This window comes from Candoia aspera, chromosome 3, assembly GCF_035149785.1.
Source record: "Candoia aspera isolate rCanAsp1 chromosome 3, rCanAsp1.hap2, whole genome shotgun sequence".
NCBI classification, from domain to species: Eukaryota; Metazoa; Chordata; class Lepidosauria; order Squamata; family Boidae; genus Candoia; species Candoia aspera.
This window is the reverse complement of record NC_086155.1, coordinates 52,256,418-52,373,779: the sequence shown is the minus strand read 5'-3', so window position 1 is coordinate 52,373,779 and position 117,362 is coordinate 52,256,418. Positions and strand designations below refer to the sequence as shown.

The 117,362-nt window shown below is 41.2% G+C and overlaps 4 protein-coding genes across 6 annotated transcripts; 2 read left to right on the top strand and 2 right to left on the bottom strand.

Moving 5' to 3' along the window:
- Positions 1-17,693: 17,693 nt before the first annotated feature.
- CLPS (colipase) lies at positions 17,694-18,907 on the bottom strand. Its single transcript, XM_063299834.1, has 3 exons — positions 18,824-18,907; positions 18,257-18,379; positions 17,694-17,828 (listed from the first exon to the last, which is right to left on the bottom strand). The coding sequence occupies exons 1-3, from the start codon at positions 18,905-18,907 to the stop codon at positions 17,694-17,696; spliced, it is 342 nt and encodes a 113-aa protein (XP_063155904.1).
- Positions 18,908-23,035: 4,128 nt separating this feature from the next.
- LHFPL5 (LHFPL tetraspan subfamily member 5) lies at positions 23,036-37,692 on the top strand. The gene is made up of 5 exons (XM_063299833.1): positions 23,036-23,447; positions 28,138-28,374; positions 34,622-34,799; positions 36,118-36,172; positions 37,462-37,692. The coding sequence occupies exons 1-5, from the start codon at positions 23,036-23,038 to the stop codon at positions 37,690-37,692; spliced, it is 1,113 nt and encodes a 370-aa protein (XP_063155903.1).
- A 1,518-nt stretch (positions 37,693-39,210) lies between these two features.
- On the bottom strand, positions 39,211-81,325 carry SRPK1 (SRSF protein kinase 1). The gene is made up of 16 exons (XM_063297676.1): positions 81,016-81,325; positions 80,489-80,549; positions 64,405-64,523; positions 58,250-58,358; positions 57,791-57,878; positions 57,081-57,168; positions 56,419-56,525; positions 54,573-54,738; positions 51,043-51,068; positions 49,628-49,841; positions 48,768-49,178; positions 48,192-48,292; positions 46,282-46,389; positions 45,548-45,617; positions 44,452-44,544; positions 39,211-41,857 (listed from the first exon to the last, which is right to left on the bottom strand). The coding sequence occupies exons 1-16, from the start codon at positions 81,323-81,325 to the stop codon at positions 41,673-41,675; spliced, it is 2,256 nt and encodes a 751-aa protein (XP_063153746.1). The 3' UTR covers positions 39,211-41,672.
- Positions 81,326-82,513: 1,188 nt separating this feature from the next.
- On the top strand, positions 82,514-115,343 carry MAPK14 (mitogen-activated protein kinase 14). Of its 3 annotated transcripts, none has more exons than XM_063297675.1 (12): positions 82,514-82,651; positions 89,388-89,517; positions 93,533-93,591; positions 96,901-97,012; positions 98,232-98,261; positions 98,669-98,716; positions 99,077-99,191; positions 100,562-100,633; positions 105,931-106,010; positions 110,045-110,123; positions 113,102-113,275; positions 115,128-115,343. In XM_063297675.1, the coding sequence occupies exons 2-12, from the start codon at positions 89,503-89,505 to the stop codon at positions 115,193-115,195; spliced, it is 852 nt and encodes a 283-aa protein (XP_063153745.1). In that variant the 5' UTR covers positions 82,514-82,651; positions 89,388-89,502; the 3' UTR covers positions 115,196-115,343. The 3 variants fall into 3 exon arrangements, with proteins under 3 accessions (XP_063153745.1, XP_063153744.1, XP_063153743.1); XM_063297674.1 differs by having other exon boundaries at positions 82,574-83,022; XM_063297673.1 differs by lacking the exons at positions 82,514-82,651; positions 105,931-106,010 and adding exons at positions 82,761-83,022; positions 108,941-109,020.
- The last annotated feature ends 2,019 nt before the right edge of the window (positions 115,344-117,362 follow it).

The window sequence follows — 117,362 nt, the reverse complement described above, 5'->3', positions numbered from 1 at the left end:
CTGTTCTTTCTCTACTGATACTATAGCTTGACTCCTTAGTTTCTGAGTTAAGGGACTTCCCTTCCAAAAGAAGAGCCATGAATCTTTAGGCTGTACAGGGCTTCCCATTCAATCATGATTCAGGGAAGGGCAAGGCTGTTTTAAGACACTACAGGCAGGTGCTACATTCACACCCCTGCATGCTTCAATTCATCTTCTGGAGATCAAATCCACAAGTGCTGCACAGCCCCACTCATCTTTCTCATTTCATTTCTCCTGACATTCTCTCGCTCTTCCGTCTGACTGGACTGCCCCTTAAGCTACTTGTTTGGCTTTTGCTTAAGGCAGAGTATGAATTCAGCCATTGCGGTTTGGATGGTATGGTTTAGATCTTTGCTTTATGTGTGAACCAAGCCACTGTAGTTTATTTGACAACTATGATTAAACAAACCATGATTTCGCATGATATGTCAACCTAACTATGGTCCATCTATATATTACTCTTATAACGCTTTTTAATTAAATTACTTCTAAGCATCACCTGCTGCTCTCCATAATGATTAATTGGGATGATGTAAAAGCCAAAACGAAGCAGTCCAGAATGACCCCTAGGCTGTTCCATTCTGGTTTTTACATCATCCCAATTAAACATTACCGACAGCAGCAGGTAATTTAAAATGAAATTGTTGCCAGAAATAGTACAATGTGTTAGAGATATGTGTGACCAATCATGAAGAATTGCAAAGCATTTGATACTATATTTTTATTAACTCTCATCCAGAAGTCATCCATAAAAGACAGAACAGCTCAGAATAGCAATTTCCAAATAACTTGAACTAGGACACATTGTGGTAGGTAGGCAGGCAGATAGGGTGTACAAAAAGTCAGGCCACATCGACAATTTATTATGTACATTTTATTAAATATCCAGATGGGTTGTTGTTTTCTTCTAAACACTTCCTTACTCATTTGATGCATGACCTTTGAACATTCCTAAGTATAATACAAAAAAAAAAACATATTGTGATTGGCCTATGCGGCCTGAGCTTTGGTACATTCTGTCTATATATTAACCTGCTGGAAGATAAAGTAGAGCAGTAGCAAAGCAGAGAGATGCATAATCAAAGAGCAAAAACAGTGCAGAGGAAATGTAAGGCCATGGCACATTATAAGGAGTATAATGATAGGCTTAGTCAAAGAGACAATTTGGGGTAAACGGTTGCTGGTCCATGTTATTTTTTTGCTCATGATATATGTTTAAAAGAATATAGGAAATAGATAACACAATATAAACATGAAATACAGGTGGATAAACAGCAAATATTGGTCTGTGGTAAATGTATTGTTATTGTCATGCGCTGCCTACCTCTGAATAACACTCAGACACTGGTTCGCGGATCAGGCTCTGGTTTATTTGCAGGGCAGGTACAGCGTTGGTAGAAAAAAGCTGAGAGTGACAGGAGCGCGCCGGTGCGGGGTTTAAATACCCCGCGCCGGTCAGCGCCCCCTCGCTCACGGTCACGCCACCCCCCTTTGTCCAATACGTTGCCCTGCCGGTGGGTGAGGGTTTCCGGGATCGCCCATCATCAGGTTTCCCATTCCTCTGCTGATTGCTTTCAGCTGGGCGATCCCCGTTGTATTGCCGCTGATGGCTTGGGTGGCTCCGTGATCCGTTTAGCTATTGTTTGTTGGCCGTTAGTCGTTGTGGGTTGATGGCTACTTATCTTGTACCCCTTCACCTATTTCCTTGTCATTGTCATGTGTGCCATTGCGCTGATGACTTTAGCTCAACGGCACTCATGACATACTGCCCCCTTTTCGAATAGTGTTCTCCCCCGGTTTTCTGGGTTTTCCCCGTGGAGCTGTCAAAACGCCACATTTTTTTTTTTTTTTCAAAGTTCCCGCCGGAGTAGTTGTCGCCCCTCCCTTTGCTCCTCCCTCTACCACGTGCCTTCCCAGGGTGTGTCCATGGTACGCATGCTCGGGTCCTGACCTGGCGTGCGCATGCTCCAGCCACACCCTGTTTGTTTGGCTCAGTTCGGCGAGGAGAGAGGCGTGGCTGGTCGGGTGGTTCTCAGCTCCAGGTAGGGCCCTTCTTTTTCTTATTTAAAGTGCGTCGCCTTTGTTGTGTCTCCTGGGCGTTGCCCCCAGGTTGCCCTGTTGACTTGCTTGCCACTCCCCCGCGGCCGGGGGGCGGGGGGAGGGTGCTGGCGAACGTTTGTCACCACCCCGTGGGCCCGGGGCGGGGGGAGTGAGTCCCGGGGGGGGGAAGGTCCACCCAAGTCGCGGGCTTGGGGGGGCCCTTTCCCTTGGGGCACGGGAGGCGGGGGGGCTGCGGGGGGGGGTTTGGTTTTGCTGACCTTGGTTGCGGTTTGTCGGGGTATGCCCGGTGAAATGCTCTGGTCAGGTCAGGCGCGTTAACGTTGTGCGCCGCCACCCATTCCGGGTGGGGGAAGTGTTTCCACCTGACCAGATAGTGTAGAGTTCCTCGTTGCTTGCGGGAGTCGAGAATGTCCCTTATCTCGAAGTGGTGTTGCCCGTCGATCATCACCGGTGCGGGCTGTGGCGTGCTTGGGTGCCATCGGGAGGTGGTTGCCGGTTTCAGGAGGCTGGTGTGGAACACCGGGTGGAGTCTCCGGAGGTTGTGTGGCAGGTCCAAGCGTATTGCTACCGGGTTCACTATTTGCGTGACTCGGAACGGCCCGATGTACTTAGGCCCCAGTTTTTTCGAGGGTTGGGTTGACTTTAGGAACTTGGTGGATAGATAGGCCATATCCCCCGCCTGGAACGTCGGTTGTTGGCGCCGGTGCTTGTCGGCCTGCTCTTTGTAGGCAGCCTGTGCATCCTTCAGCGCCGCCGTGATTACTGGCCATGCTTCCGCGATCTTCCGTCCCCAGTCGCTAGCGTCCACCTGGGGTTCCGGGGGTTGAGGTAGCTCCGGTATGGGGACGAAGTCGCGCCCCGAGACTACTTCGAACGGAGTTTTCCCCGTGCTCGTGTGGACGGCGTTGTTGTATGCGACTTCGGCGAACGGGAGCAGTTCAGCCCAGTCGTCTTGGTGGTAGTTAGTATATGATCGTATAAATTGCTCTAAGGTGGCATTAAGAACCTCAGTGGCTCCGTCCGTCTGAGGGTGCCAAGCCGTAGATAGGGCCTGTTGGGTCCCCGTCAGCTTCAGGAAGGCCCGCCAGAATTTGGAGGTGAACTGTGTGCCCCTGTCGGTCACCACACGTGCGGGACATCCGTGTAGCCTGTACACGTGGATGAGGAAGAGTTTGGCTAGCTGTTGTGAGGATGGGACCGACGTGCAGGGGATGAAGTGGGCCTGCTTTGAGAAGTAGTCCTTCACCACCCAAATGGCCGTTTTCTTCTGGCTGGGTGGGAGGTCCACTATAAAATCCATAGAGATTTCCTCCCATGGGCGGGAGGGTTCTGCCACCCGTTGCAATAGCCCCGCGGGTTTGCCTGGTGCCCGTTTGGCCCTAGTGCACGTTGGGCAGGACGCCACGTAGGTTTTTACGTCTTGCCTGAGCGCGGGCCACCAGAATTGACGCCTTGTTAGGTGTAGGGTCTTGAGGAACCCAAAGTGTCCCGCTTGCTTGGCGTCGTGTGACCTATGCAAGATCGCCTGGCGTTGCGAGTCCGGGACGTAGATTCTGCCTTCCCCCCATGCCAGGTCTTGTGCCATCGTTACCTTGTCGGGGTTTGCCAGGAACCAGGGGTCGGTTTTGAGGGCGGCGGCGAGGTCCGTGCGCATTCCCCCTGGTAGTTGCGGTTGGCTTCTTTCAGTCGCCGGTTGTCCCGCCGTCGGCTGCGCCGTAGAGTCGAGCTGCCTCCGTGCGCCGCTTCGGGTGGTCACGGCCATCCCCAGTTGCGAGGCGGATAGGACCGTCCCAATGGTGTCTGGGGCGGGCTCTTCGTCTTGGGGCAGTCGGGAGAGGGCGTCGGCCAGGAAGTTCTTCTTGCCCGGCATGAACTTCAGCTGGAAATCAAAGCGGCTGAAGAATTGGGCCCATCGGACCTGTTTTGGGCTAAGGCGTCTAGGCGTTCGTAGGGCCTCGAGGTTCCGGTGGTCAGTCCAGACCTCGAATGGTTGGGTGGCTCCCTCGAGTAGGTGTCGCCATGTCTCTAGTGCCGATTTCACCGCGAAGGCTTCTTTCTCCCAGACGTGCCATTGCCTCTCTGTCTCGGAGAACTTCCTTGACAGGTAGGCGCATGGTTTCAGGAGTCCCGTGGGGTCTTTCTGTAGCAGGATGGCTCCCAGGGAGAAGTCTGAGGCGTCGGCTTGGACCACGAACGGCCGTTCTGGGTCCGGGTGCGCGAGGATTGGCTCCGTAGTGAACAGCGCTTTCAGCTTGTTGAATGCGGTCTGGCACGCGGGAGTCCAATTCAGCACTGTGCCTGGGTTCTTGGCGCGTCGGGTGTCCCCCACCCCTTTGGTTTTGAGGAGGTCCGTTAAGGGTAGGGCTATCTCAGCGAACCCCCGGGCGAATGACCTGTAGAAATTCGCGAATCCGAGGAAGCTCTGTAGTTGCCGTCTGTTGCGGGGCCGCTCCCAGTTTAGCACCGCTTTGACTTTTGCGGGGTCCATTTCGATGCCGTCCCCGGAGATTCGGTACCCCAGATAGTCTAGGCGCTCTTTGTGAAACTCGCACTTTGTAGGCTTTGCATAGAGCTGCGCCCTTCTGAGCTTGTCGAGGACTTGCCTGACTAGGGTTACATGTTCCTCGTGCGTTTTTGTGTAAATAAGGACGTCGTCGATGTAGACCAGGACCCCTTTGAACAGATGTTCATGCAGTACCTCATTGATGAGCTGCATGAACACCCCAGGGGCCCCCGCGAGTCCGAAGGGCAGTACCTTGTACTGGAAAGCGCCTAGGGGGCAGTTAAACGCCGTCTTCCATTCGTCCCCCTCCCTGATTCGGATGCGATAGTACGCCTCGCGAAGGTCCAATTTGGAAAAGACTTTGCCCGTGGACAGGTGGGCGAGCATGTCCTTCACCAGGGGTAAGGGGTATTTGTTGGACAGGGAAGCCGCGTTTAGGCCCCGGTAGTCGGTGCAGAGCCGTAGGATCCCGTCTTTCTTCTCCCGGAATAAGACGGGGGCTCCGACCGGTGAGCATGCTGGCTCTATGAATCCCCTGTCTAGGTTTTTATCGATGAACTCCCGGAGGGTTGCCATCTCCTTCGGGGTCATCGAATAGATCTTTGGTCTAGGTAAGGGGACGTCGGGCAGTAGGTCGATCCGGCAATCCGTCTTGCGGTGGGGGGGTAGTTGGTCAGCTTCTGCCTCTCCGAAGACCTCGGAGAAGTCGGCGTATTGTTCTGGTAGGTCTGCTGTGGTAGCGGCGTTGTCTTGTGTGGTCGCCTCCGCTCGTCCTACCGTGGGGTTGCTTCTGCCCGCTGGAACTGGTGCTCGATACTCGCCGTCGCCGAATGTGAAGGTGCGGGTCTCCCAGTTGATCCGCGGGTTGTTTGTTGCGAGCCATGGCATCCCCAGGACTGCAATGGGCCGTCCGATGTGCGTGACTACGAACGATGTGCGCTCGGTGTGAGTGCCCATTTGCAGGGTGACCGGCTCGGTTTGTAGCGTGGCTGGTTTCCCTCCCGCTGTAGAGCCGTCCAGCTGGTGGAATGCCAGCGGCGTGGGGAGGGGGAAGCAGCGGAGGTCGAGTTTGGCGACTAGGTCGGGGTGGATGAGGTTTTTTGAGCACCCAGAGTCCACTAGTGCCGCGGCCGTGGTGGCTCCGTTGCCGGCAGAGAGTTGAATTGCTGCCAATATTACGGGGCTTTCGTCGTTTCGTTGAGGTGGTCCGCGTTGCTGTCCCACCGCCTGCCTCGCCACGCGTCTCAGGGCAAGCGGGGAGCATTTCCCGCCGGCTGGTCGGGGTCTGTATTGTCCTCTTCCCCCCAGTAAGCGCCCCAGCCCTCTTCTGGTGTCGCTGTGGCCACGGTCATTCGGCGGTGAGGGGGCGGCCCCGGGTTGGGTGGTTTGGGGCTAATTTTCGGAGTGGGTTTGGGCGCGCTGGTCGGCGGTCGGTTGGCGTAGCAATCCGCCGTCTTGTGCCCTAATTTGCCACACCTCCCGCAGGGCTCCCGGTTGAACTTCTTTTTTGGGTATATGGGGCCGGCCATCCCCCCGTGTGGTGCGGGTACCTTTTTCCCGGCATAGTTTGTGTCTTCCGTGGTTGTCATGAGGAAGGTGCGGTGCGCATGTTCGGCTTTCCCCGCGAGGTGGATCCACCCGTGTAACGTTTCTGGGTCGTCGCGGTAGAGGGCCCATTGGAGAACGTCGCGGTTGAGCCCCCTTTTGAACATTTCCAGCAGGGTGGTCTCGGACCAGTCGCTGACCTTCCCCGCGAGGGCTTTGAACTCCAGGGCGTAGTCAGGGACCGTGCGTGTGCCCTGTTTAAGTCTTTGGAGTGCGCTTTTCGCCCTTACTTTGGCTAGGGGGTCTTCGAAGTAGTTTTTCATCTCATTGATGAAAGCAGGGAAGGTGGCGAGGGCGGGGGAGCTGGACTCGTACAGTTGGACGTACCAGTCCGCCGCCCTGTCTTGGAGTTTGATCGCCACGGCGGCGATCTTGTCGGCCTCGGAGTCATAGGAGTGTCCGTGCCTCCCCATGAACTCCCTAGCGTTGGTCACGAAAAACGAGAGTTTTGTGGGGGTCCCATCGAAGAAGATGGGGAAGTCCTTTGGGGCCCGGGCATTTTGTGCGGCCCCGCCTCTCGCTTCCCGGGGTGTGGTGTCGGCCGCCTGTGCCGTCTGCTGACCCTCCGCTGGCCCGTGTGGGTTCGGTGCTTCGCTCGGGGTGTGGGCCTGTGCGGGGACGTCGTTGGGTGGCGCGGGGGGCATAAGCGCCTGGAGCATGGTCCGGAGTTCCGTCAGTTGAGCCCGCATGGCCGCGAGTTCAGCTCGTGCCTCCTCGTCCACAGCCCGCGCCACCGCTGGGGCCGGTTCCGTTGGCGCGTCCTCGGGGGTGGGTTGCCGGCGGGGTTCATCGTCCCTCTGCCGCGGGTCCACTTCCTCCGCCGTCTGATGGGTGTCTCCGTCGTCCTCCTCCGTGTTGACCGCCGTGGGGCTGTCGCTCCACGCCCGTTGCTGGGGTGCGATGTGGGGCGCGGGGTCCTCCGCTGGTTTCGGAAGTCGTGCTGCTCCCTCCCGCGGTCGGGTTGCCTCCGTCACCATCTCCCCTTGGGGTTGGAGCTGAGGCTCGGGTCGGGTGGGGTGGGCGTCCATGGCTCCGGGAGTCCGCGGTGCCTCTGGCCTTGGTCGGTCCTCCTCTGTCTCTTGCCGCGCGGCTCGCCCTCCTTGCCCGCGCCGCTCCGGCCTCATCTTGCTGGTCTTCTCGCCGTCTACTCCTCCCGCGGCTCGTTGTCGTCCGGTGGGGCTCGGCGAGGCTGAGTTTATGACTCTCAGCTTTATGTCATGCGCTGCCTACCTCTGAATAACACTCAGACACTGGTTCGCGGATCAGGCTCTGGTTTATTTGCAGGGCAGGTACAGCGTTGGTAGAAAAAAGCTGAGAGTGACAGGAGCGCGCCGGTGCGGGGTTTAAATACCCCGCGCCGGTCAGCGCCCCCTCGCTCACGGTCACGCCACCCCCCTTTGTCCAATACGTTGCCCTGCCGGTGGGTGAGGGTTTCCGGGATCGCCCATCATCAGGTTTCCCATTCCTCTGCTGATTGCTTTCAGCTGGGCGATCCCCGTTGTATTGCCGCTGATGGCTTGGGTGGCTCCGTGATCCGTTTAGCTATTGTTTGTTGGCCGTTAGTCGTTGTGGGTTGATGGCTACTTATCTTGTACCCCTTCACCTATTTCCTTGTCATTGTCATGTGTGCCATTGCGCTGATGACTTTAGCTCAACGGCACTCATGACAGTTATTGAGTTTAGTCCTGCATGTTTGACATGGCAGTGTGTTGGAGGTCTTGCCTGGTCTTGGAAGCTCAGCAAGGTCACTACTCCTGCAGATCATACCAAAGTTGACAGCTAGACTGGTGTGACGAACCTGACTCCATTACTGCACAGCTAGATTGCATGTCTCTCACGTAGCCTCAGAATGCTGTATATTCCCTTATAAGGGCATGACTTGTATTTCCCTATTCTCTTTGTACTCACTCCCCCGCCCTGATAGAACTGCTGAATAAAAGGAGGTGGGGGCGTGGCACCAGGAGGCAGTACCAGCAACCTCCTGAGATGTGGCGTCTCTCACCACAAAAGAATCCTGTACCTACCGTTGTTTTTTCGACCTCACCCTTGCGAGGGAATCGTTGGCTCATTCCCCCCCAGGGAATCCCATAGACCGAAGGGCGAAGGACTGGTCGCGCGACGCGACAACTGGGGGCTCGTCCGGGATCCCTTCGGTCTCACAGTGTGATCTCTGTCTAGAGGTGCACTGCCTTCACTCTCGTTACTACGCACCTGGCAAAGGCTCTGCAATCGTAAGTAATGGGCTCCCCACTCTCCAAAGTTTCGTCAGTTCATAGGGACGAACTTTATGATTTAGTGAAGAAGGCTAACTCTTGTCAAAAGGCTAACGGTACGACCATCTTTCCCATTTCAAAAAATTCGGTGACTCAACTCCTACTGTACATGGAGAGACACTGCCCTGTCTATCCTTCAGAGGGGTCGCTGCATCCACTTGGGAAAGGATAGGAAAATATTTTCATGATACCCCACGAGCACCCGTGCCTATTCTGACTGCCTGGAAGGCTGTTATGGCGGCCATCAACACTCTTTTCCCTCCCCCGTCTTCCCCGGAGACTTGCCCTTCTCCTCCCGACCCAAAAACCCCACCCCCTCTTGCCGCCCATCTCGATGCTGCCTCACCACCACCCCCTCCATACCCAGCCGTTCCTCCTCCCCCTTCAGCTCCAACCCCCGACTCCCCTCAACACCACCCCCTAGGAGGCGCCATCACTGAACTCCTCTCCTCCCCCCTCTCATTGGAAATGGAGAGTCCCTCTGCCTTTCCCATGACCATCGGCCTAGGGGCGGCGGGAGGAAATTTGTATAACAATATTGAACTTAAGGTTTTGAAACAAATCAAAGATGCTGTAACCACCTACGGCTTGCACTCTCCTTTTACTAGAGGAGTTTTAGACTCTTTAGTTACTGCTAACACTGTTATGTTATTGTATGATTGGAAAATGCTTTTTTCTATGCTTATGACCCCGGCGCAATACGTTGTGTGGCAATCTGAATACGACAAAGGGGTGGAAGTAGAAATTAGAAGAGGTCTTCCCGCAGGGGTGACCGCAGATCAATTATTAGGAAAGGGACAATTCGCAACCTTAGTCCAGCAACAGAACTCCCCCCGTCGTAGTTTTGCTATCATTCACATGTGCGCCATGAATGCTCTCAAAAGAGTGGATGATTCCGACTCTCAATCCACACAAACGTTTTTGAAAATAATGCAAGAACCAAATGAACCATATGCTTCCTTCATAAGTCGCCTTCAGATTGCTTTAGACCGACAAATTGATAATGCCACGGCTAAACAAGAGCTGCTAATGAAACTTGCTTTCTCTAACGCTAATCATGACTGCCAGACCATTCTGCAACCCGCAGTCAATCAACCGGGTGTAAAGCTTGCAGACTTCCTGCAACTCTGCAGAATCGTTGGTACCACCTCTCATAAGGTGAGCGCTCTCGCTGCCGCCATTACCACCTCGCTACCTTCTACTAACCCCTCCCCTCAGCTCCATTCCCCGGAAGCCCTCGCAATCACTCGTCATGGAAATTGCTTCAATTGTGGGAAGCCGGGCCACTTTAAGAATCAATGCCGTGCACCCGGGGGAGGTGGGGCGCCCCCTTCCACTCAAAGGGGGCCGCCCCCCCCCTCCAAACCTAAAACTCCTTGTCCCAGGTGCCGCAAAGGCTATCATTGGGCCTCGCAATGTCGCAACAACTCCTCCCCTCACCAGCCTTCGGAAAACTAGATCGGGGGTTGTCAGCTAACCCCGCCCCAAAGGCTGAATTACCCATCACCAGCTTCCCTGTGGAGTTGGCAGAGGATCTTTTGTATGATGATCCGGGGGCTGTCCTTTCCCTTCCTCTTGTTGTCACGCTGCATAAACCCCTCCCTCCTTTTACCCCTGCTTTGCTTATTCCCAACTCCTCGCTCACGCTTGAGGGAATGGTTGCTGCTCCCTATTTGTATGACTCGTCAGATTTGACACAAATTGCTCTGGCAGGAGTGGGAGATAGGTGCTTTTCCTTAGATAAAGGAACAATTGTCGCCACGCTCATACTTCTCCCTTCTCCTGATATGCCATCATTGTTTGCCTTGCAGCAACCAGTCCAAACCTCTAAACCCACCCTCCTTGTCACACTAAATGGTCGCTCTTTCGAAGGCTTGATTGACACCGGCGCCGACGTCTCTGTCATTCGTTCCGCTGAATGGCCCTCCTCCTGGCCTATCGCCGAAGCCTCCTCGGTGCAAGGAGTAGGCGGAGCACAGGCCGCTAAGGTCAGCTCTCATTGGCTTTCTGCTGTGACTGCTCATTCTCATATTACAGCTTATCTAAAGCCTTATATCTTGCCTTTGCACTGTAACCTATGGGGCCGTGACTTGCTTTCACAGTTCCATGCTTTTATTCAACTTCCCTAATGGCTTTACAGGACCCTTTAGGGTCTCTCTCTCTCTCTCTCAAAACCTCTGTGCCGGTATGGGTTGATCAATGGCCACTCACCAAAGAGAAACTGGACGCCTTACATATTTTGGTCCAACAGCAGTTAATTGAAGGCCATATCGAACCCTCCACCAGCCCATACAATACTCCGGTATTTGTCATCAAAAAGAAGTCTGGCAAATGGCGCCTCCTACAGGATCTTAGGGCTATCAACACCATCCTTCAGCCCATGGGACCTTTGCAGTGTGGACTTCCCAACCCCAATTTGATTCCGGAAGGACACGACCTTATTGTAATAGACCTCAAGGATTGTTTTTTTTCCATACCTTTGGCACAAAAGGACAGAATTATTTTCGCATTTACGGTACCGGAACTTAACAATTCAAAGCCTACTGCTCGGTACCAGTGGAAGGTCCTCCCACAAGGCATGTTGAACTCACCCACAATGTGCCAATTTTTTGTCGATAAAGCATTGCAACCCTATAGATCCCAATTTCCGCATTTTCTTGTGTATCATTATATGGATGACATTTTAGTCGCTGCTGAGGGCCCGAAAGGGACAGTTCAAAAAACTTTTCCTACTCTTTTAGCCACCCTAGCAACGGCAGGGTTACACGTTGCACCAGAAAAGGTCCAGTCTCGTTACCCAATGCAATATCTAGGCCACAAAGTTTTAGCCTCCACGGCTGCCCCACTTCTACCTATGCTCACGCTTCCCCAGCCGACCACCTTGGTCCAATTACAACAATGTCTGGGGGTCATTAACTGGGCCCGCGCATACCTCGCTTTAACTACACCCATGTTATCACCTTTATTCCAAGCGTTAGTGGGTTTGACAAACCCAGCTGACAAGGTGTACCTTACAGAACAACAATTGCATGCCTTACAACAGGTCAATGCCGTCCTTACGACCCAATGGGTGGACCGTGCGCTCACTGACAAACCACCCTCTCTTGCCATTCTTTCAACACGTCAATTATTAACTGCCATCATTGTCCAAACGTCTGATAACAAACATCTACATATTTTAGAATGGCTACACTTGCCACACACACCTAAGACATCCATCATCACCAGAGCAGCACAAATGGCCTCTCTTGTTGAGAAAGGCCGGAAGAGGATTAGAGCCCTAATGGGACTGGATGTTTCCACCCTGTACATTCCCCTTAAGGTTACTCAATGGGAACCCCTCCTACAAAACTCCACTGCACTGCAGGATGCCTTGGAGGACTGGTGTGGCCAGGTGTCATGCCATCTTCCCCCTGATCCTCGATTGCAACTGTTGCGAACAGTACCCTTCACACTAACCTCGCCGTTCGTTCAGCAGCCACTCAAGGAAGCCCTCACTGTTTTTACAGACGGCTCCAAAACCATAGGGGCTTGCACATGGCAAAATAATTGCAAATGGCATAAACGCCTAACAGGCCCACAAGCATCTGCCCAACAGGCTGAGTTAGCCGCTTTTCTGTTAGCCTTGTCTCTTTTCCCAGAACAGCCTTTGAATGTTATATTAGATAGTATGTATGTCACTCAAATGGCTGTGGCCATGTTTGATGCATATATTTCCCCTGTTACCCCCCCCTCTCTCATGACGCTTTTTTTGCAGCTTCAAACTCTCCTGAAGGACAGAACATCCCCTTTGTTTGTAGCGCATATTAGAAGCCACCAACAGCTACCCGGTTTCCTGTCCGAAGGCAACCACATGGCAGATGAGGCTTGCAAAATTATGGCCTCTTCCCCTCTTCCTCCGCAGCTTTTAGCAGGGGACAGCCATGCTTATTTCCACCAAAATAAAAAAGCATTGGTGCGCCAATTTGGCATTACATATCAAGAAGCTACCGCCATTCTTCAACAATGTCCAACCTGCAGTTTGCAGGCAAAGTGTATCCCTGAGGGAGTTAATCCCAGGGGTATCCAAGCTTGTGACACATGGCAGATGGATGTCACTCATTATCCCTCTTTTGCACCTTGGAAGTATATCCATGTATCTGTGGATACTTATTCGGGATTCATCCTGGCAACTTTGCAAAGAGGAGAAGCCACGAAAAACGTAATCAATCATTGTATTCGCACTTTCGTCACATCGGGATGTCCCAAAACTTTGAAAACTGACAATGGCCCTGCTTACGTCAGCACTCCCTTTGCTGAGTTTTGCCGTAAGTGGTCCATTACCCACAGATTCGGTATACCATTCAACAGCCAAGGTCAGGCTATTGTGGAAAGGGCTAACCAGACCCTAAAGAATGCCCTTGATCGGCAAACGGGGAAAAAGGCCTTAGGCCCCCCAAGCCTCCCGATGTTACAAAATATCCTTAATCTCACCTTGTTTACCTTGAATTTCCTTAATCTTACCGGTACCCCCCCTGCTACGGCTGCATCTCGACACTTTTCTAAGCCAGTAGTTCCCTCTTCCCGTCCCCTTGTTTATTTTAGGCAACTGCCCAGCCCTGAGTGGAAAGGCCCTGCGCAACTCGTCACCTGGGGAAAAGGCTACGCTGCTGTGCAACTTCCTGATCGAGTGCTCTGGGTTCCTGCTCGCTGTGTTCGGCCATATCATGGGCAGCCTCCTGACAAGCACCTCCTTGACCCTCCTTCTCTGTTATCTCTCTTCCATCTTTGCTCCCCTCACAACGAACCCTAAAACAACCTCTCTCATTCGAACCCATCGTTTACGCTACCCTGCCACCATCGGCCGCAGCTCAGCATCCAACGCCATGGAATGTCTTCAACGCTCTCCCATCAAAAGAAAAGGCACCTTCTGGCGCTGGTTTCGCAACAACACTCTTCTCCATGATGGCGATTCCTACTCCATCACTTATCACTTTCGCCAAACTACCCTTGCTATCACCAACGTACAGTTGACCGATCTAGGACAATATCACTGTGAAATAACAAAATTAATTAAGGGGTTCGCCACCTCATCTCGCCTTACGCTCACCTTGTTTCAACTCTCCCTTCCTGAGCCCGCCCGTTGGCAGGGACGACGCCTGCTGGCATCTGACGCCCAGGGATCGCATCGCCCTTACAATATCACCTGGACAATCCGCGATGCCTTGGGTCAGATCCTGAATACCTCCTTTTGTTATAGCCCAATTGTATCTTGCTTCCCTAACCTGTATTTTGATTTTTCAGAAATGCTTTTAGGGGTGACAGCCTACAGGAAGCTAGACGGCTTCCCACAGCCCACCCACTCCATCGTTAAAAGCCATCCCCTCTACGTGTGCCCAGGACATGACACCCGCCCTGACCACGTGCACGACTGCGGAGGCTTAGCAGATTACTTTTGCAAGTCTTGGTCCTGCGTTTCCACCGGCCACATCTACTGGACCCCTCCGTATAAGACTGATTACATCACTCTCACTCGGTTGAGAGAGGACATTGAGTGCACCGCGACCAGAAAGGGTGCGGCAGGACAGGGGGGCTGGAATAAATGTAATCCGGTTATTGTACAATTCACTGCTGCAGGAAAAGCTCCGGGGAATGCCTGGGACTCAGGTGTAAAATGGGGAGGTCGCATATATCCTGGATGGCCCGCATATCATTATGGCAACATATTCTACATTCAACGACAGGTCACTCTCCCTCAGTCCCCACCTGTTGGGCCCAATGCCGACGACATTCACTCCACCTTTCTTAAACCCCTCACCAAACAAGAAAACCCCCTTGTCTCTCTTCTTAACTCCTCCTTTTCCCTTGTTCACACCGCTTCTAACACATCTCGATGTTGGCTTTGTTTGTCTTCCTCTCCACCATTCTATGAAGCAGTCGGTTCTCCTGACCCTGTCCGAAACTCTACCTCAGCCTCCTCCTGCCGCTGGCAAAACACCACGTTGACTATCACCTCTATAATAGGGCAGGGCTGCTGCCTTGGCCGTGTTCCTGCTAACTATACTCAATATTGCCTTAATTCTTCTCATGATCACTGTGCCCTCTATCTTCCAAAAAATCGCTTGAACATCAACGGTTACACCGGCCATGGTGGCTACGGTGTACTCTACACTACCTCTGGTAATATCTCTGCCCGATTGACAGGGCAATACTTTATCCCTGGGAACAACTCTGTTTGGGCATGTTCTTCTGGCCTCACCGCATGTGTATATGGTGATACTTTGTTACGAACTAACGCCTTTTGTATTCAGGTGCTCCTACTCCCCAAAATCTCTATCTATTCCCCTGACGAACTTATCTCCATTTTAGAGCCCCCTCATTACCCCCTCAAGGCTAAGCGCGAAGTAGTGACTGCTGTAACTTTATCAGTCCTACTGGGCTTAGGTGCGGCCGGAGCCGCCACCGGTGTGTCAGCCCTTGTTGTCAATGATCAGAACCTGCGTCACCTTAGTGCTATCATTGACACTGACCTTCGCGCCATCGAACAATCTATTGTGGCGCTACAAGATTCCCTTACCTCTCTATCCGAAGTGGTTTTGCAAAATCGTAGGGGTCTCGACCTTCTGTTCCTCAAACAAGGGGGACTGTGTGTTGCTCTAAAGGAAGACTGCTGTTTTTATGCCGACAACTCAGGAGTAGTATTGGACTCTATGAAAGAGCTCAATTCCCGTTTAAAAACAAGGGAATTGGAGCGCCAACAATCCATGTCATGGTATCAAAATATGTTTAGCATTTCTCCATGGCTAACCACACTGTTGTCCACTCTGTTGGGGCCCCTCCTGTTATTGATTCTCGTATGCACCATAGGCCCCTGTGTGCTGGGTCGCGTTCTCCGCTTCTTAAAGCAGAGACTTCATACATTGGACTCAGAGGTATCCGAGACAAAGCTTGCTGTTCAACACCTGGTCACTGCTGTAGGTATGGAGAAAACACCACTCTTGGGATGGTCCTCTGATAGTGAATCGGAAATGGACAAGGACCCCCAGTCACACTACCCCCCGAGAGAGGACGCTGGGATGGGTCTCCTTGGACTGAAGAGTCCCTGGCTCCCCGACCCAGACCCTCTGGGGGGAGGACAAAATTAAATAAAAAAGGTGGAAATGTGACGAACCTGACTCCATTACTGCACAGCTAGATTGCATGTCTCTCACGTAGCCTCAGAATGCTGTATATTCCCTTATAAGGGCATGACTTGTATTTCCCTATTCTCTTTGTACTCACTCCCCCGCCCTGATAGAACTGCTGAATAAAAGGAGGTGGGGGCGTGGCACCAGGAGGCAGTATCAGCAACCTCCTGAGATGTGGCGTCTCTCACCACAAAAGAATCCTGTACCTACCGTTGTTTTTTCGACCTCACCCTTGCGAGGGAATCGTTGGCTCATTCCCCCCCAGGGAATCCCATAGACCGAAGGGCGAAGGACTGGTCGCGCGACGCGACAGACTGGGAAGTTGAAAAAGTATCCCAAAGAAGACAATAGCAAACCTCTTTGCTGCAAAGAAATTTATAGTACATAGACCTGTACATGAAACCACCAGGAGGCCAACTTGATTTGGAGGAGATATTACTGATACCTTTAAATTGTGCCTTGGATTTGGACATTCCAGTCAGCCATGATGTTTGTTGTGTGTTTTTGACCTAATCACTTGTTATTCCTTGCCCCAGCTTGCCTCTCATTGCTGTTGTGAAAATAAAATTGGGAAGCTCCTTAGAAAGAAGATAAGGTATTAGAACCCATTACGTTGCTAGACCACCCAAATGGAGTGGGAACCACTGTCTTACTCCAAAGAAAACATCCTTTCCTGATTATCATAAGTTTTCTTCCTTAGAGAAAGGTGGGCAGTCATTGGTTGCTGTTGTCAGTCAACAAAAGTCTCTAAATATCTAGTACAATTTTGGAATGGTCTTTTAACCTTGTAATATGTTGATTTTAAGATAAAATGAGAATCAGTGAATGACCTGCTTTTCAATACTGTTACACTGCTTTGGGAGTATTTTTTGTGATTAAAGGGCAAAGGGGCTACAAAAATTCTAAATAAATAAATAGCCCAAAGAGCCCTTGTAGATTCAGAACTATCTTCTGCTCAGCCCCTGATTTGTGGTTTCAGATGAGTCAGAAAACCACCTCCACCTCCCGCACGCCTGTTCTGTGAAAGATGAATTCCCATCTTAGTCCTAGTCATTCTAAAGATGTACTCCGAAGGGCAAGATATTCATTGTTAAAAGAGAATGAATTGCAGTAAAAAGAACAGTACTCTCAGCATGAAGCAGTATTGAAATAGGGTTTTCTATTCTGCTAATACTTCCTCCTTCTGTGTAAGGGATACCCTTTGGGCTACTTAATATGGCATTCACCCTCTGAACATTGGAAATAAATGGAAGAATTTTTAGAATTGTTGTTCTGCTCTTGAATTGGATCATTGGATAGGACAGTGTTTCTCAGGCTCAGCAACTTATGCTGGCTGGGGAATTCTGAGGGTTGAAGCCCACACCTCTTAAAGTTGCTGAGCCTGAGAGACACTGGGATAGGCCAATGATCTGGCTTAGCAGAAGGCAGTTTGATATATTAATGTTTTGTCAAAATATAATTGTGCTTAGCTTTTCTCCCTACTCAAAATTCCAAACCCTTGGACGAACACATAGCTTGAAAGTTGGCTCCCAGCTCCTGAACACACTTATTAATCTAGCAAAATGAAACCATCTTCTTTCCTCAGTGACCCCCAACTATTTACTATTCGGTGTATTGCTTCTGTCTATGTAGCAAGAAGCTTAGCAATAACAAGTTTCTACATTCATTTTGAAGCTGTATCTTCACACCTGTTTGTGCATGTACTGCGTCAGGATATTGCTTTGACTTCCCAGTCTAACTTACAGCCATGGCATTATTACCTAGCGGCCTCCTCTCCAAGCACTAGGAGCCTCATAGCAGCCACATCCTGGGTTTGGTTCCAAGCCTAAGCCAGATATTATCACTTGCTGATACAATACCAAATAGACAAAAAATCTATGGCAAGGTCTTATTTTGAGTAGAGGGGATGAGAAAAATGTTTGAACCTAACTGAATTTTAAATAAACAAAGTACAAACTCTTTTGGCACAGTAAGTAAAAGCACAGGAATTTGTTTTGCCAGGAAAGTAATGGCTATTTAAAGAATCAGGGGTAAATCTATCAACCATATTTTTTTACTTTTTTCTTATTCACCGTTGATTGTATTTGATGAATCCTGGCAAATGCCGAAGTCAGAGTTGACAATACTTCCCACAATGGTCCGGTCAACACAGATTAAGCCTTTCTCACAAGGACACTTGTAGTAAACACTTTGTAGATTCTGCAAGAAATAGAAAGATACCAATCATTATCCCCAGGCTTACAGGATCCATTCAGACAGTGAATATAGTTTTTCCATAACTTATAGCAGCCTCTCCCTAACATTGTGCACTTTTCCCAAGGTCCAGTAAATGAAGATGTTACTGTGGGACATAGACTAACATTAAGCTATGAATCTCCTTACATATCTTTCTCCATACAAATGTTTCTCACTTTTAAGATAATTCATTTTCCTAACAATCATGTCAATGGCTTAATGCATTATTTTATTTCATAGGGCTTATTTCATGCAAGGATGGCATATCACTGTAACTTTAAAGTCATTTTCTGTGCTGCTAGTTGAACACTTAATTGCCATCATGCCGAACAGACTATGTCTCTCTGATCCTCTCATGACTGGTATCTAAAATGAAAAGAAATGACATTCACCAGTGGGGAACATTCTTGGTTTTCAGCTGCTTTGTTTGCACAGCGAGGAAAACTTGATGCACTGCTTTGGTGGCAACAGCGGCTTTTGCACTGTAGGCTCACTAAGCACAGCTCCCCATTGTCCTAGAGGGAAAACAAAGATCAGATGCATGAAGCAAGATGGTTAATTCAGCAATTTGGCCATTCTTTTTATCTTTCCATGTTTACTCTTTCATGAAAGACCAGACATCATGTCTCTTTAGATTCATCACTACATTTTTCATAAAACAAATGTTAGTGCATTCAGTAATAACCAGGCTCTGTTGGCTGACACCAACTGTATAATCACTCCACAGTTACTTTGATACCCATTAAATTCCATAGATCTATGACTATGTTTTGATCTACATAGTCGCCTAGATTGACTGCCTCTCTGATATAAATGATCAGTTGAATAATATGCTTTAAAATACTTTTTTAAATAAAAGAATGGGACAAGAGCAAATTATCCCCAGTCCTATACATCTCTAAACACAAAAGAAGACAATTCTGGAAGGATTAAAACAAAGTTATCCCATATTCACTTACTAAGTTGAAAAACAGTCCTCTTGAATTAATAGATGACTCTACCAAGGTGAATGTCAACAGCAACAAAATCCAAACTCTGTCCATTGATTCTGGGCAGCCAATGAATTTATCTGAGGCTCTTAGGATGAGAGTCCAGACCTATCTGGAAGTTGTCGTTTATAAGGCACCTAGTCAGAGTCACGTGAATTATTCGTTCCAAGGAATACATCCCATATGAATACATGTCATGGTGATCGCAAAACTTGATTTGGAAAGAAATGTGAGACTAAACAAACAAAAAATAGGGCAAAATATTGAAGAGCTGTAGTCTACAAACCTTGGTATACTAAGTTTAGTAGAAGTCCTTTTTGGCTCAGTGGGGTTTATTTTTTGTCACCTGCAGAGATCAGAGTTTCAGGGCCATCAACATGAGCACAGCAGTCATCACGCTGATAGGTTCACACACTCTGGTAGCCTGATTTGTGGAAAACAGAATTCAACGCTTATATGTTAATCTAACAACTGTGATATAATCAACAAACCATGATGTGTGATATGTAATTCCTGTCTTTCTTGCATTTTCCCATCTCTGCCCAGCAGGTCAGTCTTCTGTGCAACTCAGAAAAACTTTGCTCAAGCATAGGAAATATCAAGTTCCATTTAAGTCCATTATTTCTCTCTTATTCTCTGTATGTGAACAGTTCTGACGGGGCTTAGACATTGCAGTTAACTGTAACACTGTTTGTTAGAGTTTGGCTTAATGTGTTTGCGAACCCAGGCACTGGAGTGGAAAATCATGGTTTATGGCTTAGTGTAATGTTGAAGCTTCTTCCCTGTTGGTTTAGTATGATGTATGGTCTAGGTCAGTTCATTGGTAGTTTTCTGATCCTTTCATCAATAGCTTTGATGAACTGATAAAGTCTTATAGCTATTCTGACAAAGCAAAAATAATTATAGCAAAGACGAACCTCTTTCCTTAGCTTCCTAGTGGACTTATTTAAAAAGGAACAGAGAAGCCTAGAATTTTTTTTCTCATCATTCATTTAGAATACTTTCATATAGCGTAACTTTCCCCAGTCTGGAGCCTTCTGGATAGATTGAAGACCACTGTAGGTCGGCAGCATAGCCATGCTGGCTGAGAGAGATAAGAATTGTTTCCAGTCTATTTTTAGGGACTGCATGAGGGAAAGCTGGTACAGAAAGTTCATCAGAGTTTAGTGGGAAAAAAGCCTGCTGTAAAAACGTGTGAAAGACAAGTTCTTTCTCAGAATTGTATGCCAGTTTGCCTGAAACTACCTTGAACCAACAACAGATGTGGTCTAGTGGACCTTTCTCAGGACTCAAATGTGTGATATGCAATGCTGGACCTTATCAGCCGGTGAGATTCCAGACTTACCATTCTCAATTTAAACATGTAATACTACCAATCCTAACCTGATCCTGATGGGGAGCCATGGGAGCTATGTCAGGAAATAAGTAGTCTTTCCAGGGAAAAACCAAACACTCTGGCAAGGGTTAAGCTGGGCATTTCTCCAAAGGGAAATGGGACTTAAGAGAAAATATGGACAGAATATATATAATCCCCTTATGCATATTCATTTGAATGATTTTCATGGAATTAATTAAGAATAATGAATATCTAAGCCAGGTGATATCATAAGCATTTGTTCTTCAAGAAGATTCCTTGCACCTGCAGTGGCCTAAATGTATTTCCATTGAGAGCAGATAAGAACTGTTTTTCACCCACTTGAGACCATGAAGGAGTCAGGCTAACTCATCAGCTTAGCCAGAATGTATGGCAGAAGGTTTTTGCAAGACTGTCTGAATACTCCTCATGCTATTATCTACACATTCTGCTTGTTTCACATTTCCCATTTTTTAGCCAGCCTGCCTCCATTCCTGTCCCAATACATTTGATAAGTATCAGGTTGAGGGGGCTGTCTTTTTACATCTTCAGCCAGCTCATGAGGTTGTGTACAGTCCCTTTCAGTGGGCTTCCAGCAATGCTTTTCAGACGGACTGGAACCGGCTGACTTCTCAGAAATTCACTGCAAAGAAGCTTAAATGCCAAAGGTCCTCCAGCAACAAGACACCATCTTAGAAAATACCAATCAGATTTGTACAAATGTGATAGAGAAGAAACTGACCCCCTCATTCTCTTCCAACTAAAAGGGATTGCTGGGCATACAAGAATGAACATCAAAAATATACTTGGGGAGTTCCAAGTAGCAGGTTCATGTTCCAGTCATGTCAACTGTTCCTATGTGTGTCTCCCTGCTGTCCTGTCTCCTCCATGGGTAAGTACTCCTTATATGTAGACATATTCAGGTTCTAAATGTTGACACTATATGAAAGTAGAAATAAAGAGAAGCTGTACTATTGTTTTTGAAGCAAATGTAGAAATAGGAAAGGTGGCATCAAGGCCTGCTCCAATTGTGATTTTTTTCCAATCCTGTAGGCTATTTACCATGTGGGAAAAAGGCAGACAAGAATGACACTAACTCTGATGCTCATTGGAATATTTCTTTTTGCCTAAGGACCATCTACTCTTACCTGCCACATAGAATAGATCTGGAAGACCCTGTTTCTTGTAATTTTTAAAAAAAACATATTTCAGGCAAGATCTCATGCAAGAAACTCTCCAAGGTCTCCAAGCTCTGGCAAGAACTTCTCCAAGCTCTGAAAGCATAATTGAAATGCTTTTTGAAGCAGGATTTTTTAAGCTCAGTCATAATGCAAATCTACCTATAAAGCATTTGCAATATAATTGAGCTATAGCTAGTGTGAACATAAATCAATATATATGTGAACTTGCATGCATATATAATAAGGTCTTGTCCAGGAAAGATGAACTTCAAGGGTGGTTTTCATTACTTTGGATGGAAGAATAGGTATCTTGCTTTGAAGAGCTTCTTTTGCTCCATAAAAAAGCAGGCATAGTGGTAAATGCAGGCTGAATAGGTCTCTGTGGTGAATGGGTTGTGTTAATATTTCAATATATATCCATACTTTATGTGCAGTTGCAAAAATTCTGAAAGCATTTTTAATCTTGATATGGTAAGTTTTGGTTGTTCTGTGAGTTTGGCATCCTGCAATCACCATATAGTACTTACTGGAACCAGATAGTTTACTGTAGCCTTTATCTGCTTCATAACATTTTGGGAGTGTAACTCATCACATCTGCAGGGGATCTGACTAGGAAAGGATAACCCAGAGCTAATATACTATAGAAATGCTAACTCTGTGATTGTTCACACATCACACTAAACCATGATTTACTTGCCTATGGTTTGTTGAATAAGCCATTATTAGCAGGATTGCGCAATATGTTGTCATAAAATATAGTGGATTAACTATGCAGTTTAGAAACTTTTATAGTTGAAACTACAGAAACCACATCATGGCTTAGTGTGATTTGTGAATCCAGTCTTCAGGTCAATACCTGGAACACCCAGCTCATCCTTGATGATGCACAAATTGCCATCTTGCTCTTTTTTGTAGGATGAACACAATGTGCCTTTATGTTAACTCTACAGTCCACAAGGTTTATAAGTCTTGTCCAGGAACATACTATTTTCCAAGCTACGGCTGTTAATACTTAATTGGTTGATTAATCCACATCTATCCTGGTCAAGGCAGTCCTTGCCTGCCCTCTAATGTGTCCCCCCAATTAATAGGAAACACTGTCTCCCGTTCCGTTCACAATTCTGGTTGCGCTTCCTGGATCTCTTTGCCAATCGCTGTCTGTGGTGCTGAAATAAAGCTCAGAAATAAGACCGTAGAAGAAGCCGCAGAAATTCCTCTTCTCCACGGCTGGTGGAAGCAGGCGGGACATTCCCTTGAAAGGGAGGGAATACCAGCTACTTAGAAAGCACCAGATACGTAGAGTGCTGGGAGAGGAGGAGGAGCAGCTGCAGCTAAGGCTAAGCACCCTTCAGGCTCCAGCACCTCCCACTGAGCTGTTCAGTATGGAAACAAATAGCCCTTCTGGCAAATGGTCGTTTGAGCATCTGAGCCCGGGGCAAAGAGTCACAGAAAAGGCAAGAGCTGCTTCAGAGAACTCTGACCTATCAGTGAAATGGGAAGCCAAGCTTGCAGCCCCTCTTCCTTGGATTCAGCTTCCCCACATGCTGCTCCTCATTAGAGTTCCTGGAGTAAGAAGACATCCGTTTTCTGTTTGACCCTGAACTTCACATCATGTCTTACAAGACATAACCATCCCTCTGTGAAGCCATGGCAAAGATGCTGCCAGCACAGGAAGCAGCAAAGATCTACCATACCAACTATGTGAGGAATGCTCGAGCCATGGGAGTCCTTTGGGCACTGTTCACCCTCTGTTTTGCTGTGATCATGGTGGTAACTTTCATCCAGCCCTATTGGATTGGGGACAGCATTGACACTCCACAAGCTGGTTATTTTGGCCTCTACTCCTATTGCATTGGAAATGCCCTTACGGGTGAACTCATCTGCAAGGGCAGCCCGCTGGACTTTGGCACCATCCCTTCAAGTGCTTTCAAAACAGCCATGTTTTTTGTGGGCATTTCTACATTTCTTATAATTGGCTGCATCCTCTGCTTCAGCCTCTTCTTCTTCTGCAATGCAGCCACTGTCTACAAAGTGTGTGCTTGGATGCAACTGGCAGCATGTGAGTTGGACTTAGGGAACCCAAGAGATAGATTAAGACACTCCACTATACATGGCTTCAGTATGCTAAGAGTTTCGTGCTCAAGTATATTACGCTTGGGAACTCCATAATCTCTTTGCTTAATCTCCCAAATGTGCAGTGGAAGAGGCACCTATTTAAAGTGAATATAAACCTGCCATTTGGATTGAAATTCCATTGGCATCACTCCTAATAATGTTAAAGCAAAGTGGATTATTGGTACTGCAAAGTAAATATTAGTTTCTTGTTGATGCAGTCCTTTCCAGTGTGTGTGTGTGCACGCGCGTGTATTATGAAGGTAAAGTCAAGTTTGTTACAGGGTATACACCCAAAGAGGACCACAGATAGTCTTAGTTATTTACATAGTCATATGATTCTGTGTCTGCAATTTTGCATTTCTTTGCACTATTCATAGTTAATATTTTTACAGGTGTAAAATATATAATGCGTGATGTATTCAATTAGCACATTTTTGTCATCAGTTACATATCTTGGAGTAGGCATTAGCTCAGGCTGGCATTATGCCTAAAAAATCAGCAGCAACATGTGTCTTAAAAATCACTTCATACAATCAGGATGAACTGATTGATACAAAGATGAGCAATTATAGGGTAGTGATTAAGTTAAATTCTAGATTAAGTTCACCAAGTAGTCAAGACAAAGAGCTATAGAGTATGCCAATTTCCTAATTTTAAAAATATTACATTTTCAAATCTTAAGCCAGTCTAATATTAAATCTTACTAAGTTAATTGCCTTGAGTAACTTTTTGTACTAAGAAACTTTAACAGCATGATATTAGTTATAAGATGTTTGAGGGATTGTATAGAACATATCTGCTTCTGTTTTAAAGCAAAATCCAGAAAAATTAAAAAAATAGACCCATGCTCAAACAGTTCACAACTAAACAGATAAGGAATACCAGAAGGCATGAGAATAAGAAACAAAATGATTTGATTGCCAAAAACAAATCACCATAATCTATTTTAAGAAAAGTGCAGAAGATACTGTATGAATATCTGCCCTTTCTTTTGGCCTCAAGTCCACAATGCAGATCACAACAATTCAAAAAGAGAATGTGCATGGAGGAATACAAGGAGAAAGATGCTTCTTCTTGAATGTGCCCAGGGTTTAGAGCTCTCTGTCGTGGTAGCCAAAGGGCTCCATTTGTTTAGTTCTCTTGCCAGCAGGCAATGCGTTTATATCAGTGAGTTTAATTCATTTAAGATGACTTGTTTTTGAAGCAGGTTGTACTCTGTTAAGTACAATCAAGACAAGAAGTGCATTTGACTTTTTAAAAAATATGAAGTTATGTTTTAATGTTTTCTTAATCTGCTTTTGTGTGTGTGGTTGCCACAAGCACTCTCTTTAGAGAAACAGTAGGATGTAATAATTAAATGACTACAGACAAGGCAATATTATTTTAAAACATCAGTAAGAAACGAGTACAGGCAAGGAGAACGTAAGAGGAGCCTTGCTGGATATGACCAGCACTCCATTTTCAATGCTTTTGGACAGCTAGGTATACAGTTGAGGGATGCCTAGTGAGGAGACATGTGTTTAAGGAAGTTGCTTCTTTTTGATGAAAAAAGATGAGGCTTTATACAGGATATTAGCAGCTAGCAAATTCAGAGGCCACAGCAAAATTGAGCTTTTGTTTGTATTTCCTTTTTTAAATGAGAGAAGCCAGAAGTTCATCAAGATAGCTGCTGCCTAAGAAGAAAAAAAAACAGGGTAAAATTGAGCTTCATGATAGCAAAACCGACAATACAATAGCCACCCACCAGTTGATGCTTTTCAGATATGTTAAACTACACTTCTTATCATTCCCTGCTAGTGTGGCCATGGGAAGGCTGTGACAAAAGTAAGGTACACTACTGCATTTTTAATAGCAAAAGGATATAGGAGTTAGGTTTTAGTAATTCAAATAAAGAGTGGGTTGGATTCAAATATAGCCATAATTAGAATAGATTCACCAAAAATATTGGGACTTAAGAGCCCATCAGTTTTAATGGGGATGCTTTACATATAAAACTATATATAGTATTCCTATATTTGTTAACAGTATTATACAAAAAAATAGTATTAAAGGATAGCTGAGGCTAGCAAGCATTGCAAAGCAGAACACATAGGATACATACAAGATTATAAAGCCAAAATTAAATAATGCAATTTGGGGAGCGGGGGGAACGTATATAGACAGAAACTCACAATGAACTAAATTCTACATTCTATCCATTGATTTCTAAGTTTTCATTATTAGTGGCAAAGGTTTTTTTAAACCATCATTGCCTCCTCTTCCCCATTCCCAGAGAGAAATAAATGAGCCACATGGCTGGCTGGGGAATTCTGGGAGTGGAAGTCCACACATCTTAACATTGCCAAGGTTGAGAAACACTGGGTTAACGCACCAGGCTAGAACCCAGGAGGCTGTGAGTTCTAGTCCTGCCTTAGGCACAAAGCCAGCTAGGTGACCCTGGGCCAGTCATTCTCTCTCAGCCCTAGGAAGGAGGCAATGGCAAACCATGAAAAACCTGCCAAGAAAACTGCAGGGACTTGTCCAGGCAGTCTCCGAGAACTGGACATGATTGAATGGCTAAAAAAAAAGCAAGAACATCTTTTGTTTGATGAAATACACTTTGGCTTTCCATCTTCTAAAAATTACATTCAAATTAGGGCATGGACTAGGGAATGACTTTCCGTTCTGCTTAGAATATCCTGCTTAATATGTGTGAGCTGATTAAGCCCTGCCTGTGATGGGAATGCCTGAGATGAGAAAAATTTTCTGCAGTTTTTCTATAGTGAGATGGTCCTGTGGAAGGCTATGAGATCTTAAGGGAAGAAGATGCTGAAAGCCAGTAATGATACTTGAAACCTTTTTCAAATATTCATGCTGGTGGATAAAGCCTTGTTACATTATCTGCAGAGGCTTCTTCAGCAGACAGAAATGCGTTGAGTGAAAGAGAGGTTAAAGTAAGTCCAGCAGCATGGCAACAGGTTTAATGGTAGCATTTTGAATGAACCATAAGAACAGACATGGCATTAGAGAAAGCTGTAATTCCTGCTGGCCTCAAACATAAATAACTTAAGAGGCTTGAAAAGGCTTCTGGTTAACCCACATAGGCTGAAGAACACAAATGCTGGAGGACTGTAAAGATTCTAAGTGACAGGGGAGTACACAGATATAAAAGCTTTTAATAATAATAATAATAATAATAATAATAATAATAATAATGTGTTATACTGACCACAGCATCCAGCACCTTGGAAACCTCAATGTACTTCCAAATAAATCCCTGGCTGTTTAAATTTACATTTTAAAATACAGGTAGTCCTCACTTAATGACCACAATTGGGACCAGCAACTCTGCCACTAAATGATGCAGTTGTTAAGCAAGACATCATGTGACTGCAACTTACAATTTTACTGCCAGCTTCTGCATTAAATCTGCTTGTCGGATGTTGGCTGTGAAGGGCGCAAATGGTAATCATGTGACCGTAGGATGCGGCAACAGTCGTAAGTGTGAGGACTGGTCATAAAGTTACTTTCTCTATGCTGTTGTGACTTCAAATGGTTGCTAAAAAGGTCAGTTGTTAAGTGAGGACCGCCTGTATGTGGACAGCCACAGATGAAAGCTTGGGAGGCAGAAAGGGAATGATTAGATATTTTAACATCTTTTCTTCTTAAATGTAGGGCAAACATTCTTTTCAATGCCATAGCAAATAATTGGCCTTTTAGTAAGGGAAAGAGTTATCTAATATTCCGCTGGGCAAAATATTCCTCTGGGCTATGCTCTTTGATACAAAGCAGTGTTTCTCAACCTAAGCAACTTTAAGATGTGTGGACTTCAACTCCCAGAATTCCCTGGCCAGCATGGCAGGCTGGGGGATTCTGGGAGTTGAAGTCTACACATCTTCAAGTTGCCAATGTCAAGAAACATTGATCTAGTCATATAAAGCATTAACCATAGACATTATATTTCCAAAAAGTAGGTGTATATTGTGATCTTCTATGCCCCAGATACAGAGCTGAGTTGTGGTTATTCAGTCAGAGAAGAAAAGGTCTGACACTAACAATAGTTTCCAGGACTACAACCTTTCCTTAGTTCTCAAATTAAGCCTGAGATTGCACTAATTCAAGCCTTCACTAAGCTTGCCTAAAACCATGGCTTTGTCAGGGACAGAAAGGTGAGTGATAATATCATGCTTTCAGGACAGTTTTGAACAAGAGAGAATAGAAATAGGGGCCACTTCCATTTGTCAAAGATGGTGCAAGATGGTGAAAGTACTTTAGACTGTTCTGCCACTCCATCATTTGCCCATGAGCCTCCCTTTGCCTTTGTCCCAATATTTCTGCCTATTTATTTATTTATTTATCAAATTTCGCCACCACCCATCTCTCCCAAAAGAGGGACTCTGGGCAGTTTACAATAAAGCTAAAAAGATTAAAATACAATAAAAACCAGATATATTGCATACTGTATCAATGTAAATATAAACCATAAATATTTATTTATTTATCAAGATTTATTTAGAAGATTTACATAGGTTGCCCAACTTGCATAAGCAGGAGCCTGAGCAGCAAACATCATATGAAAAACCCAAAAGAGGAGATGCCACCCTGAGGGTGCAAGCATGTCTTTCAACATCATCACTGAATGCCTTCCATTCCAGGTGCAGGCTTGTCCATTGGCTGCCTGCTCTACCCCGATGGCTGGGACTCCCCTGAAGTGAAACGCATGTGTGGAGAGAAGACTGACAAATACACCCTGGGAGTCTGCACTGTGCGCTGGGCATACATCCTCTGCATCATTGGCATTCTTGATGCCCTCATCCTTTCTTTCCTAGCATTTGTGCTTGGCAACCGGCAAGACAACCTTCTACCCTCTGACTTCCAAGTGGAAAACAAAGGTAAGCTATTTTTTCTTAGAGGAACCTACACCTGCTGTAGATAAAATAGCAAGGACAGTGGAACTATAAAGAAGGCTGTGAGTTCTAGTCCCACCTTAGGCATGAAAGCCGGCTGGGTGACCTTGGGCCAGTCACTCTCTCTCAGCCCAAGAGCCAATCAGGCGTGGCATGAGAGTTCTAGTCCCGCCTTAGGCATGAAAGCTGGCTGGGTGACCTTGGGCCAGTCACTCTCTCTCAGCCCAACACACCTCACAGGGTGGTTGTTGTGGGGAAAATAGGAGGAGGAAGGAGTATTAGGTATGTTCGCCACCTTGATTTGTTTATAAAAACAATAAAGGGATAGAAAATAAATTAATAAACAAACAAACAAAGAATAAGGACAAAAAGTGTAAAAGCTTGTGTTGCATGAACAAATCATTAATATTAGCACTCATGCAACATTGGAATTATCAGAAGCTTTTATTTTTAGTTACTTCCAATTGTTCTCTTGGTATCCTATTTTTCTTCCATGCTTCAACTCAGCGCAGTGTATACAAGTTATGAGGTGGTCTTCTGTCAAAAAAAATCCTGACTATAGGCAGTTTTATTCCTGCAAAATTCCATAATGCATTCCTAGACAGCTCCCTGGAGTTGGCTGAGTTCAGTGATTGTACAATTGACTCTGCTGGTACAGGGAGAAATAAAATATTTAATAGAATATTTTAATTCACTACAAGTGGGGGTTTGGGCAGGTGAAGAACACTGTAGAGCCATGAATGAATTATAAATCATTGGAGAAAAAAGCATGCAAGGCAAAAGCTTCTGCAAACTGTTAGGGTTCCAAACAAAGTTTTAAAGAAAAACCCCAAGCATGCTTCTGGCAGTTGTAGCTATAAGCTTTCCTCTAAATAATTCAGTTTTGCTAGCTGCTAAAAATAATAAAAATAAAAAATAAAATAAAATAAAATAACATCATACACATGAGACTACTTTGCGTCCTATCACTGCTTTAAGTTTTAGACATCTGCAAAATGCAAAATCCACTCAGTTTTGATAAAAACGAAATTATCCCCCTAGCCTTTAGTGAAGCTCAGGGGGCTTGGGACCCTAGAATGAAAAGGGCTACAATTTGCACATTATTTCTGCATTTTATATAGAGGGTTAACAGCATCTAGTTTTTCCCAAATGTCAGGCCAATCTTTCCCATTTGGGGAACTTTCAAGCAGCAAAATGGTGACTTGAACTTCTGCCCTTTCACCCACTCTCAAAATATGCATTCAACCTGTTTACTCAACCAATGCCGCTCGTTAAAGAAAAAAAAAGTGGCAGTGTTTTTTCCTCTCTCAGAATCAGGAAACACAGGAAAAAAGGGTCTCATAGCGCCCTCTGTTGAGGAAGAGAAAGGTTGTTGGGGATGTTACTACCAAAACTACCCAAACAATACAAAATAACAAACAAAATAATTTTTTTTTAAAAGGCTCCACAACGTTCAGAGAATGGCCTTCGGAATACTGTGAAAAGCTTGATAGAGTCCTCAGGGTGACAGATGTTACTCACCCTTCCTTTATTGACACATTTAAATATTAACTTGACGTGGTTATCACTAATTGCCATTGCCATGCTAATAGAATTGAAGCAAGATACTCCAGAGCAGAGCCATTCTCTTCCTTGGGTTTATAACCATAGTCAAGGATGGTCAACAAATTCAAAACTCTTCTTCCAGCATTAATGGCAAATTCCATCCTATGTGTAGCATGTGACATCACAGCTTCTGTTTAGACCAGTGTTTTTCAAACTTGGCCATTTTAAGATGTATGGACTTCAACTCCCAGAATTCCCCAGCCAGCATTAAAGAGAGGTTATTACTCCATTAGCTGCTATTGGGGAAACAGGGAGGGAAAATGCCAGTTTCTGGATTATTATGGAGTGTTCTTTTGTCCTGCAGAGGAAGCAAATAAATGAAGACGAATACTGAAGGAATCACAAGCGTACTTACTTCTGCCTTTGAATATTGAGCACTCCAACTTGACCTTGGACTCAAAAAAGCTGCTTGATACACATGAGTGCTAAGCACAGTGATGTGGATTCTGTCAGTTATCTAGACACATTAGTCTGTGTTATGGCACAAGTACAAAAGGATCTTAGAGAGAGTGATTCTGCAAAACTAGTGTGCTCCTTTCTACAGAAAAATGTACAACTGCTTCACAGTGGAAACCAGGCCTATCACTAGCACTTGGCCTGGTGGGGCAACTTCTAGGACTCCAGCAGCACTAAGCTTTCCAGAAAAGGCCACTATGGCAAAGTAACATCAGAAGGCACCTTTGCCCACAACCCATTCAACGCTAGAGTATGTGCTGATCAAAACCTTCACCCTTGCTAAGAGCTGAACTCAACATCTTGTTAGATACCATAGATATTTTATGGAGAACGCTATAAGTTCATGATATTTTTGAGCTGGTCTACTCAACCACGGTAATGCATACTTACATAATACTGTACTAAACAGCTTATTGGAAGATATTTAGCCACTATTTTTATTGTCTTTCCATATATACAGTATGACTGAATTTTTCTCACATAAAAGTTCCTGTGGAATAGAACTTCTGTGCACACTGAAGCTCAATATCTGAAAAACTCAGTATAGGGTAACACTCCAATCATCTTTAGGCATGCCTTAGAAAGCAGCTGGCATTTTCCTTTGAACACGGGCTTTCTTTCTGCAAAAAAATCTCTTTTGATACTGCATATTTTCAAGCTAGCTTGTTATGCAGCATGAAGAGCCAACAGCCATGGAAAGGTGTGCAGTTACTTGTAGACATTGCTGGATTTTAGATCTGGCATTTACAGTATTTTGTTATTGTATTTATCCAGATAAGATGGCCTTTCTGCATTCAAAAAAGAGCAAGCAGAAAAAATATACAAAGACAAAATTTTGCGCAGCTTGGGTTGCCAACTTCAGTTAAAATCAATCTTTGAGATTCTCCACCACCACATGAAATACGTGCTAGTGACCAACTTGAGTATGTCTGTGTACATGTCTGTGTACATATCTATATACTAGAAGCCATACACTAAAAAAATGCACAGGTCTGAGAAGCAAAATCAATTGCTTATAAAATAAGGGGTCTTATTTATATAATTAACTGACCCCACATCTGCATATCAGGCCTTTTCTCTCACACAGATAAACCACTCTGATGCACTCAAATATACATACACCCATTCCCTCCCCTCCTTACAGCAGAAACAGTAAATACAGAGTGGGGATGGAGGACGAAATAGAGATGGGAAGAAATACTGTACTGGGAATGGGAGGCATGAGAAGGGAGGGAACAGAATTCAGTGGGGAGGCAACTCGGCAAGAAAGGAACAAAGAAAGAGAAGCTTTGCTTATGTTTTACCTACAGGGCTCAATTTAGACAGGGAAGCATCACAGAGAAGCCCCAGACAATCTTCAAAAGGCATCCAGACTAGCTTTTTAGTGATGTTTGCAATAATTTTCTCCTTTCCAAGAGCCGATAATAAAAGCTTCTTCCCCACCCATCATGGATCATTATTGGGGCAGCGGGGGGGGGGGGGGCAGGGCGGGGGGAATTATCTTCCTATCATGGAAATACAGTGTATTCAATGTTGCTACCAAACTTCTTTTAAACAAACAAACAAACAAACAAACAAACGTCATGGTCTGTTGCAAAACTGAAAAAATAAGGAACAATACTTGTGTGCACTATCATCACCTATCAAGTTCAAAGCTACTAATTTTCTCATCTACTTTTACATAGCAGCAGCTACGCCAAGGCCCATCTCAGTCCAACTTTTTGTTTCTCACCTGTCATGTTCACTGTTCCAATGTTCCTGGTACATCGTAACGTTTCGCATATCATTTGCCTGATACGTGTTTCATCTCGGGAGGGAGGATTCCTCTTCGGGGAGTTGTTATCTGTTGGCTGCTGGGTTGGAATGTGTTTGGGTTATCTCATGTGTTCAAGGTTGCTTTCCCAGGATGTGTGGAACACGGTTAACAGCACCTGGGAGGGGGGTGGTTGCTATGGCCGGGCGAGGGGAGGGATTACGTTTGGAGCCGAGGGTTTTTAGTTTGTATTTGGCGTGCTTTTAGTCATTCTCAGCTTTCTCTGTATTTGCATACTATTCTACCAATAAATCAGATATCATTAAGTATCTGCTTGTGAGTCTGAGTATATCAGGATAGGCAATCATTACATAAAGCTGAGAATCTTAAAACTTTTACCACTAACATCCTTCCAGAGTATCTGTGAGGAAATAAAGTTAGTGATGACTGAACCTACTCCTTGCTCGGGGGAAAGTGAAGATTTCAGTGCGGGGGAACTGGATTCCATGGGAAAGAGAAGGGAAAGGACCCCCACTCCGGAATTGGAGGACCTGTCGGAGACCTCGGGTTCCAGCCCAGCGACAGGAAAAGCGGTAAAATCCAAAGTGGTAAGGAAGGCAGAGGAATCGCCGGGCGATTGGGTGACAAGGGGTGAGGAACAGGGAACCCTACCAGGAACACCCCAGGCGTCTGGAAAGCCAAGGTATCCGCTGTCCCCGAATGTGGTCAGGATTGAGAAGAAAGGGTCGGAGGACTCCGAGGCCCCTGAGAAATCACAAGGGTGGGAAGCCAGGATACGGTCCCTGGAAGACATGATGGCGAAGATGTCATTGGGGTGGGGCGGCCAGGACAGAGGAGGAAAGGAACGTCGCTACAGATGGTCGTCCTCATCTATTTCTCCCCCCCCCCCGAGCATGAAGAAGAAGGACCAGAGGAGGCACCGGGGGGGATCACCACCACGCAGCCCCCGGCATGCGTCCCCATCGCCCCCTTGGCGTTCGGAGGACAGAGGAAGGGGAAGAAGTAGGGATGGGAAGAGAAATCCCAAAGTCAGGGTTTTGAATTCCCCCCCCCCTCGAGAGGAAAGGTCCCCGGTGTCCAGGAGAAGGGCTGGGCAGAAGGAGAGGAAGAGGAGCCCACAGGGGGCAAGATACAGGGATTTCACTGTCAAGTTTGATGGGGATCCCACGAAGCTGTCATTCTTCCTGACCAATGCTAAAAGCTATATGGAGGAGTTTGGGAGGCTGTTTCCTTCGGAAAGGGCTAAGATAAACGCTGTGGCCACCAAACTGAAAGGGAGGGCAGCTGATTGGTTTGTCCAATTAACCGAGATGGAAGCCATGGAGTTGGAGAATTTCGAAGACTTCCTGTGGGCACTAAAGTTGCATTTTGCTGACCCGTTAGCTAAAGAGAAAGCCAAGGTGGCTCTGAGGGAACTGATCCAAGGATCAAAGTCCGTGGCCAATTACGCCCTAGAATTCCAAGCCTTAGCTGCAAAGGTGGACGATTGGTCGCAAATGACCTTAATAGAAATGTTCAAAGATGGACTGAGACCCAAGTTGCTGAGATGGGCGTTGGGAAGAGCAGATCTGATTACCCTATATGACTGGATTCAACTGGCGGGGAATGTTGAGCAAGCCCACGCCAAGTTCGCACAAAGCAGGAAGGGTCCTAAGCAAATGGCTATGATGAGAACGGCCAAGCCACTGGGCACCACTGGCAGAGCGGGGCGCCCAGCCTGGCAGGAGGAGAAGGAGAGCCGTTTTGCAAAAGGGCAATGCCTCCGATGTGGGAAGGAAGGGCGTGCCCGCAGAGAAAGATCGAGGAGCACCCAATCAAGTCGTCAGGGAAATCCCCCTCCGTGCCCAGGAAGATGAAGGCAGTGCTGGCTGAGAATGAGACAGAGGACGTCCCTTTCTTTGGAGATGATGGGGAGGCCGATCTGGTCCAGCCGGCGGGAAACGCCAGCCACCTGCCTTAAAGGGCACCACTGGGCAGGTGGTAGAGGAGGGGCGCGATCACATTTCGGTGAGTGGCAACTTCCCCACACTGACAGTGAAGGTGAAATTGGGCTCCCATACAAAAACGGTGGAAGTGTGGGTGTTGATCGATTCAGGGTGTTCCCGTTGCCTAATGCACCCTGATGTGGTGGCCGCTTTGGAGCTACCCACATTTCTACTTAAACGGCCCATGATCTTTACCCAGCTGGACGGAACTACGGTGGGGGGGGGAAGCCAGTCACCCATTCCACGGGTATGGTGGCGTTGCAAATGGGTAGCCACCGGGAAGGGCTGCCTTTCATAGTAGCGCCAGTGGGGGGCCCTTTGGTCATTTTAGGGATCCCTTGGTTGGTCCAACAAAATCCCTATATAAACTGGGTGCACAGGACTTTGACTTTTGGGGATGGTTTCTATCAAGCTCCTGAAGAAGACGACACCTCAGAGGCTGCAGTGGGGAGGGCGGCAGCCGCAACTCCGTACTTTGCAGCCGTCCCACTAGAAGGCTTACCGGAGCAATACCAGGGTTTTGCAGATGTGTTTGGCGAAAAGGAGGTGGACCAGCTCCTGCCGCATCGAAAAACTGACTGTGCCATAGAGTTGGTCCCAAATGCCCAAATGCCCAAGCTCAAAATCTATGCCATGACTCAAAAAGAACTGGCAGCACTGAGGGAGTTTGTGGATAAAAATTTGGCAAGGGGTTTTATTGAACCAGCTAACTCCCCGGTGGGTGCACCTGTTTTATTCCAAGCAAGGAAGGATGGGACATTGAGACTCTGTACAGATTACCGCGGATTAAATGCAGTTTCGATATTAAACAAATATCCTTTGCCAATAATAAAAGACATGCTAGCACATCTGGCCAAGGGGAAAATCTTTTCAAAACTGGACTTGAGGGAGGCGTATTTCTGTATCCGTATACGGGAGGGGGATGAATGGAAAACTGCTTTCAATTGTCCTTTGGGCTCTTTCCAGTACAAGGTGTTGCCATTTGAGTTGGCGGGGGCACCTGGAGTATTTATGCAACTGATCAATGAAGTGCTACATTACCATTTGTTCAAGGGGGTTCTAGTATATTTGGATGATGTTTTAATTTACACTGAAACGATGGAAGAACATGAGTGTTTGGTGAAACAGGTGCTCAGCAAACTGAGGAAGGCTGAGCTTTATGCTAAACTATCTAAATGTGAATTTCATAAGACTCAACTTGATTATTTGGGGTACAGAATTTCTGACAAGGGCATCGAAATGGACCCTGCAAAGATCCAAGCCATTCTAGAGTGGGAGCGCCCATGTACTCGCAGGCAGCTCCAAAGTTTCCTTGGGTTTTCCAACTATTATCGGCAATTTATCCAGGGGTTCACAGAAATTGCATTGCCTCTCACTGACTTATTGCACACAAATGGTCTGGGGGACACACGCAAGGTAAAGAACCCGGGAGCGGTGCTCAAGTGGACACCTGAATGCCAGGTGGCTTTCGACAAGCTAAAAAGCCTGTTCACGGCTGAGCCTATCCTGCAACACCCTGATCCCACTAAACCGTTTGTGGTTCAAGTGGATGCCTCTGATTTCTCCATTGGAGTGCTTTTGTTGCAAGCAGATGCTGCTGGCTGCCTAAAACCATGTGCGTATCTCTCCCACAAATTTTCTGAGACAGAAAGACGATGGCATGTCTGGGAAAAGGAGGCTTTTGCAGTCAAAGCAGCTTTGGAGGCATGGCGCCACCTTTTAGAGGGGGCCAAATGTCCTTTTGAAGTTTGGACGGACCATAAGAATTTAGAAGCGCTCAGCATGCCCCGTAAGCTCAGCCCCAAACAAATTCGGTGGGTTCAGTTTTTCAGCTGTTTTAATTTTAAGTTGAAGTTCATTCCGGGTAAGAAGAACTTCCTGGCTGATGCGCTTTCCTGCCTGCCCCAGGATTCGACTTTGGTGCCGGACGTGGTGGGTACATTGTGGACTGAACCGCAGTTGGGTATGCAGGCTGTCACTCGCAGCCAGACTCATGCACAGCCGCCCTCAGATTCAGTTTCACCAGCTGGGGGGAGGCTCTCAATTCCTTCCCAATTGCAACAACAGTTTCTCTCTGAACTGAAATCTGACACTTGGTTGCAAGCGAATAGAGACAATGTTACATTTGACCGAGGCTTCGCATGGAAACAAAACCGTCTCTATGTCCCTGACAGTTTGCGAAAGGAGGTCCTACTCAGATCTCATGATGACAAACTGGCTGGTCATTTTGGCTTTGTAAAAACCTTACACCTGGTGCAGCACCAATTTTGGTGGCCCACATTGAGGTGTGATGTAAAAAGTTATGTTGCCTCTTGTCCTGTCTGTGCCATGTCAAAACGGAAGGGGGGTAAACCGCAAGGGCTGCTGCAGCTGGTGGCCAGCCCCTCTCATCCTTGGGAAGAAATCTCCATGGATTTTATTGTCGACTTGCCGCCAAGCCAGAGAAAGACTGTGATTTGGGTTGTGAAAGACTACTTTTCTAAACAAGCCCATTTCATTCCATGTGCCTCTATCCCATCGGCTCAGCAGCTAGCCCACCTCTTCCTAGTCCACGTGTACAGAATTCACGGATGCCCCGCCCGTTTGGTCACAGACCGCAGGACACAATTTACTTTGCAGTTTTGGCAGGCATTTTTAAAACTGCTGGGCACCAAACAGGCGCTGTCCACTGCGTCGCATCCTGAGACTGACGGATCTACGGAGGCTCTTAATGCCACATTAGAACAATATTTGAGAGCCTTTGTAAACTATCAGCAGGACAATTGGGTTGATCTCCTGCCTTTCGCCGAAGTGGCTTACAACAACGCAGTACATCAAAGCACAGGACACACCCCTTTCCGTACTGTGTTTGGCCAGGATTTCGTCCCCATTTCTGACCTGCCTCAACCCACTTCACTTTCTTCCCCTTCCGACTGGGCTGCGCACCTGGGCGATTCCTGGCCGGTAATTCAATAAGTGCTGGCAGATGCCCAATCGACCTACAAACTGCATGCTGCTACGAGTCCTGATCTGAATCCAACAGCACATTGATGGAAAGAGCTGAAACTCACAGTTGGGAGAAGGAACCCATCAAACCCAAGACAACTGAAGCAGTTTGCTCAAGAAGAGTGGGACAAATTGCCAGTTGAGAAGTGTAGAAGTCTTATTCAGAGGTACAGAAAGTTCTTGATTAAAAGGGTGTGCTAAGAAACATTAGGTTAGGGTGCCAATAATTATGTCCATGACATTTTCATTCGTTTTGTTATTTACAAGAATGTTAAGTCACACATCGAAAGCAAAATGTCTGCTCGACCTCCAGATGAGGAAAATAGTGAACTAGATGTCTCCGAAAGAGCAGAGATGATGATGCAAGTGACAACCAATGGACCAGCTGCAACTACGGACAATGGAACCCCTCTGGATAAAAGAGAGGAGAGATTGCCCACTCATGCTCCGGACAGCTGCTCCTCACAAGGAGACCACAGGATAGCGGTCACCCCGTGACTCTGAGCACTGGGAGACAGGAAGCCATCAAGCTGTCAACCATGGCAGAGCCTATAAGGACAATGGGTTTGACCACCTCATTTTCTACCCACTATTGGATTTATAATCATTTTACAGTTAAAACAGAAACTTGTTCAGTTCCCCATTCCTAGTCTGCAGTTTTAATGATTTCCACAGAGGTTGGATTATTTCATGTAAGTTTGGGATATGTTGTCATGTAAAATCAAATGTTATATGAATGTTTCACATTCATATGGACTGCTGTTAAGGATCTCAATTTTTCTTCATCTATACTCCAGCCCCAAGGACCATCTCAAGATTACTCTTTGTATTTCAACCAAGGGGGTGATAAAATATTTATATCCAATATACATTTGTGGCATAGCAATTCTAGAAAAGATATGGATATGCCAAAGCTTTTGAGTACATTAGATTTTATACCCTCTTTGATATAGAGCAGTGTTTCTCAACCTCAGCAACTTTAAGCTGTGTGGACTTCAACTCCCAGAATTGCTGATGGGGAATTCTGGGAGTTGAAGTTCACACAGCTTAAAGTTGCTGAGGTTGAGAAACAGAGAGAGAGCAACCCCTCCCCCAGTGCATCCTCTCCTGTTCTTTCTATAAAGTTCACTTTTAGGGATGACCATATCCCAATGATGCCATCTCATTAGGTTTCTGTTATACCTTCCATATCAATGTTATCATTTGTAACAAAGAGCTTTAATTTAAATAGCTCAAATATTTCTACCATTGGCATAGAAACCTTTACACCATGTCTTTCTTCAAATGTTGCTAGTGTGCATCTTTCATGACCCTTGGTCTTGTTTCCTCCCCTATTAACACCCTCCAACATTCAGTGTGCTCCTTCCCCTATTCTCCCTCATTCCTGTTTGCCCTCTCTGGTCACAAGCTCTGTTGCTTCTCCTGTTCCTAAAGAGTGGTGGCTGGGAGTGACCTGTTGCTTGTTGACTGACAAACATGACTTCACCCAAGATTCTCCTCAGACTGTACGTGGAGAAGACTAGCAAGACAGCAAGCAAGTGCATGCCCACATATTCTCATCCAGAAAACGAACAAAAAATGCAGCCTCGTGTAATGAACTAAACTGCTTTCCTTAAATGCAGCTGATTTGTTGCATTTAACTTTGATGTTCCTATTTTCCCCTCTACTCATTCTGGTTTAAATACTGCTCTGATGATGAATTTGGCTAAAAATAAAGAGCAGGAAAACTGAAGAACATTCTAGGAGCTGGAAATGGAATAATTCTCTTTCTTCCTATCATCATAACTTACAAAACTTCACCATTTAGCACTCATAGGATTGCATCAATAGTGCCCATATTTTTCATCGACTAGGTTCAAATACCATCCTAAATTTTGTGACCTGTTTGATCTTATTCAGCAAATCATATTACGCTTATGCTTAGCATGTGTAAACCATGTATATTTCACTGAACTTCTGATAAGAGGCTCTACTACAAATGCTCTGGGTGAACACAGACAGCATATCAAAAGTATCTGTGGATTATTTGATAATCTGTTTATTGTGCTGCATTTACAAAGAAAAAAAAGACAATACACCCAATATAGAAAGAATAAAAATGTATTTTCCTTCTAGTTTTAGGTCAACAAAACAAGTACAAATTGGTTAGTGAGCACTTTATGGCAATTTGGAAGTTGAGTGAACCTGATGCAAATCACGAAGTGTGCAGACAACCCTGACTAGCTACCACTTGTATTATCTCGGAACTTCTCTTTTAGTGCAAAAGAGCTGGGAGCAGCCTCCTTCAGTGGAGAATAACCCTTGGTTACAACCAAGAGATGCCACTTGTTCTATTCAGATAGCCAGGGTGTTGATGCAAGTGAGGCTGCGTTGTCACCAGAAGTTCAATTCTTCCCGCCAGAATGTCTTCACAGTATTCAATGAGGAAGTATTAACATACATTCTAGTCCTATCCTAAATCTTTTTACAGACAGGCACAGAAGTGCTTTTGGGAGGCAAGATACCCCGAATAATAGGAATATCGTTAAAACTTTTGGAACGCTTTCCTTTTTCATTTTAAGGTTATACACAGAGAACTTTATTTAAGCTCTCCTAAATGGAAACACAACATTTTGCTGAAGCCCCAGTCTTGATAGCATGGCCAAATTAAAAAGCAAAGGAGACATAGTGCTTTGTTACCATACGTTAACCAGATTTTTTAGTAAAGGGAAGCACCTTAAAAGGACGCTAAACTGGGACTTGCCACACAGTGAAAAGAAGAATGACCTTGCTACTGGCAGTCTATCCACTGAATTGTCCCATACAGCGCCTGCAGTCTGAGTTCTCCAGCACTTTCCAGCCTTGGAGAATTTTCTAATCTCAAAAGTCTATTTGGTCCATTGTTAATAAGGACACTGAAGTCCCAGCTTCTCCAAACCTATCATTACAGCTGGATACAGAAGATGTTTAAAAGAAAATAACCAGGGGTAGCCTACAAGATACTTACTATAAAACTAACAAGTGTTATATACTTTTCTAATTAAAAAAAAAGCCTGGTAAGATTCAGTCACAACCAGTTCTCCTTCCTAGAGTTTAAAAGTTACAATATATTCTGTTGAACAGTATGTTTGTAATGGTTGTGGAAAACAGAATTCAACACTTCATCTCTACTGGAAGAAAATTAAGACTACTTTCCCTTAGATTATTTGTCCTGAAGTTAATGTTTAAGAAAAAACAGCATTTTATTTAGAAAGGTAATTTCTAAAGTCCAGCATTCTAGACTAGTTAACACAGTTGATAACATTACATTCATGAACATTTGTTGGTTCTAGGTCTGGGCATATAGCAAGGCTGAAAAGACAGCACTAATACCATTTTTCCTTATTGTTAAACAGCAAGGATATAATCTACCTTTCTGCGAACAGCTAATAAAAATACAATTTCACACATGGCCAACATGACACCAATGGCATAAAGCAGACCTCCATAAAAAGTGGACTGCAACTAACTTGGTACCATTCCTACTTTTGAACTCCAGGTTGAGTTGCAGAAATGTTTTATCAAGCATTGTTATGCCGCATTATCAAGCTGGCAAGTGGCATATTGCCCAAGGCTATATATTGGGCAGACCTGGCATAGAATTTGGGTAACCTGACTCCCCTCTGCAGCCAATAAATGCATAGATCCATACTGCAGAAATAGTCACTTTTACCACATCCTTTCAGTTTTATTTCCCTTCAGGTTTATACGCTCCACCTTTGGAGAGCAAAGTTCACTGGACTAAGAACTACACTAAGCACCAAAGATCAAAAATGGTGCTAAAATATATATATATATATTTTACATAGATAATTTCAAAGGGTTCAATGGCTAAAATTAGAGAAAAGTACGTCTGAAATAAGATAAGAAAAAAAGTCACCCAAGCAGCAGAGCAGACACCTAAGGAATGAGTTGAGTTGAGTGCTCCTCATGGAGCTACCACCTTGGCGCCATCTGCTATTTCTCCTCTTACTGCTAGCAACTGAATGTGCACTAAGAAATGACTCCCAGAGTCAGTGAGCTAAGGAGGGATTCACAAGCTCTTCACATCCCCCTTGGGATGACTGCAATATACTTAAGGGAGTGTATCCCGATGAAGATTTCCTTCAAGGTAAGGTATTTGTGTAAGGAAGAGACTATGTGATAATTTCACATTCCCATAAAAATTCTTTGGCAAACTCCAATCACAGCAAATCATATTGGACGTCCACTGGCTAATAATAGTCCCCACCGAGTCAAATACACAATCTCACATGAACAGTTAGATTTATCTAAAATCTCAAAAACCTTCAAGGAGAAGCTTCACTCTGAAAATCAACAAGGAAAAAGTTGACCTAGGAGAAGGGGAAGGGACAGCTGGGACCTCTAGGGGTATATGTATGTGCGTGCGTGTGTGTGTATATATATATATATTTTATGCCGAAACCCAATTAAAGGGCCACCATATCAGACCGAAGTATTTAGGAGTTGAGCCAGGGATGCCTGAGACACTGTGCTGCTGTAGCTCTTTTTTCAGGATTCAGCTCCAGCATAGGTAATAAGAAGTCTGTGAATGCAGCTGCCTCATCTTGGGACCATTCATATTTTTCCACCAATACTTCGAAGAGACCCCATGGCTTTAGTTTAGTAATGTGCTTCAGATCGCCTGTGAATAACAACAGGAAGATTAATAGGATATGAGCAGGAAGACCAACGGAACAGTTCACAGAATTAAGTTAATAGATGCATTTCAAAACAAAAGACATTTTCTCTCCTCCAAAATTCACAACTCACACTATGCAGGCAGGAAGGTAGGCAGATAGTATTGCATAGCAGAATAGGTTTTAAGCAGTCTAGACTCCAAGGCATGGCTGAGAAATTTGGTATTCTAAGTTTTGTTCCTTATCTTCAAAGATACCAAATAGAATCATCCTAACATTGTTCCCAATATAGAAGAAACATGTGCAGATTAGTATACACATATGAAACTGGACTTGCTCTCATATAAGATGTCATTGCGTAAAGTGGTATTATATACTTTCGGAACATTTAGTTTTCAGATTTGGAGTAATTGCCAGCATGAGTTAAGAACACTCCTATCTTCATCTCCAAATTTCCTATTTCAAAAGTAAACTCTGGTAAGGCTCCTGGCCAGGATAATATACCCATCAAACTCCCTAAACAAAACCTAGATTGATCTAATAGCAGCCCTATTTTCAGCAATAGAAAGTTCTGCTTTAATCCCCTCAGGCTAGAATTGGGCTATTCATTCCCTATATAAGAAGGGAGAAATGGAAGACCCTGCAGCTTGCTATCAATCCTGGGAAAACTCTGTGGTAGAAATTTATTTTCATTTGTGTTGATTTTTACTGTTGTAATTACTGTATAATCTTTAATAAAATTACCATAAGAAATAGAAATTGAAATGAAAAATTAATCTCCTACCTTGAGGAACTTTTTTTTTTTAAACAAAGGGTCAGATTATTTTAGAAAGGGTAAAACAACTGATCAGTATTTTACTGTGCACTAGCCTATGTGGCAGGAAAATATTCCATTTTCCTGAAAGGCAAATCATTTGCTGCCTTTATAGGCTTTAAGGCTGCCTTTGATTCTCTTAATAGAACCAATTTTGGGGTTAAATTAAAGAATTTAGTCTCTGACAGGCATCTTGCATATTTAATATGTTTTACTTACAGGTGACATAATGAATAAGGGTGTGAAACAAAGTTATATTTTGGCCTCAGCACTATTTAATATCTATGTCAATGATCTGGAGTCTACATTACTTCAGGCTGATGGCCACTGCCCATTATTAGCCAAAAGGAAAACTTATGCTTTGTTGTATGCAGTTTATGCTGTTCTTCTTTCATGTAGTAGACTGGGTTTGAAACGCCTACTTGAGGCACTAGTCAAGTATTGCCAAGAAACTCAACTACAAATTAACTATAGTAAAACTAAAACTTTGGTTTCTGAGAAAAAAAATCAAAAAGTATAACTGAAAAATTCAAGACCATATGGTAACACAAGTCAAGAATTTTAGTTATCTGGCATTTTATTTAACCATGCTCTGTCCTGGCAACATTACTGCAAGGCAATATTTCTGAAAGCAAAAGCTACTACGAAGGGCTTCCTTCCACATTTTTATTCAAAAGATAAAATAAATCAAGAGATTTGTCCATGCAGCAATACAGGTATTTAATGCAAAATTGCATCTCAAATTTTCTATAGAGCTCCAATTTGGATTACAGTTGTTAATAATAACATAACTCAACTGCAGGTGAAAATTTTAAGATCTCTTTTAAATGTTCCAAGTTGTGTTTGAAACTGTTATTCTTGTGGAAAATGGGCAATACCCTTTGAAAACAAAAGTTTCGCTAAGTGCTATTAAGTTTTTGGTTGTAAATAAACCTTTTTAAAAACAAGGAAGGGTTGCTATGTAAAATCCCAAATTATTCTTTTGTTAATATGTGGCTTAAACAGGTGACCAAAAAGATAGATCAGCATTGATCCTGATTATTTGTATTCCAGGGATATGACATCAGGATTTTATTGAATTTAACAAAAATTATGGAGTAACTCAGTACAGGAATTAATGGAAAAGCCAAAGTTTCATGTTCACCTGTGATTTTTGGAATAAATTACAAATACACTTTTCAGCTCCCTATATCTTAATAGTTTACATTTAAGTAAATACAGAATAGTCTTTTCAAAAGCCAGATTAAAAGCCATCAAATACGCTAAATGGTAGATTTCAAAAGATCCCCAACTCTCAAAAGATTTTGTCCTTATAGTGGTATTGAAATGGTGGATATTTTATTGTATGGTGAATTTTACAAGACATTTCAGGAGATTATCTGGCCTATGTTAAAATCAAGACCAGGAAGAGACATTTCTGAATATATTAAATTTTACTTGCAGATAAAAATCCTAAAAATACAGCAGCAACAACTAACTATGGCCATAAAAACAAGGTATTTCATAACATATCAATAACAATGAGTTTTATATAATATCAATTATTTTACTTAGCAATAAAATACCTGTTTCATCTAATGTCAAATTTTATATTATATTTGTACTTTGCTACTTGGGTCCTTTGGACATAAATAAATCTAGACAGACAGGCAGGCAGGCAGAAGTGGGCTAGAATTAATCTTGGTTGTACTTTGAACAGTTAATCTTGAAATGTCTCAAAAATGCAGTAGAAACCTTCTCAACCTTACAATGAAACCTTAGATACCCAAATGCTTCCCCACTTGCCTTTTTTGGTGAAAAATTCCTTGGAATATTTTCCAGCTACGATGAGCTTACGAGGTATTTTTCCCAGAAGTTCTATAATCAATGCAATATGATCTGTGCTTCCAGGGAGAAAATGAGGAAGAGACCATAAGAATTAGAATTAACTCACATTGACTTTATTGTGAACCTTGGGGTTGATGTGTAGTCTCTGGAAATTCTATAGAAGCAGCAACATAGCAAAGAAGTCTAGCCTCCAGTGTTGCTGGGAGCCCTTAATATTGATCTGTTGGAGCCTGCTGAAATCTCATAAACTTGGCTTCACTGAGGCCTAGGGGACTTCAGATAATATTGCTCCAGATTGCTTAACAATTTATTATTTTTTTAGTAGTTGGTTTGACAATTTTGAGTCATTTTAATATGTAAGGCATAAATTATGGTTCCCAATTAAAGATTTGTCTGCTAGATTAGTTAATTAGTCAATGTACTTGTGAGGTCTGACTTAGACCCATAGAATTTCTACTGTGTAGCCTTCAAATTTAATGCAAGGAATTTAAGATAATCAGCAACATATGGTGATCAATAAATTTAAACCAACTGAAATCCTGGTTCTAAACCCATTTGTGTCTTGAAATGTAGTTTACAGGCATTTTGGCAAAGTTAATGCCCGAATAGGAATCTCTGAGTCTGTCTCTTTGTGGTTCATGTCATTTTGCATGACTCCATATATAATTCTGTCCCACATTAATCTGCAATGTAAAAAAAGAACTTCACAAAATAGGCATTGAAATGTAAGTATTACATATGTGCCATTAATATACACATATGTTTTGCTGAGATCATTATTGCAAAATCACAGAAATGCAAAATTCAACTGATAGCCAAGTTCCAATCTGCTCTTTTGGTGAAGAGATATGGATCAGGTCTTTTTATACAGACATCCACAAATTCTTCAAACATTTTCATATCCAAATGAGAACAAGGCAGTCTCTGCTTCTAATTCATAGCTGAACTTTAATGTTCTCCAAGATACTTGAAATAACCTTAAAAACTTATTTCTCTGGTCATATTCTTACTGTATGGGTTCTACTACCTTAAATGATTCTGGCATAGCTCTCACCTTCATCCCGAGAGTAGTCTTCACCAGAGTGAGGCTCAAACAAATAGTCACCTGTAGCCAGTTCAAAGGCCTGAAGATGACAATGACAGACAACTTTCAGAATGTTTTTATTTGGGAATGGTCTAAATGCTAAAGCATAATTCTAATTGCTCCTTAATGCAGTGTTTCTCAACCTTGGCATCTTTAAGACGTATGGACTTCAACTCCCAGAATTCCCCAACCAGCAAGGGAGTTCAATTCTGGGAATTGAAGTCCACACAAAGTTGCCGAGGTTGAGAAACACTGCATTAATGTATAATGACTAAACCCCCTCTAAAGTACAATCCTAGAAGTGCCTTGCAATATAATTCAGATTCTCACAAATTTGGTTTAAGGCAGTGTCTCTTGTGTTGCTCACATACCAAAATATAGACACTGAAACCAGGCAAATTACTAGTTGGATTTCAGGTTTGTAAGTGGCTTTGGATATTAGATTTGAGTACTTACCAGTTTCAAAATTAAAATTAAAAAAATCATTTCCATTAAATGAAATGCTCCATTAAAAAAAACATTTAAAGAGATCTGAATATTACTTCCTAGCACATCAGATTTCAGGGTGATGTAGAGCATAAAATGAACCACAATAGAAATTAAGTGACAGATAAAATCACAGTTTCTTGTGACTGGACTTCAAATTCCTATCAAACTGTGAATCAACACCATATAAAAGATTTAGGTAGTACAACTGAACTTACCATGCAGGCAGTGCTCCAAACATCAGCTGGAGTGCTATACCCTGCTCCAATAAGTACTTCCAAAGATCTATATTGCCTTGTCTGAATGTCCTCAGTAAAATGTTTATGCTGTAGAAGAAATATGTTAGAACTTGAAGCAAAGGAAGACTATCAGTAAGGAGAAGTACATCCCTAATTTCTAGTTTTTTAAGTTTAACGAGGAAATGGGATGATCCGACTCACATGGAATAGAGATTCTCAAGGGAGCACCATGGTTCTAACCCACATCTGGGAAAGCCCTATTCTGTATGTTTATAGCCCAGTCTTATAGCTGTTTAACAGAACTAAATCCCACAAAGTTCAGTGGTGGCATCAGCTAAAGACCAGAGGATCCATAGCATCGCTAGCAATGTAGCCATGGTGGAGGGTGTAAAGGGATTGCCTATCTTTTATTCTGTTTGTCTTCTCTCATAAACATATTTCACTCTATCTACCATAGTTTCCATTAAGATGCTGTTTTCATCACTTACCCCAACCTATCTGCCCTCTTCTTTTAAAAGAAATCACAACAATTTCACCTCACTTTTCCAAAAGCAGAGCAGTTTGGGGTTATTTATTTAAAAAAAACACTCAAACACCCACACACTAAAAACAGCAAGCATGCAGTGCCCTCTCCCATCATTTTTCAAGCACTACAGCTGGAGATGCCCAAGGCAGGCCATCCCATTGCTATGTCCTAAACTAGTACTTCTGCTAAATGTGCTACTGTTGCTTTTCAGTGTCTTGAAATCCTTTAATGCACACTGAATCTAAGTAACCAGCCCTAGAATCTGAAGCTGCAGAACAAAAGGAAGTTAGAAAAGCAACACAAAACAGTGGAATGGAAATTCCCCACCCCTATTCTACAAAAAGAAAGCCTTCTGCAAAGAAAGATCAGTGGAACTTCTATAAGTAAATCAGGTTAACATAATTTTCATTCAACTGTTTGGATATAATAGATTTTTTTGCATGTTTTGTAGTCCAGGTAAGTATAATGAAAACCAAATAGTAGAATCAAGTCCAATTTGCCTTTTATTGTTAAGGGCATACAACATGCAAACATTTAACATATTAATTAACTGGCTTAAAGAAATCTCAGGATGCTTTCTCATAAAGGGCTTTCAGTATTATCAATGAAAGAGAAAATGGATGGTACTCCATCTTTTCTTCCTTAATCTGTGTGGGGAAAACTGAACAATTTCAGATAGATGATAAGCAGAATATTGCCTCATAAAATTCGACAAATGAGGCAGGATACCTGTACAACAGCCCCTCAGAAAGCTCTCTGTTCTGAATAAAAAGTTAACGTTCTCTGATCTAAATGTAGTACAGCCCAAAATAAAAAGGGAAAAAAGATTTTGCCATTCCACCTATGCTCCCTACTATCCATGGATTTAAAAGCTTATAAAAGAGATCTCTGAAAATGGAATATATAACCAGAGTAATTGATCACATTGTTTTAATCTAACAAACTAACATCTCTTCGCATTACAGCAGCACAATAAGTTTGGTTGCCAGCAGAGATAAGGCACCTTCTCCAAACTGAGGGCATGGATGCTGGAATTCTCATTTCTGATATCAGACTGAAATTTGGTGTCACTTTAAAGTAGAAATTTAGGACAAAATTCTTAGAGTCCTACTTACAGTAGGCCCAATAAAACCAAGTCTTCTGTAAGTTTTTATGAGTGTAAGAAAGAACTGCTCTTCCCCAGGGAACACATAACAGTTTAAGAACACACAGATTAAGTGTGCATTTGTAGAACTCTGTTAACCTATTTTAAATGATAACTATGTTAACTGTTGATATGATAACTAATGATAACTATGTTCACCCCAGCAAACTGGAAACTAAGCAATGTCGGCGTTCAGTAGGGAAAGGGTAGTAAACTTACCACCCAGCAAGCATTTCCTAGATCAGCTATCTTCACTTTGAGTTTATCTGCATTCTCAGGCTCAAGAGGATTAAGGAGGAAATTTCCAGCAGCAGATTTTTCTAGACCCAGCATAAACATTAGTTAGCTCTACCATCTGTTATGCAATTCTAAGATACTTTTTGCCAAAAAAACACAATGGAAAAACTTACATAAAATTCATACCAATGAGCTGGTTTAGAAATTACAATAAACAATGGCTTAGCTATAAACCACAGTGCACATCAACCTTGCTCAGGCCATCTTCCTAAGCCAGAGCATCCTCTTCCATTGTTGACTAACTGCAGCTTTTGCTAAATTCAATAAACTAATTAAACTTAAAATATGATTTATTCAGAACATGTCAAATTCAAATTATGGATTACAAACTGTCTAACTAAAAAAATACTAACATACCTTACAAGATCCTTGTAACATTAAACTCATGTATGGAAAGTGCTTTGAAAACGTTCTATATAATCATGAAATATTTTTGTGACTTTTTCAATATTATCCTTTAAAATAATTTATTTCTGACAAAGAATCTATGTGCAGCACCTTTACTGTTTTCAGAAGAGCCATTATTCTCATTCTCATCTTCTGAAGGAATTTCTGCCCTGATGCTTTCTTGTAATTGGCTGATTTGTTGTTCATTTAAATACTGTTCCTCACTTGTGGGTTCCTGACAAACCATTGAATCCAGAACCTCTGAAATTAAGGGCATAGGAAGCTGTGATATTGCTTCCGGAATTAGGTTCTCTGAACCACCATTGCTTTGGCTGTAAGTACTGTTCTTCTCTTCTTCCTGCTCTTGAGTAGGGCCAGTGAAATCATTGGCATTATGAAGGTCCTCCTCAAGTCTCACAGACACTTGACTGATGGATTTGGAGAAGGTAGACATTTGCACCAATCCATTGCAATTGATTTCTGTTACGCATTTTTCAATCCCCTCCATTAAGCTGCTTTGCTCTGAAAGAAGAGAAAAACCAGAAATCAATCACCATGTTTATGGGTGAAGGGAAGAACAGACATGAAGGAATCATAATGTATCTTAATAAGGAGTGACTGGATATAAAGGCCAGTCAACCAGTTTTTAAAATTATTATTATTATTGCTGTTGATATCCCACTTTTTTTTCAGAAGCTCAAGGTGGAATAAATAACGCTCCCTCCCCATATTCCCCCCATCCACCCATGAGATAGGTCGGGCTCAGAGAGAATGATGGTCCAAACATTACTTAGGTTTAAGCATCCATTACATATGCTACAAAAAATTAATTTAGCCAATTAAAATTTGCATTACTCCAAATCTCTGAGATTTTTATCAATCCAAATCCCCATTTTTAAAACCTGCTCAGCTTGAAAGAATGAATTATTACTAAATAGATCCAAAATATTTTTATTTCTGGAGATCAATACCTGTCTTTACTGGCAGCCCTTCATCCGGGGGGCTCTCTTTTAAAATTAGCTCAAGTGGTCTTGGCACTTCTTGCTGCTCTTCAGACTGAGTTTGCAGAGGATTTGATTCCTTCTCCATCTCTTCAATTTCTTGTATTCGCTTCTCCAACAGTTCCGCTTGTCGTTTCTGTTTTTTTTTCAATTTCTTTTTCTTATTTTTGGACATTTTGTCAGCCTACATGATAAATGCAAAAAAGCTAACTCTCAGGTGCCTACTGATTATTGCAATAACAATTTAGTAGGCATTTTTTAGAACTCAAGAAAGATTCCTTATAAATAATAAAAGGGAAACTCCCTACAATCACTAAAGAGAGATACTATGTACATTGAAAACTTATAATGGCTAATAAGTAATATCATTGGTGTCATGAATACTGATGGTGAGCAGGAGGGGGCCTCTATCCAGGGGGGAAAACGCATGCGTAGTACTGAGGAGTTAAGCAGCCATTCAAAGAGACACAGATCAGACCCGCCTTATCCTTTGGGGTTTATCTGTCTGGGTTTTTCCCACGCTTCTTCAGTTTGTTAGGATTTTCTGTCTAATGTAGCAGTAATAAAGCACTAGAGACCTATTCCTTCTCTCAGCGTGGTTCCTGGCTGTTAGGACAATTGGGTTCAACAGGACATACTTTCAACTAAGCAGCCTTAATTTGGACTGTCAAACTGCAGCTTTAATTTCATCTGTCAAACAAGTTTCACTCCTGTTCTCATAATTGTACTGCCTATTAAGTATACTACAGCAAAGATGTTGGATGAAAACTGTGGTGACAGTTGATCCCACTAGAGGTGGTTCAATGCCATTTTTTTCAAATGTTAACACTTTTCATTACAACTTGAAAATTACAAAATTGTTATACTGTATCACTATTCCTTTGTTTGTGAAGTGCCAATCCTCACTAATACTTTGCTGACTTCTATACGTGTCAGGGATTAAATTAAGAACCATCATTTGTTCACAAAGTATCAATTTTGGAGCACTGTGCAAATTTTAGAAGGAGTGTGTCACTTCAATGAAGATTTTAAAAAAGTGCTCTTAAGGAAGCAATATGGCCTCCTTGCTTCTAAGAGCAAAGTTGTTTTACTGCTTTACAACATGTTGTTCACGTTCTTCAGCACACTCTCACCAAAGTTGGGGCAGAAGCCTCTTTTGGCTTTGGTAAGTGACAGCAGACAGAGAGAAGCTTTGTGACAACAAAAGTGTTTCATTAAAATGAACTCCATTACCTCTTTGCTTTGAGAAAAAGACTCATGGCCCACATCTCTTCACCAAGGCAAATCTAAAATGCTACCCACAGGTTTGCTAATGACATATCCAGATTGTCTCCCAGTATGTAATGCCCCATTTAAATATAAAAAGCAGAGGTAATCACACTTACTGGTTTGGGCTGTGGTGCAGTACTCACTGTGAAGTAGTAAAACAAAAGCACCATTAGCATGTTTCCATTCTAGGAAGCAACAGAGCTGTCCAAGTAATACAATGCACAAATCTTCATTAAGCAGAATATTATTTCTATAACATGCCTGCAGCACAGAATGTGTCTATATGTAGATGTTAGCACCAAGTTTAACCCATCAGAAATAATGGTTCTCCTCTAAAACATTAATGCTCTTTAACACAGGGAGAAAATTTCCAGACATTTTGATGCAATGAAAATTCCCCTCCATTTTTCAGAAAAAAAAAACACAAGTTTGGGGAGAAAACTGAAATATATGCATTTTTTTTAATGTCAGATGCTCTTGGCTGATCTTGAAAAAGTTAAGCAGAGTCAGATCAGCACTTGAATAGGAGACCCATCAAATGAAGCTCCTTGGCCAACTGGACCCGCAACATGCCCCTCCTGCTGGACCTGATGGGATGGGTAGATGTAACTGGGGAGAGGCAGTCCCTCAGATAACCTGGCCCCATGCCATGTAGGGCTTTAACAGTCATAACCAGCACCTTGAATTGATATTCTTCAAGGGCAGCCCCATGTAGAGTGCATTACAGCAATCCATTTGGGAGGTGACTAGGGCATGAGTGACTGAGAGTAGAACCTCCTAATCCAGGAACAGGTGCCACTGGTGCACAATACAAAGCTGTGCAAAGGCCCTCCTAGCCATGACTGCCACCTGCTCCTTAAGCAGGAGTTGTGAGTCCTGAAGGACTCCCAAATTGCACACTGGGTCTGTTTGGAGCAATGCCACCCTTTCCAGCACCAAATATGACAAATTCCCAGATCCAGAAGTAATTACGAAACACAGAGTATCTGTCTGGGGAAATGATGTCTTGATAGATAGGTACAAGCATTTAGCTACAAATGTGAACTTTAGAGTCCTTGGTACTCCCTGAGCTTGATTTTTTGCTTGCAGACGTTTCATTCCCTGACTAGGTAACATCACCAGTGCAAGTGAGTGTGGGGTTTTCTCCCTGTTTATATACAGTAGCTTGTCCTGCCAGTTTTGGTGGGGGTGTGGTAACCAGATTTTCAAAGACCTAAAAATAGAAGATGAAATTATAGTTTCATTCAATGTCACAGCACTCTTTATGTCCACAGATCCGGAAATAGTAAAAGAATCCATGGCAGCAGTACTACACAACACACCCGATCTAGCCAAATACACTAAGATTGAAATACCCAGAATCATGGGCCTCGTCAACCTCTGCCTCACTACCTACTTTCAGTTTGATGGACAAATATACCAACAAATCAGAGGAACACTCATGGGATCACCACTCAGGATTCAAAGCAGAGACTGTAATGCCTAGAAACTATAGCATTCCCACACATACAACCAAAAGTATGAATCCAGTATGTAGACTACACCATTATAATAAAAAAGGAACAATTAGAGAAGACACGTGACACAGTCAACAACATCTTCAAAGGAATAAAATTCACAAGGGAAGAAGAAAACAACACACTACCCTTCCTGGATACCTTCAGCAGAGGAAACAACAGCAAATTAGAAATGCAACTCTATCGAAAAACAACCCACACTAACTAAGTGATTACCAAAGTAACAACGCAACCTCCTACCAGAGCAGCCTTATAAGAACATTATTCAGATGAGTACAAACGCACTGCAGCAACCCAGAACACCAAAAAAAGGAATCAGACCACCTATACAACATCTTCCAAACAAAATGGATACCCAGAGCTTTATCAAAAAGTGCCGACCCCTCAACCCACTACAGCACAACCAACACAAGCTATGAAAAGGATAGCACTACCACACATCAAAAACATCTCAGAAACAACCAACAGACTGTTACAACCACATGACATCACCATAGCACACAAACCAACGAAAGCTTTCCAAAACATCTTCAGTAACCCAAAAGACCCAGGAGCCAAGAAGAAAAAACAGGAGCCATCTACAACATACAGTGTAAGGGCTGTAACAGCTTCTATGTAGGACAGACAGAAGACTAGCAGAGCACATCCATGAACACCAACTAGCAGTCAGAAGACGCAATGAAAACTTCTTAATTTCACAGCACATGGACAGACTCAAGCATAGTTTCAACTGGGAAACTGTGAGCATCCTAGACCAAGCTAAATCCAAAAATGCTAGGGAGTTCCTGAAAGCTTTGGCATTCAGATCAATCAGCCATCAATAGACACATAGAAATAAACTACATTTACACACCATTCAGAAGAGACAATAAAAAAGCTAAGAAGGAAACAAAAAACACCAGAACACATCTTCCCCAGCAGCCAACACCCAGATAAGCAGGGATTAACACCAGGCAAAGAATCAAGCAGAAAACAATACCCTAATCAAGGAACTACCAAGGAGAAAACCACACGCCCACCAACACAGGGCAAGCTACTGTATATGAGCAGGGAGCAAACCCCACATTCACTCGCACTGATGATGATACCTAGTTGGGTAATGAAATGTCTGCAAGCAAACAGCCAAGCTCAGAGAGCACCAAGGACTCCACAGTTCAACCCTAAGCTACATATATTCTCTTATTTCTTTTCCTCACACTTGTTTCTGTGTTGCCATTTTTTTAAAAAAGAAGTTTATATGAAATCAGAGTCATATTTGTATTAATTTGCAAACTAATCTGGGCCTTTCTGATTGAGGAACTGGTTAGAAACACATGAAATAAATAATGACATTTGTAAAGTCTTTAAGAAGTGAAGTTAAGGCAAGCTTTATGGATGGTAAGTAACACAGGAATTGTCTACTGCAGACTTACCTGCCTATGTTACTACAACCTGGAGAGAACTAAGAATGTGAGGAGATGCCAATCCACCTACAATGAATGTATTATATATACACAATGAGGGCAATACTTGATGAACAGCCAGTTCTTTTTTGTTTGTATGAGATTTGTTTTACCAGACAGAACACCTATAATTACTTTATTATTTAACAAGATGCCTAATTAAATACATAACCACAGAACATATCTTTTAAATAATATTTAAACATTGGATGACACAGGTGGCATGGAAGATAAAAAATATGTTCTATTTGCTGGGACTGCACAGAGACAATGTAAATATTTTTATGCAAATGCAGAGAAATTCTAGTAAGTTTTCTCACTGAATTATTTAAACTACCTGAAATTAGTAATAAAGTTTAAAAATCCAAGTGTAACAGTTTACATTTTCTTCATGAGCTTTTTAGGAAACTTTCTGTTCATCAATGCAATGATTGCTTCATTTTATAAATAAAATGAAATGTTCCATATTATTTATTTTAAGAATTTATATCCCACTATCCCACTCTTCAGCCTGGGTTATTATCAGAACAAATTAGAACAACAGAAAGAAATAACACTTGTCCTCACTCTTCCCACTGGAAAAACAGAGCCAAAAAAGAATTGAGAAGATTAATAAGGGTCAGAGTAGTCGAATTTGTCATCAGAATGAACTAAATTTGAAGTAAAAATGATCAGGCAAGCACAAACCTGCAGAGCCAGAAGGCGGGGGGGCTCCAGATCTTTGCCACTCTGTAGCTTCTGCAGCTAGCTTACGGATGTACTGGTCATTAACACACAGCAAAATGTTTTCTGGTTTAATATCAGTATGGATAATCCGACATTTAGCATGCAAATAATCCAGCCCTTGCAAGACCTGCAAAAAAAAAAGGGGGGGGAAAAGGGGAAAAAAATCAAGTACCCAGGAGGTTACATAAAACACAGTATACTGAATGAATGGTGTACTGAATAGGAGATACTGAATGGTGATGAGATACTGAATGGTGTGCTGAAAGAGACAGTTGCAATACGAGATGGGCAGTAAAGAAATATGATAAATAAATAAATACTGAGAGAGACAGAATTTGATAAAGGTAAAGTCTCCTTTGAATCAAGTTAGATTCCTGGTGACTTCATATCCATATCCATTGAGTTTTGGGGCAACAGTATAGAAATAGTTTCCCATTGCTTTCTTCTGGGATACTTTTAAATACAGCAGTTGAAAAAGTGCATGCTTATAATTGATCTGACCCCCTTTTTGCAGCACTCAACACTATTTGCTTTTCACTTCCTGTTAACTCACATGATTCTTCCTCATTCACAGAATAAAGAGATGGTGTGCTAACAGATAGCTCAGATCTCAGTGCTGCATGTCAGAACATTGCAGTGATGTCTGTGGTCTGTCCTAGTGAAATATTCCATTTCTTCCTGACTTTTCTACACAGAGCCATTTTATCTACAGCCCTGCTTTGCTTTTGAGCCAATCAGGAAAGGACCAACAATTTCACGATGAATTTATAGCTCAGAAGTACCCTCTTACACTATAATTGGGTCCATTAAGCTTCCTGCCCATTCTTCTTCTAAAATATTTATTGTTTACTGCAATTTATATGTAGCTCAATTATAAGAAGTCTGAAAGCAGCTAACCTGACCTCAGGTAGAACCTTGTTCCAAAGATGAGAGGCAGAAACAGAAAAGACACAGTCCTGTTAACCCTAATGACAACAATCCATTAGAAATGGGATTTGAATGGTGCCCTCCCTACTAGATCTTACTGGATGTGAAGAAAAATCTGGGGGAAAAAAAAACACCCCCAAGCAATGTAGGGCTTTAAAAGTGAAAATTAACACCCTAAATTGTACCCAAAAGCCAACTGCCAACCTGTGCAGCTCTAGCAATAGTGGGTTCTTGGGTAAACTGAGAAGCACCCTTAACTACTCCAGCCACTGCATCCAGGACCTACTGTACCTTCTGCATGGTCTTCAGGCAGTTCCATTTACTACTGTAGAGTGAATAGCCCAATTGAAAGGAGACCAAAGCAGTACTATGCCTTCTTGATACAGAAATGGTCATAATTGGTACACAAGACGGAATTGTGCAAAGGCCCTCCTAGCTAAAACTGCCACATGCTCCTTGAGGAGCTCTGAGTCAAGGGGACCCACAAGTTACAAAGCAGTTCAGTCAGGGAGAGTGTGACCTCATCCAGAACTGAAGATGCAGTATTACCAGTTAATAAAAGGCAATATAAAATTATTGTGGTGGTCTACTGATTCAAATAAATTACTTATTACTATGTACAAGCAGACTAATATTTCATCTTAGGATTCAAGAGTAGTAGGATCATGGAACAAATTAGGCTATTTTTCTATCAGCCAAATATAACAATGGATAGCGATATCAAAGAGCATCTCCAGCTACATATCTGTCTATCTCATTCAACAGCATGTTTTGCTAAAAAAAAAAAAACCCTGAAAATGAACGTATTTTTAACAAATTTCACAGCAATTTTTAAAAGCAAAATTAGTACTGAAATATATCAGAGAGAGATGGAACTTGCCTGATGGATGATTCGTTTTACACAGAGTAGTGGAAGCCCCTGATAATTTGATTTGATGATCCATTTCAGAAGATGATGCCCTAAAACTTCAAATACCATACAAATATCTAAGTTGAGTCAAGGGTGAATTTCCAGAACATTCTGATTACAGAGTTTCTCCTGAAATTCTGCATTAGTATTTTTTTTCTGCATTAAGTTTGATACAGCATCTGTAATGCTTATCTATACAGTATTATGATTGAATCATATCAGGAAACATGGGTGGTGCTATTACAATTCTTAATAGACCCCATTCCATATTTGAATGCAGAGATATTTTATAGCAGATCAGAACCACATCAAAGGAAATGGTTAATTTTTTCAGCTTCCAATACAAAAATAAACCTGTTAGGAATTGGACTTTTTTCCCAGCTAAAAAAAGCTATTCAAGCACATATTTTCCAAAAAAAAGTACCCTGCCTTCTCACAACCATGCAGGCATAGTTAGATAAGCTTGGGATGTAAGCACTAATAATTCTGCTATTATATCCCACAGCCAAGTCAAGGCATCACAGGTTGCAATGGCTGAACTATGGACAGAAATCAGTGTATGATACATTAAATGTTATGTAACTTTTATCATTTGAAACCAAACTTTGTGATCTGTTCAATTAAAAGGATACGGGAACCATTAATTCCTGAGATTTTGAAGTCATCTAATAGCTGAACCACCCTCTCTCGATTTGGATCATCTGGATCAGTGTTGCGGACCTATAGGAAGGAGAAAAAAATTCAAATGACAGAAAAAATGGTTACAGGAAGATACTTTCCCTCCAAATCTCCTAAGTTTGGGGACTTTTTCCAGATCCTCTTATTGCTTAAGAGTTAATACTCAAATAGATTATCATTTCTGACTGTCTTTAGATAGCCACATTCCCACATTAACACGTATCTTGCTTAACATGCCTGCTTAAAAAAAATGTAATAAAATTATCTGGCCTTAATATATACTGATGCTGCTGCATCTCATGAACTTGCATTTCCCATTCTCAATCCCTGTATAAAATTCTCCTGAAAATATACTATTAGAAAAATGAAAGTATATAATCATGATGATATGACATCTGCAAATGACATGAGCAGTATATCAAACTTAAAATTGCCCACTCTAAAGGATTATTATAGCTAAATCCAACCATATTTTAAGTACTTAAAACAGAAATTACACTTAATCCCTATATCTGAAAGGAAAACAGGAACATGCAAAGTTAGCCAACTGTAACAAACAGTGTTTCCTTTCACAGATCTGAAAGACCCACAACCCACCTCCTGATGTCTTAAAAACACATGAAGTTTGAAACTATACTGTAATGATCTACTTCTGTATACTCACAGATTTCAACAGTTTAATTTCATCCAAAGCTGTTTCTGTGTAGTGCTCAGCACTCTTTACAACTTTCATTGCCACAAACCTCTTCCCCCTAAATGGACACAAAGTTTAATTCCAAACTGTTTTTAGAAGCCACATAATGCTGACAGAATCCTGTCCCATGGGTAATGAGTGTGTGTGTTGGAGGTGGGGGGAGAGAGCTTACTCTGGATCATTCTTAAACAAAACATCATCCCCAAGGTCTATGAAACGCAAACAAGAACCAACGATACACAGGGATGAAATATGAATCCTGACTCAGAGTACATTTGATCATTATATCCTTATCACTCTGTTTACAAAACACACGATAGGAATGCTCTGAATTTCAAAACAATACGATAAAGAGAAAAAAAATATTGTTAGTCTATAATAGTTTGTTGAACAATTAACAGAAACTCCAACCAAAGAACAAAGACTTACTGGATGTCCCATGATAACCACACTGTAGAAAAATGTCCCCATCCCAGTTTCCGGATTACGTGGTATCTTCCATTGAATAGATCGCCTATTTTTACTAGATGATAGCCACCTATGAGGTGTAAAATGAATTATTAAATCAGCACAGTTACATTGAGGACACGTTGCAAGTTCAACAGAAAAAAGTTAACTTTATTTGCATAACTTTAGAGAGTCTCAAATGCAGACAACTCAGATAATTTTACAGTACAACACAAATAAATCAAGCTAAAATAATATAGTAATGCATTTAATAAAATCATCACATAAACCCCAAAGCACCCTGTCAATCTTAGCATCCAATTCTCTAGCCAGGGTGGTCCCCAAAGGCTTTCTGGAATAATCATGTTTTAAAAGCTTCCATAAGGAATTATTTTTAAACAAGCAATGCGCGGAAGTGGAAGAAGACAATAGAATAGGAAGGACAAGAGACCTAGAAACATTGGAGGTAAATTCCAGGCAAAAATGGGTATGATCAAAAACAAAGATGGCAAGGACCTAACAGAAGAAGAAGAGATCAAGAAAAGGTGGCAAGAATATACAGAAGACCTGTATAGGAAGGATAACAATATCGGGGATAGCTTTGATGGTGTGGTCAGTGAGCTAGAGCCAGACATCCTGAAGAGTGAGGTTGAGTGGGCCTTAAGAAGCATTGCTAATAACAAGGCAGCAGGAGACGACGGCATCCCAGCTGAACTGTTCAAAATCTTGCAAGATGATGCTGTAAAGGTAATGCATGCTATATGCCAGCAAATTTGGAAAACACAAGAATGGCCATCAGATTGGAAAAAATCAACTTATATCCCCATACCAAAAAAGGGAAACACTAAAGAATGTTCAAACTATCGAACAGTGGCACTCATTTCACATGCCAGTAAGGTAATGCTCAAGATCCTGCAAGGTAGACTTCAGCAGTTCATGGAGCGAGAATTGCCAGATGTACAAGCTGGCTTTAGAAAAGGCAGAGGAACTAGAGACCAAATTGCCAATATCCGCTGGATAATGGAAAAAGCCAGGAAGTTTCAGAAAAACATCTATTTCTGTTTTATTGACTATTCTAAAGCCTTTGACTGTGTGGACCATAACTAACTGTGGCAAGTTCTTAGTGGTATGGGGATACCAAGTCATCTTGTATGCCTCCTGAAGAATCTGTATAACGACCAGGTAGCGACAGTAAGAACAGACCACGGAACAACAGACTGGTTTAAGATTGGGAAAGGAGTACGGCAGGGCTGTATACTCTCACCCTACCTATTCAACTTGTACTCAGAACACATCATGCGACATGCTGGGCTTGAGGAATTCAAGGCTGGAGTTAAAATCTCTGGAAGAAACATTAACAATCTCAGATATGCAGATGATACCACTTTGATGGCTGAAAGCGAAGAGGAACTGAGGAACCTTATGATGAAGGTGAAAGAAGAAAGTGCAAAATCTGGCTTGCAGCTATACCTCAAAAAAACCAAGATTATGGCAACCAGCTTGATTGATAACTGGCAAATAGAGGGAGAAAATGTAGAGGCAGTGAAAGACTTTGTATTTCTAGGTGCGAAGATTACTGCAGATGCTGACTGCAGTCAGGAAATCAGAAGACGCTTAATCCTTGGGAGAAGAGCAATGACCAATCTCAATAAAATAGTTAAGAGCAGAGACCTCACACTGACAACAAAGGTCCGCATAGTTAAAGCAATGGTGTTCCCCGTAGTAACATATGGCTGCGAGAGCTGGACCATAAGGAAGGCTGAGAGAAGGAAGATCGATGCTTTTGAACTGTGGTGTTGGAGGAAAATTCTGAGAGTGCCTTGGACTGCAAGAAGATCAAACCAGTCCATCCTCCAGGAAATTAAGCCAGACTGCTCACTTGAGGGAACGATATTAAAGGCCAAACTGAAATACTTTGGCCACATAATGAGAAGACAGGACAGCCTGGAGAAGATGTTGATGCTAGGGAGAGTGGAAGGCAAAAGGAAGAGGGGCCGACCAAGGGAAAGGTGGATGGATGATATTCTAGAGGTGACGGACTTGTCCCTGGAGGAGCTGGGGGTGTTGATGACCGACAGGAAGCTCTGGCGTGGGCTGGTCCATGAAGTCACGAAGAGTCGGAAGCAACTAAACGAATAAACAACACAACAAAAAAGGCTTCCAGGCACAATATTTACAAAATCAGCTAGCCATTTTGTAAAATTTCTTCTTAGCTGTGCTGGTCAGAGACGATCCTTTAACCAAGAAGGATTGTCTGCTGAGTTTCAATGCTGGACCAGCATCAGAAATAGTGGACTGCCAGGGAAGAGACTGAATGTTTGGTTATTCCTTCCAATAAACTTCAGTTTCACCCTTTCAAAATAGTAACCAAGAAAGGTGCTAGAGGAAAGCTGATCACCAGCAGCCCACCGTGCTTCTATGCTGTTGGTAACAGCGTATAAACTTCTTCCTGAACATCTAGTGGAGAAGTCTAGAGAAGGTTGATGGAACAATTTTACTTCCTCTCCTGCCAAGCTTATCTAATATGTTTCTATGTTAGATATACAGGAACAAAGTTGCCTCCTGTGTAACCAGCAAAGAAACCAAGAAGTCATCTGCTACATTTCTAGCCTATATTTTTTATCAGTCTGCTTATTATTCATAAGAAGGACTTATAAAGAAGACAAAAATACCACTTTTTCCAGCAGTTATGAATAAAAACCAGGCTGTTTGTTGTTGTTTATTCGTTTAGTCGCTTCCGACTCTTCGTGACTTCATGGACCAGCCCACGCCAGAGCTTCCTGTCGGTCGTCAACACCCCCAGCTCCCTCAGGGACGAGTCCGTCACCTCTAGAATATCATCTATCCACCTTGCCCTTGGTCGGCCCCTCTTCCTTTTGCCCTCCACTCTCCCGAGCATCAGCATCTTCTCCAAGGTGTCCTGTCTTCTCATTATGTGGCCAAAGTATTTCAGTTTGGCCTTTAATATCATTCCCTCAAGTGAGCAGTCTGGCTTTATTTCCTGGAGGATGGACTGGTTTGATCTTCGTGCAGTCCAAGGCACTCTCAGAATTTTCCTCCAACACCACAGTTCAAAAGCATCGATCTTCCTTCGCTCAGCCTTCCTTATGGTCCAGCTCTCGCAGCCATATGTTACTACGGGGAACACCATTGCTTTAACTATGCGGGCCTTTGTTGTCAGCGTGATGTCTCTGCTCTTAACTATTTTATCGAGATTTGTCATTGCTCTTCTCCCAAGGATTAAGCGTCTTCTGATTTCCTGACTGCAGTCAGCATCTGCAGTAATCTTCGCACCTAGGAATACAAAGTCTTTCACTGCTTCTACATTTTCTCCCTCTATTTGCCAGTTATCAATCAAGCTGGTTGCCATAATCTTGGTTTTTTTGAGGTTTAGCTGCAAGCCAGCTTTTGCACTTTCTTCTTTCACCTTCATCATAAGGCTCCTCAGTTCCTCTTCACTTTCAGCCATCAAAAAACCAGGCTAATAAGGCTTTATTTTATTTTCTGTAGCAGTAATAACATGGGATAGGAGGGAAGTAATTTACAAAATTATTTAGTTCTCTTTTATAATTACTGTCTCTAGTGAAGCAGAACTATTTTTCCTATTAGATATTAGTGATTCAGTCGGCAGATTTCAAAGCAATAACGAATATATGTATGAACTTTAGTGATATTTTATGACCAAGGCGATTCCCCCCCCCCCACAATTTTCTGATTAGGCATAGCACAGATTTTTCATTCTTATTATTTTATTAAGAGAAATGCTAAAATACTGGGTTCAGGTAACCAGAACTATCATCTGATAGGTATTCCCATATGTAGTACATTTTAGAAGTGGTATTTCACTGAAGAGGAAGAAATGTATTTCAAGGGAGGAAATTATTAATCTTTGCTAGATTATGTCATACAAGTGCTTTTTATTAATGGTGTTAAATATATAGATTTACGTGATAATTTGAACACAAAGAATTCCAGCATTTTTAGAATATCTAAAGCTTTTTCTAACTGTATGCCTTTTTTTCTATGGGCTGACTGAGTTTTCCATGAATCCTTCTATCTTTCCCACCAACTAGAAGGCAAACCAGGAAACACTAGGTATTTAGGCATTAAATGAATTTACTTCTTTCCATCAAACATTTAATGGCTATTAGCTTTTCTTTCATTTCCTGGGCTACTGAACTGTTTCTTTAATTGTGTTTTATTTTTAAAATGTTCATGTTTATTAAACTATTTTGACATTATCCTCCTTTTTTAGTTCCTTACAATATACTTTTAATGAAAACTTTATGACATGGTTCTGAAATGTTGTAGCACTGTGATTTCCTAAAATTACATATAGTATTAATTTTTGTACCATTCCTCTTCTATGAATAAAACTAATTATTTCATCGGGGTGTGTTCCGACAGCAAATGAGTTTTAGGTGTGCAAGAAGTTGGAGCACTTTTTGCTTGGAGAAACCAGCAGTCTTTATGTGACTGTGTGACTTCCCAGACCTGTTGTTTTGACCAGACAGACCAGGAACAAGTTCTTACTGCAATCCAGCTTTGCATCCAAAAAGGACTGTGCACATAGTCAGACTGCACTCCAAGTTTTCCTTCATAGTGTGCCCAAACAAACAAGATGTCACCCTGACCAAGCAGAGGAAAGCCTGCAATGCAGTTTGAAATGGTTTGGGCTTTACATGTACGAGTCTGATGTAAATTCTGTGCATGTATCATCTTGCTGAGTGGCTACAACGTCTCAAACCAGCAACTACATTAACAAGTCCTTGAATATTGAACTCATTTTGCAGGATAAAACTAGTAATTAATAGCATCTTTTCCTGGAAAAAAATAAAGGCTGTCTTCATTCCTGATTTACAGGCACAGTGAAGGCTGAATGATGCTAGGAAACACGAGTGTGGAAATAGTTAATATTTTTTTCTCAAGAAAAACAAACAAAAAATCCTATTCCAAAAGCAATGGGAAAAAAAGACTGAATTTATTCAAGGTATTCCTCCTCCCCAACCCTCTAATTCTGCTACTTTTCAAAAGAAACTTGGAATTCTGATAGCATCTCCTCCCTGTTACATCTTCTCCTTGTCATAACTTCTCCGCACTCCAGATTCCCAGGAGCAACACAAAGAACAGATGAGAAAGGGACAAACCACAGCCAGCACTCTATCCCTTCCAGCCATGCCTGAGCAGCCTTTATGGGGCAGTGCTGTTCTTTGGGCTAGCAGGCCGAAGTGCAGGGCCTTGATATAGAGATGAACTTTTTCTGGAAGAAGCACCAAGTCAGAGCCTTGTTACCCATCAACAGGCAATAGCAGCTCCTTCTGCAGCTTGTGAACCTAACCGCAAATGAAGACACTGGATTTCTGGCTGCTCTGGTTGCACCAGGCAGCCATTACCAGTTCAGGTCCTTTCTATTTAATTGCCAGCTCCTTAGGTACAGAGCCACCCATGTCTATGCTGAAATTATAAGTGCAATTATTGCCATTCTCATCCAATACCACAGCTGCCGGGTTTCCTGGCCCAGATCCTGCAACACCAGAAGAGGCTTGTGTAGACAACTTGCAACCTCTCATGAAGTGTTACATCTTATGAAAGTGATCACTTGCTGGCAGTGGAATGCATTAAAAGCCCAAAGGAGTGATGGAGGTCTTGGTTGTACAAGAATACACAAATTGGAGGTCTGTTGATCTGCAGTCATCTGTCAGCTTGTCTAAGCAGAGCAGATAAAAAGCCTGGAGTGTGATTTTACATAGCACTGATTTTTGTGCCCCCTCCCAAATCTGTTCCCTCTGAGGGATCACAAGTTTTGACAATCCCTACATTAAGACATATTAAAAATTGAACAAAACCATTGAAATATACCTGAAGTAAGCATATTCCTTCATCTTGAAGTTATTAACTTAAATTGTAAGTTTAATTTAACAAAGAAGACATACCTTGGGGGATAACTGGTCTTACTATAAACAGCTTTAAATCTTTCAAGCCATAATGCAATCTTCATAAATGGATCCCTGTTTTCCTTTAAGAGCAAATTCATACAGTAACGTGGCCTATACAAAGGCTGTATCATGCCATATTATTAGTCTAGAGTTATTGGTCTAAAACAAGGACACTGAAAATGTAAAATGGTGACTGTGTACCTTTGCAATAATCATTGGGATCTTCTTGCTCATCATCATCGGACCCCAAGATTTCTTCTTCTTGTTCAGGAAGATCATTCTCTGCATGGGCAGTAGGACCACGATGTTGAGTTTCAGGCCTGAAATACAGCATAAATTTGTAAGTTGTAAGTTTATAAAGAGGGAAAGAAAAAGAATAAGCAAGGACTAAAATGCTGTTAGAAGATAAAGCTGGATATATAAACACAGGGTCCTCATTTTTTAAAAAGTCAGATCTCATGTTATTATGGTCTTAAGTTAGCTACAGTAAACTACAATTAGGATCCAAAGGACTGTGCAGTAACTCCACAGAGAAAGCAAACCTTTTCAGACCCAACTACTTCTGAAAACAAGCCTCTTGGCATCATTCCAAGTTGGTTTTCCCAAAATTGGGCTAACTTTGGAGATTCTCTGAAGAGCTAGAAATGCTCTTCTTTTCACTGAAGGCATAGTGTAGATGTAACAATGCCTTATCATTTATCTAGTGACAGGCAAATGGAGAAGTTTCTTTTTTTAATTTGATTTCGGCACCACCCAACTCCATAATGACCCTGGGTGGCTCACAATATAAAACAGAATATAGATACAATAACATAAATAAAAAATACAATAAGAGAAATAACAGAATGACAGTCCAGACAACAACATCAACAATGAAACAACAACAACAAAAATCAATCACTTCCAACAAGGGAATGTCACGTACACCCTACCCCAGCATGAAAACCTAACTTCACCACAGATTGGCATCAATTCTAGAACATGCTCTTGGCTGGGCATAGCTATAAAAAAGACAGTGTGTATAATACTCCCAAAATTAACATGAAGCCGTTACATATAAAGTTCTATAATGTCTATCACTTTGAGAATGTATCAGAAAGGAGGGTGGCAATACCTAATGAATATTTGTATATTTGAAGAATATACAAATATTCTTCAACAATTTAAGGCAACGTAGAAAAAAGAATGTATACCTGATTTGCAATCTAAATCATCTAAGTTATGAACTATTTATTTAGCTATAGCTGCACCACAAGGTTGTTTTTTCATCAACTGATTTTTAAAAATGATAATATTTCTTTAGCTGTCCCTTAATTTCATTTTATATACTCTCAGTCCACAGAAAGAGAATTTAGAGTTATTTCAGACATTATACTAAATAATCCATCTAAGATTTTTAAAGTATAAACATAAGAAAAACAAATTTGTGAACACAACAACAGTTAACAAATACATTTTAAGAAACCAGCTAAAGCATCTTGCTGAAAATATAGTGAGGAGCAAATCCAAATCTGCTGTCAAATGGCTAACATCTATCACCACTGCATTATTATTTTTTAATTTATTTGCCTTTTTAATATATTTTGGCCAACTTAAGGCAGCAAACATACCTAATACTCCTGCCTCCTATTTTCCCTACAACAACCACCCAGTGAAGTGGGTTGGGCTAGAAGAGTCACCCAGCCAGCTTTCGTGACTAAGGGATGCCTAGAACTCAGTCTCTTGGCTTCTAGGTAAGCACCTTAACTACTACACCAAACTGGCTCTCAATATCAATCTCGATATCAGTATTCAAATTAGAAACATTTAAAGAGCTACAAATTACACCAATGTTACATTACCAACATGCGAAATTGTGCTTTATATAGTTCTTATATGATAAGGATCTGTACTGGAGGCCACTGGGAGAAATTCAACTTTTGGAAGCGAACTCCTATGCTTGCAAATGCCAATTTAGAAGTGAAAAAGCATTCAAGAGGGAGCGCCAACTATTTATGTATTTATTTATCAATCAATCAAATTTATAACCGCTCATCTCCCCAGAGAAGGGACTCTGGGCGGTTTACAATAAAACATAGATAAAAACTATAGAAAACTATAGAATAAATATAATACATAATAAAATATAAATATGGTGGGAATCCAATGGCTAAAGGTTCTCTATAACCCGCAAGCTGAACAGGGCCACTCTAAGGAATTAGCCATCCCCAGAAGTGACTATTCTCCCTCCCATTCCAGGCATGGTGACAAAACCAGGTCTTTAAGTGTTTTCTGAAGTCCTAAAGGGAGGGGGCCAACCTCACTTCCAGGGGAAGGATATTCCAAAGGGCGGGAGCTGTTGCAGAGAAGGCCTGCCTCCTGGACCCTGCCAGATGGAATTCTATTACAGACGGGGTCCGTAGCATGCCTTCTCTGCATGACCGGGTGGGATGGATTGATGTGATGGGGATGAGACGGTCCCTTTGGTAACCTGGACCCATGCCATGTACGGCTTTAAAGGTGATAACCCTTGAATTGGACCCGGAAGCATACTGGCAACCAATGCAGCTTGTGGAGCAAAGGAATAATATGTGCTGATCTTGAGGCACGTAAGATCGCCTGCGCGGCTGCATTTTGCACCAGCTGTAGCTTCCAGATACTCTTCAAGGGTAACCCCATGTAGAGTGCATTGTAGTAGTCTATATGGGAGATGAGCAGGGCATGATTGACCATTTGAAGGGCCTCTCGCTCCAGGAAGAGGTGTAACTGGTGCACAACACGAAGTTGCACAAAGGCCCTCCTAGCCACGACTGCCACCTGCTCTTTGAGCAGGAGTCGTTGAGTCCAAGGGGACCCTCAAGTTACACACCAGGTCTGTCTGTGGCAGTGTGACCCCTAAAGATGACAATTTCCCAGAAATCGAGGAGCCATTAATCCACAGCCATTCCATCTTCCCCGGGTTCAGCAGCAACCTGTAGTCCCCCATCTAGGCCCCCACAGACCCCAGGCACTCAGAAAGGGTGGTCACGGCATCACTTACTTCCCCCAGGATGGAGATGTATAATTGAGTATCATCAGTCTATTTATGATACCTCACCCTGTAGTGACGGATGATCTCACCCAGTGGTTTCATGTAGATGTTAAAAAGGAGTGGAGAGAGTACTGAGCCCTGTGGCACCCCACAAAGTAGGGGCCGCGGGCTGGATCTCTCGCTCCCTATGGACCAACCCTGGAGGAAGGAGGTGAACCAGCGCAGAACCATGCCACCCACCCCCAACTCCCTAAGTCGGTCCAGAAGGATACCATGGTCAATGGTATCGAAAGCCACTGAGAGGTCAAGAAGAGCAAGGATGGATGCACTGCCTCCATCCTGCTCCTGCCAGAGGTCATCCATAAGTGCGACCAATGCCGTTTCCGTCCCATAACCAGGCCTGAAACCTGACTGAAAGTGGTCTAGATAATCTGTTTCCTCCAGGATCCTCTGGAGCTGCAAAGCCACCACTTTCTCAACCACCTTCTCCAAAAAGGGGAAGTGGGAGACTGGGCGAAAATTGTCCAATATAGTAGGGTCCAGCAATGGTTTCTTGAGGAGGGGGCGCACCAGCACTTCCTTAAAGGCTGCTGGAAACACCCCCTCTCTCAAGGATGTATTTACGATTGCCTGGACCCAGCCACATGTCACCTCCCGAGCTGCTTTCACCAGCCAGGAGCGACATGGATCTAATTGGCAAGTGGTGGCATTTACAGTCTGGAGGATCCTGTCCACTTCCTCGGGTTCAACAGGATTGAACTGTTCCCAGATAACATGGTAAGTAAGTAACTATAGAAATCACACAGTGAAGTGTAGTTTGGGAGCTTGGTTTTGCCATCTATCCTGTACATCTTTTTCATTGCAATTCTCTAAAGTTGTAATATCTCTGAATTACATCATTGACGCTTTCATGCTTCTCAGAATTACTTGCAATAATAGTTCCTAGACTAGGAATACTGGCTCAAAACTCCAAATGCTTGCAGAGAATGCTGTTTGCTGATGGAATCAATACAAATGGAAACTTGAATTATTTTCTACAGAATCTCCTCATAGTGGCTTTGATTTGTTTCAGTTATCTTACTGCAGATTAGGCCTGCAGATTCAAATACTGGTTTGAAGTAATTCAGGTCATGAAGGCAATCTATCTTGCTTCAGCAAAGCAAACAATACACCCTCTTTGCCTTGACAAAGCAATTTGTGTGACCTGATATCACTTCAGGCTTATGCTGAAGGAGAAGTCTCCTCTCAGCCTTTTTCTACAGGGTTGGCTGAAAAGACCAAACAACTTTGGGATTGCCTGCATCTTCCCAACATTACCCTACCTACAAGATCTCCAGCACACATCTTCAGTGATTCACACTGAATACTTTGGCCAGAGTTGCAGAAGTACTGCAACAGCACTGCCTGAAGTGCTTCCTGGATGGGCATGAAAAAGGCTCTTCTCAAAAAGACTCCCCAAAGGATATTTGGCCCCATTTAATTTTTTTTTATCTGTTCAGTCAGGTCCAATTCTCAGAGACTGCCTAGACAAGTCCTCGCAGTTTTATTGGCAAGGTTTTTCAAAAATGGTTTGCCTCCTTCCTAGGCTGAGAGTGTCTGGCCCATGGTCATCCAGCTGGCTTTGGGCCTAAGGCGGGACTAGAACTCATGGTCTCCCAGTTTCTAGCCCAATGCCTTAACCGCTACACCAAACTGGCTCTCATTTCATTGTTGGTCACCTTCCAATGGGAAAGGCCAGAAACATGAAGGGATGCATCCTTTCATATCACTGAACTTGCAACTGATGACTAGCTGGGAGAATCCAGGAGCACAGTTCTGGAGCATTCTCATCTCCTGACAAAGATCAGAAGAATGCCAACAATGCAAAAGGATGTATGCTGCTGGACTGTCTTAAACACTCATCAGCTGTCAAACAGTTGGGAGAGCCCAGGAACATACAATAAATTCTTCTGTATTCCTGCCTCTCTCATTCACTGGCAGTGGTTAGGAAAAGGCAAGTGATACAAAAGGATGCACTACACTCTCTTGATAGCTTATTACCAGAAAAGCTTCTTTGGTGCCACTGGCCACTCTCAATATTGCCAAATAACTCTAGCAAGTAACTCAAGGAGGTTCCAATCTAGGGGACTCCAGCACATGCCGTAGTGAATCACTTGCTCAGTGTATACTCTTTGAATTCCACAGAACTCAGTGGAACTGCCCAGCTGGGGAGACCCCTTGATGGTGCTTGTAGGAAAAGGATCCTCAAACCTTCTCCCAGAGCAAAACCTCTATGGTAAAAGGTGGAAGGTGAAGTTAACATAGTCAGCTTCATCTCAAAAGTGAAGTGTGAGAGTTACTTCTTATACAGTCAGTGAAAACAACTCAACAGCAAAACTGACCATTGCAAAAACAGTTGGAAATCAGCCTTCCCATGCAAAAGAGGAGGCCAGGTAGTCCATTATGTAAGAACAGAACAAAAGAAGATGTGACAGGTTTGAATATTGTTTCTATATATAAGGCTTGCTCTTAAAGCCATCATTAAAATTTTGGAACATGACTTCCTAACCTTACTTCAGTAGAGAATTACTCATCAAGGTTTCATGGATTCTTGTGAGCTTGCCTAATAGGTTACAGTTCTGCCTGTTGAATGAACTCTCACATGAGGGAACCGCTGTTGCTTTGTTCAAAACTTCAGTGGAGTGCTTCATTCTACTCTTCATTGGAATGAAGCATTCCTCTGAAGCTTCTTATAGCCCTATTGCAAATACCTGTACGAACCCCAGCCTTGAAAGGCACTGAATAGAATTCCAGATATGGAACTACATATCTGGAAGCCCCTCTGATAGCAGCATTTAATGTGGCTGAATGGTAATAAAGATTAATACACACACTTCTTCCACAGGAAAAAAATAGTTGCTTACATCTAGAAATGTAAAGCTTCAAATAACAAAGTATTTAGAACTAGATGATGATAATGATACCTGTGTAACTATTTTGTTTAAAAAAAACACCTTCCTGAAATATCCAATTCCACATCCATTTGTGATTTGGTAAAAATATATTTAAATAAATATTCCTTCCCTACAAGTAATACCCAAATGCACTATTAGAACAATGAATAAGCTTTCTTATATGAACATTCCTCCCCTTCCTCCAGGTGTTGCAAATTTACTCAAATCTCCTATATAAGGGAAAAATAATAAATCTGCATAGCAGAAATAACAAGAATAGAACCCACACAGAGATAAACACAAAATCAAATAATAAACTATGTAATTTAATAGGAGCTTTGATAGCTAAAAGCAATATGGAAAAGGCTAATCAGTATTTCTTAATCCAGAGACAAAACAAGTAAATAGGAATAAATCAGTATTATCCATCCAAAAGCCACACCCATCACAACAAAGCTATTTTTATTAAGTATGCCGTAAATATTGGAAAGTTGAATTGTTAAGGCATATTGTATAATACTTCAATCAATCAATGCTTATTTAGCTGCTGTGGCTTTTGCTAAGCCTCAGTAATAACGTTCTAGTCAGAATGCTGTTTGATATTCTGCAATCATTCATCTCTTCAATGTGTACAACTTTCCTGTAGCAAGGAAGTTACTAGAAAGTCTCCATAAACCATTTGGAACTGCCTTTATTCTTCATCTAAAGGAAACCAAAGGATCATATCACCTTTGTTTTTAAACATCTTAAGACCTTACTCTTTCAAAAAGACAGTTAATTATTATTTGTCAGAGAATACAACATACGACTGAGCAAATTCAGGGACCTGTCATTATTCACAAAGAATGTATACTTTTACAATTAATTCTTAACAATGTTCACTGTGATCTTTGTAACTGTTCCTGCCACAACCTTTTTAAATGTATCCCAATTTACTATTGCTATAGGCCAGGACTATAAACCGGCATACACTCTGTAAAGTCCTTAGAATCAAATAATATTGTTAAAAAGATTTATTCAAGCAGACTGTAAATCAAAAGAGAGTAATCTGCAGGCATCTTTGCAACTATTACTTTAATTCCCACAAATTAGAAGCTGCTTTACAACTGAAGATAAGGAGCTATTACAATGATTCCAAAGACTTCATTTCAAGTAGTTTAGAAAAATTCTCATTCTTGAAATCACATTCTCCTATGAGAATGAAAATGGAGGTGGGGGGAGCTTACCTGCATGAAGCACGGACACCCATTGACGAAGGTACCTCTGAAAATGGATCAACAATTTTCAAAAGAGCCATTAAAATCCAAATGGCACACTAGTCCTGGTGATGGGATGCATAAATTGCAAATAGGGTGCTGGCTGTCTCTGAATACAGCAAAGCTTTGTGCAGAAGGAAGAAAAAACAGACTATGCCTCCACCACCTAGCTGCAGATGTACAGCACTGCATTGCAGGTAAATGGCTTGCAGTGAGGAATCACTGAGGAGGCTGATTTCAGACTTGCTTCCTGCAAAATTTAGCTACACTTTGGAATGATAGAATATTCATTATATTCCTCTAATGCTTTCCAATTTCCACAGTTTTTTCTACAGATACTGATTTTGTTGTCTAGATTTTTTTTAAGTGTAGAGCCTTCAGTTTCCTGCTGAATAACTTACTTCCTTCAAAACTTTTAAAAAATCCACAGTAGATGACTTTGATTATAGGACCTGAAATATCAGGGAAGGAGAGACATTTTAAAAAGCCTAATACATGTTTTGTTATTGCTGGCGACTTTTCTAGCTCTGCCTAGAACAAAAGAGGAGGATGACATGTTTTGGAATGTCATTCAATTTATGTGAACTACTGTAAATTAACCTTGGAAACTTATACTAAGAGATTAACAAGCTCAACAAAATGTTAAAATCAGTCCTGACCACATAAAATAATGTTCATAACACATTATTTCTGCCCTTTAGCTTGCTGTGTCATCCCAAACCACATGCAACTCCCAAAACAGATCTGCTTGCAAGGAAGAACTACAGTCTCTGTAAGGCACCAGAATAAAACCTCCTATTGCCCATGAAATTGAACAATATTAACTGCCAGAACTGAGCTACCTATTCACCACTAATTCCTACATTACTCTAGTAGACATGAATATGGGTATATAAATAAATATGGCAAAGAGGACCAAACCAAATGGTTTCTTTCACAAATATTGCTGAACACACATTCTAACTGTAGTAATACAGTGCAATTGGAATCTGCTCAAAGTACATAGTTGTTCCCCAAAAGAGGTAAAGCCTGGAAGTGGTAACAACAGCATGAATTCTCTTGCCAATGTATATCATGTCTGGGTCTGAATGCAGACTATGAATCCTCTGTCAATCTTTCTAAATTCCTGTCTCCTGTTTGATCTGGCAGGGTTGGCATGCTCTGGGCTCCATCAATTAATGCCATCTATCGGGACCCCAGAAGCACACCTTCTCTGTAGTAATGCTTGCCCTCTGGAATGAAATTCCCCCCAATAATCAAGTGGCCCCCACCCTACCGGTATTCAAAGGGCCCTGAAGACATGGCTCTTTACCAAGGCCTTTGGTGAGTATGACTGACACCCCTTTTCTTCCTTTTCTTGTTCCCATCTGGGTTTGTTTTCTCTGTTCCTTTGTATTGTTCCTTGTTTTTAACAATTTGTAAACCATCCAGAGCTGCTGGGAGTCAGGCAGCATATAAATTTAATAAATCATTATTAAATTATATCTCTTTGCACATAACACTAGCCCTTTCGATGATATTAAAAATCTATCATCATTTAACATGAATGAAAGAGCTGTAGATAAGGATAGAACCACAGGTGAGTCTTCTTATGTATTGCTATTCAATCTATGTTAACACAGCACTGCAGAAAAGCCTTACCAAAAAGCTTTTAATTTTAATTCTTTTCCCTAGAATTAAAGCAATCTAGCAAACTGTGACCTATAAATTAGGGTCAAATATATAGGATTTATTTAATATCATGAACAAGTGATAGCAGGATTATGTTCTTAGCAATTTGATTTAATATCTAAAGCAGATATCTGACATGCCTCCTTGTAAATGGCCATTTCTTTTAACTCCACAATTGATGGTATACTACAACTGATACATATCTTCTATCAAGAAAAACCTATTCTTACTTTAAAGACATAATTAAATTGGGAACAGTTTTTGTTCTCCCTTATGGAAAATTAATCTCTAAATTTGGAACTTTAAAACAATAGTACAGTAAGCCCTCAATCTGTCATTAAGTGAGGACTACCTGTACTAAAATTTGATTACTGAAGAACGACAGGATTTCTTGATCTATTTTTCAAGTTCTACTCTGCTTACATTAGAAAACACTTAATGGTGTAGTTTGTGTAGTACTTCTGGATCAGCATTTATTCATTTAATTTCTATGGGTACCCATGTCAGACAAGTGACTCTGGGCAGCGAACAATCATAAAATCCATTAAAACCAAGTACAAACAGTACTTGACAGTAATTGGGACTGGAATTTCTGTTGCTAAGCGATGTGGTTGTAAAGGACGACACCACGTGACTGTGCTGCTTAGCAACGACAGATCCAGCAGTATCCAGTCACCATCGTTAAGCGAATCCCCATGGGTCGTTAAGCAAGGATCTCATGTGATCATGACTTCCAACTTCCTACCAGCTTCCCCATTGACTTTGCTTGTGGGAAGCCAGCAAGTAAGGTTGCAAATCATGATTACATGGCTGTCTAATGTAGCAGTAATAAAACACTAGAGACTTATTCCTTGTCTCAGCGTGGTTCCTGACTGTTAGGACACTGCTGGACTGAATTGGACAGGTAGAAACAACTGGGAGAAGACGGTCCCTCAGGTAACCCAGTCCCAAGCCATGAACGGCTTTAAAGGCGATAACCAACACCTTGAATTGCATCTGGAAACACACTGTCAACCAATGCAGCTCACGCAGTAGTGGTGTTACATGAGTTGAATATCCAACACCATTTACTACCCATGCAGCTGCATTCTGCACCTGTTGAAGCTTCCAAATGCTCTTCAAGGGCAGCCCCATGTAGAGCGTATTGCAGTAATCCAGATGAGAGAGCATGAGAGCATGAGTGACTATGAGCAAAACCTCCTGGTACAGGAATGGGCACAATTGGTGCATAAGCTGAAGGTCTGCAAAGGCCCTCCTGTCCACAGCTGCCACCTGCTCTTTTAGCAGGAGCTGTGAGTCCAAGAGGACCCCCAGATTGTGTACTGGGTCCATCTGGGGCAATGCCACCCCATCCAGGACCAAAGGTAGAAACGCCTTGTCACTGGAAGGCCCAAATACCTAAAGCCACTTAGTCTTGCTTGGGTTGAGTCGAAGCCCAATGTGCCCCATCCAGGCCCCTATGGCCTCTAGGCACTGGGACAGGACATCCATGGCATCACTCAGGCAGTCCAGGGTAGAGATATAAAGCTGGATATCTTCAGCATATTGATAATAAACCACCCAGAGTCCCTCCTCGGGGGGAGGTGGGTGGTGATAAATTTGATTAACAAATAAATAATAAATAAAATAATACCTCACCCCAAACCATTGGATCACCTCACCCAGCGGCCTCATGTAGATGTTAAATAAGAGAGGAGAGAAGGCCAAGCCCCGGGTCATCCCACAAAGTAGGTGCTGTGGGCTGGACCTCTCCCCCCCATCAACACCAACTGGAACCAACCCCTGAGGAAGAAAACCAGTGCAACGGTGCCACCAACCCCCAACTCCCAAAGCTGGTTCAGAAAGATACCATGATTGATGATATCAAAGGCCTCTGAGAGATCAAGAAGAGCAGGGATGGCTGCACTACCCCCATCCTGCTCCTGCCAGAAGTCATCCAAGAGCTGATCAATGCCATCTCAGTCCCATAACCTGGCCTAAACTCTTACTGAAAGGGGTCCAGATAATCCACTTCATCCAGGGTCCTTTGAAGCTGCCATGCAACTACTTTCTCCACAACCTTCCCTAAAAAAGGGGAGTTGGAAACTGGATGAAAACTGTCCTGACTAGTTGGGTAGAGGAATGGCCCCTTGAAGAGGGGGCACACCATCGCCTCCTTAACAGCCAGCAGGACCATCCTCTCCCTCAAGGAAGAATTAACACTGCCCAGACCCAATCACGCATCCCCTCCGGGCAACCTTAACCAGACAGGAGGGGCATGAATCTAACACAGAAGTGGCCAAACTAGCAGCTACAAGAGCCCTGTCTACTTCCTCAAGTTCAATGGGATCAAACTACCCCCAGATAACCGTACAGGACTCATCCTCCGTAACCTCCAATGGTTCTGCCCTAAGGCTGGAGTCCAACGTAGAGCGAGTACAAGTGACTTTATCTGCTAGATACACAGCATATTCCTCACAGCAACCCTGTAGGTGAATCCCAGTATTACTCCCTCCGAGGAGGGACTAGGTCACCCAAAACAGAGCCACTGGGTGGCTATCTGCAGACTCAATAAGGGCGGAGAAATAATTACGTTTTGCTGCTCTTACCACAAGGTAGGCCCTAATAACAGCTTGTGTTCAATTGTTTTCACTCTTTGTTGTTCGCCAGTGGCACTCTAGACGTCACTTAGCCCTCTTTAGTTCTCATAGGTCTTTCACATACCATGGAGAGTTCCAGGAACCATGGGTGTGGAGAGGCCACTCAGTCACGATCCAGTCCAAAGCCACAGCCACTCTCCCATTCCAAGTGGCCACCGAGGTTTTGGCCAGACAGTGTAGCAGACCTTCTGGAACAACCCCAAGCTCCCTCTGGAACTCAATTGGGTCTATCAGTTGCCTGGGGCAGGCCAATCTAATAGGCCTAGCCTCCCTGAGGGTGGTACCAGAGAACTGGAGGCTTACCAGGGACTGATCTGACCATGGCAGGGGAGAAACCAGTATCTCCCCCAAATCCAGACTACTCTGCCACTGCTCCAACAGAAAAACTAGGTCGGGCATATGACCACTATTATGCGTCAGGCCCTGAATGACTTTGGACAGGCCCATGGTGTCATGGGGGCCATGAACTCCCGAGCTACCTCAGAACCCATGCCCAGAGAAGGCATGTTGAAATCTTGGTTGGTGCCACACCTGGAACCCAGCTAGGTACACTTTTTCTTAGAATTAATGCCAATAAAAATGTATGCTAACATACAGAGATGTAAGGCAATGCATATTCATCTTTTTGTAATAATTTACAGTCTTACTATCTCAAGAAAAAGAGGAAAATAAAGAAGAAAATTAGCTTGTAGCTTCTTTCCATTAAATAATAAAATAACAGATATTAAAACATTTCACTAATTACCATTTTGACTCCATGGAAAGATTACATGTTTTCCAAACAGAATGAAAAACAGCCTAACCCTAAGCTTTTATTTTCCAGCAAGCACAAATTTTAAGATTCTCTTACTAGACATGCTGGGCATAGGGAACAAACACAGCTGCATCTATTCAATGGTAAGCAACATTTACACTTAAATGCAAATAGAAATAAACAGTGCTCTTTATATTGTTTATACAACTTTATGCATATCAAAATGAAGTTTTCCTGTAATTTCTTGCAATATACTGAGAGCATCTCACTTCCAACATACTTGAAGCAATTTCCACAGAAAACTGGATACAATCACTAGTGAAAGGAGAATAGGGAAACAGTAATGCAGAGGGCAACTCTCAATACATTCCTTTCTTTAGATAGGAAGGTATATGCTTATACTCTGAACACATTCTCAGTGCCTTCCCAAACCCTATTCATGTCAAGGTAGAGGTTAGAACTAGATGACAGTACTTGCAAGGCATTCTTGCCAAAACTCTTACAAAAGGCCAAAGCTTCCCCAATGATCTGACATGCAGAGGGAGACTTTGAGAAACACTGTGATCCAAGAAACTCAAAATTATTATTGTGCCTTTTTAATACTCGTATTTGCAAGGGAGGAGATAATATGGTGGGGAGGAGACACTAGTAAAAACCAAAGTCAATGAGCTGGGAAAAAGATGCTGCTTGCTTTCTGAGATTCCAAAAGGAAATGGAACATTTCATTAAAAATGATAGTTAATACAGACATCTCTTCACAACCAGTAAGAACTGATCCAATGAAAACAACATAGAGAGCCAAATTTAAAGATTGTGATTGTGAATTAGGCCATAACAACTAGGAAACTGCACCCTGCTTGGGCTGAAAAAAGCATGGTGGGCATATTTTGTAATTTAATATTGATCATTGGATTAAAACGCAATTATAATGATGGATCTCATATATGTAAATACATATATGGTACTTTTCACTTGCATCAAATGTGTGTCTTCTTTTCAGATCATAAACTCTCATCAAGAATCTGATTCCTGTCCTTATCAAATATCATAAACAGTACTGCAGTTTGCTGACGACCATTTGCTCAAATATGAGCAAGGCCTAACTCCACAGAAGGAAATTTTCCAAAGTTAGTTCTTTTTTTTTCTTTTAGTAGATAAATAACAATAAATGCGTGGGCAGGAAGATCAGTAAAATATTCCATGGTTCATTGACTATTGGCAAATCTACAATATTATTTTAAATATTTCTGTCAGATTGGTCACTATGCTTGAAGTGTCTTTCACTGACATTGGCTATTTTTTTCTACATAATAAAACACTGCACAAAGTAATTTCACAATTATTGCTTAAAATGAATTCTGACAGTGTAAACTTGTTTGTTACAAAGAAGCTTATCCATGAACTTTACAGAACAATCCTTTTAAAGAATCAACAAATTTAAAAAATGGAAGATTAAAAAAACAACAGCCCCCAAAAGAACAAAAAACAAGCATCAATCAGAATCAAAATACACTCAGTATCTTAAGAGATTTTAAAAAAAGGAAAATCTCCTTTGATAAAAGAGTAATTTCTAACAACTTCATGGATATGTCCAGATAGGTTCTTTTTTTTTTTGGTACAACATAAAAGCAGTTTTGTCACTGTCTTGTTTTTCTTTTTTCATCTTCCCAGCATAGTCTGCATCCCCCTGGTTTTCCTTGGTAGTCTCCAATCCAAGTACTAATCAGGTCCAACCCTGTTTAACTTCTAAGCCAGTGTTTCTCAACCTTGGCAACTTTAAGACATGTGGACTTCAATTCCCAGAATTCTCCAGCTAGCAAAGCAACATTTAACTAATGCTCAGTCAAAGATCGAACTGTAGTCTCTATTTCTACAAAACATTAGGTGTATCCTAAAGATGGGTGAAATGTTCTAAACCTGAAAAACTATTTTGAAGTTCCAAGCACAGAACAAAACAAATTTCTGAAGTTTTGTCCCAAAACTTTTGGAGTATGCTCAAGTTGCATGATTTATTTTTCTGTTTAAATTCCTCCAAACCTGAGACTTTGAGAAAGCATTAGCCAAATTCATCCATGCTAGCCCCTGCCTGGAGTAGTTGGACAGTATAGGAGCATAAAAGTGAAGAAAAAAGTTAAAAACAAAGATAAAGAGTAACACTCCTGCATGCCCAGTAGACACATTTAGTGCTATTAAATTTCTTGCTACAAAGACATTTGAGTTCATTGCTTGTAATGTCATGCCATTATCTCTATATATTGTGCTTAATTTTTCACGCAGGTTATCAAATGCAAAACTATATACTATATGCGCATTACAAAGAATTCTTACTGTTATGCTGCTGAAATTTCAGAATGCCAAATGTCAGAATTGTGTTTTATGCACATGCAATTGGAAAAAGCCCCAAACCAACAGCTGAAGAATTGCATTTTTGTTCTTGTTATGTTGTTTGTGGAGTGCACTAAAGAGACTTCGTTGCTGTTGCTTCTTTGCAGAGCTCATTTGAGAAGGTAACTGTGCAGACAGTCCAGGCTATTTTACATTAACATTACATGAGAATATATACACAGTAAACTCTTAATGGATCTCAGATGCAACAGAAAAAATCTGTTTATACCCAATCACCATTTTAGACATGCCTGATATGTGAAAATCACACATGCCTAAAGACTCATTCCAATTCTATGCAATCAGAACTTATGGACACTCTGCTTTAATGGACACCATTTCACCTTATTAGTGTATTAAAGGAAAGGTTTACTCATACATAGGCTTCTAATGGCTCCACATTTCTATGTGGCTTGGGGCTGAGGTACTTTTAGGACTGCCTACTTCAAACACTATCAAAGTATCTAGGAAAAAATGGTAGTTTCCCACTATCGTGAAATCAGAACAACTAAGGCAAAGAGGAGGTCTTCTCCATCATGGCAACCATGATGTGAAATAGGAGGTTAGACTTGCCCTGGACCCTAGTGGTCTTCTGGAAGCAAGTTAAAAAAGAACTCTTGTGGATGGTTTTTTAAGTAGTTACAACAGAGCTTCAAGGATTATTTACATATCACTCTGATAGTGAATTAATGACACATTTTAATGGTTCCATTTATTACAATATTATTTGTACCATGGAATTTTATTCTTTGCAGCCACTGAGTCTCACATGATGGCAACTGTCTTAAAAAATAATGAAAATCCAGTAAGTAAATAAATTAGTGTTCAGTGGGCTTACACACTTGCCAGTATGCATGGTACTGTAGCCCTAAAGAATGTTCCACAGGATACTAAATCATAGATAGATAATTGCATTTATTTAAATGTAAATCATGAGCTCCTTAACACACAAGTAATAATTTTGTGTACAGTTACTCAATAGTAAGTTTAACTGAAATCAATGGGAATTCTTAGAAGATAGGAGCTATCATAGTAATAACCAAAGGCAAAGTATATTCTAGTATTTGCTAAAAATGTGGACCTCCTGCTTTGCCTATGGATATAAAAGGAAGCTTTTGGGTTAAATGGAGCTACTTAAGCTGCTGCATAAAGGAAAGACTTTAGCTAGACAATAAACAGGAAGAAGGGGAAAAAAATCTCCTATTTTACCTGCTGGTTCAAGTCCAGAAGGAACTTTAGATATTTCAGATCTGTCAGAGGCAGCAGGTAAGGTTTCTCGGTAAGGTGCTTAAATGGCTATTATGACCCAAATAATGACCATGAAAATTAAAGTAGCAGAAAACCCAGGGCTGTCCGGAAGATACAATCTAAGTCCAGCTCTAGCTTTTTATGTACTGTACAAATACCTTAACAGCATGTATGTGATTCGTTCAATTCAACTTACTTAGAAAATTGACAAGTGTATTGTCAGAGACTATGGATGCTTTAATATTCACGCTGCCATAAGGATGGGCTGGTATGAACAGTGGGAATACTGGGTTACACAACGTCTGTTAGCCATTTTCTTTATTTCAGTTCAAGAAAATACAACTTTCTACAATTACCTTCATTTGAAACACAATGGAGAACACACTTACTTTCTCTGGGCCTTTTCTTTCTTGGCTTTGGTTCGCTTCTTTCGGGCTTGCAATGCTAGAACTGAAAGAAGATGGGGAAGCAGAAGAAAGCAGAGTCAAAAAGTTTTATCTGGTAAAGAAAAGTTAATTTTTAGCATCTTCAAGTATATTTGGTTTACAAATCACTCCCACCTTTCCTAGAGGCACTATCTGTGATCGAGTTCAATTACAGACATATGCCTCCGCCAGATTATTCTACCCCCGTTAAATAACGTAAGTGGAGGCAAAGTATCATCACACACGCCACCTCGTACACACAAAGGGGAGAGCTAAGCATGCGCTCTGGAGTTACAGTACTGTCAATATAATTTTAAAAATGCAACAGGCATCTAGTATTAAGTATACGAAAAAGAACCCAGAAACCAGATCATTTAGATTAGAGCAACGGGTTGATTTCGAAGTAAAGGAGAACCAAAAAGAGCAACCCCTTTCTGAGGAGAACTAAGTTAAAAAAAAAAAAACGGAGCAAAGAAGCCCAACGCACTCACCTTTCCTCTCCATGGCGGCCAGCGACGGCAGCCCCGCTGAGCTCCCGCGCGTGCGCTCTAAAGATGTTCCTTGCGCCTGCGCCGGGCGCAGGCGGGCCGGTCGGCGCGTGCGTACGGCCGGTATCTTCGCGCGCCGTTGTGCGCGCCACCAAATTTCTTCGGCGCCACTGCTGTCACTTCCTTCCGAGCTGGGACTACTATGGAAAGCCACACCCCCCGGTTCTTCCAAGCGCGTACGGCACCGTCCCCTCCTCTGCATGAGAGGGTGAAGCCGCGTGTTTGGCTCCTCGCCCGCCTCCCCCTGTCCCATGTGCGGAGCGCACGCGCCTCCCCCTCCGCAGCCCACTGTTTTCCCTTTCGGGCTTCGCCGGATTTGGTGGGGTCAGAGAGCGGGGGCAACGGTAAAAACTTCGCCACGCGTGCGCTGGCGAGGTGCTGTCGCTGGACAGAGGATTGTGACGTATTCGCCGTCCGTTCTGGCTGCGGGCGAGGTTTCAAGTCACGCATAGCCGACGTGGGACTTAATGGACAGAATGCCTTTCGGGGGTCCCATCCGAGCGACTGTTCCAGGAATTGGTTTCTGATGTGTTCTTTTGCATCAGTAGATGGCGCGGCAGCTTGCAGAGTCTGAAACTTGCAGAATCGCAAGCCGTGGCGATAAAGGCTGTTAGAGGCGCGACTTCTAATGTGAGATTTAGGTTTATGTTACTTTCGTATTCTTGAAGAAATACCTTTCTGCAGAGCGGCGTTGAGTAGAGAAATAGCTGAAGATGTTATAGGTTATGCAGTTTGTAAGACATAATTCCCCTTACAGATCCTGTTCCTGAAAAAAGACAGAAACTAGCATTGGATGCTGGTAATTTGTCCCTTTTCCAGGGGCAGGAGATGTGAGCAATACGCTAGCTTGATTCTGTATACGGGCGGATATATGGCATCAACCCTGTGCCAGTACAAGGAAGCGAAGCAGTGTCTGCGGTTTTGACAATGAAGATGAGATTTCTTGAGAAAGGCTGGACAAACCTGCTGTAGGGTAAAACATACTGGATCCAAAAGAAGCGGAAGTCCAATCCAGCAATTTCAGTAACATAAGCTGGTTAAGCGAAAACGAGGGGGGAAAAGTACTCATTACAGGGATTCACTGGATTAGGACTGTTAGTGGATAAATCAGAGATTGCCCTAGAAACGCCGCAGTGAAGATTACGGCACTTCTTCGCCTAAAACTCCGAGGCTGCAGTCCTTTCCACAGCAACAGGAAGAAGGCCAAGTTGTAAGAAGATAAAAGTGGGTTCGCGCTGTCAAGCCACCCAGGAAAGCAACTCCGACTTCCTCAAGCTCCGCCTTCGCTTCTCGCTTCTTATAGATCTCGCGAGACGGTCCTATCGGCTGCGCTCATATAGGCCGTAAGAATTAGGTTCCATATTGGGGCATTGCCTCAAGCAATTCCGAGCCGCAGATCTCGCGATACTTCTGCGATCGATTGGTCGAGGATCTAGGAAGAGGTTCGGAGAAGTCAGACTGGCGAGTCTTCGTCATTGCTTGGCTGCCTGCAGACTCTTGAACCCGCTCCAGTCGCCTCAGAGACCCCTGCGTGCTCCGTGGGTGGCCTTCCCCGCCAGGGATCGGGCAGCCTGGAGAAGTGAGCGCTTGCGGGGCCCCAGCCACTGTTCCTCCAAAGGTCCCCCTCCTTTCCTCCAGAGGAGGGGCTGCAGCGGTGCAGGGCGCTCGGAGCGAGCCGCGGCCAGCGACCGAAGTTGCAGCTAGGCGCGGGCGACTTTCCCACCTTCTCCCTCCGCGCGGGAAACCCCCTTCGCTGCAGGGGGAGGAGCCGAGGTCCCTGCTCGAGGGTCTCCTCCCTCCCGGCGTCGCTGGGTGGGGCGGACTCGGGGTCGAGATGACCCAGGAGCGGCCCAAGTTCTACCGGCAAGAGCTGAACAAGACGGTCTGGGAGGTGCCTGAGCGTTACCAGAACCTCTCGCCGGTGGGTTCCGGAGCTTACGGCTCCGTCTGGTGAGTTGCAATCATTCCAGGAAAGGAGGAAACGTCGCCGTCGGCGTTGCATCCAAGGGGCGAACGCGCAACTTTCCAACTCCGCTCTGTGTGCAATTGTCCAGGTTCTCCTCGAGGCCTGTCACCCCGAATGGAAATTTTATTCCTTGTAGTTGGCAGTCGTAAAAAAGCCTCACGGGTTGGTTGGTCTTGCATGCTTCGCCTCCCCCCAGCGCAGAGGGAGGCTTGCATTCAGGTTGTGGTATCAGAAGGAACTGGTTCGGGCTGTTCTACTATGCTCTCTGAAGCCAGGGCATGTAGACTTATCCTGCCCTGTACTTTATTCTCGTCACATTGTCCTGTCAGTCTCATTTTCCCTTGTGGCCACTTACGGCTTTGTTCTGTGCAATCATCTGCTGAGGTGGTTAAGGTGTTGGACTGCGGCAGGGAAACCCAAGTGAAAGCCCGGCCTGCCCATGGAAGTTCACTGGCCAACTTTGGACTTACCTCCCTCCCTTACTTGGCCCAGCTTACCTCCCGGGGTTGTTTGGGGGAAAAAAACGGAGGGAGTGTTATGTATACTGCCTTGAGTTGGAGGAAGGGCAGGATAAAAATTTAACAAATATACATGAAATATCTTGCTTTTCTGGTGCCTAGATGATAGGCTTTGGGAGAAAAGAATTGCTTAATTATTCTTGCCCCAGTTTCAGTTAGGAATTGCTGGGCAGGCTGCCTAAAGAGATCTGGCTTTAGAGAAAAAGCATGAGTGCCTTGATTACTTCAGGATCATTCCAGGCAAAAGTTGTTTCTTGTTAGGGTGATGCTGCTTTCTGTTGGGTGTACATCAATAAAGCAGTGACTTCAGCTCTGCATGATGAGAGAGATTTAGCCAGCCAAATCTATTACTTTTATCTCATCTTTCCTGAAAGAAGCTCAGGGTAGCATATATCCTTTCTGTTCTCCCATTACCCTTCTTCCTGCAATGATTGTGGGGTAGCCTGGGCTGACCAGGACTGACCTAAGCCTTCATGGATTTGAAGTTCAACATTATCAAACTGGATTTCCTGAGTGTCTGGATAGTGCTTTCTTAAATAAAGATAGCATACTTCTGGATAACACTTCCTTAACTACAAGAAGCTGTGTCTTATAGAGGCTGAGCATAGAGACACTGAAAAATAGTTGAAAAGGAGTAATGTAAAATTATGAGAGGAATTTGTACTGTACCTCCTAATGACATTTTGTGCTGTATTTTCTGCTGTGCATCAGTACAGCACAAATTCAGTAGTTGTGCTTCATGGAGAAAGAATAGAAGGTTCAAGAAAACCAAATTCAGTGACTTATATAATAACTACAAATAGCACCTACTTGTATGTTAAGTTAGAAAGTAAATAAAACAGGGACAGCCAACCTTTCTGTGATAGTGGAAATACATAGATTTTTGCTAACATGTTGTGGGTAGTATCAAAAAAAATGGCTGTAATGATTACTGCCCCTAGTCATGAAACTTTACTGCTGTAGCCCACAGATTCTATAAATTCACTCTGCCACTCCAGTTTTTTTTTTTTTAAAGAGCAGGACAACATATTCCAGATGAGATGGTATTTTTATTTTCCAAGAACGTTTGTGGAGCTTAAGGTTGTTCTTGTAAATAAAAATGCTGCTAGGGGACTGGATTGCTTTGCACAACATGCTTGAGTATCCTTTCTTAGAATCTAAAAAAAAACATTGAAGTCAGTTACAGAGGTAAATCTTTCCTACCCCTGAGATTAAAAAAATACAGAAGTAAGTATGGCACACTTGACAAATACATTGCCTAACAAATGCAGTAGTGTTAGTCAATAGACATAGCTGTGCTTTTAATACTGTATAACTCTATCTTATGGCTTCTCTAGATGCTGAGCATATCCTTTGGAAAACTGCAGTCAGCAGTGAACCTCCCAGATAACATTGTGCAAGGAATCAAATATTTAAGTAGTATACCATTATTCAAAATGCATCATATATTCTAGGGAAAGGACTTTGGAATAATAGTCAAATACATGTCATTATTTAATAACAAATTTATTTAAAATAAATGTACATGCATACTGGCTGTAGTATATAAAATTTGGCTCCATGAATATTTGTGCTTAGTCTATTGTTTCAAATATCTCAAATATAGGTACTTATAAAAGTTATTAGTTTTTTGATACAAATTTTTGTGCAGCCATTTCAAATTCAGTTTGGACTTGCTTCTTTGGCAACAAAATGTGTTCAATATAGTTTTAACAGTTTGCTTTGTGTAGGTTCTTACTGATGTATTTGAAGCCAATTTAAAAGCACTATACAAGTTACATTCATGGAAAGATGTACAGAGGCTCCGTGTACTTTCATATCTGTAAAAATGTAGCCCAGTGTTTAAAAGTTTAATTATTTTAAGCATTCAAGTTTTCTTTCTGATGTTTTTGTCCCTAGAAAATAGATATAATTATGCTATTCTAGTTTTGGGAATCTTAGACTTGCTTGTGTACTAAAATTTCATCACATGAGAAAAACAGTATATTTTTCTACTGTTTTCTAAACTTCCTAATTTAGCATTACATCTTATGGCCTTGTGGCCTCTATTATTTAAATAAGACTTAGACGCAGTATAATATAACCACCTCAGCCCTCCAATTCTTGCTAAACAATCAATACCTCAATTATGTATGCATTAAGAAAAATAAAATACACAGCCTCTCAGTACTTTCAGTGAAACCTTTGATTAACTATTCAAGAATCTTCCCATCATAAGGTAAAAATGCTGGAGGTAACTAGCCAAAGCTTAACCCTTCTAGCATTAGAAATTTAGGTGGGGGGGTCCCTCTTTTGGGGGAGATGGGCGGTAATTAAATTTGAATAAATAAACTGTGGGCGATTTGAAGTCCTCTCTTTGTCCGGAGAGGAATTACGAAGAGCCAATCTACTTGCCAGTTCTTCATTCTGCCACAGTCTTCAGCCATTCCTTTCCTGGAAGTCTCAGAAAATATTTTAAAATCCTTTAAAAAAAAAAAAAACAGAGGTAGGAATCCTCTCCAAAACAACATGTGATTATTTGCTTCCCTTAGTTCTGAAGCTTGAATGTTATGGGGTGGGTATTGGCTTAATCAGTCCCCCACCTGAACAGTGTATGATTCTTGACATGGGGGTGGGGTGGGAGTCATTACTGTCGAAGAAAATACTTCTGATTCTTTTCAGTCTTCAAAGGACTTTTACCTTCACATCTTGAAATAATTCAAACTAAAGTCTGGAGTTGAGTGCTATGAGCAGTTTTCTAGTAGCCATAATTCAGAACTTCAATCTCCATGGACTGGTGAACATATTTGGAATTTTGAGAACATGTTGATAAGTACTCTTCTAGTATAGAGATGGCTTTAGTCGCACTTGTTGATGACCTGTGGTGAGCTGGGGATGGGTGTGTGTGTGTCCATACTAGCTCTCCTCGATCTCTTGGCAGCCTTCAATACCATCAGTCATGGTATCCTTCTGGACTGGCTGAGAGGGCTGGGAGTGGGAGGCACTGTTTTGTGGTGGTTGTCCTTCCTCTGATTGGTGGTTCCAGTCAGTGTTGGTGGGGAGGAGAGCAGTCAAACCCTAGGCCACTGCTTTGCGGGTGCCTCAGGGCTATACCTTCTCCTGCTTCTTTTTTTGTATCTACATGAAACCACTGGGTGAAGTCATCTGTTGGTATGGGGTGAGCTTTTATCAGTATGAGGATGATACCAGTTATACATCTCTGTCCCCAGCCATCCAAGTGAATCTGTTGAGGTTTTAGATCAGGGTTTCTCAACCAGTGTTCCGTGGAACCCTAGAGTTCTGCGAGAGGCCACTGGGGGTTCCCTGGGAGATCATGATTTAAAAAATTATTTCAAATTTGGGCAACTTCACATTAAAGAGGTAAGTTTCATTCTTTATTTTTAGTTTAAGAACACTGTTAATGCATATATACAGGCCTACCCATGAAACAAATATAATAATTTTGTAACTTGTGGCCTATATTTGAGCCTGAATGAGCAGGGCTTCCCCGAGGCCTGAAAAATATTTCAAGGGTTCCTCCAGGGTCAAAAGGTTTAGAAAGGCTGTTTTAGATGTTGTGAGGATCTGGGTAGGGAAGAACAGGGTACAGCTCAACCTTGCCGAGACAGTGATTATGGCTTGTGGGTCCTCTGGACCTGGGAGTTGTAATGTTTCCATCTTACATTCTGGATGGGGTGGCACTATCCCATTCAGACTTGGGACACTATCTGGGGTTTCTCCTGGACTCACAGCTCCTGCTCGAAGAGCAGATGACAGTTGTGGCCAGGCAGGCCTTTGCATGGCTATGTCTTGTGTGCCAGTTGTGCCCATTCCTGCTCATGGTCACTCATGACTTAGCCACCTCCTGATTGGACTACTGCAACATGCTTTACATGGGGCTGCCCTTGAAGACCATCCATAAGCTTCAGTTGGTCCAGAATGAAATAGCATGAGTACAGGTAACCCTTGAGTTACGACCATTTGTTCAGCAACCGTTCGAAGTTATGACGGCACTGAACGAAGGGACTTACGACTGGTCCTCAAAGTTCCAGCTGTTGCAGCGCCCCTGTGGTCATGTGAACAAAATTCGAGCAGTTGGCAGCCAGCTTGCAGTTATGACCAGTTGCTGCATCCCGCGATCACATGATTGCCATTTGTGGCCTTCCCTGCCAGCTTCGCACAAGCAAAGTCAATGGGAAGCCAGCAAAGAAGGTTGCAAGTCACTCAGGTAATTGTCGCCCACCCTAGCCTTTCTTCATTTGCTCGCACCACACCCTCTTTCCCCTCTTTGCTTGCACACACCCCACACTCTTTCCCTGGCCTTGCATGCACCCTGCACTCTTTTTCCTTGGCCTCCCTGTGCTCCCATGTACCCTCCGTCCTCCTTTCCTGGCCTCCCTGCACTCACACACACCCTGCGTGCTCTTTCCCCGGTCTTCCTGAGCTCATGCTGTACTGCAGCACCCTCTCCCACAACTTGGTTTTGCATTCCTAGTAAGCCAATAAAGCAAAATGTCAGACATTAATATTTCCTTTCTCTAACTGAATAAATGTGTCTAGGTTTCATATTAGACCTAAGAAGCATGCTTAGAAAATAAAAATAAAAACTATCCACCTGCCTATAAAAAAGGATGAGGATAAGCTAATTAGTGATGATGTGGACTATTATGTGGGATTTAGCAAGTTTGGCATGATGAGCAAACAGGTGAATTAATGTTATGTGACATCAGCTTCTCCTGTACCGGTACAGCTGTTTTGCAAGAACACCTACCAGCCTTAAGTAATTGGGTATCCCTTTCAGGAATGTCTCTTTTATGTTCAGTTCAGTGTGATTAATAACACATAAGGGATTATGTCTCAGATTTAGCCCAAACATTGCAGATTTGGGGGAGGAATAAACAAAGATTTTCTGTTCAATTTCATGCTAATATGATATGGGTAGTTTTAGGAAACATTTTAACAGAACAAACAGAAATTTGAGCTATTTATTGCCTATACACTTGCTATAATGAAATTGTGTATTGAAATAATTTTATTCTGACAAATGCTTTTTCTATTCAAATATAACTCAAATTATTTCTGACTGAACTGTTGGGATAGTCAGATACATATGTTTCATCTTCAGAGGGTGGTGCTTTGTACATTTTGCACTTGTTTGCTATTTAGTAACCATTGCAAAAATATGGTCTGGATTTTTTTAATATGTGGAAATGAGCGTACAGTATCTCTTTAATGTTGCCTGCCAATCTGATTAGATCAGAAACCATGACAATGAAAATTCAACATTACCACTTCCAGGTGACTGAAAAACCAGTGTCTTGATATTTCTGAGCACATTATTTAATCTAGGGATTTGGGGAGTAGTTTAGACTTTATTTCCACAACTAGCTTGCTGTGAGGCATACATCATGTGTCTGCACATGCTTCAAGATGGATACAGGGAGCTTTTGTTTCTGAAATGTCACAATATGTGAGTGTGGCAGTTGAAACATTCAAGGAGGTTGCAGGAAGTCATTGTCATATCTCTGTGTTATTAGTCATTACATGATTGCAAAATTTTCCATTTTTTCTTTGAAAAGTCAGCATAATTCCCAAACTTATCAATATGTATGCAGAAGTATTCTAATTATTCATTTTAATATAATTTCTCTACACTGATAAGTGATTCTTTCTCCAAGTTTACTCTAGCACAAATTTTCAACTTCTTTTGGAGCTCATATTCTAAGTTACAAAGTTATTTAGTTACTTAGTTACATTTTCTCAAAAGAATAAGATGTATGATAACCTTTTCATAATAAAACATTAATACTGATTACATTCTTAATACATTTTTTAAAAATAATGTTTTATAGCTCTGCCTTTGATGCTAAAACTGGCCTCCGTGTGGCAGTGAAGAAATTGTCCAGACCATTTCAGTCTATCATACATGCCAAAAGGACCTACCGCGAGCTGCGACTGCTTAAACATATGAAACATGAAAATGTGAGTTTGACAGAAAACATATAATTGTACATTGTATTTGGTTTCTGACCAAAGTTGAGTATGAACTGTTAACTCTGGTTAACTTTAGGGGTGTGCAGGTATTCAAATTCTGAGCAGGAAAGGTGCTACCAATCTGCCATGGTCATTCTTGTGCATAGCTACTGTGTGAAAGACCTTTTTTAAGGGGCTGCTGACAGGTACTGTGAATATGCTTGTGTTGAATCCAAAGCACACTTCACACATGGGATCTAAATGTGTTAGTCCCTGAGTTCACTTGGGGCAATTCACATGCCAACCATGAAATGAAAATGAGGTCAGTCTTTAAGCAAAGGATGACAGTGGAGGGATATATTAGTACAGTATTTATTCTCCTGTTAACTAGGAGCATATTCCAATTTGAGGAAATAATGCATCTTTTAATTCTGCAATCCTTAACTGTGGGACCTGTTGGGAAATGCTTCATAGCTTCTCTGTATATCTGGAACAAAATATTGCAAAAACATTTCTTCCTCTAGTGCAGTTGTTGTGCAGGTTAAGCAAGCCTGTCAGATGATTTGTTAGTTCTTATCTTATTGATTAGAACTGGATTGATTTTTTTTAGATGTCTAGACACACTTCATTTTATTGTTTGGAGGTGTTTATTTTTGCAGTTGCAAAATTTTTGCAATTTTTGTATTGCTTTTTCGGTTTTAATCCTCTGTTCATGCCTAGAGCCACTGCTGTGAGATGAACAGCTATATAAATCAAATAAATAAATAAATAAATGTCTTTAGTACCAGACCTGTCATTTTTAGTACAGAGATCAGAATATTTAATAAATATACGTACCCTACACTAACTTAATTCTAGTAGTGGCTGTAATTACTAAATAACTTTGAGGGTGTTGAACTGATGGAGATTTAAAGTACAAATTTAGTACAGCTAATCTGCTTTTAATCAAAATATTTCTTCAGTCGTATTAGTAAATGCTGGAAGTGTGGAAAAGTTGTCCTATGACAGCAACTCCTAATTTCCCTTTAAATGCTAGGAAGACCAACAGAACAAAATTATGCAAATGAACCTGTATGATCAGACTGTCAACTCTTTGAATCATAATTCTTCAAACTGTAGCAGCCTTTTGCTTTTTGCACTGTTTCTAAATGACATATGTTTTGTCTGAGGACTACCAGGTTTCATTTTTCTGCAGATAATGGTAAGAGCACTGAATGTAGTAAAGACTGGTAGTTGGTAACTAACTCTGGGTGAAGAAATTACTACGGAAATACTGTATATTGATGTGGCTGGCAAAACATCAAGCTTAAAAGGCCATCTGTTCCTATATGATCCTCCCTGATTGCTCATTAAGGACAAGGCTACCTTGGTCAAGAGCTAGAGTTTGGAACTCCACCCTAGAGGTTTATTTAACCCTTCCCAATAAGCATTCAGAGGCCTAGTGGAAACTAGTTTTCTTTTTTTTCCAGCATGCTTTTGCTGTGGGTTATGACTTTTGTTTACCTGTGTTATCTAGCTAGCTGTGTTAGCTATAGCTTTTTAAAAAATCTATTATTTTTAACCAGTGTTTCCTATTGTTGACACTGAATATTTAGGGAGGTCTTTCAGCAAATTCCACTACTTCTTTAATAGTACTTCTGGTGTCAGTGAATAGTTTTCACATGCAAATGCCTGGATACTGGATGGATGGATGGATGGACAGATAGACAGATATTACAGCTGTGAACACTTCAGAAGAGTTGCTGCAGAACATGTGGGAGTGGGAATGTCATTATGGTTGTAACAGAAGCCTCCACAGCATCTGCATGGTCCTAGAAAGAGGTGCAGCTGCTTTAGTGGGTCACAGGCAAGTGCTCTGTTCACGCTTGTGCACGTTCCAAAGTACCTCTTCCAAATCAAAGAAGCATTGCACAGCTCTAGCACTTATGGTTTGTTTGTTTGTTTGTTTGTTTGTTTTTGGCCCATAGTAATTAAAATTCCCATAAATTTAGAAAACTTACATTCTTACAAAAAGCCAGACTTGTAGCAATTTCCTAATATAATTATATTTGCCCCAAAATTATTCATTTTAACTTTTTTGCATCGTATGTGGCTCGATTGCAAAGGAATCTCTTGAGAAAGAGGTGAAAATAGAGGGGAACAAATTTGCCAGTAAACTTTAATATCCTTGAAATGATATCTAGGATTATGTTAGGCATGTCCATGGAAAATAATGAAGATACACATTTTCATCTGTTGAAGAATGTAGTTAACCCTAATAACTGGAGTGGGGTCTGTGTGGAAGGTGACTCATTTTTCAGTGGATTAAAAAAAAATCTGCATTAGAATTACTCTCATGACAAGCATATTTAATTGAATATTACTATAATACTGCATTTTATGAAATGCAATTAATAGCAACAATCGAACATCACAGTATATTTAGCATGATAGTAATGGGTTATAGCAAGCCCCAGGGCATCTATACTTCTCTTTCTCTTTTTTTTTAAAGAATTTTATTAAGTTTCAAGAGAAAGATAAAAGCTACAAAAAAACAAAAAACTATTTAAAAAAAGAATTTAAAAGGTGTGAAAACAAAAGAGAATTTTTTTTTCCCCAACATTACCTAAAGATGTGACTTCCGACTTTTAACAGCAAGGATATACAAAAATTTTCCATAATCAATCTCTTACTCTATATTAAACCAAAACTACATTATTTCTATATATCATTCCACTTTAGCACATTATAAAAATCACTAAGTACAGTTACTCCCTCCCCTTATATTTTCTGTTTTTTTATTAGGTAAAACAACAAAAAAGCAAAAACAAAGAAAAGGCGTACAGACAAAAAATAAACTATACGCTAGAGTGAAGACTGAAATAAAACTATATTATTTTAAAAAATTCAAAAGGAAAAAGAAAAACATTGTAGGCAAAGGCATTCTAGTAGCACCCCCTCTTTTTTTTTCTCCTTTCTTTTCTCCAACCACTAATTGCTTATTAATTGCTACTTAATTGCTACTTAAATATTTTTATACTGTGCATTGGACATCTGCATTTATTGCCCATTTCGATTTGGATTGTTTTAATTATTTTTTAAACAACTGCTCTTTTGCTTCAAAAATCATATTCTAAGTGTCTAAGCGTGCTTTGCTATGTAATATGTTGTATATAAGAAAACTTTTCCTGCCTGAATTTGGTTAGACTTTTATTGTGAATATATACAGTCAATTTTTCCATTGCCTCATATTCTCCAATTTTAGTCTTTCAATCTTACCTTGTTGGCAAGATTGTGCCAGATTGATTTCTTGCCACTGTCAGCATATATCTTAATAAATTGTGATGTTTTTCATTTATAGTCTCTGGATCATAGCTAATAAAATATTTGTGGTTTTGATTCAATTTTTATTTTCAGAATTTTCTGGATATTTTGATGAATTTGTTTCCAGTACTTTTGATCATTTTGCATAGCCATCACTATGGTAAAATTTTCCTTTGTTGTGGCATTTACAACAAATAAGCCATCTTAATAAAGACCAGATATAGATGGATCTAAGCACCTCTGATTTGGGCCTCCAAAGCTAGATCTGTAACATCCCAAAGCACTGAGTCTGGTCACTTAGGGCTAGTGCAATCATATCTAAGGCAAGTTTAATAGATCAAAGCAAAGTCACGGTGTTGTGTAGGATGCAGTGCATTGCCCTGCACCAAGGCTTGTCAATATATCTACGTACATTAATTTTTTTGCAATGCATGTTGGGTGCCAGCAGAAGTTCTGCCCAAGTATAGAATTTCTCCTTAGCTGCTTTACTGCAGAGTAGCCAGTTTTGGTTGGGTTTTTGTTTTTGTTTTTGTTTTGGTACAAATTAAAACATAAAATACATGGCAACAATAGAACAATGAAAACAAAACAAGATTTGATGTTTTAAATCATGTATTCACATAGCAGGCACTCTGAATTGGGATAGTAAATATACTTCAGTTGGGAAAAAATTGATTAATGTATATGCTTACTTAGGAATATCTTTTCCCCCCCTTTACAGGTTATTGGACTTCTAGATGTATTCTCACCCGCAAAGTCATTTGAGGAGTTCAATGATGTGTAAGCAACAGTTCAAAACTTTATTACAAATACTTTATATTTTTTTATAAACTAATCCAAAATTTATTGACTTTATATTGAACCAAATTTTCAGACTTGGTGAAAGCTTCTTTGCATGTAAGGAGAGTTAATGTGACAAATTTGAGAGAAAGTATGCACCTGAGGTCATGAATAGTTTAAGTCCTATACCTGCCCCAGTTTTGTTGCTGTAGAAGTGTATGTGCATTGCTGTAAAATCCTGCATTTGGAATGGAAAATAACTTAAGGACTGTTTCACACTGTATATGTTCTCTGAGGAAATGAGACAGTCATAGATAAGGTGGCTTGGGTCACTCATATATGATCAGATAAAAGGGGGAGGAACTCGCAACTGAGTAACAGACAGAGAAGAAAACTTGGGAAGGATCCATCCTAACTTGGCAGGCAGTAAAAAAAAGGGACAGTGGGAGATTTATACTTTAAGACTTGCAAGATTCTGTTAATGTAGCCTAACAATAAAGTAGAAGTAGCTCATCTGGTTGTGTTTCCTGTCTGGTTTACCTGGGAAGGCTGATAGATAAACCTCAACAACCGCATAAAATCTGATCCCTGCACTTGGCATAGCTAGGCAGACTCAGAATGAACTCTAATAGCAATCCATACTCAAGGGCACCCATTATGCATGCTTAGGACTAGATCCATACAAGGTCTCATTCTGGGCCCTCCATGTCACCTGGAATCAATTCAGCTTTTGGCATGCACACCATGGGTGCCTGCAAGACCATGCCAGAGTGGTATAAGACCATGCTCTGGTCCCACCTACCCTACCCAGAGGTGTAGCCTGGAACATGGGTGCCCAGGCCTGAAGCCCTATAAGATCACACTCTGGGCCCTCCAACCATGTGGTAAAAGTGATCCAACCCCAGATGCACACACTAGGTACCCAGGGTGGGAGTCCTGCAAGACAGTGCCAAAGCCCCACTAGGCAACATTCCCACTCCGCTGGACAACACCCGTCCAGGCAGAGGAGGAGGAGTTCTAGCAGCAACTTTAACCTATATGTTCAAGCAGCCTGGAATTTGTCGCCTCTTCTCCCAAAGTCATGGCTTAGTGTGATGTGTTGAACCCAGTCAGTATTTATCAGGATCGTAGAAGATGTAATTTGCTAAGTCTACGCATGTCAAGAAAGAGATAAAATGCTAGAAACTGCTGTACATGTGTTCACAGTAGTGTTTGAGCCATCTCATACATAAATTGATTTAAGTATTGAATAACCTGTAACAGGATAATTGTATGCAGAATTTTATGAAGTACTCCATTTGTATGCCATCATTTATTTTTCTCCATTTCTCTCTCTTTGTGGGAGGTCATGTTCCTGAGCTTTGTATCTGCTTGTGCAAGGTATATACCAGTTTAGAGATTAGGTTTTATAATTCAAATAATAGAGGTGTTGGCAGAAATATTTGCAATTACTTTCTGAAGCAGAATTAACTACTCTTTTGGGGAAAAGGAGGGGGGGTTAGAAAAGAAAAGCTGAACAAAATACTTTAAGTGCCTGAAAATCTTTTGAGTTTTGGAGCAAAATCTCTAAGAGGGAGGAATAGAGTTCCTTGACTTTACTGTTGAATGATTAAGGTTTGTTTCGTTCCATCATTATTTTGCATTAAAGCCCTCGTGTACTTGTAGCTGTATGCTGAGAGGTAGTAGATTATGAAGGGACAAACATTTTAAAGAGCTGTGTTTAAAACTTGTAGAACTTGAATGTAACAGTTTCCAAAGGCACGTTGAGACAGGCTTCCTGTTTCATATAGATGGATTTTGTTAATAGGTACTAACATCATTAAATGTTTCATATACTTTGTACACACCTTTTTGCATTTCTGTGGAGAAATGGAAAAACTGATTCATTGTAGAGACCTGCTTAATTCATTGTTAGGAAAAACAATTAACTTTTGAAAAATCTTATTCTCTCACATTCTAATATTTAAAATAATTATTATGATTCGTCTGGGAAGTGCTACAATGGGTGGATGGGTTGTGTGGAAGGAGGCATGCATGTGAATTCCAGGCAGATAAATAGAAAGAGCACATGGATTATATGAATGGGATCTAGCCTTTGGCTCATATTAAAAGTTCCATGAACCCAGAGGGAGGGGGTTATGAGATCAATTTCCTTTGTCTTCTCACATATATAACCTACATGCCAGGGCCTACATGAAACAGCCTTTGCTTTTATTACCCTGTTTCTGTTTGATAGGACAATGGAGTCCTACGCCATCCACTAAATGCAAAATTATTTCTAACCTTGAATATTTTAGATACTGCACTCTATTTAAAGGACAAACTGTATATCTGAGTTTCTATATTTGAGAGTAACATACAATGAGAGCATCACTTTTCATTTGAATTATAGTGTTTTTAGATTTTTAAAATCTAAAAGTAAATTCTAAATTAAAAAATACGAAGTTATATATGTAATTTCAGTACTCAGAAATATCCACATTATAAATAAAAATTGGTACATTGCAAACACACCATTAGACATGTATAAATCTCATATCTTTGAACTAAGTGGATTATGATGTTCATTATGTACTTATACAGTGCATCAGAAACTATGTTTCTGTAAAATAACAGATTCCTTCCTGTGAAAAATTGACATAAAATTGAGTTTTCTGAGTATACTGAGTTGGAATTTGGCAAAATTAGTTTTATAAAAGTCAGCTTTTGTCATTGGTTCTGGTGGATTTGAAGTTCAACTAATGAAGGGTACAGTTTACAGCTGGAGTAATTCTTCTGAATTTGGTGGAGATGGTGATTACTAGATAAGTAAAACATTGTATTACAGATCTTGGACTATACTACACATACTGTCTATAATCAATGATTTTAAGTGGCTCTGCTCATGTTCCTTTAATCTGGGGAATGCTCAGTTGAGTTGTGCAAAGCATTAGAAAGGGGGTCTTTGCAGAGCATGTTAACACAATCAAAACATCCCTCCTCAAATATTAAAGCAGCCATGTTCTCTGGAAGGCTTCCATGTCTGCTCTGAAGGTTGTTTCTGGTTGTCTGTGCTTATGCGTGCACATGCAGCTGCTTTGCTTTGCATGTGGTTCCAGGGATCGTATTGCTTGTGCATGTAAATGCAAACAACTGGGGACAGTCTTCCAAGGAGGATATAGCTACTTTAATACTTTAAAGAAAGATAGTTTACTCAAGTCAGTGAGTTCTATGAAGCACCCTTCTGGATACTTTTGCACAGGTGGAGTTTTCGTATTTGTTCAGGTGTCCTACAAATAGAAATACTTTGGTGTGACTTCTGTTTTCTAGATATCTTGTAACCCATCTCATGGGAGCGGATTTGAACAATATTGTGAAATGTCAGAAACTCACAGATGACCATGTACAGTTTCTTATCTATCAAATACTTCGGGGTTTGAAGGTATTACCAGTTTTATAATCACAGTAACTCCTCTGTACAATTACTTCCTCCTTTAAAGATATCTATAGAGAGGAAAGTTGTATTCAGGCAAAGGCAGTATTCCATCTTTGCTCTCCTGAATTATCTAGATTGACTTCCTTTTGAATGATTTGAAAGATTCCGTCCTTTCTGAAATCTGGGGTGGAAGCAAAAATGCTGTTGCACAACTGTGTCTTGAATTGACTCTACTTCTTGCACAACTGTGTCTTGAATTAGCTCATCTTTGGTTCTACTTCTTTCCTTCATATTCAAAGGAACAAATGTTCTTAGTGCATGGGCATTTTTTAATTTGCTTGTATGTGCTATATTTTTATTGAATATGAGGCAAAAGGAGACTGTTTCTGATCCTTGAAGGAAGGTGGTACAAAACTCTTCACTTAGAAATTCCTTTCAACCTAATGGAATACTACCTACAGGACAAGAGATCATGCTGCAATAGCTTCATAGAAGTACCCCCCTCTTGTCATTGGCATGAGCAGGTTGCATTCTCCTCTGCAGGGAAACAGGGAAGATCTCCAAGAGGCATGAAAAGCTAACGAGGCACTGCTTTTATAATGCAGCCAGTAGTATATTTTCTCAACCATTTTATCAAATTCGGGAGCATGGCTTCTTTCCTAATTTCCCATGGGATGACTTTGGGATATAGAGCACTTCCCCATTCTGTGTTTCCTTCCTGGAGTGAGTCCAGTCAAACAGGAATCACATGATGGGCAAGGTAGTGTCAATAAAAAAAAATGTAGACAGTCTTTCAAAATATATAGAGAGAGGGTTAGTTGGCATATCTTTAATTACCTTTCATTTTATTGAAACCTTCCCAAACTGCCAGACATTCCCTTAAATTCCTTGGTGTGATTTGTGATGAGATTACCTAATTGCTCAAATTCCCAGGCGCTTTGCAGATGCACATTTTGAGTCAAAATGCAGCAAGAAAGGATTAAGTCTAAAGAATGAAAATGTTGACAAAATATTATTGCTTTTCATGCAGGCATTTAAAAAAAAAATTCTAGTCACAAATTACTTTTTGCTTTCCTATAGAAAGATAAGCTGAGAGCAGGCTATAGAAGTACATTTACAACATCAGTGAATGCTGTATTAAATAGAGTAGGAAAAACATATTTTTTTATCATAAGTAAATTGAAAACAATGCCCTGAATCTAATATTCAAACTTTTATCTTTTAGTATATCCATTCTGCTGATATAATACACAGAGTGAGTATTATTGAATTACTTAAATATGCAATTAATGTAGTTTTTCCAGAAGACAAAGTATTGAAATCTTATAAATGAAAGCAATTAAAAAATCCATATAAACGAAGAAATTACATCCAATTTTGCTACAGTGTTGATTCCGCTCACCTTTCTCACCTATTTTCTCTGTTAGAATGCAGCATGGTAATTTTTTAAAATAATATATAAATCTAATACTACATGAAAGTGGCATATTTTTATGGATAATTTTAGTATTTTTTGTATAATGTGTGCTACTGTTTATACAAAAATTGGTGCAGGTTGTAGAAATTATTAAGAATAAGATGTGATTGTATTTAATAGTTTGGGATTGGAACAGCTATTTTAGTATTACAGGGCTGATTCTCTTTTTCTCTTTTTTATTTTAGGATTTAAAACCTAGTAACCTAGCTGTGAATGAAGACTGTGAGTTGAAGGTAACTTGGAATTAGTATGCCACATTGTTTGTGGAAATTAAGCATTCCTAATCTTATAGGTCAAGACCTCGATAGTGAAATGTAGGCACATATATATGTCCATAATGTTCTTTTAGGTATAACTTAATCATTCCTGAATCATGTGAATGTGATATAGTATTACTGTTCTTGTGCACATGCTGTCTCAGATGTATTACAAATCCTAACACTTTGTCTTTCTGCTTCATCTCAGACTTCTCCCTAATGTAGCTAATTAGAACAGAAGTGGGCTCCTTTTCTCCCCCCCCCCTTTCTCCCCTTTTCTTGCTTACATTTTTCTTTTAATTGTGCCAATATAGGTCTGTTTTTCTTGCTTTTCAGATTTTGGATTTTGGGTTGGCACGACATACAGATGATGAAATGACAGGATATGTAGCAACCAGGTGGTACAGAGCTCCTGAGATCATGCTGAATTGGATGCATTACAATCAAACAGGTATGATGTCTCATTAGCCTAGACCAGTGTTTCTCAACCTTGGCAACTTGTGTGGACTTCAACTCCCAGAATTCTGGGAGTTGGTCTACATATCTTCAAGTTGCCAAGGTTGAGAAACACTGGCCTAGACTGTTACTAACGATCAAATAGCACTGATTGTGCTCCGTAATAGAATTGTCCAGACCCAATCTAATAAACAATATATAATTCTTACAGCATAATTTGGTAGTTTTTGGAACTAGTCAAAATAGTTCTGCATCTGAACCTATCAGTTCTTACATTTTACAGTACATTTGTGGGATTTTTTTTAATGTTCCCATGCTAGTTAATCATTTTAGCATTAGATAACCTATTGCAGTTGTTTCATGCCATACATTACCACCAATGCTACTCCATTTTGAGGTAAACAGATATTATGCAAAGCACAGGAAAAGAGTAAGAAGTAGTAAGCAAAAGAAATTAAAAGCAGGATATAGAAGAAGGAAGACTAACAAATTTGTAGTTTACACCTGCAGCATTTACTGTACCTTTCTGTGCCCATATACCAATTCATACAGTTTTTTATTCTGTAAACTTACTGAGTTTCTGTTTGAGGAATTCATGAACTTTTATCCAACCATCACTTTCTCAGACTCCCCTTTCCTTTCAGCCAATTCACGCTTTCTTCAAATATTTGTTTTGTGATTTGATCCACGTTCATTCTCACTATATTACCACACCACCTCAGTATACTTCTTTTGTACTGGTCACTCATTTATATTTGATCCATGGTCTATCATCGCCTATTTATTCTTGACCCTGTCTCTTGTTTTGCCACACACACTTCTTATTCCCACTGTATTAAATGAAACTAAAAATTGTTTCTCTTGACATAACCCTCTCATTCCATATTACAAAGTACGTATGCCAAGGGATGCTGTTGTCCACAGCTAGTTTTGCTTTTTTTCAGAATGTTCCAGGTTTCAAGGGCTCATCCCTGATTCTTTGATTATCACCATTTACTGGTTATAATGTTACATTGGGCATAACTAGTAGTTTTATCAGTCTGTGTATTCATATTTTCGTACACACACATTACAGTCTAAATGGCACCAACTTACATTTTTTGACATACGTTTTATCAGTTTCATTCTGAATTAAACTTATACCTCTAATTCCATATATCAATGTTACAAGATCACATCACCTTAATTAATCCTACCTCTTTCTCCTAGTTTTACAAGTACACAACATAATCTGTTTTTTTTATTTCTTTCATTAATTCTTAAGAACTACATGCAATGTAAGTAGATACCTCATTTTTTACCAAAATAATATTGCAGTAGATATTAATATTAATTTTCTTTTAACTTGATTTGTTTTATCCTCAGTTGATATTTGGTCAGTTGGATGCATTATGGCTGAACTTTTGACTGGAAGAACACTGTTCCCTGGTACAGACCGTATCCTTTAAAAGCATCTGAAAGTAAAATAAAACGCAACAGATTGAACTAGGAAGGGTTTATTAATTAATATGAAGCTATGATATTGAACTCCATGTTGTGCAAATTATTTCAGGGCTATTTTGTCAATTTCAGTTTAGGTCTTATCTCTAGAAGATAAAATGCATTATTGACATAGAAATTACATCATTAATAATATTCAGTGACATTATATTAAGAAAAATACATATTTATGGGAATATTTATGGGAATAACAATGTAATGCTTATATCGAATATTGTTCTTTGAGTATTCTCCAAGCAGTAAATTACACATTTTGTTTTCTAGTGAGATAAAATTGTAGTCCTCTTAAGGTTTCTAAAAATAATGCCTTCCTAAAGAGAATACTAGGTTTCTCAAATATTAATTGTATGCCATTAGTTTAGGGATAAAGCAAACAGATGGTATTCAGTCTTTCTTACAGTTCTTCTGTGTTAATGCCCTTAAAATTCAAAAACAGTAGAAAGCATTTATTATTTTTATTGTAGAGATTTACATTCAAAACATCTCAGTAGTTAAGTCACATTTTGTATGTAAGCCATTAATAATTCATTTCATTTCAGAGTGTGTGTGTGTATATACACACAAGCACACACATACACACAGCCTTTTACTATCAGTATGCACTTTTCTTGAATAAGCTTTAGCAAGGGTGAGCAGGGAATGATACCAATTCTTTTAGTCCCCTGCTTTTTCAGGGAATCATACCGACATTTTAAAGTTAAAGATGCATATAACACACATTTGCATTGTAAGAATGCTAAGGGCATACACTGCAAGTAAATGAATTCAGAATCAATAATTTGCAAGAAACTTTTATTGCCTGGCATTTAAAGCCTGATTTGCAGACATAGTTGATCCTCTGTGACCTTTTGAAGTCTGTTTAGGGGACATTGCTGTTTTAAATATTTTATTACCATCAAAGAATGGTTAAGTTCTCTCTAGTTTTTTTTTTTTTTTGAGTTTGTATTAGCTTTTACCACTATAATTAAAATTCTCTGTGTGTGTGTGTGTATGAATGGTTAAGTTGTATAGGTGTAATTAATATTTGCTGTACAAACCTGGATTACATATTTCAAAAATTTAGAAGTTTGGATACTTGAATGTAAGCATATTAATATGTTCAGTCAAAGTTTGGGTTGATAATACTGAGTAAAATCTAAGATTATAAGTGATGGATAAAGTTTATATGTTCTTTCTACCCTGACCCAACTCAATGTAATCCTTCAGTTTTGAAGTTGTCAGCTAGTGTGTGTTCTGGGGAGTCTGTGATTAATTTCTTTGAGGATGAACTTCTAAGCTGTATTTGCATACTGTCGTAAACTGTTTTAACACATGATTTGTTGAGCATGGTATAGTGGCCATAAACGGTGATTTACAAATTATTATGGCTGGTTTCAAATGTCACACATTAAGCCCGAACCAAGCAAACTGCAACATGGCTCAGTGTGATATGTGAACTAGGCCTGAATGTAAATTCTTCTCTCAGCATAAAATATTACAAGGAAATTGCTTAATTAATTAGACAGTGGTGCAGAATTTATATTATGAAAATATTCTAAGCTATGAAAACTTCAAAAGGTAATATGTTCAAAAGATTAAATTGACTTGGTATTTTTTCTCTGATTGTTCACTTTGATTATAGATCTACAGTTAGCTTTATTTGAATAAACTATTTGGCTTTTGTAGAATTCATTGCTGATGATTTTGGCAAGCTTGAGGTTTCTTGTGCATCAGTTGTGGGACTTGCCAGTCCTTAAAGGTGATTCTTACTGCTATTTGCATGTCCTTCTTTCAGTAAACTTTATTTTGGATAGATTCTTCTTGTTTTAGTTTTATTTTTGTTAGTTACTTACTTAGGTGCCATTGAGTTGGGCCCAACCCCTGGTGATTATGTGGACAAATGCCACCCATCTCAGCCTGACCATAATTGGTAACTCTTTCAATGATATTTCATTGACTAACTAGATCCCATCATCTTCCTTATCCATTGCCTTCCTCTTCCACCTGTTTCAACCCTGCCAAGGCTAGTAGCTTTCTAGTCCATTATCCATTCCTGGTGAGTTTATGCTTGTTGGTCATTGTCTCAAGCAGTCAGTTTTTATTTTGCCCAGGACGAGTTGATTGTTTTTCTTGCAGTCTTCAGATCCATAACTTAAAGGCATCTGTCTTTCTCTTTCCCCAGTGTTCAGTTTTCACAGTTGTGTACTTACCAGTGTAAAACTATTGCTTTAACTATTCCTAATTGCTTTAACACTGTATGTCTTAATCCTGAAGCAGGGACATTATGAAGTTGTTTCTTTTTTTTAATTCAATCATATCCAATTCTCAGAGACTGCCTGGACAAGTCCCTGCAGCTTTCTTGGCAAGGTTTTTCAGAAGTGGTTTGTCATTGCTTCCTTCCTAGGGCTGAGAGAAAGTGACTGGCCCAAGGTCACCCAGCTGGCTTTGTGCTCAAAGCGGGACTAGAACTCATGGTCTCCCAGTTTCTAGCCTGATGCCTTAACCACTACACCAAACTGGCTCTGTGACTGTAATTGAATTAAAATTAAAAACTTAAGATCTTTGTCATAAGTTTTCCCTTATCAATCATGACCTCGTCTAAGATCCTCATTGCCTTCCTCTCAAGGATTAATCCCCTTTCCTTCTTCAGCATGCTATCCTTCTACATCTGTTCTTGAGCTTAAGAAAATAAAAATGTCTGCCAGCTTTGTTTCTTTGCCATCATTTGTTAGTTTGCTAAGCATGCTGATTTGATGTAACTGTTGTTGTCATATTTAACCCAGATTTTTGCTTTCCATTTTTAATTCCACAATGACCTCTTCTGAGTATTCTTTACTTTTAATAACAAAGTGGTACTGTCTGCATATCTCAAATTGCCCATGTTTTAAAGTTCAGATTTGATTCTACCTATCATGTCTTCCATTATTATAAAACATTTCCTGTAAAAAATTAAACAGATACGGGAACAATATGTACCCTTTGTCTCATGCCATTTCCTATCCAAACAAGTCTGTTTCTTCTAACTTGATTATTAACAATACCTTCTTGTTCATTGTAGCTGCTCCAAAGGAGAATAATCAGGTATTTTGAAACACCGGTTAGCTATATTATATTCCACATTCTGGCATAATCTGCATAATTAAGAGTTTTACTGTTACTAAATAAAGAAAGGTAAATATCTGTCTTATATTCTCTCCCTGTTTTTGTTGGCGAACTTATGATAACTATCTGATCTTGTATCTCTCTGCCTTTTCTGAAGTCTGCTTATTCATTTGACATTTTTATCCACTTATAGCTGTATTCTTCCATATAAAAAATTAAGTACTTGTACTTCCTGTTCACTTTGATAGTCTCGTTTTTGCCTGGTTCGTTGTTCTCATGTTCCATGTTCCAATACTACGTGTCCTTGTAAAATAAGAAACTTCTCTTTCAGTTCTGGTACCATCAATGATTGAACTTTCCTCCAGCTTTGATCTGACTATGTCATCATCCCCAGATCTACTTATGAAAGTTTGACATTCTTCCCCAGTAACTTAGTGGGATGCTTTCCAAGAAGTGGAATGGTGGGGTGGCTCACCAGTTATTTGGCACCCTGGTTTGTCTAAATGTTTCATCCATATCCATATAGTTTTGATGGCAACAGTACAGAAGTGTCTTGTCATTGCCTTCTCCTAAGTGGTTAGCTTCTTCCACAAATTCAGAATCCAAGTTGCCCTCATTCCAGTTGTGGATTACTCTTAGCTTCTCTTTTAATCCGACTGTAAAGGTGAGCCTATCAGGAACTTATGTCCCAGCGGCATCATTTCCAGAATGTTATTAAGCCTTCTTACCATGTCAGGGTTGTAATTCTATGTAAGCATTTTCTTCTGTAACTGATCACAAATGTTTCTTTTGATAGTATTCAAATATTATTTAAATATTGTTTTTTACTGCTTGTACAAAAATGTTTGTCAGTTGATGACTTACATATTCTCAGTTCTCTTAGAAAATAGTGTACTATATATAGGTAATAGAGAAAAATAACATGAACACATAGAGTTTTAAGAACATGTAATATGTAGTGTTATTTTTCAAATAATGTAATCCAGAAAAAATATTTTAGCATTTATCCTAAAGAGAGCAAGATATTTAGAATAATTTGTTTTACTTGTTTGGTGTTATACTTACAGCATTTTGGTGTAATAGGAATGAGTTTTGTATTTGTATGGTCCGAATAATTTTATTTGGATAATATATACCTCAACTTTCATAAGATAGGTGGCTTCAAATTCAAGAAGCTGAAATGATTCATGTTTCAAATAGTTATGTATTGTTTTGACATTTATCTTACTGACTTTGGATAATATGTTTGTAATACAAATGATCCACTGGTTTAGGGATAAACTGTCAATTGTCATACTTGCTTTCCAAGGGAGAACATTGAATTAGTGGGCTATAAGCAAGAAACATTGTTCTATATTAAAACTAGTCTCAAAAGTGCTACTTAACTTTGGCCTTAAAAGCCAAGTAATGGTAATTATTATAATGAGTAGCACCTGTGCATGCCAGTCCTTATGTATCTGGTACTAAATCTTCATCTTGCACTTTGAGCTATATACGTCTAACTTAAAACCATTGCACTGTCCTAATTACCCAGATCAGATATCATTGTATTGCAGAAGTACATGTTTGCCAACATTAGAAAATGATTTGAATCTGTAGGGGAAAAACTAAATTAACTTGGAAATCCTTTGGCAGACAATAAAAATACTCTATAGAATTGAGTTAGTGACTGTTTGATCTTAGAACTCCAACTATACTTTTGTCATTTTTTAATCCTTTAGACAAAAACATGATTATATAAGCTGTATATTTTAATATTATCTATTAGATATGATTCTCAAAATTATGAAGACCTACATTCCACAGCGCTGCTACTGTGTTCAGAACTAGGCGTTACTTGCATGAACAGGAAAATAGCAGCTTGTGGAAGAAAAGCCACAGTCCTGAGAATTTCATTTTATGAAATTGCATTGCACTGATGAGTGGCTGTCTCCAAAAATTAACTACTTCCAGTGTTCCATATTACTTAAATATATTTGAATATAGAATTAGCAGGGGGTGGGGTAGCTATATCTGGGATATGTATTTTATACATAAAAAGTGTGCTAAATCTGCTTATAATTATTTGGTTGAATTTTTCCCCTTTTGTTTTATTGGGCTGCTGCTTTTTCATTTTATTTGTCCCAGAATTTTCCTTTATGGTCCATTGTTAGATATTGATCAGTTGAAGCTCATTTTGAGACTCGTTGGAACCCCAGGCCCTGAGCTTTTGAAGAAAATCTCTTCAGAGTCTGTGAGTTTAAAATTTGATTATAATGCCTCCCTTATGTGGATTTCTTTTATTTTATTTGCTTTGCTATCATGAAGACTGTCTATGATTTTCATGCTTAGCTGTTTTAATCCTTCATGTCTATAGGCACATCTTGAAGTTTCACTGTTCTTCCTCTGTATTGTTTTCCAATTAACTAGTTCCTCTTATTCAATTTCTTCCTCTGTAGGCTATACTAGGCTTAGCTAAACATTAAAGATGCTTGATTATGTGCTATTAGTATAGCATTTTCATGCATGCTATTAAGAACATCCCAGAAACTACATGCAATATTGCATGAGCAAGCTCTGAAAGGGACTCCTTTTCTTTTACTTCTCCTGTTTCCATGCATGCCCTGAATTTATTTTGGAAAATCTAACTCTCTGGAACAGATTTTGGAAGAATCTGTTTTTTTTTCCACCAACCAAAGTATATACCAATAAGCCATTGGATTCTAACACAGTGTGACCTCTCTGTTAATGGACTGTGCATTTCTTAGAGTTTGGCCTTTGGAACTTGTATTTGTATTGTCACAGACTTAACAATCCATGAAATGTTGTATATTAATTACAATTGTTAGTTGCTTCAAACCAACCTTCCCACCCCAAACTTGAGTATTCTCCATGCACTTGCAAAAGAATTCCTTGCTAGAATTAAAAGCATGGAGTCATAAAATTACTTTCTAATAATTCTAGTCTTTTTAGCATGCAGAATTAAAGTATGTTTAGAGTATAGTAGCTAACATATTTTGCTTTTCTGCATGTGTACATTTTTAATACAATGATTTCATTATCAATGAATTTAAACAAACTACAGAAGGAATGAGTACACATTTAGAAAAAAAATGCGTGTCTCATTTGGCCCAAAGTGTTTTTCTGAAATTAGGCTAATGAAGGTTGAAAAATGCTTAATTCATGAGGTCCTGGAAGATTTGATGATAGAGGAATTTATATATATGGTGTGGGTGTATAAAACAACTCTGATTTTTTTCTTTGAAATTCTGAACGAAGGTAAAGGAAATAGATGGTAAAGAGAATAATGCTCAGGGACTTACTATACAAGCAGGTAAAAACCTGACAGTTTCAGTTACTTTGTTTCAAGAAAATTATGTAATCAGAAATCTGCTATCCTGGAGAGATTTAGAAGAACCAGCTTATTGGGAAGAGGGAAAAGAACTGTCCTCTAAGAAGCACGTGTTCCAGTTCGAAGCATGAAAACTAATTTTCCCTGTATGTTGTGTAATCAAAAATACTTGCCTTTGTGCTTGACAGCCTGGAAATCAGGGTCTACTTTTCAGGTAACAGGGGTTTTTTTTCCCTACAGCTTCATTGATTGCAAGTATAGTATCAATTCCTTTATGCATGCTGAGCCTTGCTCTGCTAGTTGCCAACTCAAGATATCAGGAAGCAGCATGCTGAATAGAGCAAAATGTTGTTAAAGGTCACAGCATGCTGATAAACAGCAGCCTGTTATCTGAAACATATTTCAAACAAATAATTGAGATGATTGCAGATAAAGATTTTGGTTAGCCTAGTCATTGGTTTGAATAACTGTAATGTGACATCTGGATCAGATAAATGTAACATTAACGAACACAAAGTGTAAATTTTCTTAAACGTACAGGATGATTTCCTGGCGATAAATAAAAGACAGCACTGAAGATCAAGGTATTCACAGTTTAGAACAATTTAAAATTCTGTCCATCTAACCTGGAATGTGTATTTCAGAGATAGGGGAGACCGGCTTTTTCTGTATCTCACCTGATCCTTGAGAATGGGTGAGTCATGCTGCTCTTGTCGGTTTTAGGATCTTAATATCATGGGGTACTTCCTGCACTGGTCAGGACAAAGGGTAGATTTTCCTCTTTCGCACTCACTTTTTATATGGCTGGCAATATGAGATCTTAATTGATTGTTAATTACCAGTTACCTTGGCTTGCATTATTTGTTAGTATGGAAGTTAGCAATACCAAGGCTAATGCCTTATTCTTCAGTTGAAAATTTTCCCAGAGTTGTTCAGTTATACTAGTTGTCAAAGGAGGAGAAAATAGTGTCCCTACACTTTCCAAAGTGTGCTTCAATTCCGTTACCATTAATCTCAGCATATAACAGCCTCTTGTCTATGCATGTCTTATCTGCGAGAAAACAATTTGCCCATCTCTTCCCATGTGACTTGTAGTTTGATAACAAGAATTCAACAGTGAGTGAGTAATTTAAAAAATCACATGCTAATCTGACTTCTCCTTGCAAATAAAGATATATGTATATGTCTCCATCCATCCATAAACATTAAGGAACTGAGCTTCTGCCTAAAGGTAAAATGTTTATTGTCTATCTAAAATAACGTTCCTTAAACAAAGATATGAGAATAGTAGACTTTCCTAGGGAAAGTAGTAATAGATTTTCACAGGGACAATAGATTGTGGTACCATTCTGTAGTAGAAAAATCTGGCATACCTTAGTTTAGTTCAATATTTACAATACCACGTATTGGTTAAAATCTCTTGTCTTCTTCCTTCCTATACAGGGAGGTTAAGTGATGTAGAATGAAATGTGCTACATGGAGTTATATAGACTACTGTGTGCTTTTTTTTTTTTGTGCTAGTCACTTGTGCATACTTGCTTTCGTTGTTGCTAAATTGGGTTTTTTTTATTCACTGATAAACTAATATTTTTGCGCTTTCTAATATTGCATGCTTGCTTTTTATTTATTTATTTATTATATAAATTTTATATTAATTTATAAAATAATTTTATTATATTTGATGTTTGCTTTTGAGAATGTATGTCTATGGGAAAGGTTATTAGATGCTGAACCCTCAAGGCATTATATTATGTAGCAAAAGAGTGAAAGCTAATTTAAACATTGACACTGTTATTGAAATAGTAACAAAGCCCTTGACAAGGCATCTTAAGATATTAACCAGCTTCAGCAAATCATGCGTCTGACGGGGACACCCCCTGCATATCTCATTAACAGGATGCCCAGCCATGAGGTGAGATCTGGACAGGATGTGCATATCGGTCTGCAATTTAAAACATTTAATTATTTTATTCATGTTAGTCTTTTTTTAACTTTTCAAGGGCACACAAAATTAAAACATCATAAAGCCATTTACTGTAGTTCGTTATAACAACCTACTCCCAATCTTAAAGTACTTACTTACCTCAGGATCTGGTTCCTCCACCTCTCTCCATATAATTCCAGCATTCCATGTCCCAATAGTAGGTAGAAATTAAACAAAATTATCTTGAGAATGTATTTAAAGGATAATACATAGGGAACCACGTGTATATTTTAAAGGAAACAATTCATTAGGTGTGGGACCATAATGGAGAAGATGTTTTTGATACCCACTAGCACGATAGTCATTAGGGCCAGTTTTGAGGAAGCTCACATTAGTACAGGTAGTGCTTCAGGTAATACCTTGCCCCACTCCACTAAGGTTTTAGAACTTGGAAACCAATACAAATCTGTACGAATGGTAAAATATTAGAGAAATGTTCTGTGAACCCGTCTCCCAGAAACATTCAGCAGCTGCACTGTGTACCCACTGAAGTTTTCAAACTGTCTTCACAAGCAGCTTTACATATAGGGATGTTAACAGTAGTCCAGCAAAGACGTAACAGAAGCAAACCTAAAGTGATGGAAGTCACACATTTTTGTCTATTCTTCTTAGGACAGTTGCATACCTCTCATTTAATTGGTACACTTACCCCATGCAGATGTTACTCTGCTTTAGTATGTTGCATTAGATTAATGTTCAACCACATAAGGTCGTTCGGGTGCCAGCGCTATCCTCTAGCATATCACAGGTATTGCTTGTGCAGTGCATAAGGCCCAGATTCCACCCTATTTTTGTAGCATAACTATCATACTGAGTATATAAATAGAAGATAAAGATAGATAGTAATAAAGAAACTAAAGTCAGATGAAATCAAAGTTAAAAAAAAAGCAGGTCTACACAGATGCTTGCAGTCATTAAGCATAGTTTAATAACATGTTTTATTTTCCTCCAGGCAAGAAATTACATACAGTCCTTGTCTTACATGCCGAAGATGAATTTTGAGAATGTATTTATTGGTGCCAATCCTCTAGGTAAGACTTAAGTAGTTTCACCACAGTGGAGGAATATAAAATGCATGTACACCAAGTTCATGAACACCATTTTGGCATGGCAGCTAGAGGCATTATAGCAGTTTTTCATACATAAAGTGAAAATGACCTTGGTTTCATTTGTATATGGTCATTCTGGCTTATTCATAACACTAAATCTCTCCCATTGCATTCCTTCTGCCAGGAGACAAGGCTAAACAACCCAGATGCTCATTCTGTGGTTTATTTAGCATCAAGTATGACCAAGAATTTTTGGCTTGTTTTGTTTTTCTCTTAACAGTCCAGGCTCATTTCTCACTGATACTCAAAACTTTAATGTAATTTGCTGAATGCTTGTCTTTCAGAAGATGATATCAGAGAATTTCTGGAGAGACTTCCTTTCTGAATAAAATTTTGAAATTCAAGTTATATTAGTACATTTTGTTCCATTTATTTTTGAATGTGCTTTCCAGTGTCACTGAGCTATTTTAATAATTTAGAACAGATTCTGCACCTTGCTATAAAACTTGTTTCAAGGGGAGGTTTTGCCAGCAAGTGCAACAAATTGTTTATTCAGCAAAACATAGCTCTCCTTTCAGATGAGTATCAGGACCCTCTGTGGGTAGAGAGGGTCCACAGACAGAGATGGTTCCAATTGTAGACACTAAATAATTTGGAGGAAACAAGAGGAGAATGGGACTAATATACTGACTGAAAGTCCTAAGCGCAAGCTACACTTTCTCAAATATATTTATTTTTTTACATACAAATGCGAGGTCAGTAATTTTATTATGGCTGAGGCAGCCAACTTCACATATATAATCAAGACCTGGGTGGGCCCAGAGGGCAGTGTCCCTCTGTCTGAGATAAGCCGACCTAGGTTTTCAGTTTGACCCAGCCATGACCCAGAGGGGGGCAGTTGTCATCTGTGAAGTTCTAATAGCTTTTAGAGGTTCTGAACCATAGATAAACAGATGTAAGATCCTGTGCCTGAAGTTGGGCTCTAGGGAGGCATTGATTCGTTGCTGCTGTACCAGCTTTCCTGCTGCATAGTGACATCCCTGCCCAAGCTGCTTGACTTCGTTGCCAGTTTAGCAGTGGAATCTCAAAGACTTATAGTCTTTGGAGACTTCATGCTACCCACATCTGATGTAGAGGCTGGAGCAGCCCAAGAGTTCATGAACATCATGGCTACCACAATAATGCTGTCAATGTCTTGTCCCAAGTCCTGGAGTTGGGGCTCTGGCTATGGAGGAACAGACTTAAGTTCAGCCCTAGCAAGACCAAGTGGCTGGGTGTATAAAGACTCTTGGTTCTGAGGATTTTCCATCTCTACTTCTAAATGAGGCTACAGTTCCCCTGAAATAACTTAGTTGCAATTTGAGAGTCTTCCTGAATTCTTCGTGTAGCTCCTGCTCAAAGAGCAGGCAGCAGCTGTTAACAGGAAGGCACTGACACAGATTCATCTTGTGCAGCAATTGCACGTGTTCCTGGAACTAGAAGCCTTCTTCACAGCCATTAAGCCGTGGTTACATGTGTGGACTACCACAATGCACTCTACATGAGGCTGCCCTTGAAGACCATTCAGAAGCTTAAGTTGGTCCAGAATGCAGCATTACCAACAGTTAAAGACATGCCATGGAATGCCCATGTAACACCTCTGCTTTGCAAGCTGCACTGGTTGCCGTTAGCTGCACTGGTTACCATTAGGCTCCCAGATTCAATTCAAGGTGCTGGTTATTACCTACAAAACCTTACACAGCATAGGGTCTAGTTATTTGAGAAACCACCTATCTTCCTTTGTTTCTGCACATCCTGTAAGATTAGACAGGGTCAGCATGGTCTCATCCATTAATCAATGTCAACCAGGAAGCATGCTTTCTCTGTTGCAGCACCTGGGTTCTGAAACAGCATCCTCCCAGAGATTTGAATGGCCCCAACTCTACCATCCTTTACACAAGCATTGAAGACCTGGCTCTTTTCCCAGGCTTTGGGCTAGGATGAGATGTGGACCCCCTCCATGAGAGGGTTTTGTATCTGTTCCATTGGGATGACCATCTCCCTCTTTGGTTGTCTGGAGTTTTATATTTTTGGTTTTAATTTTGTATGCCACCCAGAATCATTGAGAAGTTTGGGGGGGTTGTTTATTTGTTTATTTCTCAAATTTTTACTATCACCCATCTCCCCCCAAAGAGCGACTCTGAGTGGAGGGACTCTGAGTGTCTATATATGTTTACTTTTTGTTGGAGATTGCATCATCCCTTTGCATCTATGAATTGCTTTGTCCACTAAGTGAGTGATAAATAAGGGGACCAGCTTTCACAGGCTGTCTCTCTGATTCTCACCTGGCTTTTTGTTAGGTAAATGAGTATCTGTGTTTAGGAGACAAAAGGGAACTCTATGCTTCCTTCTCCTGAGTAAGTAATTTAAATAAAAGTGAAGTTTTTCTTTCTTCATGTATTGCTTTTATTTTCAAATATATTGAATGTCAGTTAGCATTCATTGATAGCTAGATTAAGCCCATACTCTGCCTCCAAGACAACTAAGCCCAGAGTTGTACTCTAAGGTAGGTGACCATACAAATCTTTTAAATATTATGAGCATTTTTCCCTTTAAATGGGGTGCTCTGCTTCTTAATTACTTGGTATTTTTTATTTATTTTTATTTATATTTCAAATTTCATCACCGCCCATCTCACTCAAAGAGCAACTCTGGGCGGTTTTTACCACTTATGCTCAGGAACACAGCCTTTAACAAGGGTTCCTGCTGGATTCAAATCTTCACTTTTCTTACAAGTAAATTTATTTTTAAATTTAAATAAGTTGTCTTATAGATCGTAAACTCCTATTATTCTTCTCACATACAAACTGAATGTCAGCATACTGGCATTGGGAAATACTGATTTTCTTTAAATTGAGTTGGGACTTTAAGAGGAACTGTAGATTAATCCCTTTTTTGTTTTCCTTCCTTGGCTTCTGAAGCTGTAGACTTGCTGGAGAAGATGCTGGTGCTGGACACAGATAAACGGATCACGGCTGCTGAAGCTTTAGCCCATGGCTATTTTTCTCAGTATCACGACCCAGATGATGAGCCAGTGGCAGATCCTTATGATCAGTCCTTTGAAAGCAGAGAACTTGATATTGAGGAATGGAAAAGTAAGTTTTCTGGCAGACTGATTTGGTGAGCCAAGTATGGCTGATGCCATTCACCAACATTATTCTTACAGTTCATGTGAAGAGGATAAAACATGGCAGAAAGTAATAAAATCTAGTTTGGCAAAATAAGAATATTCTGTAGAAATACACCTTCTGAATAGAGAAACTGGGGAAAGTTACTACAGTTCAACAGAATGAGTCAAGGCCACTATGACTTACCCTTAATATTAAAACAGTCCTGAACTTTTTTGGTGATGCTGGGTGAAGGAACAATTCACAAAACCTTTTCTTTTGCTATAATTTTTGCACTCTACCTAAAAGGAAGATTATTTCTTTTTGTCTTCCATTCACCAAGAATTCAGCAATAGAGGAAGAGGCACATGAAAGCAAGTAAATGGGGGAGGGGGGCAGTTGTAAATAAAGAAAACAAATGGCTGAAACAGAGGCAGGAAAAAGGGAAGAGCAGCCCCTGCTGATAGTTCAAGGCAGATGGGGACAAGCGTGCTAGCTTTGTCTTCCTTCTCTTGCTGAGAATACAGAGAGAAACCAGCTGTTGAAAGCAACCATATGGGCAGGAAGGTGAAGCAGGAGAGAGGGAGGAGTTGCTGCTTTCAGTTAGGGAACCTTCACTGAAGAGGCTGAGTGACCGCAGCGGAGGCCCTCTCTAATTCATGGAGGCTCTCCATGCAAATTGAGGACCCAGGAAAATCAGAACCTTCTGTGAATGGGGAGTCTTTGTTGACAGAGAGGGCCCCAGTTGTAGACCCTTGCTGCATACTTGTAGGGTTCTGAGCACACTGGCTGGAAGTAAGAGCCACTGATCAGTGGGACGTTATACAGAGTAAGTGTGCATCGAGCTCTTTGTGCTTGCAGCCCAACATAAAGACCTCTGCCAACCAATTTTCTTTAGAAAAAGAGAAAAAGTCAGCAGCTCAAGAAGCTTTCTCCCAATTTCTACCCAGCTTTCTGGAGTAAGCTAAATTAAATAGGAACCCGCCCCCCCAACATGATAGTAGTCTATGTATATTTTTTGGGGAGTAAGAGCTATTTGCTCAGTAGGACTTACTTTAAGCATGCATAGGTTTATACTTGCTGAATGGAGATTTTTGCAATTTACAATTTTTACAATTTTATAATTGCCCAGTACATATACACAAATTTGGGTCAGAGCCACATATTTGTTGGCAGATTTTTTTTTCCCCCTCATGAGTGGTTTCAGTGGGAGTTGGCAATTCTATTGAGAAGATAGGGAAGCTTGGCAGTTCATTTCTAACTAATTTTCCTTTGGGATAAATACAATACTTGTAATTCAGAAGGGTCTAAAACAGTTTGCACAAAGGCAGTTGGGATGTGGCTGCTATATATACCCAGATCCCTATGTATATTTTCCTACGCACATGTCCACACTGAATGTCTGAATTAGAAGTTGGGCAGGGGGAACATCTAGTTTCAAGAGAACTGGAACGTACCTGCTGTTACCTAGTTTGCCATTTTCCAAAAAGTAAATTTGAGTCTAAGCTGTAATTCTGCAAATCTACACGCTTAAAAAAAAAAATCCAGTGATATTCTGTCAGGAGAAGGGACTCTTAATCCATTCTCCAACCTGTTCTCGAGATTCAGCTGCTCCAGAGATTAGGGAGAGGCCAAGAAGGAAGGGAAGTCTATTCAGGCAGTGTGGGATGTGGCCTTCAGTCTGGAAGCATTGGCATCCTATTGTAATGAGCAGCTATTGTTATCCCACAGGACTGAAATAACTTTTGAGTCACTTCTTCTCAGTGTCTGGAGTATAGGGGTGGGGAGCAGTTATCTCTGCGCTACTGAAAGCCTTAACCTCTCTCTCTTTCTCCACTAGGCCTGACCTATGATGAAGTGGTTAGCTTTGTGCCGCCACCACTTGACCAGGAGGAAATGGAATCTTGAGAATCTGTTTCTCTTTGTCCCATATCACTGTGAGGGGAACATCTTTTTCATAGGAATTCTCCACATACCGTTCAAGTGCCTCTTGCCATGAAGATTCTCCTTGGGGGAGGATGCGTGTGTGTATGTGTGCGTGTGTATCTGTGTGAATGCGTTGAATGTGTTGAATGAAAAGGAAGGAAAAGAAAGATTCAGAGGGGAGTATTTATACAGAACCTGTATAAAATTGCATGTTCTCTTGTATTTTTGTACACAGTCTGGGACATGTTTCTAAAGACCTGTTTGATTGCTTTTTCGCCTTTACTGCTGATAATCAGCTTTCATTGCTCTAGGTCTAGGCAGATAGTATGCAGGGAAGCTGAGATTTCAGATGCTCAGTAGAAATTGTTGCCATTAAATGGCTCTTCTACCAAGAAAAGACTTAGAAAATGGAAACTGAACTATTAACTTGAACTGTGCTCCCTGCTTTCCAAGATGAGGGGGTGAAGGATTTATTTCAGTTGCTTATACCCAGTGTCTCCCCACTGTTTTATAACAGCAGACGAGTTGACTCCTGAATGTCTGGTTGTCTTTAATATGAAACAGTTTAAAAAAAATGATTGTGCCTTAAATCAGTGTTTCTCAAACTTGGCGGCTTTAAGATATGTGGACTTCAACTCCCAGAATTCCCCAGCCAGCCTACTGGCTGGGGAATTCTGGGAGTTGAAGTCCACACATCTTCAAGTTGCTGAGGTTGAGAAACACTGCCTTAAATGATTGAGGGCAAAACTGAGTCTGGGTTAACAGTCTCAACAGTAGAATTTGGGGGTTGCAGCTTTTTGGCGTGCAGGCCTCAGAATACCTAGGTATCCCTGCTTGACTACTATAACCAGGATACAGATATTCCAGCCATCCCTCATGAAGCAATTTGGTCACTTCTCTTCCTTATTTCTCTGCCCAACTCTGAGATGTCTCTGCTGTGCTCTGCTGCCTGTTTTTTATACCACCTTAAGATGAAATGTGGGTTTTTGCATGTTGTAGCCATACAAGCATGTAGGATTGCTTATTATTATTTTGGAAGAGGCAACTCAGCCAGTAAATTAATGTATTCAGTTATCAGAGTTAGAGCTATATAATTTAGCATCCATCTAACTTTGTTCAATTTATGGTTGATGTTTTGGGCACTTCTAAGAGGAAAGGGAATTGATAAATATGCACCTTTCTTTGACCTTCCATCTGTGGCTTTAAAAAATCAGTTCATTTATCAACTGGTATGTGCCTAAAGAAGAACTCACTTCACGGTATTCATGAATTCAAGAAACATTTCCCTACATAAGGATGAGTGGGAGGCACCAGTTCAAGTATTTTGTGTTCATCAGGTATTCTGAATATCCAAGATCCTATTTTTAAAATATTTTCTGAGATTTATATAATGCAGGCATCATGCATGAATTGTATGCCTGTCTGAAAGCTCTGCAATATTTTTGTTTTTCTGAGGGATTTGGGATTTTGTGTATTTATCCCTTTTGTACAGAGAAGCTGTTTTTACAAAAAAGGAAGGAAGGAAGAAATGGGTATGTGGATAATGAAGCCATCAAATCCTTCCTTTCTCTTCAGTTCAGACCCCTCTGCAAAGAAACCTGAGCTTGGGGTCCGGAGAACAATGTTTCTTCATGCTTCTTGTTCAGAGGCCTTCTTTAAACTTAACAAAATCACCTCTGTCTGCTAAACCTGCAGTCTGGGAATTCAGATGGAAATGTAGATATATTCTGTCAAGCATACAGGAAGATTATTTTTATCTGTCATTTTATGTGTAGCTGTGATTTTCATGCATAAATACTACGAAGGGAATTTAAAAAACATGTAGGTTTATTTGTGAGTGGAACCATCTCAAAGCTGAAATTTTAGATGGGGGCCCCTGTGGAGTGCACTCCTTGTGGTTAGTGTGATGCTGTTCTATTGCCTAAACTCTGGACAAAAAGTACACACTTTAAAGAGGAATTTTGCTCTAACTGGTTTTGCCAAATAGGATATCACCCAATGCAACTGGTTTTAAAATAAACTTATTTTTCCGATTAAATGGACTGATGGTGCTTATAAATTGCTGTTTACTTGTAATATGGTTTCATGATTATACATACAGTTGGTTCACAATACTACACATTCTAACAGTTTTCCTAACTGGCCACAT

Bases quoted from the DNA above. Each gene is read 5' to 3' on its own strand.
- CLPS (XM_063299834.1), bottom strand. From the start codon at position 18,907: ATGGACAGAGTTTGGATTTTGTTGCTGTTGACATTCACCTTGGTAGAG. The intron at 18,380-18,823 runs GTAAGTGAATAT...TTTTCCCTCTAG, and splicing joins GAGGACTGTTTTTCAACTTA to GACAATGGGGAGCTGTGCTT. The intron at 17,829-18,256 runs GTGAATGTCATT...TATTTCTTGCAG, and splicing joins ACCAAGAATGTTCCCCACTG to AATCTACAAAGTGTTTACTA.
- LHFPL5 (XM_063299833.1), top strand. From the start codon at position 23,036: ATGGCAAAGATGCTGCCAGCACAGGAAGCAGCAAAGATCTACCATACC. The intron at 28,375-34,621 runs GTAAGCTATTTT...GTTTCTATCAAG, and splicing joins CTTCCAAGTGGAAAACAAAG to CTCCTGAAGAAGACGACACC. The intron at 34,800-36,117 runs GTTGGTCCCAAA...TGCCTGCCCCAG, and splicing joins AAAACTGACTGTGCCATAGA to GATTCGACTTTGGTGCCGGA.
- SRPK1 (XM_063297676.1), bottom strand. From the start codon at position 81,325: ATGGGACAGGGGGAGGCGGGCGAGGAGCCAAACACGCGGCTTCACCCT. The intron at 64,524-80,488 runs GTAAGTGTGTTC...GCTGTATTTCAG, and splicing joins AAAGAAAAGGCCCAGAGAAA to GCCTGAAACTCAACATCGTG. The intron at 54,739-56,418 runs GCAAGTTCCATC...TTTTTTTTGCAG, and splicing joins TAAAACGAATCATCCATCAG to GTCTTGCAAGGGCTGGATTA.
- MAPK14 (XM_063297674.1), top strand. From the start codon at position 82,907: ATGACCCAGGAGCGGCCCAAGTTCTACCGGCAAGAGCTGAACAAGACG. The intron at 93,592-96,900 runs GTAAGCAACAGT...TCTGTTTTCTAG, and splicing joins TTTGAGGAGTTCAATGATGT to ATATCTTGTAACCCATCTCA. The intron at 99,192-100,561 runs GTATGATGTCTC...TTTTATCCTCAG, and splicing joins GATGCATTACAATCAAACAG to TTGATATTTGGTCAGTTGGA.